This window comes from Tenrec ecaudatus, chromosome 18, assembly GCF_050624435.1.
Source record: "Tenrec ecaudatus isolate mTenEca1 chromosome 18, mTenEca1.hap1, whole genome shotgun sequence".
Lineage (NCBI taxonomy): Eukaryota > Metazoa > Chordata > Mammalia > Afrosoricida > Tenrecidae > Tenrec > Tenrec ecaudatus.
In genome coordinates this window covers 19,292,102-19,428,887 of record NC_134547.1, presented here as the reverse complement: position 1 = coordinate 19,428,887, position 136,786 = coordinate 19,292,102, and the positions used below count along the sequence as shown (strand labels likewise).

General features: G+C 55.3%; 8 protein-coding genes and 1 non-coding gene across 12 annotated transcripts; 4 read left to right on the top strand and 5 right to left on the bottom strand.

The window, feature by feature from the left end:
* Positions 1 to 11,994: 11,994 nt before the first annotated feature.
* LRFN1 (leucine rich repeat and fibronectin type III domain containing 1) lies at positions 11,995 to 25,333 on the bottom strand. Its single transcript, XM_075537307.1, has 5 exons — positions 25,199 to 25,333; positions 22,720 to 22,752; positions 20,706 to 20,760; positions 18,347 to 19,789; positions 11,995 to 13,719 (listed from the first exon to the last, which is right to left on the bottom strand). Exons 4-5 carry the CDS (start codon positions 19,750 to 19,752, stop codon positions 12,819 to 12,821), a joined length of 2,307 nt encoding a protein of 768 aa, XP_075393422.1. The 5' UTR covers positions 19,753 to 19,789; positions 20,706 to 20,760; positions 22,720 to 22,752; positions 25,199 to 25,333; the 3' UTR covers positions 11,995 to 12,818.
* A 7,660-nt stretch (positions 25,334 to 32,993) lies between these two features.
* On the bottom strand, positions 32,994 to 48,194 carry GMFG (glia maturation factor gamma). The gene is made up of 7 exons (XM_075537047.1): positions 48,048 to 48,194; positions 39,248 to 39,344; positions 39,110 to 39,159; positions 38,365 to 38,414; positions 33,826 to 33,908; positions 33,261 to 33,334; positions 32,994 to 33,171 (listed from the first exon to the last, which is right to left on the bottom strand). Exons 1-7 carry the CDS (start codon positions 48,048 to 48,050, stop codon positions 33,100 to 33,102), a joined length of 429 nt encoding a protein of 142 aa, XP_075393162.1. The 5' UTR covers positions 48,051 to 48,194; the 3' UTR covers positions 32,994 to 33,099.
* A 478-nt stretch (positions 48,195 to 48,672) lies between these two features.
* SAMD4B (sterile alpha motif domain containing 4B) lies at positions 48,673 to 92,112 on the top strand. The gene is made up of 13 exons (XM_075537645.1): positions 48,673 to 48,777; positions 66,352 to 66,740; positions 80,391 to 80,861; positions 85,700 to 85,942; positions 86,298 to 86,407; positions 86,540 to 86,626; positions 87,174 to 87,519; positions 88,089 to 88,174; positions 88,597 to 88,715; positions 89,211 to 89,409; positions 89,577 to 89,700; positions 91,170 to 91,253; positions 91,443 to 92,112. Exons 2-13 carry the CDS (start codon positions 66,545 to 66,547, stop codon positions 91,469 to 91,471), a joined length of 2,094 nt encoding a protein of 697 aa, XP_075393760.1. The 5' UTR covers positions 48,673 to 48,777; positions 66,352 to 66,544; the 3' UTR covers positions 91,472 to 92,112.
* A 1,561-nt stretch (positions 92,113 to 93,673) lies between these two features.
* Positions 93,674 to 100,587, bottom strand: PAF1 (PAF1 component of Paf1/RNA polymerase II complex). Its single transcript, XM_075537646.1, has 14 exons — positions 100,267 to 100,587; positions 97,350 to 97,379; positions 97,059 to 97,151; positions 96,663 to 96,784; positions 96,507 to 96,573; positions 96,220 to 96,321; positions 96,028 to 96,133; positions 95,872 to 95,940; positions 95,658 to 95,761; positions 95,456 to 95,572; positions 95,240 to 95,368; positions 94,461 to 94,566; positions 94,280 to 94,370; positions 93,674 to 94,196 (listed from the first exon to the last, which is right to left on the bottom strand). The coding sequence occupies exons 1-14, from the start codon at positions 100,311 to 100,313 to the stop codon at positions 93,784 to 93,786; spliced, it is 1,596 nt and encodes a 531-aa protein (XP_075393761.1). The 5' UTR covers positions 100,314 to 100,587; the 3' UTR covers positions 93,674 to 93,783.
* A 130-nt stretch (positions 100,588 to 100,717) lies between these two features.
* Positions 100,718 to 104,297, top strand: MED29 (mediator complex subunit 29). 2 transcript variants are annotated; one of them, XM_075537649.1, is made up of 4 exons: positions 100,718 to 101,117; positions 101,471 to 101,529; positions 101,723 to 101,807; positions 103,747 to 104,297. In XM_075537649.1, the coding sequence occupies exons 1-4, from the start codon at positions 100,908 to 100,910 to the stop codon at positions 104,041 to 104,043; spliced, it is 651 nt and encodes a 216-aa protein (XP_075393764.1). In that variant the 5' UTR covers positions 100,718 to 100,907; the 3' UTR covers positions 104,044 to 104,297. The 2 variants fall into 2 exon arrangements, with proteins under 2 accessions (XP_075393764.1, XP_075393763.1); XM_075537648.1 differs by having other exon boundaries at positions 100,742 to 101,117; positions 103,677 to 103,979.
* Positions 104,298 to 110,944: 6,647 nt separating this feature from the next.
* Positions 110,945 to 113,405, top strand: ZFP36 (ZFP36 ring finger protein). Its single transcript, XM_075537005.1, has 2 exons — positions 110,945 to 111,023; positions 111,771 to 113,405. The coding sequence occupies exons 1-2, from the start codon at positions 111,000 to 111,002 to the stop codon at positions 112,713 to 112,715; spliced, it is 969 nt and encodes a 322-aa protein (XP_075393120.1). The 5' UTR covers positions 110,945 to 110,999; the 3' UTR covers positions 112,716 to 113,405.
* A 3,218-nt stretch (positions 113,406 to 116,623) lies between these two features.
* TRNAI-UAU (transfer RNA isoleucine (anticodon UAU)) lies at positions 116,624 to 116,716 on the bottom strand. Its single transcript is given in 2 exon segments — positions 116,624 to 116,659; positions 116,679 to 116,716. It is a non-coding gene; the product is annotated as a tRNA-Ile (tRNA).
* A 322-nt stretch (positions 116,717 to 117,038) lies between these two features.
* PLEKHG2 (pleckstrin homology and RhoGEF domain containing G2) lies at positions 117,039 to 126,217 on the top strand. Of its 3 annotated transcripts, none has more exons than XM_075536211.1 (18): positions 117,039 to 117,732; positions 118,316 to 118,442; positions 119,123 to 119,388; positions 119,461 to 119,561; positions 120,140 to 120,206; positions 120,283 to 120,329; positions 120,404 to 120,554; positions 121,195 to 121,332; positions 121,465 to 121,665; positions 121,890 to 121,982; positions 122,066 to 122,152; positions 122,461 to 122,494; positions 122,587 to 122,688; positions 122,838 to 122,885; positions 123,147 to 123,163; positions 123,263 to 123,439; positions 123,536 to 124,358; positions 124,445 to 126,217. In XM_075536211.1, exons 2-18 carry the CDS (start codon positions 118,340 to 118,342, stop codon positions 125,899 to 125,901), a joined length of 3,912 nt encoding a protein of 1,303 aa, XP_075392326.1. In that variant the 5' UTR covers positions 117,039 to 117,732; positions 118,316 to 118,339; the 3' UTR covers positions 125,902 to 126,217. The 3 variants fall into 3 exon arrangements, with proteins under 3 accessions (XP_075392326.1, XP_075392328.1, XP_075392327.1); XM_075536213.1 differs by lacking the exon at positions 117,039 to 117,732 and adding an exon at positions 117,805 to 117,875; XM_075536212.1 differs by lacking the exon at positions 117,039 to 117,732 and having other exon boundaries at positions 117,902 to 118,442.
* Positions 126,218 to 129,590: 3,373 nt separating this feature from the next.
* RPS16 (ribosomal protein S16) lies at positions 129,591 to 132,103 on the bottom strand. Its single transcript, XM_075537234.1, has 5 exons — positions 131,949 to 132,103; positions 131,698 to 131,799; positions 130,053 to 130,149; positions 129,918 to 129,965; positions 129,591 to 129,787 (listed from the first exon to the last, which is right to left on the bottom strand). The coding sequence occupies exons 1-5, from the start codon at positions 131,994 to 131,996 to the stop codon at positions 129,642 to 129,644; spliced, it is 441 nt and encodes a 146-aa protein (XP_075393349.1). The 5' UTR covers positions 131,997 to 132,103; the 3' UTR covers positions 129,591 to 129,641.
* Positions 132,104 to 136,786: the final 4,683 nt, after the last annotated feature.

Here is a 136,786-nt window from a genome sequence, read left to right as displayed (position 1 = left end):
GTGACGCTGCGGATCCACAGGCTGGTGGATACCGAGCTGAATGCATCCGAGCTGGGGGCCAACGAATCCAAGGTCTGCTGACGGCTCCTGGGAGAGGCAGGTGACGGAACAGGAGGCGCACACACCAGATGGAGGATCCAAATCCAGCATTAGCGAGCTCGCTTCTGCACGCTGTCGGCCTACACTCACACCCTGAATGAAATCTCCCTGGACTGTTCTCAGGACGTCAGAAGAGCCCACCAACCTGTCTCTTGGGAGCCGAGGGCTTCACCACTTGGAGCTGGCCACATTTGGGTAGATCAGATCCTGGGAGGATCCTGGGACCCACGGACCAGTGTGGCACCTGCATGTCTGTCTCTGCGTAGACCTAGGACAAGTGGGGTGGGGGGGTGTCTTTATGAGCTGAGATGTTTTAGGGTGCATATAGTCAGAGCATCTAACTCAAATGACTGGAACCAATCATGCGTTTATTATTACACTGAACAAACAACTCCATTGGCAGTCAGGTCTCACGCCCTGGAGTCGGTGCCGGCTCCCAGCCACCCTGTGAGACAGGGTAGAACTGCCCCTGTGGGTGCCCAAGACTGTAGCTCTTGACGGACGTAGAAAGGCTCGTCTTTTTCCCCGGGCAGTTCGGTTGGTTTGGTGGTAGGTGGTTCGGTGCCATCAAGGTGGCTCCGACTCCTGGCACTTCTGTGAACCACAGGGCGAAACAGTGCCAGGCCCTGCGCCATCCTGATCATGTTCTGACGCTTGAGCCCACGTTGGCAGCCTCTGTGTCTGTCCATCAGCCTGTGAAAGGCCTTCCTCTTCCTCACTGCCCCTCGGCTCTTTACCGAACAGGTTGGCCTTCTCCAGAGACCGGCCTCTCCTCAAAGCATAGCCGAAGTGTGTGAGGTGAGGTCAAGCCATCCTTGCCTCTAAAAGGTATTTCGGATGCACTTCTCCCGAGGCGCATGAGTCTGCTTCTTTGGGCAGCCCGTGGCACCTCCAGTCCCCTTCACCAACACCGCCATTCAGTTCCATGGCCGGTTAATTGGTCATCCGAGAGGTGGCTTAGCGGCTGTCGTAGATTACACGGTGGGCTGCTAATCACTAAGTCAGCAGTTCGAAACCACCAGCTGCTCCCTAGGAGAGAGACTGAGCTTTCTACTCCTGTGACGAGTTACAGCCTCGGGAGCCCCCAGGTACTGTTCTGCCCTGTCCTGGAGGGTCGCTGTGAGTCGGAGGGATTCAATGTCAGCGAGCTTGCCCGGGGGGTCTGGTGGTGGTGGTGGTTTTAATATCGTTGGGGGCTGTTCTGGATTGAATTGTGTTCCCCAAAGAGACAGTTGAAGTCCTAACCTCTGGCACGTGTGACTCCAACCCGGTGTAGAAATAAAGTCTTGGGAGATGTTCTCAGGTATCCCGGGGTCATACTGGAGTAACCCACCGTTATCAAGTGGATTCCAACTCGCAGTGACTCTGTCGGACAGCTCTGTACTGCTCCACGGGGCTTCTGAAACTGTAAAATCAAACCCAAGGTGGTGGATTTGAACTGGCAACCATGCAGCGTGTAACGCACTATGCCAATGGGGGATCTTCATGTGATCGGAGTCATCAACAACAGCCAGACCCCGTCAGGTCAATTCCGCCCCACGGGGACCCGAGTGTTGCCGAGTCAGATGCCAAGCCTTTCTACAGAGGCATCCGGGTGGCTTAGAACCTCCAACCTGGCCCCTGGTAGCCAAGGGCTTCACCACTTGCATCATTCAGGGACTCCCATATCCGTCGTGTCCTTCGAAGAGAGAAAAAGAAACACAGAGAAGTAGGAGAAATAGACCGTAAGAAGAGGCAGAGTCAGGCAAGGGGCTCCCAGGAACTGGGACCTGGGGAAGGAATCGACCCCTGGAGCCCACAGAGAAAATGGGGCCCCTGCAAACACCCTGGACTGTGAGTGAGTGCCTTTCTGTCCTTGAAGCCACCTACGCGGGGTCCTGGGTTACGACAACCCCAGGACATACAGTTCTTGTATTTCCACTCCTGTTGGCTGGCGTTTGCTCTGGCTACCTCATGGCCACACGGCTACAGCTGTCACACAGAGACAGGGAGCAGCCTCCACGTCATCACAAACGACCCCCAAAAGGAAGTGGAGTCCCAGCAATACGCATCGTATTGCTCTCTCCATCTCTGTGGGTCACACATTTAGACAGAGCACAGAATGGATGTCTATCTGGTCACTGTTCTTTAATGTCTAGAGCAGGCGTCCTCAAACTATGGCCCGCGGGCCACATGTGGCCCGCCGAGGACATTTATCCGGCCCGCTGGGTGTTTTTGACCCGTTTTCTTTTTTTACTTCCAGAAGGGTCACAAAGAAGAGAGGAACCAGTCAGGGTGCAGTTTAGCACCGAGGAAACAAACAACTTTCCTCTAGTTCTTTAATGTTTACCCCCCTTTTCTCCCCCCCCCCCAGTATCATGACCCCAATTCTACTTTAAAAATCTGGCTGGACCAGAGCATGTACACTGGTACAGATCAGAGCTGGAAACACAGGGAATCCAGGACAGATAAACCCCTCAGGACCAATAATGAGAGTATCTATACCAGGAGGGGAAGGGGAAGTTGGGGAGAGAAAGGGGGAGCCAATCACAGTGATCAACATATAACCCCCCTCTCAGGAAGACAGACAACAGGAAAGTGGGTGAAGGGAGTCAGTGGTCAGTGTAAGACTTGACAAAATAATAATAATTTATACATTATCAAGGGTTCATAAAGGAGGGTTGGGGGGAGGAGGTGGAGGGAAATGAGGAGCCGATGCCAAGGGCTCAAATAGGAAGCAAATATTTTGAGAATGATGATGGCAACAAAGGTATCAATGTGCTGGACACAATGGATGGATGGATTGTGATAGAGCTGTAGGAGCCCCAATAAACCGTGCTTTGTTCCAGACCATTGTTGCAGTCCGTGGGTCACTCCATCTCCTTTCTGTCACTGACCCTGGCTTTAGCAAGCATGACGTCCTTCTCTGGGCGCTGGTGTGTCATGAGACCAAGGCCCAGCTCCCTCAGTTCCCAGGAGCCTTCTGGCTGTACCGTCTCCAAGACAGGTGTGCTCACTCTGCTGGAAGTCCTTGGTCTCTTCAATGTCCTTCCCCAGCATCATAATTCGGACGCACCAACTCCTCTTTGGTCTGTCTTGTTCGTGCATGGTAAGGTGACCAGACGTCCCACTTTTGGCGGGACAGTCCCACTTTTAAACTATTTTTCCCACGTCCCGCGGCGTTTTTAAAAAATCCCGATTTGGGGAAAGAATGCACGACAAGCTAGGGTATGCGGTTTTCGGCTGCCATGTGGCTATTTCGCCAGGATGAGTTTTATCAATGGTGTCCCGTTGTACCAGTGTTAAAATCTGGTCACATCACGACTCGAGCCAGACGCACCTAAGCCCTCAAGGGGACATCTCTGCTTTTTAACACTTTCGAAAGGACACTGCAGCAAATGTGCCTGATGCAAATTTGATTTCTCCGCTACTGTTTCTATGGGTGTTGGCTGGGGGCCCAAGTAAGACTAAGCCACTGGGCCACTTCCATCTCTGCTCCATTTACCCTGATGCTGCTTATTGGTCCAGTTGTGAGAAGTTGTGTTTCCTTTACATGAAGGTGTCATCCACGCTGCAGGCTGTATGTAGTCTTTGCTCTTCTTCTTCAATTTCAGGAAACAAGGGTGTATTACCTGCATTTTGCAGATTGTTCGCGAGGCTCCCTCGGTCCTCCTGCTGTGTTCTGCCTCATAAAGTCCAGCTTCTCGGATTACTTGTTCTGCCTGCAGATTAAATAACTAGGGTGAAAGAAACCAACGCTGATGCACATCTTTCCTGATTCTAAACCATGGTATCTCCTGTTCTGTTTAAATGAGTCCATCTGTACACAGGTTCCACATGAGCACGGTCAAGTGTTATGGAGTGTCCTTTCTTCAAAACATAAGTCTCACATTTTCCATGACCCGCGCAGTCTAATACCTTTGCATAGTCAATGCAACACAAGTAAACATCTTTCTGATATCCTCTGCTTTCAGTCAAGATCCACTAGCAATACCATCCCTCAGTCCACATCTTTCCCTGATTCCCGCTTGAATTTCTGGCCCTGCCCTATCAGATACTGGTTCAACCGTTTTTTTGTTTTGTTTTGTTTTTCATTTTATTGGGGCTCATACAACTCTTATCACAATCCATCCATACATCGATTGTATAAAGCACACTTGTACATTTGTTGCCCTCATCATTCTCAAAACATTTGCTCTACACGTAAGCCCCTGACATCAGCTCCTCATTTCCCCCCTCCCTCCCCGCTCCCCCCTCCCTCGTGAGCCCTTGATAATTTATAAATTATTATTTTGTCATATCTTACACTGTCCGACATCTCTCTTCACTCACTTTTCTGTTGTTCGTCCCCCAGGGAAGAGGTTATATGTAGATCCTTATAATCGGTTCTCTCTCTCTACCCCACCCTCCTGGTATCGCCACTCTCACCACTGGTCCTGAAGGGATCATCCATCCTGGATTCCCTGTGTTTCCAGTTCCTATCTGTACCACTGTACATCCTCTGGTCTAACCATATTTGTAAGGTAGAATTAGGATCATGAGAGTGGGGGGCAGGGAGGAAGCATTTAGGAGCTAGAGGAAAGTTGTATGTTTCATCATTGCTACACTGCACCCTGACTGGCTCATCTCCTCCCCGTGACCCTTCTGTAAAGGGATGTCCAATTGCCTACAGATGGGCTTTGGGTCCCCACTCCGCACTCTCCCCCATTCACAATAATATGATATTTTGTTCTTTGATGCCTGATACCTGATCCCTTCACTACCTCGTGATCACACAGGCTGGTGTGCTTCTTCCATGTGGGCTTTGTTGCTTCTGAGCTAGGTGGTCGCTTGTTTACCTTCAAGCCTTTAAGACCCCAGACGCTCTATCTTTTGATAGCCAGGCACCATCAGTTTTCTTTGCCACATTTGCTTAGGTGCAGCTGTTTTAAATTATATTCAGCACAATTTTATTTGGCGCTATCATTCCATAATTTCCTCTGTGCACACTTCATGGAACCTGGAGGCTCTAAGATTGCAAACCCTTAGGCAATCGGTCCCTAATGGTGCCGTGGTTTCTGTGGTTAAAATATTGAAACAGTGGAGAATGATGATGGCAACAAACATGCAAATGTGTTTGACACAATGGATGTATGGATGGATAGTGATAAGAATTGTATGAGCCCCCAATAAAATGATTTTTTTAAATATTGAAACAGGAGCCCTAAGGGCCTCGTGGCTACGCATTGGGCTGCCAACCACAAGGTCAGCAGTTCGAAACCACCAGCTTCTCCAAGTGAGAAAAAGGAGGGCTTCCAGTCCCATAAAGAGTTACAGTCTCAGAAACCCACACAGACAGCTCTGCCCTGTCCTACAGGATTGCTATGAGTGGGAATCGACTCAATAGCAATGAGTTTGGTTTTGCTTGTTGTAGTTTAATAGCCATTTTCCCAAGATCTTCCTGAGTCACTTCCCCACTGCTGCCCAGGCCGCTCCTCCCCTGGCACCTTGTCACAATTCAGAAACGAAAGAGTTGACCCCTTAGCCCCAATAAAAAGATTTATTAATATTTTTAAAGAGTTGACCCCTCGTGCCAGGCGGGCAGTGGGGCAGGATCTTCTTCAGGGTGTGAGCATTAGGCATTCTGATTTTGCCAAATGTGATTATTAAATAATTTGCATACACCCCCAGCTCGTCCCTGGCAAATGTGCTGGTTTGGTTTGGTTTCCCCCTCAATGGCAACACATTCTTGGACATTCCGTCAAGAGCTGCCCTCATCACATTGATTCTGGGCAGACCTGTGACCATTTCAGCCTATATAATCCAGCGGGAGGAAAGTGGCTTAGCTTCCAACATGAGGTCACAAAAGTTCACCCCCGGTATAGCAACAGGCCAAGTGCATAACCACTGATGAATGGATTAAAACAACGTGGTTTATCCAGACAGTGGAATAATACCAGTCATAAAGAGAATGAAGTCCGGAGCCATACGGTGCCTGTGCTGTGACGTGGGTGAACCGTGAGAATGAAATAAACCACACCCCCAAAAAGGACAAAGGTCACATGACTTCACTTATTATGAAATACCTAGAACAAGCAAATGCATAGAGCCTAGGAGGAGAAAGGGGGCACTTCTTTCTTAGGGGGCACTGAGTCCCTGCTAAGAGTGATGGGAAATTTTGGAAACAGAGTGGTGATCATTTCACAACGCAGCGAATGCAACGCATGCTACAGAATTGCACGATTAAAAAAAAAAGGCTGGTTGGGCAATCCTTTGGGTAGATGTGTTTTTGCCGCAATAAAATTAATTAAAAAGAAAAAGGATAGATGGTGCCACGTTCACCTAGCTCTCCTGGCACACCCTCCTGGGACATCCTCTCTCGGAATTCAGCCTCCGAGCCCAAGCACATGAAGAAGCCACTTGTAGCTGCTCCAGCTGGCGGTCCCAGCTGAGGTCATCTCTGAGTCACTCCTGCCCAGATCCCAGGCGTGTATGCGCAGAGCCTCCAGCTGGTTCCCAGCCAGGCCCACAGGGAGCAGAGACCAGCCATTCCAGATGTCCCTGCTCACACGCCTGAGCCAAGCTTCACAGAATGATCTGTGAGCTACGCACTCAGTGGGGTTTGCTGTGCAGTCGTGGCGCATGGGAACAGCGTGACAGCCATCAGGTCATCACAATCCATTGTGAGGTGTGTCGCAAGACATTTAGGACCGAGAGTAACTCACCCGCTCAAGTTTCTGGATGGTTGACCCCTTTGTCATACTGCGGGCCTTTCGGCATCGTTCCCATGGCCCCATCACTCTCCCGGCCTCCTACCTTGAGTGTTTTCTTGACTGGGAGACGAAGGGGCTGGAGGTAGAAGTATACACTAGGAACTGCACAGCCACGCCGCTACATCACAAGGCCTGTCAATGGCAGATTCCATGGGTTTCCCTACTAATAGCTAGTCACCCCTCCTTCCTGATTAAAAGAACCCCAGTCTGGGGGAGAGGGGGCAGCAGTGTGCCTGGCCCAGGCCATGAATTTCTTTCCTCTTTGCCCAATACCTGTATTCCCAGGCTCTCTTGAAGCTTGGGAGAGCCATGGGATTGAAGGACTGGGTAAATGGATTAAATTATATAATTTATGTAAAGAATTTAAAACAGTGCTTAGCACAGAGTGAACCCTACATACAATTTGGGGTGGGGAGTGAAAAATGTAGGAAACTGGAATTCAAAGATAGTGGAACATTTCTACAAACTTTTTGAAGCCACCTTGATTGATATATATTGATATATTCTAATGTATCATAAAATATATTATAGTTATGTGATATATAGAGAATATATTATATATGATACATTCTATTTTTATATGTGATATATAGTGAATATACAATAGAATATATTATGTATGTGATATATTCTATTAGATCAATATATGTATTGATATAATGGTATCTATATAGTAGTAATAGATTATACATTCTATTTTATTATGTTATACTAAAATAGGCCCTTGGTGATACCAAAGCTATTCCATCAAAGCCTCAGAACCTCCAAACTCCAGATTTTTCATTAGCTACCTGAATGGCTTTCACGCCTAAGGCATGTTCATTGTTTTTTCTATTTCTTGTAGCCAAATGCATTTCTCATAAATCCTTCTGTCTTCCCAGCGCCAAATCCCGAATGGGTGGTCAATTAATATTTAATCATTAAAACATTTGAATCATAAGGACATCATTTACCCAAAGCCAAAGTCCGGAAGAACGAAGAACGGACACAGGAAACACAGAGAGGAAGTGGGACAAGTGATGTGATGTTGTGGGGATTGCATTCAATGAACTCAATCAGCACACCTGTGATTGTCAACTAGAAAACCTGGTCTGCTCTCTACAGGTTCACCCAAATTCACAAGTTTTCTACAAAGCAGAAAAATGGACTCTAGGTTGAGGCCTGTGCCATAGAAATAAGGTTTCAGATCTCCGCGTTGAGAAGGGATTTTAGCCTGATATATTGTCCTGCCCACTGTCCCCTTCCAGTAACAACGTCTCAATTTTCCCTTGAAGACTGACCCCATTTCTATGCCCTCATTTGGTGGGATATAGGAGTCTGGCCTGACCAAAGAAAGCACTCCATCTCCAGGCAGCGGTGGTGGCTGCCTTTGTGTAACCATCCCCCTGCTTGAGACATGGCCCACTACTCTCCCTCCCTCCCTCCCCATCCCCTCCCCAGCTCCCCAAGTCCTCCCCTGGCTAGTATCCACCCAGACTCTATGTCTGAGCTCAATGTCACCTCAAGCTGTTCCGACCTACGTTTGCTGGTAACTAAGTGGGTCGAGGAACCCCAGTGGCACAGTGGTTAAACGTTGAGCGGCTAACCATGAGGTTAGCAGTTCAAAACCAACAGCTGCTCCTCAGGAGAAAGATGAGGCTTTCTACTCCCAAGAGTTGCCGTCTTAAGGTAGTTCTACCCTGCCAATGGAGTTGTTGTGAGTCAGAATCAACTTGATGACAGTGAGTGAGTGAGTGAGTGAGTGAGTGAGTGAGTGAGTGAGTGAGAATCAGGTTGGACCATATATGAAATTACTACCATTCTACCTTTGCTGACTCACAAAAAAATGGCAGTTGATGCCATATTGTTCATCCTAAGCTTCAACAACCCTCTCCGCAGGCCACATGACCTCCACCTGACCAATCAAAAAACAAAGTTCCTTGTCATAAATCTGTGCTGGAGTGATCATGTGACACCCCCCAAAAAAAAAATCTGGCCAATCAGAGCTCTTCCCTAGATACAGATATCTTTTTTTTTTTAATTCAAGATTTGAGGCGCCTCCATTTCGCCTCCAGGTGAAGGTGCTGGAAGGATTGGTTCTGAGTCTGCCAATGAATGACGGTTTCCACGTCACGCGCAGTCGAAGGGACTGATCTGAGCGGAGACGAAAGAAAGGAGAGGTGGGTAGGGAGTGAGTCATAGCTGGCTTCAGTCAGGGTCTAGCTCTTGAGGCCCTGGTTCCTGTAACTTCAGCCTTAATTCCATTTGCTTCCTGAACAGAGCCAACAGATGCCTCCTTTTCATGTCTGATCCAGCTCAACGGAATTTCTGCTATTGGTCATCAGAAGACCCCAATACACGCTCCAGATCCTCCAGCTGGACCAGGGAGCATCTCTGGGCTCCTACAGTTACCTGGACCAGCCCCTACCTTCTGCCTGTGCTGCCCCCTCCAGACCCAATGGCCCACAACCATCTGCCTGTCTTGAACTCCAGAAGGACAGGGACTGGGCTGTCTTGGTCACTGCTGTTTCCGATGCCCAGCACAGGGCCAGGCTCTGATAAGCAGATGCTCAAGCATTCGCTTCAGGTGCTACTAAGCCCTCTCTCGCCCAGTGGACCCTGGGATCTGAAGCTCTTGATTTTGAGAAATGAGCCACTCATTGTCCTTCATAGATGCTCTTCTGTTGGATTAAGGGCCCGCGTTACCAGGGAAGGAGGTGTGTCATCCAAAGGACTGGGCTTAGGAGCCTTGAAGGCCCTGAATTTGGAAACGGGCATGTGCCAAGATCTCAAGGGGCAGTTGCTGCTTCTGAAGAACCACCAATCCCAAAGCTGGGTTCTCCCCAGAAATCAGATCACCTCGCTCCCCTGACTGCAAACCTCCCTTGAGCTTCCCACAGCTCTGTGAATAAGCAAGCCTTCCCGCCTCACCACAGCCCGCAAGGCTATGCAGAGCACACTTACCTCACCCATCTCCTCCCTGGCCCCACACCCCACCACCACTCCAGTCCAGCCCCACGGTACGCCGCTGCCCCGGGGCTTTTGCACACTCTGTTCCTTTGACTTGGAATGCTTTTCCGTGGCACTTCCCACAGTGGATGGACAGAGGTCTGCAAACTCTCTGACCTCAAACGAGTCCAGGCCTCGCAGCCACTCCCTGGCCATCATCCTATTTATATGTTTAGCTGGACGCTTACTCGCCATGACCTTTTGTTTGCTCTCAGCTCTCTGGGGAAAGATTGTCCTTATTTTGTGTATTTTGTTTCCCCGCAGTGTGCCTGCGGAGGATCGCCTGCCTGATGGACAGGAGTTGAGGAAGGCGACTTTCTCATCATGGCTCTGGGGGTCCCCGGCTGTCGGCTCTTAGACAAACTCCTGGAGCTCTCTGGGCTTCCGATTCCTCCTCACCGGATGCCTGCTGCAGGGTCTAACGGCACCCATGCTTCCCCAGTTACTTCCCCTCAAGAGTGTAAGGTTTGCCTGTGCCCAATCTGGGCGTCAGCGAGGGTGTGGGAGCACCGGGTCTGGCAGGTGTGAAAGCCTCCATCATCCCCAGAGTGGGAGCGTCGTGATGACTGAGAGAGGAGTGTGGCAGGGCCACCGGGTGGGGGAGCCTCCTGGCCTGCCGATTTTCCTGCCTCTGTCCTTGCTGCCTCCCACCCTGTCTGCCCAGAGCCAGCCTCCTCCCGCTTGCTCTCCATTTCTATTTCTGTCTTTCTCTGCTCTTCCCCAGGCCTCAGGGGGCCCTGGGCTGGCAAGGAAACCTTCCTCCTTCCCCCTCAGAATCAGGAAGGAGCGTCCAGTGGGGAGTCCCACAAGGGCTGGGGTGCCCCCACCCCAACCAGCCATCTGGAGATACTCCCATAACCGCACCACCCTCTGTGCACCCAGAAGACCCCCTTTTCCACCATGGAAAAGGGGGTCTTCTGGGTACACAGACACCTAGGAGTCTGGAGCCTGCAATGAGCCCTCCCTCTCCCCTCCCCCCACCAAGCTGGCTCTAAATACCCGAACATTCAGCTCAGGTCACGGTCATGCAGACCCAAAAGTGACGTCGCCGTGGTGGTGAGGACAGGAACAGAGGGCAAGCTACTGCTTGGCTGTGTCTTCCCTGGGCAACGCACTCATGGGCTCAGAAGTCCCTGTCTGGAAAATGGGCCCATGGACATCTACCCCGTAGTTGTCAGGTCTCAGCAATTTGGTGCGTAGTCCAACCGTCCCTGCACGTGAAATGACTAGTCCATGCCTGGTTAACTCCAACCCCCTGCTGTCCAGTTGGTGCCGAGGAGAAAAGCCCCCACGGGGCTTCCCAGGCTGCACATCTCGGCAAAAGCAGATCATCGTGGCCTCTTTCTGCTTTGGAGCCCTGGTGGGATCCAACGGTTTATCTTTATGTGAGCGGGTGAGTTACAGCATCGAGGATCCTTAAAGCCAAGTTCACTCACTACCCTGCATTCGATTCTGACTCATCGTGACCCTCCCTGTGGGCCAGGGCAGAACTGCTCCTAGATAGTTTTCGCAGATTGCAATGCCTTATGGGAGTTGAAAGCCTCATCTTTCTCCATCAGAGTGGCTGCTGGTTTCAAACTGCTGAGCTTGCTGCTAGCAGGCCAATGTGCAATCCACTGCTCTACCAGAGCTCCTTAAAAACCATATTAAACCCAACTCAAGGCTGCCTCTTAGGGAACCCCTGTGGGTTTCCGAGACTGTAACTCATTAAGGGGGGTGGAAAACCCAGTCTTCCTCCCGCTGAGCTGCAGGTGGCTTCCATCGCTGACCATGCAGCCCGCAGCCTGACGTGTTTACGGTGGGCGCTACAAGTAAACTGCCTTTAAATCCGTTTGACCACCTTCTAGCTGTGTAACCTCAAGCACGTTACTTAGCTTTCCTGGACCCCACAGTCACAGTTTCTAAGCTTGCTGTGGGGACTAAACAATTTTCTCAGACACAAGGGTTGGGCATAGTGCTTGGTACAGAATCAACAACTGGTCCGTGTTCGCTATCGTCCTTTTATTCTGTTGTTTTTGCCATCTCTCTCCGGAGACGGACGCCTGTGCGAGAGTCCCCCTGGCCCCTGGCTTCCCTCGGCCTCGCAGTCCTTCTGCTGCAATCTAGGGTCACCCTTCCCCAACCCCCAAGACACACACAGACACACACAGAGGTCACGCAGAGCGGCCTCGGACACAGAAAAAAGTTTAATTCTGCTGCGGCGGAGGGTCCCGGCTCCGGTAGGGAGAGGGATTTGGTTTGGGATTTTGTTCGTGTGGGGCTTTATTATGTGAACGAGGAGGGAGTAGGAAGAGTCTGGTCCTTCCAGTGGGCCCTGCCCGGGAGACTGTGTAGTGAGGAGAGATCCCAAGACTGGGACAAAAGGGCAGGCGGGCGGGCGGAGGGAGGAAGAGAAGACAGACAGAGACAAGGGAGACAAAGTGGGAAGGACAGAGACACAGAAAACAGCGGGGCGCGGGAGAGAGACAAACAAGAGGACCGAAGAAAGGTGGACCACCATCCCCAAGCTAGACCCGATGGGACCAAGATGGAGAGGTGGAGGTGGAGGGAGGGGGCTTTGGAGGCCGACGCGGGACAGAATAGGATCTAGTCCAGCCAGATACAAGAAATGGGCCCCTCATCCCGGCCCCAGGTCCAGGGAGGGGGGAGAGGGGGGGAAGAGGGGGCTCGTGTCTCAGTGCTGCAGTTTCGGGGGGCCCTGCCCCTCCCCGCGCTTCGCTGTGTAAGGCACCGGCTCCAGCAAGGTCCGCGAGCGTGCGCAGGGGGAGGGGCAGGAGCGGGGAGCAGGGCCTGGAGGGGGGGCTCCCCAGCAGCCCGTCCCTCGCCCCCCCCCCACCCGGGCGCTTGGGCGTGGTCTGAGCCGCAGCAGCCTGCGGCCACCCCGCCTCCTCCGGGGAGGAGAAGGGCAAGTCGCCCGTGGAGTCCGCCTCCTCCTGGCGCACCGCCGGTCTCTCTGGGTGCCCTGCCCGGCCCCCAGGCGTCCTGGCGCCCGCCTGCCGCTCACACGGTACTCTCCAGCATCCACTCGGTGCTGGTGAAGGCCAGGCGCGCCCGGGCAGAGCCCAGCCCCAGGTCTTCGTCCTCCCCCGCCGCGCCCGCTCCGGCCCCGTCCAGGTGCGGCGTGGACCGGTGGCGCTTTGTCCGCCGGGCGCGGCGCGGGTAACTGTGGCTCTGGAAGAGCGCCCCGTAGTCCCCGTCGAACGAATAGCGCTGCTGCGGCCTGGGCCGGGCCGGCGCGCCCCCCGGAACCAGAGCCAGCGTCGGGGGCGCCGAAGCTGGCGGCCCGAGCGCCCCGGACCGGCTCCTCCGAGGCCCCGCCGAGGCCCGAGGCTCCACCCCAGAAGTTTCCTCGGACGGCAACAGGCACAGCGAGGTGGCCGAGCCGCCCAGAGAGCGTCCTAGGGCCGCCTCCGGTTCCGTGGGGGCCGCCTCCGCCGCGGTGGCCTTGGCCTCGGCTGCGGGGGCGCCAGGAGTGGCCACCTCGCGCAGCGCCTCGTAGCGGTCAAGGGCCGGCGGCGGCGGGGCCTGCGCCGCGCCTGCGCCGTTGGTCTGCGAGCACACGTGGCTGACCCTCGGGGGCGACCTGGAGGTGCCCTTAACGCGGCGGCCGTCCCCGTCGCCGTAGACCTTGTAGCGGATCATAAGCAGGACGATGAAGACGAGGACCGAGGCCACGATGACGCCCCCGATGGCGATGATCATGGTGCCGCCGAGGAAATGGGCTCGCAGCGGGCGGCAGGGTGCCGGGTCCCCAGCCGTGGTGAACTGCACGCAGCCCACCACGCGCGTGGCCGGCAGCGCCGTGGCCCCATCGTCGTAGACAGCCAGCACGCACAGGTCGTAGGCACGGCCGGCCGCCAGATCATTCACCAGGAAGGTCTGGCTGGTGGACGGGATCATCCTGCGGAAAGAGGAGGGGATTGGGGCGGGGTCAGCCCCAGCTGGACCACGCTTATTTATTTGCATGCTCTACCCACAGCAACCATGACAAGGGGTGCCTGACCACTCCAATGCCAAACTCGCCGCCATCCTGGAGATTCCAGCTCATAGCGACCCTATAGGGCAGGGGAGAACTGGTCCTGTGAGTTTCTGAGATTGTAACTGTTACCGTTCACGGTTAACGGCTGAGCCGGCTGGTGGTTTCAAACTGCTGACCTTGCACTTAGCAGCCCACCGGGTAACCACTACGTCATCACCAGGGTTCCTGTGCCTAACTGGTAGCTGGGACAAAATCAACATTCAAGCCCCTTATCAACCTGGTGGCACTCTTGTTACGCGATCCTTTCATCTGCTTCTCACTCAGGGCTGCAGGCTTGCCACCTACTGGGACAGTAACTGCCATTTCCCTTAATGACCCAATGCTACAGGCTGCGCCCTTTGATTGTATGCCCTGCCCACAAGAGTCATTTATCCCCTCCTAGGACTGCTGCCAAGCGCCCTTATCTACACATTCCCAGGCTTTAAGAGACTGCTGCTACAGGCCACGCCCCCATGCCTACATGCCCCACCCCAAGGATGTCAGTCATTCCTTCAGGAGCAATGGGTGAATGTTCTTGTTTGGATTCTCCATACTCCATCTAGCAAGGTACCAGTGCTCTAAGCCACTCCCCCACCACATGCCAAATGGCCCACTTGGGTTAGGTCCCCTGCTGTACCCAGGACGATGTCCACTATTTGCATGTCCCACTCCTGGTGAGACAACAGGCCCTCGTGTCTCTGTACTAACAGATGTCCCCAAGCCAGGCTTCCAGGTAAGTTTCACCCACGCCCAAGTGACATTTCACCAATCATTTGTTCCTTCACTTCTAAGGGCCACTGCCTTCAAAGAAGGGACAGTGCAGAAAAGTGACAAGGCTGCCAGACTGCCTGATTTAGAATCTCTCTCCTACTCTTCGGCTCGTGAACCTTCAGGAAGTCTCTTGGATCTCCCTGCCTTGGTTCCCCCCAATTGGGAAAAATGAGCGTTCCTTTCCAGACAGCAGAGATGGTGTGGGGACTGAATGGGTTAACAGCTCCAGAGCCAGGCACTCAGTCATGATCTCATCATTGCCAGCAGGCATCCCATCACTCGTGGCCAGTAACACTTCCCGTACCTTACACTCCGCTGCCAATTGCTGCTCCCGATCTAGAAGACCCACCCTCCGGTGGGCCAGCACCACAAGGCCTTGCCCCTCTGTGCGGCACATCCCTAGCACACTGTCACCCAAATCCAGGTGCTAGGTCCAGTCCCATCTAAATAAACCACATTGCAAGCCCGGCAGTCAACCTCGCCCGCTTCCCTCTCCTGAAAGAAAAACAGCCTGTGTTCTTAGTGGATCACCTGACACAAACCGCCCCCTCATCCGCAGGGAGTGGGCAGAGCAAGCCCCGCCTCCTCTTGAAGCCACACCCCCCACCTCCGTGGGTTTTCTTACCTCTCAGAAGCTTCACCTGCCCTTCCACCCAGGCCACCTTCGGTCCTGAAGCTCCGCCCAGTACCCTACTTCCAAGAGGTTCCTCTGCCACCACAAGTCACCCTCCAAAAGCAGCCACCAAACTCACTGCCATCGAGTCAGTACCCACTCCTAACGGCCCTATAGGGCAAGGTAGAACTGCCCCTGTTGGTTTCCAAGACTATAACTCTTCACAAAAGGAAAAACACCTGGTCTGTCTCCATCAGAGCAGCTGATGGTTTTGAACTGCTGACCTTGCAGTTAGCAGCCAGCCCAACTCATAACCACTACACCACCAGGGCTCCGTTTCCAACAGAAAGACTTCAAGTAAGAGCCCACCCACTCCTCCCACTCTGCCCCTGCCTGCCATTTTGAAGGTCCAGAGCCCCACCCTAACCATCCCTGCCTCTCCTAGCTCGGAGTCTTCCTCTTCCTCTCCCTCATGTGCCCCCCAGAATCCCTTGGATTCTGTTTGCCCCTTTCCCCCAAAGAACCAATTGCTCAGGGCTCCTTTCTGTTCAAGGACAGAAGCAAGTGGTTTCCTTAAGAAGGCTCGAGCCCTGGCTTCTCTAATTGGCCACAAGGCCCAAGCAAGCAGCTGAGCAGGCTTCTGGTTGGATGTCACCTCCACCCATGGCGGCAGAGAAGAAGTTAACTCCTGCTGTACCATAGCATAAGCATCTGCAAGGGAGGGATGAGAGGTTGGAACAGTGGCCCTAAGGGGAAGGGCAGAGACCCAGGGCCCGCTGGCCAGCGGGGAAGGGGGCCTTCAGCATCTGCCTACACCTGGGGACCTGTGAACAGCCCCTCTTCCTTCACCTTCTACAGTGGCCAAGGTACCCAGAGAGAAGGATAGAGAGATGGGGGGGGGGGGAAGACAGATGCAGGCACGAGAACTCTTGAGCATCTATTTAGCTGTCGACTCTACCCCTGCCAGGCAAACAGTAGGCGCTCAATACCTGTGTGCTCCATGTTGAGAGGGTAAACTGGGATGCTGGTGCTCGGCTCCTTACTGTGTGACCTTGGGCAGTGGGCTTCGCCCCAGAGCTTCAGTTTCTCTAGCTGGAAAATGGCAGGGGTGTGGGGAGGGCAGGGGAGAGTTATCGCTGCCTCATAGCAGAGTCAGAAAGATCGAATGAGAGGGCATTCCTTGGGATGAAGTCCCTTGTCACCATTTTTGTTTTGTTTCGAGGTTGGCCCTCCTGTACAGAGTCTCCGCTCTCTCTGTAGGCCCAGGGCCCAGCGTAGGAGCTGGCTTCCAGCAGGCCATGCTCCAGATGGGAGGGCAACACAGGGAAGACAGAGAGGATGAGGGAAAGAGGCATTTATTCATTCAACTGACCACAGGGGAAGCGCCTACTATGTACCAGGCAAGCCCTGGGAAAGGTAGAGACAGAGACCAGGAGGCAGGCATCTTCCCAAAGGTGAGGGGAAGGCTGGGCCCCTTAGGTGCCCCTCCAAGTGACCTCACACACAGGAGGAAGTAGTCTATAGGCACTCAGCAGTGCCCACAGGGTGGCAGGGGCCAGGAAGAGAGCTGGCCACACTGTCGGCCACCATTTAGCAAATGCCCATCATGTCCCAGCTCTGGGATCAAGAGCAATATTCAAAAAAATCATTCTTCTACAGCAGTGGTTCTCCACTTTCCTCATGCCGTGACCCTTCAATACAGTTCCTCATGTGGTGGTGACCCCCCCCAACCAGAAAATTATTTTCGTGGCTACTTCATCACTGTCATTTTGCCACTGTTACGAATTGGGCAACCGCTGTGAAAGGGTCGTTCGACCCCCCCCAAAGGGGTCACAACCCACAGGTTGAGAACCGCTGGTCTAGAGTCAGAACAAGGCAAAGGTGCCACTTGGTTCTGTTGCCCGTGCTTCCTTCTCCTGGGCTCTGAGCTCACTGAGGTCCTGAGGGATGAATGTCCTCGTGGTCTCTCTGTGCCCCCAGCAGGAGCTCAGTGACAAATGAGGGGAAGAGAGGTGAGGACAGAGACAAGCAAGAGAAAGAGGACGGGAGGATGTAACCATCTGTGGCCGTCTACCCCACACAGGTAGGTCTGTCCACACCAAGGCAGGAACTTCTAAAGCAATAGAGGGTGGCAGTCACTTAGGTATCTCTCAGATGGTCTGCTATCTCTACATGCTACCAGTGGGTTGGCAGAGTGTCGCTGAGCTATGGGTGATTCGTATAAACGAATACAGGCAGTCCTCGGATCCTGAATGAGTTCTATTCCTAAGTCCGCCTTTAAGCCAAATGTGGATGTAAGTCGGAACAGTAGGCACTGTCTGTAAGACAAAGGTTTGTCTTAGTCTACTGTGTACCTGTCTGTGCACGAAATTCATTGAAGAAACACTTCCGGGTGCACCAGAGCATCCTTCCCACAGTAAGACGGCAATCATCATTTCTAGCAAATCACAAAGTCCCACTCATATGTAATTATAAACCATTCTATGGGCAGGGTGGGTTTTTTTTTAATGTTTGAAATGAACTTGTATGTTATTAAAGACTCCAAGTCCATTTCAGTTGTACTGTTCCTCCTTTTTCAGCCACTCAGACCCACATTGAGATCTGAGGGGGAAGGACTGTGGAGAGCTTATACGGGAAGGGCTTGTAGTGGTGGGTCATATTTAAGTGGTATCTTCACAGCCTGGGGACTGCGTGTGTGTGTGTGTGTGTGTGTGTGCGCGCGCACGCATGTACGTACACACTATCAAATCAATAGCAACCCTGTAAGACAGGGAAGAACTGCCCCTGTGGGTTTCCAAGATCGTAACTCTTTAAGCCGGTAGAAAACTGCCTCTTTCTCCCACAAAGCTACTGGTGGCTTCAAACTACTGACCTTGGGGTTAGCAGCCCAGAGCATAACCACTACACCACGAGGACTTTCTCGGAGAGCCACACACCCAAGAGTGCAAGGATCGGGCCCACCTACTATTACAGTCACGTCAGTGCCCAGCCCTGGTCTGGCTCCCGTAATTGTGGCATTCGGATTGGCTGAATGAATGAGCGAGGGACAGGACTAGGAAGAGGAGGCCATAGAATGAGTCAGGACCCTGGACAGGTCTGTACGGCCCCCTGGGCCCGCACACCCACCTGTAGACGAGGGAATCGTCCACCGAGCTGTTGTACTGCACCTGGTACATGCGGATGCCAGGCACGGGCCTCTGGGCTGGCCAGCGGATGAGCGCGGAGTTTGAGGTCAGCTCGGCGGCCACCAGCCTGCGGTCCGCGGCCGAGTCATTGATACCAGGCCGGCCGGGCGTGGCGATGTCCGAGGAGCCCGGCTCCGTCAGAGGGGGCGGAGCGGCCGGCGGGGGCGCCATCAGGGGCAGCGGCACCACGCACACCTCCACGGGCGCCGTGGCCTCTCCCGCGGCGTTGGAGGCGATGCACGTGAACGTGCCGCTGTCCCGCAAGGTGGTGATGGTGACATCCAGCGTCCCGTCCCCCCGGACCCGGGTCCGGCTGGAGTTCCCCAGCAGCCGTCCATCAGGGGCCACCCAGTGGACCACCGGCTCAGGGTCCCCCACCGCCCGGCAGCGCAGGCTGACAGCCTGGCCCTCCACCACCAGGGCACGGCCGCCGGCCTGCCGCGTGATCAGCGGAGGCTCGCACAAAAACTCCTCCTCGGGGATGGACCAGAAGTAGCGATCGGTCAGGTGCTCCGGCGTGGCGCACGTCTCCAGGTCGTCCACCCGGGTCAGCCGGCGCAGCCAGAGCAGCTCGCAATTGCAGTGCAGCGGGTTCCCGCCGAAGCTGACGGCCAGGGGCGTGGGCGGCCGGGGCCCAGCGCCCTGCGAGCGCAGGAAGAGCCCGTCGGGCGGGAGTTTATGCAGGCGGTTGGAGGTCATGTCCAGGCGGACCAGTTTGTGCAGCTGCACGAAGGTGCCCTCGGCGATGTGGTCGATGAGGTTGTGGTCCAGCGTGAGGGTGTTCAGGTTCACCATCTGGCCCACCGCCTCCCAGGGCAGCGCCTCGAGGTTATTGTAGGACAGATCCAGGTCCTCCACGGTGGCCAGGAACGCGTCGAAGGCGGCCGACTCGACCCGGCGGATCTGGTTGTTGCCCAGGATCAGGTGGCGGAGGTTGCCCAGGCCTCGGAGCTGGTCGCCACGCACCTCGGCCAGGCGGTTGCTGTCCAGGTGCAGGGCGCGGAGGGCGCGGAGGTCGGCGAAGGCGCCAGCCGCCACCTGGCCGATGGTGTTCCGGGAGAGGGTGAGGTGCACCAGGCTGGTCATGTTGGCGAAGTCACGGCGGCGGACAGCCGCAATGAAGTTGTCTGTGAGCCGCAGCTCCACGACGCGCCGGTCGATGGCCGGAGGCACAAAAAGCAGGCCGGTCTTGGCGCACAGCATGGTCAGCGTGGGCGCCACGTTCTGGCAGATGCAGCGGCCCGGGCAGGGCTGGCCCCGAGAGGCCCCTGCCCAGAGCAGCAGCAGGAAGGGGAACGCAGCCGGTGGCGGCGAGAGGAGCGCCGAGGAGGAGGGGCCTGGGGCCATGGTGCAGTGGGCAGGTGGGGGGAGTGGGCGGAGAGACCTGAAAGGGAGGAGGCGTGTTACCCAGGCCCAGCGGGGGCCACTGGGATGCCCTGCTAGGAACCCCCTCCTCTCCTGACCACTGGGACACACAGGCCAGTGACAGGTCTACGAATCAACCAACATGTTCACTGTTGGTTCACTCGCTGCCATGGAGTCTACTTCAAATCATAGGGACCCTAGAAGCCACATCAGAACTGCCTCCTGTGGGCTTCTGAGACTCATTTTTTTTTATGAGCTTACAAAGCCTCATCTTTCCCCCTGGGAGCCGCTGATGGTTTCAAACTTCTGACCTTGCAGTTAGCAGCCCTAGGCATAACCCACTATGCCACGACAGATTACCATTATTTCCCTGCTGGCTGGAATACTGCCACAGCTCCCCCACCCCCAGCACCCTGCTTCCTCCCCCCACCCCTCCCCGAACCAGCCACCAGAGAGGTCACACCTAGCCCATGGCAGGCCTTCCAGCACCCACAAGATATTCTGAGAAAGACTGCTGACTAAGGTTTTAAGACCCTGGATTTCAAAGCCATATATATTTTTTTTTTAATTCAAACTCACTGCCATCAAGTGGATGCTGACTCACAGTGACCGGACAAGACAGGGTAGAACTGCCCCTGTGGATTTCTGAGACTAACTCTTCACTGGAGTAGAAAGCCCTGTCTCCTTGGTGTACTAGCCCCCACCCCCACCCCTACCCCGACGAAAACCTGTAGCCGACAGTTTGATCTCATGTCACAGCAAGCCCAGAAGACAGAGTAGAGCTATCCCCATAGAGTTTCTTTATGGAAGCAGACGGCCGTATCCTCCTCCCTGGGTTTGAACCGCCCACCCTTGGGCTGGCGGCGGAACCGTTCACCACCGTGAGCCACCGGGGTTCCTGCCCCGGGATTGGGATCCTAGCCCTTGACACTTACTAGCCGTGCGACGTCGGGCAAGTATGTGAAGCTCTCTGAATCTGGGTTTCTTCATCTGTAAAATAGAGAGAGAAGCAGGTCTTACCTCGGGGAGGGCCCATGGCTTCATCAACACAGCAGCCACGGCCTCTTGCCCACGCGCTCAGGCACGCTCTCCCGTGTCACTCTCCGCACCATCAGCGCTGCACGCCATTCTGAAGACGGAGCGCTGAGGAGCCCGGCAGACCCAGTTCCGATTCCAGCTCACGACATGCCAGCTCCGGGACCGTCCCCAAGCCCGCGCTGGTCATCATTTGTGCCATGACCTGCAGACTGTCCCGTGTCCACTGGCTTGTGGTGAGGGTTCAGTGAGCTCTTGCCTGGGAACCACGGGACACAAGGCTGGGTACACAGTAAGCACTCGATAAATGCTAGGGTGCCCCCCACTTCCTGCAGTGGCAGAGAGAAGCTGAAGGTGGGAGGGGCCCAGGAAACACCCACAGAGCCTCCTGCTAGGAGCCTGAATTCACCCTCGGCACTGCTACGCTATGCTGCTCCTGCTGAAGCCGATGGGTGGGGGTACACACAGGCCTCACATGCTCAGATACAGCCACACATGCCTGCACGCACACACACACACACACACACACACACACACACACACACATACACACTCCCGCAAGCCTCTGCTCCAGGCAAAACCTTCCGGTGGGGATTCCCCCTGCGGCGGCTACAGCCCACGACATGTCACCTCCCATCACAACAGAGGGTGGGCGAGGAGGGGGGTGAAGAAAGAATGGATGGGAAGGGGGCGTCCCTGGAACTCTTGTCACCCCATCATACCTCGGGCCCCCGCCCCTGCGGGCCCCACCTTCGGGGCCTCTGCCGTTTGGGCTGAGGCCTGAAGTGGTTCTCCCCCTGCCCAGAAGGAGTGGGGATGGAGGACATGGGAAGGGAGACCAAGGTTGGGGAGGGGGTGGGAGTGGGGAGGTGAGATGGGGAGAGGCAAAGAGAGAGAGACAGACTCAAAGAAAGAGAGAGAAGTTGGAAGAAGAGTAAATAAAGAGACAGGCAAAGAAAGACAGAACAAAGTGCAGAAAGAAAGAGAGCAAAACAAGGCAAAGCGGAGAGATGGCGGAGGGCCGGAAGGCAAGAATGTCAGTGTCCCACAAAGAGAAACAGTGAGCTGGCCACTGGGCCAAAGACCAACCGCAGGCAGGACAGGGCAGCCCACCACCTCTGCATCTCCACCCTTCATCCGGCCTTCACTACTTCCAGGACACGACTCTCGGTGGAACAGAAAACCACTGGCCTGTAAGCCAGACTCCCGAGAAAGCCGGACTCTGTCCCTGTTCCCACAGAGACTCCATTTGAAGGGCACTGGACCAGGCAGCCTGAGTTTGCCCTCCCCCCACCCTCCCAACTCCCTGCTATGTGACCACAGGCAAGGCAAGGGGCTTCCCTCTTTGGGTCTCAGTGTCCTCGTCTGTAAAATGGGGTGATGCCAATGCCTGCCTCCACAGGGCTGTTGGGAGGCTACATGAAGCCAGGGTGGCAGGCGCAGACTAGTTGCTCGCTGAATAAACACTGGCTGCGTGCTAGCTGTTACACTCTGGCGGTCATTGTCTCCGGCTCTCCCTCAGCCACCAGCAGGCCCGACTCTGGGGAGGTCCCCACCCATGAACAAAATGGTAAAGCCTGTCCACTCAACTCTCGAATTCAGGGGTGGGGTCATTTCAAGTCTTGAAAGCCTCCAGTGCGTGTCGGAGATCAGAGGTCTCCTGGCCAGACACCCCCATCTGCCCCACCCATGACTTAAACGTACAGGGAGTCCTCAGTCAAGCCCACTGCCCCTGACCTTCGAGCCACCCCACCTTGGGGGAAGAGGGAGAGAGGGGCGAACACCTGGCTGTTGGGTCACCATGATATCCTCCTTCAAACTGCAAGCAACGTGCAGCCAGGGCTCCGGGCCTCCGGCCAGCGCAGAACAAGCCCAGTGCCCCCACATCCCTCCGAGCCTGCGGCCCCCACTCACCTCTCTTCAGGGAGTCAGGGCCTGGGCCAGTACCTGCAAAGGAACAAAGTGACGCTGTTAGCATCCTTCTGGTACCTTTCTGGGCTTCAGGTCCAGCCATGGGGGCTATCAGCCAAGGGACCCCTCCCTCAGCCCACCTGACGCAGCACCGCGCAGTCTCATGGAGATCTAGGTGTTTGTCTGGGCCTCAGAACTGATCACCCCAAATGCCAGGCATGTGCCCGAGGTCTCCAGAGCCCAAGGACCCCACCTCCCACCTCAAACCCAAGAGTCCAGGTCCCAGTCCTATCCTTGCTCGGGTCCAAGAAATCCAAGGCCATCATGGTTGGTCAAGTAGAGAGCCAGCGAAAAAGGGTTCGAAGGCCCTCCTCGAGATGGATTGATGCAGTGCCTACGGATCATGGCTAGGATGGGATGGCGCAGGACCCGCCTGGGCGGTCCTGGGGTTTCCGTCTGTTGTGCAGGGAGAGGGTCGCTAGGAGGTGGGGTCAATCGGTGCCATTCAACAACAGCAAACGCTTCCTCCTGGCTCCTTCAAATGGAGAATCCCAGGCCTCCAACTGGCGCCTTCCTCAAACCCAGGCGGCGGGGCCTGGCCCGAGGTCCCCTGCCCTCCTCCTTGACAGCCCTGGCGTCAGAGCCCCAGCCCACCTCACACCCCAAGTTCAAAGCTGAGCAGCACGGGGAGCTGGATAAGGTTCAGAGGCATCCACGCCAGCACATGTGGACAGGCCAGAACCCACTCAGGCAGGCCCCACCCAAGTCTCCACGGCTGGGTGTCCGGGTGTGCCCGCCATGGGCACTTGGCCTGGGGTGGGAACACACTTGTCTCCCAGTCCTAGACCTGGCCCCAGGCCTCACTACCTGGACCCCATCCTCCCTAGACCCAGAAGTGGGTCCCACCTCAGGCAGAGACTCGGGCTAGTTATCTGTGTATCACGCCATGCGCACGCACCTTCAACGCACGCACTCCCACTCCCCAGAGACCCACACTGATACACAGACACAGACTCTCATGGCTGACACACCTCCACACAACCACAGGTCACACGCGTGCCACACAGGGCCGACTTTGCTTTGCACCACCACACACGCGCTGCTACCCGGAGGCACACGCCTACAGCAGGTACACATGTGCCCAAAGATACACAGGTGCACACTCCTCAGACGACTTCGAGGCCTGCATCCACACACACACACACACACACACACACACACACAAGGTCTCACGCGTGGACACTGAACCACACAGTACATAGACGCCCGAGGCGGCTAGACACGCCAATAAGCACAGGGCCATCAAGTGACCCACAGTGGTCCCCTCCTAACAGAGCCCTCTCCCCACCACAGCCCAGACCCCTGACGGGAATTTACACACTAACAAATACACATGAAGCAAAGACCCACAGTCCCGGCTCCTCACACAAGCTGGGGTTCACACTGACATATGAGCATAGCGTGGCACCCTACCCCACCTACTTCCCACCACCCCTCCCAGCTTACCCTCGTGCCCCAGCCAGGACCAGGGGTCAGAGTTCAGCAGGTCAACAACTCTCAGAGGACCAAGGGTCCTCCAGCACCTTGCAAGCCAAGGAGCACACTCTCCCAACAGCAAGTAGCCCAAGGGTCCCCGGTCTGGCCATCTGGATGGTGGCAACTCTGGCCCCATCTGCAGATCTGGCCGGTGGGGAGAGAGGGGTGGGGTGAATAGGGAAGGGACCCCCCTTCCAGGGCCCATCTGTCCATACCTCAGCCTCTCATCCCTCCATCTGGCCACCTCCCGGCCACCCATCCCACAGCGCCCCCCCCCCTCTACCAGCCACCGGGAAGGGGAAGACATGGCCGTCTCCCCCAAGGGCTGCCGAGGACCCCACCACCACCACCATTGACATGGACCCAGGAGCGGCGAACTCCCCTCCCCCTCCACAGAGGCCTGGAGCCCCAGCCCCCGACCGGCGGCCGGGTATCCGTGGAAGCACAGACACACACCCTTGGAGACATACAACCCGCAGACACACACACACACACACACACAGATGGACACGCGGGCGGGCACACCCGGCTTCACGGACCCTGGGATGGACATCCGACCGGCACACAAACACCCGAGGCAGCTAGCCGCGCGCACACACTCGCTGGGGTGGGGGTGGGGAGCCCACACCTGGGCACACAACCCACGCACACACACCTGCACACAGCCCCTCCGATGGGTGCGCGACAGCCCCCCAGACACGCAGCCGGAGGGGGCAGCCGCTCGGGTGGACACACACGCCCGGCCGGACACACCGGCTCGGATGGACACCCAGCACACGCCCGATGGCCACACAAGCAGGGCGCCGCACACGCCGGCGCCGGGCACACACAGGGCCGCGCGAGCGCACGCCGGGCCCGCTGCAGCGCCGCGGACACACTCACACCCGCGCTCACACCGGCGCCCCCGCCCGCCGCCGCCGCCCGGGCCGCTGCGGGCCGCGCTCACCCAGCCCGGGGGGGGCCCGGGGCCCGGCCCCGCCGCCGCCGCCTCGCTCCGCGCCATGGTGGGGGGAGGGCCGGGGGAGGGGGCGCGGTGCCGCGGGGCCGCCTCCCTCCCGCCTCCCGCCCTCCCTCCCTCCCGAGCCGCCGCCGAGCTCCGCCCTCCACGCCGCCCGCCGCCCGAGCCCCGCCGCCGCCGCCGCCGCAAGGGGGGAGGGGGCCCCGACCCGAGGGGCGGGCGGGCGGCGCGGCCGCGGACCCCAGGCCCCCGCTCTGGGGGGGGCCGCTGCAGATGCCTCTCCACTGCGGAGCCGCCGCTGGCCCGCCCTCGACCACTCCCCAGCCCCACCCCCAGCTCTGCCGGCCTCCCAGGAGACCCCCCCCCAAGCCACGCCCCGATTCACTAGAAACCCCAGCTCTCCCCACCGGGAGACCTCGGGCCTTGTCCATGTACCCCCGGGACCTCAGCCCATGCCTTACCGGCTTTGGGTCCTCAGATCATCTTCTGCGGCCACCCAGGGCCACGAATCATATCCCAGACTAAGGCCCACACCCACCAGGGACCTCAGACGATGCCCCAAACGCGCAGTGGGGAGCCCAGGCTGGGTCTCAGCATGCAAGGAGCTCACGCCATCAGGGGCCTTAGGCCAGATCCCATCCAGGGGGACACTCGGCCAGGTAACCTGGTAGCACTGGGGCTTAAGCACTGGGCTGCTAACTGCAAGGTCAGGTTGGCAGTTCAAACCCACCAGCTGCTCAGGTGAAGGTAAGACTGCCCCAAACTCATGAGAGCTAAGGCTGGGGAGGTGAAGGTGGGGGAGAGGTGCGAGTAAGAGCAATGACAGCGCGCGCACACGCACACACGCACACACACATCACTGCTACATGCCACACGTGGTCCCCAGACTTCACATGCATGACTTCTCTCATCTTCTCCACAACTGCCCAGTGAAGGGGTCCTACCATGACCCCCTTTCACAGATGAGAAAAACTGAGGCAGAGAGAAGTGACACCCCTTGCACACGAGAGCCAATGGCAGGGCAGGATGGAGGGGGGATGGGGAGGAGGATATGCGCAGAGCTGGCCTATGGAGGAGCTCGCACTGCCATTGGGTTGATATTGCCTCCTAGCGACCCTGTGAGTTTCTGAGACTAATTCTTTATGGGAGTAGGAAGCCTCGACTTCCTCCTGTGGAGCTGCTCCCGATTTCGAACTTCTGACTTCTGAGGATCTCAGACCAAGGCATAACCCCTACAGCACCAGGATGGAAAGAGACGGAGAGACAAAGAGACAGCCACACTCACAGAATATACTGGGCCTGTGGGCTCTGGCCCCTGCCAACCTCTTGATCTCATCTCTGCCCACTCCCGCTGTTCCTTGTCTTCCAGTCTCAAGGAGGGCTTCTACTTCCTTTCCAGCCCCCCGGATCCTAGGAGTTCCTCTTCTCCTTCCATGACTAGTTCCTGTTTTCACTGAGGTCTTAACTTCCATGAAATCTCCTCTGGGAAGCCTGCCCTTTCTATCCCAACAGAAAAGCAGTGAATTCCCCCCCAAGGAAATGTCTTAATTACTTCAAAATACCAGTGTTTTACAATAAGGAAGTATTGATGGGTGGAAAGGTAATCAACCAAGTCTAGTTGAATGTTGGCGATGGGGTTGAGTATAGGAGTGTTTGCTGTCAGCTTATTTCCATTTTGCTGCAAGTTTGAGATGTTTTATAATAAATGTTGGGGGTTAGGGGAAGGATTCTTCTGGATTAAAGAAGACTGAAGATCTCCCTCCATCCCCGCAAAAAAAAATCTCAGTAAATTCTGACTCAGAGAGACCCTATAGGACAAAGTAGCATTGCCCCCACAGGAGTTTTAGGGTTGTAATCGTTACAGAAGCAAACTGCCTCATTTTCCTTCTCTGAAGTGCCTAGTGGGTTCAAACCACCAACCTTTTGATTAGGAGTCAAGGTTTTTAACAACTGCATAACTAGGTCTCTCTCTCTCTCTCTCTCTCTCTCTCTCTTTAAATAATTAAAGCCTTTATTAAATGGGGTGGAAACCTCGATTCCGAACAAAGACATTCTAAACTTTTAATAGTTCAAAATAGGAGGCTGACTCAAGGGAAGGGATAGTCTAGCCATCACATTCTTTTTTTTTCTTTTTTCTTTAAAAAGAAAAAAACACGTCATTGAGTCGATGCCAACTCAGAGACCCTAGAGGACAGGGTAGAACTGCCCCCGTGAGTTTCCAAGACTGTATGTCTACAGGAGTAGAAAAGCAGTGGCCGATGGCTTCAAACTGCTGACCTTGTAGTTAGTAGCCAATGTATGACCACTGTGTGTTAGGCCGCCCAGGCTGGGTCTCAGCATGCAAGGAGCTACAGGAACAAATCCAGTGACACTCATATATGTGTGTAGAAGTTACATCATCCCCTCTCTACTTGAGCAAAGGGGTGGGGTCTAACCTGTCAATCAGGTCATGGCCAGTGAGTCCTCTGTGTGGGTATGGCCTTCTCCTGAGAATTCTGGGAACTCCTGTCTTCCTCCCTGAAGGAAGGACACACACTTTCTCTCTCTGAGACATTCCTGTTGACAGGCCACACATGCACCACCACCCCACACTGGTCGCTCTACTCTCTCCCTCTCCCTCTCTCTCCCCACCCTGGTCAACCCAGGTCTCAGAGAGAGGTAGGGGGTGCCAGAGAGAGAGAGAGAGAGAGAGAGAGGACCTTAGCCAGCTAGGAGGGCAGGGTGGAACTATACTGATGGCAGTCAGAGCCCTGGAGCTGGAGGAGCAACATGAACACCCACGCCAGTGCTAGGATGCTTCCACCACCACTGGATCCACAAGACTTTCCACCCACCAGCCTGTGATCTCCCTGCATTTTGCATCATTACTTGTGGCTGCGTGAGTCTGAAGAGGGACTTATGGACTAATATCGGACTTAGGATCTTATTCTGGACTGGGCTGGAATGTTTTCTTAATATACCATTACCCTTGGATATAAAACTCTCTCGCATACACATATGAGTGTCTCTGGATTTGTTTCTCTAGTCAACCCAGACTACACAATGTGTAAGAGAGAGCTTTATACCAAGAAGTTATATATCAAGGAGAAAAAAAAAGTTAGATATCAGGAAAACATCCCAGCCCAGTCCAGATCAAGTCCCGAAGTCCAATATCAGTCCATAAATCCCTCTTCAGACTCACGCAGTCGCAGTTTTGATGCGAAACTGCAGGAAGATCCCGGGCCGGCGGGTGGGTCTTGTGGCTCCAATGGCAGTGGCAGCGTCACGGGGTTGGCACAAATCTCAGAGTGGCTCACAGGCAGGAAGGCGAAGGCAGACAGAGGTTCCCAGGACCTCCTTTATGAGAAGGCCACGCCCACAAGGAGTTACCATCGGGCTGTGACCTGATTGACAGGCCAGACTGCACCCCTATGCTTTTTTCCTCCCAGTTGACATGAAATTATGTAATGACCACAGGCACCCACCAGGGTCCCTTAACAAGAAACTCAAGAGACAAAAAAAGAGCCTCCGCCTATCATTCTGCATCCTATACCATCACCTCTGAGCACTGACCACTCTCGGAAATCACCCCCCTTTTTGGTTGACCTGTTTCTTTCTTGTTTGTTGTTGATTCCCTAGTCATTGAAATGTGAGCCTCCTGAGGGGGGCGGGGGTCAGAGGTAAACAAGTCACTTGAATACCTGGGGTGGGGGCGGGGCAGGGAATAACGTGATTTCGGACCTCACTGGCAGGGCTGCAGGCAGGAGTAAACATTCCTCAGCCTGGGCTCATGGGAAGGGAAAGAGTGCACGTCCATCATGGCTGGCTGCGGTGGACAGGAATCAACATGGAAAACAACAACAAGGAATCAAGTCTGGATTTCCCTGGCCCAGACCTTCTAAGAGAAAGCTCTGGTCCAGCAGGTTCTTCTGCCAAACCCCACCTCAACCCTTGGCCACGCCCACTTCACCTTAGGCTCCACCTCAAAGTGAAAATTCCCAAACTGGAGCTCTGGTGGCCTACGGGGCTATACGCTGGGCTGGATCCGCAAGGTCGGCAGTTCAAAACTCCCCCACTCATAAACTTGCAGGCACCATTCTGCTCTGCCCTATAGGGTCACCATGAGTCGGCCTGGCATGGACTGGAGGGCAGTGAGTGTGAGCATTGGACCCAGGGGAGCCCTGGTGAAGCAAGTGGTTAAGCACACCACTTCCAGTCAGAGAATCCGGGGTGGGAACCAACCATCCGCTCTTTGGCAGAGAGGGCAGTCTGCTTCTGTAAAGATGGACAGCCTTGGAAACCCTCTGGGCCAGTCCTACTCCATGTTACAGAGGAGCTCTACTGTGTTCAAGAATCTACTTGATGGCAGTGGGCTGAACTTGGTTGGTTGGTTGGTTGGTTGGTTGGCTGGCTGGCTGGCTGGCTGGCTGGTTGATTGGTATGTTGGTTGGTTGGTTGGTTGGTTGGTTGGTTGGTTGGTTGGTTGGTTGGTTGGTTGGTTGGTTGGTTGGTTGGCTGGCTGGCTGGCTGGCTGGCTGGCTGGCTGGCTGGCTGGCTGGCTGGCTGGCTGGCTGGCTGGTTGGCTGGCTGGTTGGTATGTTGGTTGGTATGTTGGTTGGTTGGTTGGTTGGTTGGTTGGTTGGCTGGTTGGTTGGTTGGTACGTTGGTTGCTTTAGAGGTTCCTCAAATCTAGGGTCCACCTTTTACCTACCTTTCCCCTCCACCTTGGACACAACTCCACAACAGAGTGTTCAGTGCTCCTCAGGCTAGGCTCCACCCTCAATCCTAGACCCCACCCTCAATCCTAGACCCCACCCTCAAGCCTAGACCCCACCCTCAAGCCTAGACCCCACCCTCAAGCCTAGACCCCACCCTCAAGCCTAAACCCCACCCTCCACTTTAGACCACCATGAAAGCTGACGCCAGCAGGCCTATGCAAGGCCCCTCGAGCCAAGAGGTCTGGCCTCCTAGCCTCAGACCTCCAACATAAGACCTGCTCACTTTCAAAGCCACCTGTTACCCTTTATCAGGGGTCCTCAAAATTTTTAAACAGGGGGCCAGTTCACTCTCCCTCAGACCCGTTGTGGGGACCGGACTATAGTTTTTTTTTTAACTGAACAAACTCCTATGCACACTGCACATATCTTATTTTGAGGTAAAAGAACAAACGGGGCAAAAACACCCAGCGGGCTGGATAAATGTCCTAAGGGGGGCCGCATGTGGCCCACGGGCCGTAGTTTGAGGACGTCTGCTTGATTCTGGTTCGTGTTGTGTTGTTCAGTCCAATTGAGAGTCCTTTCAGCTCAAAGTGACCTTGACATCCAAGCATGATGTACTCCAGGGACCAGTCCTTCCTGATCACATTTTCAAAATACGTGCGATGAAGTCCCTCCATCCTGACTTCTAAGTAGCATTCTGGCTGTACTTCTTCCAAGACCAATTTGTTCTTTTTCCTGGCGGTCTAGTAAATATTCCGTATTCTCGGCCAACACCACAATTCAAAGGCATCAATTCTTGGGCCTGGGGCAGGGAATCAGAACAGAGCAGAGAGGCCCCCCTTAGGGCTTTCAAGCCAAAGGACATCCTGCTCGGTGAAATAGAGGGTCAGCAAAACAGAGAGGAAGCCCTTGGACGAGATGGGCTGACACAGTGGTTGCAACAATTCTCAAGAACAGCAAGGGTTTTGAGGATGGCTCAGGGCGGGGCCATGTCTCATCACTCATAAGTCACTCATAAGGTCACTATGAGTCGGAATAGACCCAAAGGCATCTAGCAAGGGCAATCTTTAGGAAGACCAACTGTCACATCTTTCTCTCAGAGTGGCTGGTGGGTGCTAATTGCCTACAGCCCACCTCCCAGGGCTCCTTCCAAGGTAGAAAGGGAGATGTTCCCCATGGAAGCATGAGGTCTAGAATGGAGAAGTTAGGGCTGGGCAGCGGGGGGGGGGGGGGGGGGGGGAACCACTGGGAAGATATAGGTGGTCCTCAGTTTCTACAGCCATGCCCTGTCGTGCTGACTCCTCAGGGTTCTAACCTTTCTGATTGGTCCTTCTACAATCCCTGTAGGCAGAGCCCCTCTGCCTTGGATGGTCCCTCTGAATCGCCCTCTCTGATTGGACGCGGCCTTCCAAATTCCTTGCTTCTGATTGGGCACGTCCTTTTATATGCCTTTTTCTGATTGGATTGTTAGCAAGCATGACCGTGGCAACAAACAGAAGATCAGCTTGGGTGGGGGTCAGGGTGGGAACGAGGGGGACCCCAGGGCGTTTGGTCCCTTCCTCAGAGAGTGGCTTTGGGCTACAACTCGAGGGGCTGCTATCTGGGAGACCAGGGGCGCAGCCTCAGTTTCCTCATCTGTACAATGGGGAGAATAATGGAACCTTCTTCGTCGTCATCATGGAGTATCGCAAAGATTAGTCCTGGTAAAGTGCTGATAGCAGTACCTGACGCAGAGCAAGTCCTCGAAGGTGATGATTATTCACATGACTATGTAAGTGTGTGACCCTGGGTGAATCTCTCTGCTTTTCTGAACTCCTCAGGTCAGGAGTTCTTAGACCTGTTAATTGAATGCCCCTTCCTTCTATCCTCAGCCCTCCTCCTCTTCCATCTCCAGCCATCGGAGTCTGGGGCTGGGATCCAAAGGAGAGACAGAGAAAAACCTCTCTAAGAGATGGGGAGGGAGGGGCTCCAACTGGCTTCACATGGGAAAGGAGCCCCCCACCCCATGAAAACTGGGGATGACGGGATTTCTGTACAGCTCGGTGTTCAGTCCTGCAGCCCTCATGCACAAGGCTTGCCCTAATTGGGGACAAGGGATGGGACAGGGTGGGGATGGGAAGGGGGCTGGTGTCTTGTGGCTGGAAAGGAATGAGGAGTGTTGGAGCTAGGCTTGTGTGCCCTCCCCAGGAAAGATAGGGCTGGGGGAGGGGCAGCCCAGGCCCAAGGTCACTGTGTCATTGTTACCATGGCAACAGCCACCTCTCGACAGGGAACCTGCAAAAGGGGGTGTGTGAGGGGGGGTGAGTGGGGGCTCCCAATGCCCTGTATCTGGGGACTGAGAGGAACAGGCAGACGAGGAGGAGGAGAGGAAGAAAGACGTGTAATTCATCTCTCTGAGACATCTCAGAATTCCCAGGTACACTGTGGGTGCTCAATAAATGTCACTTAGAGACAGAGAGACAAATAGGCCGAGGCAAGTAAGCAGATGCCAGGAAAAAGAAGGATCTTCCGAAGTGGGGAGCCGCTGGGGTGCCCTAACCCTGTCTCCTCCACCACACACCTTCTCCAGGGGTCCACTGAGGGTCGTGGATACGCTACACCTTTCCCATCCCTGAGCTCTCAGCCCGACCCAACCCCACAAGCCACCCACTGCTAGCGCCCCAGAAGCAGTTCACGGTCGATCCACCTTCAACAACTTGTCTGCTGCGAAGTTCTTCCCGCCTGGGCTCGGCAGGAAAAGCAGCATTCAGGGAAACCCCGTAGGGGAGAGGAGTGGAGGGTGCAGAGGCCAGGCCTGCTTTACTACCAGGAGCCTAAATGTCCTTGCTCCCTTTGGGGGGGACCTGTCCACGGATTCGGCTCTTCCTCCAGGTTTCCCCGGTCCCCTAGGAAACGCTGCTGGCCCCGCCCTGCCCCGCCTGCCCGCCCCTTCCAAGAAGCAGGTGCACGTTTGCTTGGGGACCCCGCTCCCCTCGCCGCGCCATGGCTCGGCTCGCCCTCTGCCGGCCGCAGCCTGGTACTGCACGAGGGGCCGCCGGCCGGAATCCACCGGGAATGCAGAGCCGCCGCCAGCACCGAGAGGCACGTTTAATTTCTTTAGGGTCTTACAAAGGCAGAAGTCTGAGTCCCCGACTCTCGGGAGGAAAAAGAGGGGAGCTTCCGAGAGCTGGAGCTCCGCTCCCCAGCTAGCGGTCAGCGAAAGAAAGACAACTTCTCTTGAAGCCAGGTCTCCGTGAGGTCCTCGGTGGTCCGGATTTCAAACACCTGCGCAGGAAGTCGGGGTTCCGCGTCAGGATGGGCTCCGGAGCCCCGCTCCCCGCCACCCCGAAACCCCCTCCTCGCGGCCCCAAGACCTTGGTGAGCTCCGCGGTCTGCACGAGCCGGTTCTTACTGCCCGCGTACATCATCTGCTGCTCGGGCTTGCAACCTGCCAGGGGAGAGAGGACCCTGGATCAGCAGGGGAATGGGTGGGCTGGGTGACCGGCTGAGCCCCCACCCCCACAGAACTGCCCTCCCGCCACTCACACACACGCACACGCACGCACTAAGCAATCCCAATATTCCACACACCCACGCCCTCCACATGCCACGAGCCGGCCATACCCACAGAGACTGACACACACGACCGACACCCATCAACACGCACGCGCTCCGATCCGCATACACCTGTGGGGGAGGGGCGCTTCAAAAGAGCCGGTGGCAAACAGAATTAAAAGGTAATGGAATTTTCCCACGAACTTTTGGACACCCCCACCCCCCCCCACCCTGGCACATACAGTCGCACACTCTCAAATGGTCCTGCTCAGACCCTCACATACCTGCTGCACCTGCTTGCACACACACACACACACACTCACGCCCACACAAGGAGTCAGAACCTAAGCCCTCCTCCTCAGGAGCCACGGAGCTGGCACTTACCCACAGGGCTGGAGAAAATGAAGCACAAAGGGTAGGACACTCGGCCGTCCCCGTGCACGTACTTGTAGCTGTACACCACGAACCTGCACCAGCGAGACAGGGTCCCCGCTCAGGACTTCGGCCTGGAGCCCAGGCCCAAATGCCCACCACCCAAGACACACCTCAGAAGTCTTGGCTGAGTCCGGCAGCCTGGGGCTGACACCCGGGGCCCAGGAGGCCACCCTCAATCACAGCAACCCGGTTAAAGGTAATGATGGACATCACGAGCCCTATTTGATGCTCTCTAAAACCCTACAGCAGGAGCCCCAGGGGTGGAGTGGGGTATGCATGGGACCACTCGCTGCAAGGCCCGAAGTTTGAACCCCCCAGCTGCTCCAGGAGAGAAAGGTCAAGTTGTCTGGTCTTGTAAAGATGGCTCTGAGTTTGAATCGACTTGATGGCAGTGGGTTTGGATTTAAAACCCTGAGAAGGAGGTGTCATTGTTATCCAAAGGAGGTCTGGTGGCGTAGTGGTTACACGTCATTCGCTAACTGCAAGGTCAGCAGTTCAAAGCCATGAGCTGCTCCACAGGAGAAAGAGGAGGCTTTATCATCCTCTAAAGAGTTGTAGTCTTGTGGAGGAAGCACACCAGCCGGGTGCGATCATGAGGTGTCATCAGAACCGGGTAACAGGCACCAGAAGACCCATAACAAACAGACAAACAAACAAAAACATAATTTTGAGAATGAGGGGGCTCGGAGTAGAGATCCAAAGCCCATCTGTAAACAATGGAACAATCGCCCCACAGAGGGGTCAAAGGGAAGGAATGAGTCAACCAGGGTGCAGTCAAACACCAATGGAATGCACAATATTTCTTTGGTTCCTTGAAGCTTCCTCACCCCCCAACCGCTCCCACTCCCATCATGACCCCAGTGCTGCCTCTCACTTCGGACTAGACCGGAACAGGTGCACAGGTACAGAGATAAGAGCTCACGACACATGGAATCCAGGAACAGGAATGGGAATACCGGGAAAGAACAACAGAAACCATGGGGGAAGGGAGATATGAAAATAATTTTTAAAAGAATCAATTTATCATCTCTCAAGGGGTCATGCATAAGGGTGGGGGGGAGCTGATCCCAAGGGCTCAATAGAAAGTAAATGTCTAGTAAAGAATGATGGCAACCTATGTACAAACATGCCTGATACAATCGATGTATGGATTGTAATGGAAGTTGTAAGTGCCAATAAAATGATCTTTTAATTTAAAAAAAAGAAGGGGAGTTGTTGGCTTGGAACCCCTAAGAGGCAGTTCTACCCTACCTGATAGGGTTGCTTTGAGTCAAGAATTGACTCCGTGGCAATGAGTTGGGTTTTTGTTTCTTGCTTTTGGGGTGCTTCGTTATCTGAGTCCTCCAGGTGACAAAATGAAGGCTGGCAGCACTGTGGCGGTCAACACTGGACTGCTGACCCAAAGATGGGTAGTTCAAATCCACCGGCTATGGGAGAAAGACGAGGCTGCCCGCCCCTATCGTGACAGTCTCAGAAACCCTAAGGATCCATTCTAATTGTCCACTCTGGGTCAGAATCGACTTCATGGCAGAGAGTGTTACAGGAGTGGGAAGTGGGTGGGAACTGGATGCAGAGTGGTGAAGTCACTGGCCAAGGTTTGAGGGGTAAAGGAAAGATGGGAGGCCAAGAAATTCGGGGCAGGCACCAGCCCCAGTCCAACACTGGCCCAACACTCTGAGCTGGCTGAGGGAAGGGCGAGCTCTCGTTGGCTGGGCCCGGCCAACTAGAAGAATGATAAGGTGTGGCTCCTTGTTCAGAAAAAAAGCAGAAAGGGGGCTTTTTCTTTTCTGCCACACTGTCTCTCTCTCTAGGCCTCTCTGCTCCCCATTGCCGTCAAGTGGGGGTCTAACACAGAATAACCTCAGTTTCTGAAGCTGTAAACCTCGACAGATGCAGTCTGCCTTCCTCTGGTGGGTTTGAACTGCTGACCTTTCAGTTTGCAGCCCAACCCTTAGCCTACTGTGCCATCAGGGAACCTTTGGCCTCTCCTGATGGTTTGTCTTTGCTGTCTGATGTCGAACTCTCTGGGGGCTGGGGATTCTCACAGGGTGGGCAGCCCCTCAGGGGTAGGAGGGATGCGGGGAGGCAGCCCTGAGGCCTGTCATTCAGGGGTGCACGCTCCACTCAACCAACCTGGGGAGGGCAGGCACGGTCACTGGCCGGGGAGGGGAGCAAGTGACTGACACTTCAGGTGTCCAGCTTTTCAGAACCCCAGGCCCCCAGCACGTGCTGTGTCCCACCAGCCTTTCCTGACCAGACTTGTGCACAGATAGACTGATTGCTATTCAACAAGGAGGCAGCAGGAGAGGTTGAACCCCTTAGGGCAAGGCCCCCCACCCCTGAGTGCATGGCACTGGGCTACCCATGAATCCCTGGGGTTTCTGAGAAGGTTCTAGGTCGTCTGGGCGGGCTTGATTCAACGTGCCACAGGCTCCATTCAGTGGAGGGCACCCTCGAGTCAATGCCGACTCATAGAGGCCCTTGCCAGGGTAGACCTGCCCCTGTGAGTTTCCGAGACTTAACTGTTTCTGGGAGTAGAAAGCTCCATGGTTTCCAATCACCGACCTTTCGGACCACAACAACATAGCCACTCCTCCGCCAGGGCCCCTTCGGGCCGCGCTACAGGACACAGTAGAGCCGTGGCATTTTCCGTCGCCTCCTGTGCCTGTGAAAGGTGGACGTGGGCTCAGGAAGACTGAGGAAGGGATGCTTTTGAATGGCAGTGTGACTGCAGAATGCTGAACGTACCATGGCCCTGTCAACAGGACAAACAAGTCTGCTTTGGAAAAAGCACAGCCTGAGTGCTCCTAAGAGGCAAGGATGGCCCGACCTTGTCTCCCCTACTGTGGACATGGTGTCGGGAGAGACCAGTCCCTGGAGAGGGGCATCATGTCGGTAAAAGAGAGGGACAGACAAGGAGAGGAAGGTCCTCACGGAGATGGATGGACACAGTGGCCCAAACCTGAAAACAATGGGAAGGACGGCGCAGGACGGGCAGCGTTCCCTTCTCTCGTGCACAGGTCACTACGCATTGGCGCCGACTCGATGGCACCTGACCACCACAGGGACCGAGTAAAACTGTCCTTGTGGGTGTGAGGCTGTAAAGCCTCGTCTTTCTCCCAGGGAGGGGCTGGTGGTTTTGAACTACTGAGCTTGTTCAGGGGACGCAGGCTGGCACTAACGGGTTCCCTGTCACCCTTAGAACACACTCAGGGTGTGACCCCTGGCTGTCCTTGGCTGACTTGACTCGCCTAGAACCTGGGGTGGAGGCGAAGAATCCTGCAAGGAAAAGCCACCACGTGCCGTGCAGGGGACTCTGGCTCCTGGCGAGCCCACGTGTGTCGGGGGAGGACGGGGCTCCAGAAGGGTCTTCCGAGGCTGGATTTCCAGAAGCGATCACCAGACCTGCCTGTGGCGGTGCCTCCGGGTTCCAACGTCCGACTTTTCAGTTGGCTCGGCTATCGAGTGGATTCTGGCGCATAGCATAGCTTCGCTGGGGGACAGGGCAGAACTGTTCCCTTGGGATTCTGAGTCTGCAAATCCTCAGAGGAGTAGGAAGCCTCATCTTCCTCCCATAGAGCGGATGGGTGGAGTCGAACTGCTGGCCTCGGAGTTAGCAGCCCAACGTGTAACCCACTGGGCCACTCAGGGACTCCTCCAAGACCCTGTCGGTGGCGCCCTTGTTTGCCGTAGAGTGGATCTGGACTCACAGCCACGCTACAGGCGGCACAGAGCTTCCCAAAGGGTTTCCTGGGCCGTAATGCTGACATAAGCAGATCATCCGGTTGTCCCCAGAGCCACTGAGGAGTGGATTCCAGTCCCCGACCTCTTGGTCAGCAGCTGAGCTCTTCACCATGATGTCGCCGGGGCTCCTTTGACACCTCCCCTCTCAGAAAAGCAGAAAAAATAAAACTCACTGCCATCGGGGCAATTCTGACTCACAGCGACCCTAACAGAGCGGTCCCTGTGGGTTTCCGAAGTGGTGACTCTGCAGAATAGAAAGCCCCGGCTTTCTCTCACAGGGCAGCTGGTGGTTTCGAACTGCTGGCCTTGCGGTTAGCTGCCCGGTGTGTCACCAACCCGGCTGCCAGGACACCTTTCAAAGCCCTCATGGAACCCCAAATGGACCCCAGTCAAGATGGAAAATAGAAACACACCTGTTTCCAGAGAAGCACGTGGGCAGAGAGCAGCCGGCTCCCCGTGGGTTCACAGGGGAGGCGGCCAAACGCTCAAAGATGGCGCAATGCCAGTGAAAGGGAAGCAACTGTAACCTTTAACCTTGAGAACAAGGCCAGAAAAAGTGTACCCCCCTCCCCCAAAAAGCAAACGATACACTAATGTCCTATGTGTCCATCAGCATAAAACTCGACCATCAAATATTAGCAAACCAACAAGAAATCCCCCAGGTCTGAACGCTTGGCCTCAGAGATGCTGAGCTCAGGAATAAAACCCATGTGCAGTCTGTCCGTCCCTCTTCTCACAGGGTACCTGGGCTGTCTCTCAGGTAACTCCAGTTTCAGCTCCTCTGGAGAAATGTTCTGAAGCAAGAAGCAGGAGACAAGGAAAGACGGGGCGGTGAAATGGACATCTGCTCTGAGAAACACACCTGGACAAACGCACTGGACCTCCCCAGAGCCCTGTTTTTAATCCCGGATTATGTACCCCCATTTTACTGACAAGGAAACTGAAGGCCAGCGGCCTCACATAAACAAAGAGCACGGAATTCAGAGAGAAATCAAGGTGCAAATTGGAACCATTTCCCGAAGCTTCCTCTCAGCAGACCCAGGAGCCCAGCCCCAGCCAGTCCCCATCGCCCGCTGCTCAGACAGCCCCCCCCATTCCACCCCACCCCACCTCCATGGGTCTGCAACACTCTAACGTCAGCCTTATCTTTGTCCCCCGCCACCCCCTGCTACAGATAAAGACGCTGAGGCCCATGGTTTCCGAGAACATTTGTTAACTTCTCTGGGAGCTCACACGAGTGCCAATCAATGATTGCTATTGGAATGTTGATCATCATTACTTTATTGCTATACATGAGCCAGGCCTTGCTGGACACTCAGGCAAATGATAAACTCAAACAATGTGGATGCTGTTATGAGTCCCATTTACAAGGAGTAAACAGACACTAGGTCTTTCTGGCTCCAGATGCCGAGTTCTTCCCATCAGTTCCAGCCCCTTGGGTCTCCCAGTCACTGGACCTCCTAGGACCCCGTTTGCCCCTGACCCTCACCTGGAATTCTTCCTCCAGTACCACCATCTGCCGGTCTTTGTCCACCTTCACTGGGGGGGGGGGGGAAGGGAGATGGGGTTAGACTCAGTCTGCCCTCCCTACCTGTCCCCACCCTATGGGGGGGGCCCAGCCACTCACTGATAATGGCCGCATTGTCTGTCTCCTTTCGGAAGCGGAACTTCCTCAGCTTCTCCTTTAGCTCGGGGTCCACCTCGCACACCACCAAGGAGTCAGACTGCCCGAGGAACCCAGGGAGACTGAGCTGGCCTCCGTCCCCGCCCCTGCCCGCCCCCCCAAACCTCAGTGTCCCCGTTCCCTTGGGAGGACAAGGACACGCTGGCCCCCGTGATGCCCCCATGCAAGTTCAGCAAAGGGGTCCCTTCCCGGGGCACCCAACTTGGGGAGCAGCATGGGGTTTGAGGTCAGTTCCCACTGGCTCCCTGGCAAACACTGAGGACCCCAGGGACCTGCTGGCCTGCCTCTAAACCCAGAACCGAGGTCAGTCCCCATTGGCTCCCTGGCAGACACTGAGGACCCCAGGGACCTGCTGGCCTGCCTCTAAACCCGGAACCGCCATCTCTCTTTCCCAACAGGGCCCTTTATGAGTCCTCCTTCCTGTTTGTGGCCTCCAGCCGCCGTCCAGCCTTCGCCCAAGCCCCCTCCCAGCCCCAGCCCTTCCCACACGACCCCCGGCCCTCTGACCATAGTGCTTCTCTTCAGAGGGCTCTTCTGTTCACAGTTCTGCTGTCTTGTAGAGGTGGGGACCAGGGCTGTGGGGAGGCGGGCACAGGGGAAGGTTTCATCCAACACCACATCCTGTTTATGCCCGCCCGGGGACAACTGTCACCGGGGCCCCTCCCCTCTTTCCTTCCCCTTGTCAGCCTGGACCTTCCTGGCTCTGCAGTCCCGGAGTCCAGGGTTCGAACACTGCCTGCTCTGTGACCCTGGCTGAGTAACGGCACCTCTCTGATGCGAAGCGCTAAGGAGGGTAAGGGAGCATCACCCCGCAAAGGCCATTTCAAGCGGAGGCCAAGTTGATTCTGACTCCTGGCGACCACACGTGTGTCAGAATAGAACTGTGCTCCACCGGGGTTCAGAAGTACCTCGCACCCGCCCTTTCTTCCGGGGGTCCCTTCTAGGAAGGCTTGAACTTCCAATGTTTCGGTTAGTGGAAGGCTTAATCAAGTCTGCTGGGAAGCCAAAGTTCCTCCACGTTTGCCCCCCGGGCCCAGCCCAGGGCTGACCCTGTAAAAAGTTCTGTGCACCCAGAAAAGAATGAGCCTTTGTCCGAAACCAGCAAACCAAGGACAGGGACAACCACAAAGGAATCGGCAAACCACAACGATGACAACCGGAAAGAACCATCTGCCACTCTGACGATGCCAATTAATCCAGAAGGCCCGAGCCTATGTCTCCACCCAAGAGGGGCCCAGCCCATGCCTCATTTCTGTACAGTGTACTAGGCCGCTAGGCCCTGAGCTGGGGCTGATGCACCTGATAGCCTCAGCCCGGCTGCACCCAGAAATTACCGTATGTACTCGAGTATAAGCCAACCCAAATATCAGCCGAGGCGTCTAATTTTACCACACAAACTGCATTAAAATGTGCTGAAAGTGAAGGGGGAACAAAGAGGGGCGAGGGGAATGAGGAGCTGATACCAAGAGCTTAAGTGGAGAGCAAATATTTTGAGAATGAAGGCAACGAATGTACAGATATGCTTGACAATTGATGTCTGTATGATTGTGATAAGAGTTGTATGAGCCCCCGATAAAATGATTATTTTAATGTGCTTAAAACTCAGCTTCTACACAAGTATATACAGTAACTTTGCTGCCTGCAACCCACCTGGACCTGTGACTGAATCGAATCTCCTCTCTCAGCCTTGCAGTTAGCACCACCCGGGAACGCCCAATGACCTGTTGCTGCCTGCCAGCCCGCCTCACAGGGAGCCCTGTAACAGAGTAGAACCTCCTCCTGGGGTTTCCTAGGCTCTGCTCTTTACAGGAAGATCTTTACCTGGTGGTGCTGTGTGTTAGGCATTGGACTGCTCATCACAAGGCTGGCGGTTCAAATCCATCAGCACCTGGGGGTGGGGGGGGGTGCGCTGTCTGCTCCTGTAAACATTGACAGCCTCCGAGACCCTCCGTAAGGTTGCTCTGAGCCCAAATCACCTCGATAGCAGCAGGCAATCTTGATGGGAATAAATCAGGTCTTCTCTCCGTCAGAACCCCTGGGTGGGTTTGGGAAGCCTGTCTTTCAGTCAGTGGCTAAACACGTCACCATTATGCCTCACAGTCTCCTCAGTAACTACAACCCAACCCAACCCCTGGCTGTCCTGTCGAATTTCTACTCACAGCCACCCTATAGGACAGAGTAGGACACTTCCCTGCATAGGGTTTTGGTTTTGTTACTGTTTGTTTGTTTTATCTTTGCTAATGTTTATTTTTAGCATTGGTTGGTTTTTTTTTTTATGTCATTCTATTGGGGGCTCTTACAGCTCTTATCACAATCCATACATCCATCCATTGTGCCAAGCACATTTGTACATTTGTTGCCATCATCATTCTGAAAACATTTGCTTTCTACTTGAGCCCTTGGTATCGGTTCCTCGTTTTTTCCCCTCACTTCCCCACCCTCCTTCATGAACCCTTAATAATTTATAAATGACTATTTTTTTCTCATGTCTTACACCAACCATTGTCTCCCTTCACCCTCTTTTCTGTTGTCCATCCCACAGCGAGGGGGTTATATGTAGATCCTTGTGATCGGTTCCCCTTTTCTCCCCCCACCTTTCCCTTACCATCCTGGTATTGCTACTCTCACTATTGGTCCTGAGGGGTTTCTCTGTCCTGGATTCCCTGTGTTTCAGACTCTTACCTGTACCTGTGTACATGCTCTGGTCTAGCTGGATTTGTAGGTAGAACGTGAGGGGGAGAGCATTAAAGAACTAGAGGAAAGTTGTGTGTTTCAACGGTGTCATATAAACCTCTAGGGAAGCAGACTGCAAATCTGCCTCAAGAGAAGCAGTCGGTGGATAAGAACTGCCGACCTTTCCGCCACAGGCGAGCACTTTAACTGCCGCACCCGGGCTCCTGCTTCCAGGGAATGCCGGTGTTAGGTTCCAACTCATAGCGACTGGATGTACAAGAGATGAAGCAAGTCCTGGTCCAGCGCCATCCTCACAGCGAGTGTTGGGCTTGAGCCCAGGGTTGCCGCCACTGTGGTGTCCATCCACCATCTCCTCGAGAGCCTTCATCTCCTTCTCTGTCCCTCTCTTTTACCAAGCACGAGGACCTTCTCCAGGAACGGGTCCCTGCGGACACCACAGCCGAAGTTCGTGAGACCAAGTCTCCCCACCCTTGCCTCTAAGGAGCACTCTGACTGTACTTCTTCCAGGACAGATAACACATCCTCCATGTTCATAATGAGCTCTTCATTCTACCCCCCCTCCTCCTCCTCTTCCTCCTTCTCCTCCTCCTCCTCCTGGAGCCTCTAACCAGGGTTCCTCCGTGGCACGAAGAACGTTGTCTGCTTTGGACTGCCAACCTTTGGGTGTCTCCTGGCTGTCGAATCCATCGCCAGGCATCACGAAAGAAAGACCTGTCGTCTGTTTACAAAGAGCGAACCATCCAAAAAAAAAAACCCCCACGGAGCCCACAGGGGGGTCTCCAAAAATCAGGAGCCACAGTAACAGCTGAAAACAGGGGTGAGGCGGGGACAGGGCTGAAAGAGTTTTGTGGGTCAGATTGTTGGCCTTGGTGTTGGGGACATGGACCTAGAAGGAGGCTCTGTGATAGCGATCCCCACCCCCTGGCATTTATTCAACCTCAATGGGCCTGACCACGACCTATGAGGTCCTAGGGCCAGTCAGACCACTTACTCATCTTCCCACCGTACTCCTGCCCCGCCCGCCCCCGCCTCCTCCCACCTTGCTGCTTTATTTTTTTTTTACTAAGAATATGTTGTATTCCTCGGAAATATTATTTCCCCATCCTGCAATGAAATTCCTAGATAATGTAAGCTACTTACACACATAAATTCCAAGAAATCAATAAAGTGTCCTAGCTGCTGTAGAGAGGGAAATAATGTGCCCATCTAAGAAGGTCACATGGCCATCACCGAGCAAACAACAAAGGAGCATTTCCACCCGGGCTTGGCTCGGGAACTGAGTCTACCTCTACGCCCTGGCAGTGAGTTCTAGTGTAGAGGGACTTCCCGCCATACCAAATGGCACACCTACAGGCCCTGCCCTGCACCCCCTACGCCACCCCACTCCTGAGAATTCCCCACCGGCGTCAGGCAACTCTTCTATCTCTCTCACCCCCTCTCTCCCTCTCATCTCCACCAGGCAGCTCCACCCCAGAAAGAAAGGACTTTCTACTTCCAGAAAGGTGGTGCAGTGGTTATGGGTTGGGCTGTGATCCGCAGGGTCGGAGGTTTGAAACCACCGGCAGTCTGTAGGAGAAAGACTGGACTTTCTACACTTGTAAACAGTTCCAGTCTCGGTCTCGGAAGCCCACTGGGAATCACTATCAGCATTGACTGGATGGCAGCGAGTTTGGTGTTTTTAAACAAGAGTGACAGGGGCAATTCTACTCTGTTCTAGATCGCTGTGAGTTGGCAGCAGCTCAGTAGCAGTGAGTTCGGTCTTTTCGGTGTACTGGCCCTTAAAGTGCGGTGGACTACTTACTAACCATCAAGTCAGCAGTTCGAAACTACCCTGCAGTTCTATTAGAGAAAGGCGGGGCTTTCTATTTCCATAAAGAGAGTCTTGGACAACCACAGGGGCAGGTCTATCCAATTCTATAGGGTCACTATGAGTTGGAAGCAACTCAATGTCCAGGTGTTTGCTTTTGGGGGGAGGGCGGTTAACTGGCCCTTTATGTGTTGGACTGCTAACCACAAGGTGAGCCGTTTGAAACCACCAGCTACTTCTCATGTGAAAGATGATACTTTACCTTCCTGCAAAGAGTTAAAGCCTTGGACACCCACCGGGGCAGTTCTTCTGTGTTCTGCAGGGTCCCAGTGAGTCGGAATGGACCCAAAGGCAGGGAGTTTGGTGTGTACTGGCTCCTTCCCTTCCGCCTATAGCCGATATAACTTCTCCCACCTTAGAGATGAGAACCCCTATTTTTCTATTCAGTTTCCTTCCTGTTTCAGCCAAACGTCTCCCAAGACCCACCTGTGGTTGCTGCCTCCCGTTTAGTTTGCTCCTAAACCCTCTCCAATCAAATTTGCCCTCCTCCCCTGCATTCCAGGCACACATGGGACCTGGTGGTTACAGCCAGGGCAGCCAGTCGAAACCAGCGGCCGCTCCGAGGGAGAAGGACAGGGCGTTCTACTCTGGTAAAGAGTTCCAGTCTCGGAAACCCACAGGGCAGAGTTTCACCCTGGGCGACAAGGTTGCTGAGGCAGGAGCAACTCGCTGGCAGTGAGTTTAGTTGGTTTTTGCCCGCTCAAGTCCTCTGCCACCTCAGGTCCACCTGACACAATCCCTCCCTCCCTCTCCCTCCCTACACTCTTCCCTTGGCCTTCAGGACCCCACACTCGCTGTCCTCCTTCCTCCTCTGGTTGACGATTTCTTCACTGAGTGTTGAGGGCCCCGCGGCTCGGGCCCTGCTCACCTGTTCTTGACCATCACGCTTCCTGATCTTATCCACGCCCTTGGTTTTTAATAAACCAAACACCAAACTCACTGCCACTGAGTTACTTCTGACTCATAGAGACCCAATAAGACGGGGCAGAAGGGTCCCTGTATGTTTCTCAGACTGTAACTCTTGAACGGAGTAGAAAGCCTCATCTTTCTCCCTTGGAGCGGCTGGTGGTTTCGAAGTGCTGATCTTCCGGTTAGCAACCCAATGCATGACCATTATGCTACCAGAGCTCACACAGCTTTTTCATGGGAATGCTCCAATGATATCTCCAGCCTGGCTATCTTCTGGAACTCTTAGAGGAGCATGTTGACTTGGAGGTTGAAGATGCACCCTTGGCCCTTCTCTTTCCTCTTGAACCATATATGCATCAGACCTCGTCAGACCCGAGCTTCTCAGTATAACTAAAGCACGCACACTTCTGTCCCCTGTGCAGCCCCTTCCCTGGTCCTGCCCATCTTCATCTCCTGCCGGAACTGCTGAAGTAGCTGTGGTGGTTACATAACCTGGTGTCAATTTGGGACTTGACAGGATTAAGAGCGAGGGGGTGGAGTCTAGTCTGTCAGTTGGGTCATAGACAATGAGGTCTCTGTGTGGGCATGGCCTTCTCCTGAGCATTCTGGAAGCTCATGTACTCCTTCTTAGAGGTGGGAGTCTCTCTCTGTCTCTCTCTGTCTCCCTCTCTCTCTGTCTCCTGAGGAGAAGCCACATGAAGCTACCCAGAGGCAGTCAGTTTCAGAGCTGAAGGAACCACATGGAAACCCCTGCCAGCGCTGAGATGCGTATGCCACTGGATCCACAAGACTTCCCACCCACTGGCCTGTGATCTTCCTGCATCACTGCATGTGTTTCGTGAGTCAGAAGAGAACTTTATAAATTGGTATAGAACATGTGGTCTAATATCGGACTTAAGGGCTTGATCTGGCCTGGGCTGAGATGTTTTCTCAATATTCAGTTGTTCTCATATATAAACCTCTTTCTTATGCACATGTGTCTATAGATTTGTTTCTCTAGCCCAGTGGTTCTCAACCTTTCTAATGCCGAGACCCTTTAATATAGTTCCTCATGTTGTGGTGACCCCCCCAACCATAAAATTATTTTTGTAGCTACTTCCTGTCATTTTGCTACTATTATGAATTGGGCAACGGCTGTGAAAGGGTCATTAGGTCCCAAAAGGGGTCACGACCCACAGGTTGAGAACCACTGCTCTAGTCTATCTGGATTAACACAGTAGCTTCCTCCCTAACTCCGGGCTCCTGCCAGATCACGTCCCTCCCCACTCGGAACTCACCTATGATTTCTGCAGCAGTCACATCAAAACTAAAGGTCTTTCCAAACCAGATTCACTGCCATCGAGCCCACTGTGATTCCTAGCAGTCCCAGAGGACAGAGTAGAACTGCCCTGTGGGTTTCTGCGACTGTCAGTCTTGACAGTAGAAAACTCTATCTTTCTCCCAAAGGCCTTTAATACTGTAAGCTCTCTGTCACTCTTCCTCTATTACCTCTGAGACATTGTCTCACAATGCTCTCTTCTTGGGAACTCTTGCCTCAGCCATGCTGACTTCTTAGTGATTCCGTGAATGAGCCTACCACAGGGCCTTTGCACTGGCCTCTCCCTCTTCCTGAAGCCTTCTTTCCCTAATATCTTCATGGCTTGCTCCTTTATACTTTAAAATTTCTGCTCAAATCCCAACCTTCCATTCATCTAAAATAGTGTAGATCCTATAACCCCATCTCCTCATCTATCCTCCTGGAATGTGTTGTACAATATCTATCTCTATCTCTCTCCCTCCCCCTCCCCCTCCCGCTCTCTCTCCCTCTCCCTCTCTCTTTCATTCTCTCTTTTGGGATGCTCCTTCTCAGTCTCCACTGAGTATCAAGTGTCCCAGTTTCTCAGAGCTGTCAGCTCCTTGTTACCATTCTTGCTTCATACCTTTCCCAAGTTGCCTCAAGAACGCCCATAGTTTCATTGCCATTGTAGATCATCCTCAAAATCTTGATCTCCAGTCCCAATATATTTTTTTAAGCTCCAGAACCAGGGGATTCTGGATGCTGCCATTGGATGTCCCACAATGCACTGGGACATCTTTCCAAACTCTTCCTCTTCTGGGTCTCCTTCTTGGGGAGGCCATACCACCTTCCTCCCTAATCTCCCAGACTGGTGGGGGGGGGGGGTGTTGTCTCTTCTGGGGCATTCGACTTCTCCCATCTCTGTGGATAACCAGTCCCAGGACTTTGTTCACCTGGTCCCTTGGACATCCCTCCACCTAACCCCCTCCCCAGTCCCACTCTGGGGCAACCTGAGTCTTTAGCCCTAGCTGCTTCTCTGGACTCTTTAACCCCTAATCTTGCTCACACTGGAGGTATCTTTCAAATCCCTCTGCCTGGTTTGAACCTTTCCTTGACTTGCCTTCCTAGTGCCAACATAGACCTGACTTCCGTTCATTTCCCATGCTTCCTGCCTGGAACGCTACACTTCCAACTGTCTCCAATTCTTTCCCATCCTTTAACAAGCCTTATCTTCCAGTCAGTCCCCAGGCTGATTATTTCCATGCCCCAATGAATGAATTACCACAATAGTAATAGCAACAACTGCCTCTTTATGTGCACTTTAGCTCCTTCAAAAATCAGTCCCTAGTGGTGCCATGGATGAAGTGATGGACTGTTGACTGCCAAACCGGTGGTTCAAACTCCCCAGAGGCTCCATCAGAGCAAGGTGAAATTATCTACTCCTATAAAGATCTACTATTGGCATAGCAACATATGCAGGGGGTGGTGATCTGAAGGGTGGGCCTTTCGAAATCACCACCACCAGCTCCTTGGCAGAATGACTGGGCTTCCTACTCCCGTAAATAGTTATAGCCTGGAAATCCACAGGGGACTGCTGTGAGTCAGCATGGAATCCATGGAAGCCGAGTTTTGCTTGGTTGGTTTTTTTTTTAATAAAGACCTACAGCTTCAGAAACCCTATAGAGTAGTTCTACTCTGTCCTATAGGGTCATTATGTCGAAGGCAGTGGACAGTGAATGTAGCTCCCTGGTGGTGCCCTGGTTAAGCATGGGGCTGCGATCTACAAGGTCTGCAGTTGGAAATCACTAGCCGCTCTGCAGGAGAAAGACCGAGTTTTCTACTCCTATAAACAGTTATAGTATCGGAAACTCACAAGGTCAGTTCTGCCCGGCCCTGTTGGGTAGTCACCATGAGTTGGCACCAACTTAATAGCAGTGAGTTTGTAGGGGGGGAGGGGGAAGCTGTGGCCCGAATGGAGAGAAAGAGATTCATATTACCATTTGAGAGATGAAATAACAGGCTCAGGGAATGGTGTGGTGAGAAAGCTGAAGCTCCAGATCCCTAAATCCCAACTCTGAATCTTACGGTCAGCAGCACAGGTGGGCAAAGGCCCTTAGGTCACCGAGCATGCAGGTGGGGGCACGGGGAGGAGCGCCTGAACGCCAGAATAAGGAATTGTGACTTAGTTCACGGACGCTGAGGTACGCGAGCACGAGACTGCCCCCTGTGGGGCAGGAGGCCCGCTCCCAGACCCCGCCAGGCCCGTTGCCCTTGGTAACACTGCGCGCGCTCCTCCCCTTCCCCCGCCCGCCGGCTCCGATTCCCCTCCGTGCGGCCGACTGTCCTTCACACCCGGGCCTGACCAATCCCACTGAGGAGGGGGCGGGTCTCTTGGGCATCTTTCAACTCCCGTCGCGCCAATCTGATAAAAGACCCTCCTTTCTCCCCGCACACCTCCCGGCCTCCGGGCACTCCTCGTTTCTCATTGGCTGCTGTGCCGTTCGTCATCCCGGCGTCAACTAATGCTGGCGCGCGGCGGGCCCGTCGGGGCGGGGCCAAGGGTGGTGACGCACGGCGCGGTGACGCAGCGCGACGGCAGCGGTGGTGGCGGCGGCGGCGGTGGTCGGTGCGGGAGGAGGGAGGAGAGCTCGCGGGCCAGAGAGGGGGCGACGGTGGTGGCGGTGGCCCGAGGCCCGAGTGGCGGCGGCGGCGGCGGCGGCCGAGGCGGTGAGTCTCGGGCAGGGCCGGGCGGGCACGGGGAGGTGGCCAGTCGGGCGTGCGGGGATCACCTCAGGGCGACCCAGGCCGCGCGGGCGGCCCCGCCCCCTCAGGGACCCCGAGCCGCGGGCGGCGGCAGGCGCGAGCGCGGGCCTTGGGGGTTCGGGGCACCTCGAGAATCCCCACACTCGTCCCCCGAGTTTGACTTCTCAGCCTTTCCGAAGCTTCCCTCCCAAATCCTCCGCCGACTCTGGGGATCGCCCAGGGGCCTGACGAAGGGGACCTTTCTCCCGACCCCCCCACCGATCTAGCGCAGACACCTTGGAGAGCATTCCCACCGATCCCCCCCTCCCCCTCAACAATTTGTCTCAGAGACCCCTCTGAAAACCCTCGCGATCGCCCTCCTAGAATCCCACAAGTCTTCCCAAGAGACCACTCCTTAAATCCCAACCACCTTCCCCACAGACCACCTTCACAGGTCTCACACATCCTGACCGCCCACCTGCAAGCTTCTTATCCCCTCCTCTATCCTGAAAGGTGCCCAGAGGTCGCTCCCTAGGTTCACACAATATGCCTCAGCAATCATCTCCAGCAGCCACCCTCACCAATTCCGATAAGTCTTCACAGACAACCCCAATTCCAGAATTACCCCCTCCCCATACAGCCCCAGAATCTCCCTCAGAGACCTGCTTCACAGATCCCAACAACCTCTCCCACGGTCTGCGATATCTCCCCAGACTTGCCCGTATTCCAAGAATTTCAGCCCACCTGCCCCCATTCCAGAAATCTAGTTGGAGATTTTCCTCTCATAGACCCCAGATCTCAAGCCGCGCCCTGCCTCCGCCACTAAACACCCCAATATATCCTGGAAATCTTCCCTGAAGATCTCATTCACGTATCCCCCAAAACATGTCAGAGACCCTCTAAAATGCCCCTGTTGTCCCACAATTCACCAAGAACCACACCCCTTTCCCAATATTTGTCCTTATTTCCATGCCCATCTCCTTTTAATATCTCCCAAAAGTCACCCTTTTGGACTCTTCCCCTAAATCTCACCATCCTGAAATGCCCTAGAGATCAACCAACAGGCTTCCTCAAGACCTCCCTTAGCCATAGATTTCCACCAGAGACATCCCAAAATCTCCAGAAAACTCTTCTCCCGTGTTGTGAGTCTTGTCCAAAACCCCTTCCTTATAGCCTAGTGACCTAGTAACCTACTGCCTGTTCTAAATACTTCTTCCTCAGCTATCCCCCAAATTTCCTTGTAGTTGCTATCTGCTGCTCTCTAAAACCATTCCCCTTAGGGAAGCCCTAACTACTGTTAGAAGAGCTCCCTGGAAGACTAAAACCCCTGGAAAACTAACCCAAGTCATCTTCATGACCCCTCGGCGATACAGTTTCTCAAGAATTCCCGTACTTCTTCTCTTAGACCAAGGACCTATGTACAGAGCTGGATGTTGCAGAAACTACTGATTATGTCCTTGAAACCTCTCCCAGAGACCCTCTTGATGCCCCCCGCCTCCGCACCACCAATCCCTTGAATCACCATTCAGCAATGCTTGCTTTAGAAGAGACTTTTCTGAAAGATTTCCTTTCCTGGATCTCTTCTTGGCGTCTCTCCAATCCACTAGGCCCTTCGGCCCCCTCTTTAGAAGAACTTAACAGCTTTCTCTCGGAGCACCTGCCCTTGGGAGTCCTTCCACTCTGACGCACCCTCAGAAGGTTCACCTTCCCCTGTACTCATTTGGAGAGTTTATTCCGACTTTTACTAAAAGTCCCATCCTCCCACTTCAGTCCATCTAAGACCTTCCTCAGATGATCACACCTCTCCCAGGTTCCTTTTAGAGAATTTTCTCCAAAATTGGTCTGTACCCTTCATCTCTATGCCTTCTACCCTTCAAATCCCCCCTCTGACATCTCTAAGAAGCCTTTCTTAGGACCCTGTCAGGTTTACCCTTTTCAGAACACCCTCATCCCCATCTCCTACTTTCTCAGCCCTCTGAAATCAAATTCAAATCTTTGAGTCTCTTCAGAGAGCCCTACCATTCATTGTTCCTTAGGACGCACGCGCACACCAGTTTCCATACTCTGGCCAAGAGCCCTCATGTCTGACAGACATCCCCTTCCCCCTTTAAATCCTTCAGCTCTCAAAGAATTTCTCTGAGTGCCTTTCTTTGGCCTTGTATTCATAGATCTTTCCTCCCCTGAGGGACCTAGAGAGATCCTGATGGTCCTCCTCTCTAATTTTCCTTGTAGAACCTTTCTCCCTTTGTTCCTTTGGAGGTATCCTCACTAACCAGTCTCTTTCCATATGGAGTGAATCTCAAGAGTGTGGCCCATAGTATTGGGACCAGCAGTCTTTGCATCCTCAGATGTGAGAAATGCAGTTTCTTCAGAGTAGCTGAGGCTGAAAACCAAGCCCTCCTGGTGCATTTGATGGAAATTTGAGAACCCTGGCTTTCTAGGAAAAGAGGATATAGCATTCTGTGCCCTGCTGCCTCCAGAAGTCTTTTGTACCCATCTTCCAGGAAAGCTCATCCTCCCAGTAAGAATCCTCATTTCTGCATTTGGCTGCCCCACCCTGGAAGCAATTACTTGGGATGCTACCTTTGGACGGCTCCCTTTGATGTCTTCCTCAGCACTGTCTCTTTCTGACCTCATCTCCACCTCCACCCCCACCCCCCACCCCGCCTGGGGTGCTTCTGCTTCAAGTTGCTATCTCCTGGAGCACACTTGTCCCTGTCATCTCATCCACGCTGCTCTACGAAGACACCTTCCCCCATCTGGCGCCTTTCTTCCTCTCTGCCTTACTGCCCAGAGTCCCCATTGCCCTCCTAAGCACCACCCACCTTCTCCCTGATAGTTATTTCTACATTTGCCTATTTACTCTCAGGGGACTGAGAGCTCTGAAAGTATGTACAGGGAGCTAGGTCTTGTTTCTCTGTGAAACCCCTGGGCAGGATCTGCCCTTTGCAAGTTAGTGGGACTCATTAGAGAATGGGCAGGTCTTTCCTCCTGCATTTGGCCCGAGAGCTGTTGCTCCCCATTCAAGTTCAGCCACTTCTTTGACTCTTGTTTGCCCCCTCTTTGGCTCTTACTTCCTTTCTTTACCCACTCCCCTCGGCCTCCTCCCCCACCTGCTCCTAGAGAACTTTTCTTTGCTCGACTCCTGATTCTGAGCTGTTCAAAGTCTGGTCTTAATAGCCTGCCTCACACACACACACACACCCATCCTGGTTGGGCTTCTTAGCCCCCCTGAACCTGTAAATCTGGGACCTCCTTAGGATGCTCGACTTTCTTCGCACTCTGTTTCTCTCTCCAGCTGCGTAGAGAAAAAGGAGACTTGTTTAGTGAACACTCGGGCCCTGCCTTCAGGGAACGCCCAGGGTTGGGCAGGGGCTCCACAGGACAGAACATGAGGTACCGCTTACAAGCTGTGGGAAATCAGCATGAGCATGGAGCCTTTCCACTGGAAAGACTTCATGGAAAAGGTGATATTGGGGCTGGGTCGTATTCCACTAGGGTTGGAACAATGAAGAAGCAGCTTCCCAGCAGACTCTGGAGCATAAACAATGGGGCAGAGTCAGGACGCCTCCTTCGCCTCACCTGGTAGACAGATAAGAAAGAAGACACAACCTTGCCATTTGCATTGTGTTTGTCGGCTGCACTTTAGTAGCCCAGAGTAGGAACATGAATAATGGCTACTATTAATTGAATGCTTCCCATGTGCCAAGCACTATGTAAGTGTTCTGCATACATAATATTCATGGAGAGCTTCTGAGGCGTGTAAACTTATTTTACATATGATGAAATCGAGGGGCGGTGGCCTAAGTAGAAGGTCTCTCTTGACCCTGTGTGCCCCGGAGTTGATGCCTGGGTGACAGGGTGGAGGTTTCTATTGAGAAAGGGTTGGGTACACTGGGACATCACAGTGTGGTGGTGAAGTGTGTGGTCCCTGGCGCCACAGTCAGGATTTGTATCACATGTCATTGCCTGCCAGTTTGGTGCCCGAGGACCAATCACTAACTTGGTTGGTTCTTAGTTCCCACGGCTAAAAACAAAATGAAGCGCGAACGATATCCTATTTCATAGAATTGTTTTAAGGACTAAATTAGATGGTACATGTGAAGTACTTAAAACGGTGCCTTGCACTTCAGTGCTCAGTGTTAGCTGCTCCCCCCTTTAAAAAAAAAACTAGCCAAGCTTTTATCAGCTCAGACCAAACCAAAACCAAACTGGCTGCCAATAAATTAATACTGGTTCATAGTGACCCTATGGGGCATGGTAGAACTGTCCCCTGAGTATCAGACTGTTTTGTTTTTTAACATTTTATTAGGGACTCATACAACTCTTATCACAATCCATACATACATCAATTGTATAAAGCACATCTGTACATTCTTTGCCCTCATCATTTTCAAAGCATTGCTCTCCACTTAAGCCCTTTGCATCAAGTCCTCTTTTTTCCCCTCCCTCCCCACTCCCTCCCTCATGAGCCCTTGATAATTTTAAAATTATTATTTCGTCATATCTTGCCCTATCCGGCGTCTCCCTTCACCCCCTTTTCTGTTGTCTGTCCCCCAGGGAGGAGGTCACATGTAGATCCTTGTAATTGGTTCCCTCATTCCAACCCACTCACCCTCTACCCTCCCAGTATCGCCCCTCACACCCCTGGTCCTGAAGGGATCATCCGCCCTGGATTCCCTGTGCCTCCAGCTCCCATCTGCACCAGTGTAGAACCTCTGCTCTATCCAGCCTTGCGAGGTAGAATTCAGATGAGACTAACTGTTTATAGGAGTAGAAAGCCCTGTTTTTCTCCCAAGTTGTGACTGGTGGTTTTGAACGGCTGACCTTGCAGTTAGCAGCCCCATGTGTAACCACTATCCTACCAGGGTCCCTCATCAGCCAGGATAGAAAGACGTTAAGTGCCAAACTTTAGCTCAAACTGATTTAATCAAAAGGGACTTCACTGACGCATGTTCCTGAGAAAATCTACAACCAGGATGGCTTCAGGCTTAGCTGCATCCAGGAATTCAAGTAATCTTATGGCTCCTTTCCCCATTTCTCTACTGGGGAACGTAAACCCTGCTCCCTCGGCAACCTCAATCGAAAGAGCTCTTTCCTGAGAGTCCCAGCCATAGACAATGTTGTGAATCCCTTTCTTCCCTGAGCAAGTGTGAGGCGCTGACACGGGTCCTTAGAAAATGTTTGGGGTTCTGTGCTCTAGAACTATCATTGCGCTAGCCAGGTCAGTCCATGTTGCCATCCTCCGGCCTTTCTGAGCATTGGGAGTAGTCCCTTTCCCTATTGGCCCCTCACATTCACTCACTGCCATCAAGTCTGACTGACAGCAAAACTACAGGACCGAATAGAACTGCCCCTGTAGGTTTCTGAGACTGTAACTCTTTAGAGATCAGACACCCTCATCTTTCTTCCGAGAAGAGGCTGGTGGGTTTGAACCACCGACTGTGCACTTAGCAGCCCAATGTGTAATCCACTATGCCACCCACGTGCCTTCCCCCATTGTCGTCAGTCGGCCCCTGCTCTTTTTCTCATTGTGACTGTGTGCATCCCAGGTGAGTTTATGGCTGGGCAGACTCAACCAGACATCCTCGGGGTCACTGTAGGAAAGACTGGAATGGGGTGAACTGCCTGGTTTGGCAGGGGCATGAGGGCAGTCGGATTCAGGAGCACTGGTGTTCAATCTGTTGCCTCAGCTCTGGGCTCCCAGGGCTCTGAATTTTAAAAGAGAGTTAAGTAGCTCACTTTGAGTGGCGTTTCATTGTTTCAGTGTAAATTTGTTGAATAGACTAGAGCCGAGAACGGGATAAAACTACACAAGACTCAATGTCTCCAGCCTGTGCTCATTGATTAAACCCGACTAGGGGTACATACTGTATGCCAAGGAGCCCTGGCAAAGCTGCAGGCTAGGCGTCGACTGTTAACTCCAATGTCTGTAGTTCAAACCCACCAACTGCTCCATGGCAGAAAGATGAGGCTTTGTGTTTCTGCCAAGTGTCAAGGTCAATCATTTCAAAAACCACAAGGAGCACTCTCTGTCCTATAGGGTTGCTTTTAGTAGGAATGGGCCCAGGGGCGGTGGGTGTTTGTTTTGTGGATTTGATTACTGACTGGGGACCAGGCACTGTTCTGGGAAAGGAGATAGTGAGTGGTGAATAAAACCAGTCAAGCCCTGGCGCTCACATGGAGCTCTTCATCTGCTGGCAGCAAATCCACAAAGACGGAGACAAAAGGAATCAGACCGTGATAAGGCTGGGAAGGAGCTGGGACAGCCTTGTGATCAGTATGCGGCCCAGGTGACCACTCCGGGTAGCGTGGTCAGGAATGGCCTCTGTGACACTTGAGCCTGATACTCGCCTGACACATGAGAAGGCAGCGGCTACAGGAAGACCTGGGTGTGGGGCACTCCAGTCTAGGCAGCGGTATCTCAGCAGAAGGTGCCCCGGGGAAATGTCTCACAGGTACTTACTGAGGGTGGGCTCTGTGCCTGGTGCTGTGTAAGGAACTGGAGCTGCGGTTGTAAACAGTGCCACCATGAGGCTCCTCCCCTCCCTCCTGTGCTCTACCGTCTGGGTGGGCGTGCTGGGGAAAACGCAGCTTCTAAAGACCTCTGCTGATAGCAGACCAAAGACGCCTAATGGGAAACGGGGGGTGGGGGGAGGAATGGGGCTCTGATTGATAAGTAGGTAGCCACGTAACGATGTGGGCCAAGACTACTTGAAGGGCTGAGATCAGCAGGTAGAGGACCTGGAGTTGGTTCAGGGGACAGCCAGGAGGTCTGGGGGGCCTGAAGCATCGTAAGTGAAGCAGTACAGGCAAGATGTTGGGGCCGTGACAGAAGCCAGATCATCAGCGACTTGGTGGGCCATGGTGAGGACCTTCATGTTTAAAATCATGACGCTCCGGAAGCTAGGAAGAGGCTTCTTAAAGAGAATTGTGGTGAGTCCATATGAAATGAAACATTCCGTTTCCACACTAGTCACATAAGATATTGGATTGCATTGTGCACGATAGCTTCGCCACCATCACAGAAGTGTTTCTGAGGTCAACACTGACACGATCAGATTTCTATTTTAGATAGGCTGTAGGTATTTCTATTTTAGATATGTAGCTACTGTGTGCTCCTTGGCATATAGTATGTACTCCGTGTAGTGTTTAATGAATGAGTGGAGACATTGGAGACTTGTAGATTTCCTCCCGCCTTCAGCTAGATTCTACTCAAATGTACACCGAAACAATAAAACTCTACTCATAGTGAACTACTTAACTCTTCCCCAAACAGCCCAAGGTGTGCTTGGGCTTCCGCCAGGAAGACCGGGGCAAGAATGGACCCCGGAAGGCGAATTAAAAGGCAGCACAGTTTAGATGAAGAAAGGCTGGTGATGGGAATCAGTGGCGGTAGTGACACTGAAGAGAAGCTGATCTGTCTGGGGCAGAGAGAAAACAGGATGTAGTGATGAAAGAAGAGGAGGGAGGGGGGAAATGAGGAGCCGATCCCAAGGACTCAAGTAGAAAGCACATGTGTTGAGAAGGATGATGGCAACAGATGTACAAGTGTGCTTGACACCATGGATGCATTGTGATAAGAGTTGGAGGAGCCCCCAATAAAAGGATTTTTTAAAAGACATTAAAAACCATAATGTACAAAAAAAAAAACCAAAAGAGAGGATCACAGGGTGATGTGAATAGTTAAATCATTGATTCCTACAACTGAACACAAGCGTGGTGCTACTTTGCAGTTGCTAAAAATGGGTACCAACTCAAACCAAACTCTCTGGCATTGGGCCAATTCCAACTCATGGCGACCTTACAGGACAGGGTAGAATGTCCCTGTGGGTTTCCGAGATTGCAATTCTCTACAGAAGTACAAAGCGTCATCGTTTTTTGTTTTTAATAATCAAATCATTTTATTGCCGGCTTGTACAACTCTTATCACACTCCACACATCCATCCATTGCACCAAGCACATTTGTACATTTGTTTCCCTCGTCATTCTCAAGCCAATTTTCTACTTGAGCCCTTGGTATCAGCTCCTCATTTTTCCCTTCCCTCCCTGCTCCCCACTCCCCCATGAACCCTTGATCATTTATAAATTATTTTGAGAAAGCCTCATCTTTACCCAGCAGTGTGGCTTGTGGTTTCGAAATGCTGGCCTTGCAGGTAGCAGCCCAACACTTAACCACTATGGCACGCCCCCAGTGTGCCTGAAAATGGGCACAGCAGGGTTAAATTCCCTGCCCCAGATCACACAGGTAGCAAGTGGTAGGATTAGATTTCCAACTCAAGCAGCCTGAATTCAGGTTGGGGGAAATTTTTTTTAAAAAGAATTATATTCTAGCTAACCTTAGGAAGAGCCATTGGTCAAACTTGGAGTTGCCCACTGAGACCTGAATCTACAGGGTTTATTACACTCCCAAATGAGAATGCACGTTCATAGAGAAGAAGGGAGCCAAAAATGAGCCTGTGGAAGAGCGAGGTCGCACAGAGAGGCTGGAGAGGAGGCAAAGGAGGACTGGGGCAGGGTGAGGGTAAGAGATCAGCTTCCTTTTTACTCCAGGGCTTCCCAGCATTCCCGGGGTGGTGCTTCTGGAGCCCCCGCCCAATTTGTCTCCTTCCTCTGCACCGTTCTTGTAGAAGCCGCTCATGCTGTGCTAAAGCAACAGCATATATATTCTGCGTATATATTGCATGAGGTTCTCAAAATAATGGTGACCATAGTTTCACATATAGTGGGCCCATGTAATAACTTATGCACAGGCATACAGTGGGCACATACATGTAACATGCCCCCCAAACTGACACTTAATGGGGATATTGTGTGATTCCCACCCCTAGAAAATAGCACGCATTACTTGGGTAAAAATATGGTAGTTTTTATAAAAGCTAGACTCCCTAGGTTTCTGCTAGTCATGTTTGCGTCAGGCCAGGATAGGGAGTTCACTTCAGGTAAGTACCATGTTACCTTGTTCATTAAGCAGAAGTGTCCCCAAGGAAGGACCAGATCGTGCTTTAGATGGACTAGGAATGGACAGAGAGGCTAATTATTATGAACTGCCATCTCGTCTGTTGTGACTCATGGCAGCCGGTGTATGACAGGACGGAGCGTTGTATGGTACAATACATCATCCTCACCGCTGTCAGTGTGTCTCAGCCCGTCCATGCCGTGTGCCAGTCCATCTCACCCAGGGCCTCCATCACCCTCAATGGTGCTCTGCTTCACCAAGCAACATCTCTGCCAGCGAGCGATTCCCTCCAGATGACGTGGCTCAAGCAAGCGAGTTGCTCTTAGGACCCATAAACTTTCCATGAGCTGAATTCTGGAAGCAGATCACCAGCCCTTCCTTCAGAGTCCTCATCGTCTGGAAGCTCTGCTGCCCACCACCATACCCGCTGGTATTTGAAATGTTGGTGGCATAGCTTCTAGCCACAACAGGATGTCAGACTGACAGATGTGTGGTAGAGGGAAGCTAACTAAAAAACAATTAAACCATGGAGTGGATTTTGACTCATAGTAACTGCATAAGCCAAGGTAGAACTGCCCCTGTGGGTTTCTGAAACAGAATCTTTATGAAAGTAGAAAGCCTCATCTTTCACCATCAGAGTAACTGGTAGTTTTGAATTACTGACCTTGTAGTAGCAGTCCAACATGTAACCAGTCTGTCACCAGAGCTCCTTTGTTCGGATGTTGTTATTAGAAAGTCTACCCTTAAACTCAATTTTCCAGGCAGTAGACGGAAAGTAAGAGGAGGCTGTTGTAATGATTTACACATAAAACTTAGCTAGAGGTTGGTGGTGTAAACCCACCCAGTGGCACTGCAGAAGAATGGCCTGGTGATCTTCTATTAAGATTGCAACCAAGAAAATCCTATGGAGCAGTTCAACTCTAACACAGCGTCATGAGTCAGAATCAGCTTACCAATGATGGGTTTGGTATGGTAGTGGATTAAACTAGAGCTCCAAAGCCAGAATGCTCTGCTTTGAAGATCTCAGCCATTTGGGGCAAGTCACTGAGTTTCTCTGTGTCTCAGTTTTGTAAATGCGTGTGTGTGTGCACGCACACGTGCATGTGGACACGCACACACACATAACAGAAAGTTTTTAGATGCAAACGAGCTCATCTATGAAAAGCAGTTAGTATGAGAGGACTTCAAAAAGTTCATGGGGAAATTCCTCTCTCTTCTCCACAAACTTTTTGAAGCCCGTTCCTATAGGGGGCTAGCACATCCCATCCCGTCCCATCCACCGTGGAGTCAATTCCAAGTCATGGCCGTGCTGTGTGTGTGGAGTAGAACTAACTGGACTCCATAGGGATTTGAAGGCTGTGACCTTTCAGAAGCAGGATGGCAGCACCGGATGGGTTTCAACTGACAACTCCAGGGTGTGTGTGTGTGTGTGTGTGTGTGTGTGTGTGTGTGTGTGTGTCTTTTAGGAACTTGTCATTTGTCCTCATCCATGAAGAAAACATCGACATGGTCAAGTATTTCATTTGGATGCTCAAACATTCCCTATGGAAGCAGCAGTGAAGGAATCAAATCACATATTCCATTGGCCACAAAGCAGGGGTCTCTCTTGGAGGAAGCACTGAGGTATACCTAACCCAAGCTGGGGGAATTTCCATCACCTCATGCGTGCAGAAGCTGGGCAATGAAGAAGGAAGAATCGATGCCTTTGAATCATGATGTGGGGGAAGAATATTACATATATCATGGACTCCCAGAAGAATAAACAAATCTATCTTGGAAGAAGTACGGCCAGATGTGTTCACTGGAAGCAAGCTTGGTGAGACTTTATCTCGCATACTTTGTACATGTTTTCAGAAGAGACTGTAAGTCCCTGGAGAAGAATATTATGCTGCATACAGGGTCCATTTAAAAAAAATCACTCAAGGAAGGAACAGAAGACACGGAACAGGATGGACTAACACCGTGGCTGCAACAATGGGCTCAAGCATAGAAATCTGAGGACGGAGGACTAGCTCATTCTGTTGTACCTAAGGTTGCTATAATAGTCGGAGCAAACTTACCAGCACCCTAACAACAGGGAACATTAGTTATAGATAGCATTTTATGCATAATGTGCGAAGACACGCTAAGTATCAAGCTAGGTATCTGTGTACATTGTTTTTACTTAATGAATACAAATCAGTTACTTGTAAGTAGCAGCAAAAGAATCAGGCTCTAAGCCAGATCTGACGTGACACCACCTACCACGCGTGTCTCAACTCCAGAGGCACAGCTATGAAGTACTTGGATTCGAACCCACAAGCCCCTCTGCCAGAGCAAGGTGTGGCCGTTGGCTTTTGTAATGCTGACAGTCTCAGAAACTCCAGGGGACATGCAACAAGTGTTGGGTCTGGCCTCACTCTTTGGAGGTAGGGAAGGAGCCTGGAGGGCAGACCATTTCACCTGGTGCCTCCTAGTCGTTTTGTTGGCTCCAGTTTCTCCTCCGGGGTTGGTAGGTGCTTCCTAAGATGATTACCTGGTTCCCTTCAATTCAGGGAGCAACCTTGCTGGGCTCTTTGAGACACTTTTCCATAGGGTCCCATTCATATATCTTTCCTTAAACATAGGGAGGCGTTTGGGATCATAGGAGAACAAAGAGACCAGAGCAGTGGTGGATTTGTACAGGAGCAAATTCTGTGACTTCTCTTTGAAGTCACAGAAATACAATTTAAACCTGGCTTAAAGCCAAAGGGGAACTTACTGGTCTACATAACTAAAAAGTCTTGGGGGCTGGAGGAGGCTTCAGGCATAGCTGGATCCAGATCCTCAAATGATGGGGACAAGACTTCTTTTTCTCCCCTCATCTATTGACTCGACTTCATCTGCATTGAATTCATCCTTGGACTGGTTCTTACCGTTGAGGTGGCAGCCATTGAGCTTACAGCATTTCAACTGAGTGATCTGAACTGCCAAACCCACTGCCATGCAGTTGATTCTGAGTCACAGCCATACTCAATATGCTTTCCGAGACTAAATCTTTCCAGGAGCAGACAGCCCCATTTTTCTCCCATGATGTAGCTGAACCACTGACCTTGTAGTTGGCAGCCCAACACCTAATGAGTAATCCTGAAAGAGAGGAAGTGATATGCCAACAAATCCAGGGACAAGGGAGCAGCAAGTGATCCCTTGTTGATCAATGGTGAGGAGGGCATAGAATGCCTGGTGGGGCTTGATCAAGGGCAGGGTAGCTGAGAGGAATTACCAAAACCCAAATAAAGGCCGAACATGATAGTGGGACAAGAGGAAAATGAGATAGAGGAAAGAACTAGGAGGCAAAGGACATTGATAGAGATATAAATACAGGCATGTACATATGTAAATACATTTATATATAGCCATAGGGAAACATCTATGTACATATATTTGTTAAGTACTAAGGCAGCAGATAGACATTGGGCCTCCACTCAATTTAAGAATGCTTTGTTCTAGCAACCCAACATTCTGTGATGCTCATCTTCCCTAACACATCACTGAAAACAAAATGGGTACATAAGCAAGTGTGGTGAAGAAAGCTGATGGTGCCCTGCTATCAAAAGATATAGCATCCGGGGTCTTAAAGGTTTGAAGATAAACAAGTGGCCATCTAGCTGAGAAGCAACAAACCCCACAAGAAAGAAGCATACCAGCCAGTGTGATCATGAGGTGTTGATGGGATCAGGCATCAAAGACCCAGAACAAAAAAATATCTAAGTGAATGAGGGGGAGGACAGAATGGAGACCCAAAGCCCATCTGTAGACAGTTGGTCATCCCCTCACAGAAGGGTGGCCAGGAAGAGATGAGCCAGTCAAGGTGTGGTATAGCATTGAGGAAACACACACCTTTCCTCCAGTTTTTTAATGCCCTCCCACGCACCCCCACTCCCCATACCGCCCCACTGTCACGATCCCAATTCTACCCGGCCAATCCAGCTAGATTGGAGCATGTACACTGGTACAGACAAGAGCTCGCAACACAGGGAATCCAGGACAGATAAACCCCTCAGGACCAATCATGAGAGTAGTGATATCAGTTGGGAGAGGGGAAGGGGACAGAGAACGGGAAAACTGATCACAATGATCGGCTTATAACCCTCCTCCCGCCCCCCAGGGACGGACAACAGAAGGGGGGGTGAAGGGAGACAGTGGTTGGTGTAACACATGAAAAATAATAATTTATAAATTATCAAGGGATCATGAGGGAGGGAAGGTGGGGAAAGAGGGAAAATGAGCTGATACCAAGGGTTCAAGTAGAAAGCGTTATGGAAATGATGATGGCAACATATGTACAAATGTGCTCGAAACACTGGTTGTTTGAATGGATTGTGAGCTGTAAGAGCCCCCAATAAAATGATTAAAAGAAAAAAGTTACAGTCTTCGGAAACCCACAGGGGCAGCTCTCCCCTGCCCTACAGAGTTGGCAAGGACTCCATAGCAGTGTGTTTTTGATGAGTCATCTTTGATCCCTGGTGGTGGTGTTGGGTAAGCATTGGACTGCTAACTTCAAAGTGGCAGTTCAAACCCGCCAGCTGCTCAGCAGGTGAAAGATGTGAGGTCTGTAACCACAAAAATGTTCCGCCTCAGAACCCCTAGAGTAGGGGTCCTCAAATTAGGGCCCGCGGGCCACATGTGGCCCGCCAAGGACATTTATCCAGCCTGCCAGGTGTTTTTGCCCTGTTTGGTTTTTTACTTCAAAATAAGATATGTGCAGTGTGCATAGGAATTTGTACCTTGTTGATTTTTAAAAGAAAACTATAGTCCTGCCCTCCAGCGGGTCTGAGGGACAGTGAACTGGCCCCCTGTTTAAAAAGTTTGAGGAGCCCTGCCCTAGAGGATTCTGACTCAGAATCAACTCGGTAGCAGCGAGCAGTCACCATCCAGACCAGACGGCTTTCAAACCTGCTGCTCCTGTTCAGGAGCCGTCCTTCTGGGGCAGTGGGCTTAACACCGAGAGCTGTCAGCGCCTTCCTCAGCCAGTGCCCTCTTCTCCAGCACTTTTATTCCCTGGGCAGAGGGTGGCTGGAAAGGTTCAACCAGAAGAACCTGAGGGACAGGGAGCCTGTTTCTAGACTGTTCCACAGATTGTGTTTGTTCTGCATACTAGTTCCCAGTTGTGGTTTTCATTCGAATTTACTTGAAAATCGGATTTTCTGCTCTTAAAAAAAAAAAAAACCACCTCTAGGACCTAAGAGTGCTGGGCACATGGCAGCCGTTTGGTTCGAGCTGAGTGGTGACTTCTCCCTTGAAATGGCATGGGCTTCCCTCTCCAAAGTCCCCACCAGCCTGCTTTGGGTGCAGCCTGATTTTTCGGCATTTTCGCTTGAGCCCTTACTCACTCCCCAGGTTTTCCCTCTAGTCTTGTGTTGCCCACAGAAACTGGATTCCTCCTTTGTCACCCGTTTATGGGGACCGCATAGTGCTGGAGAGCAGGAAAAGGGAAGAGCCAGCCCACTGAAGGACTTTAAAGGAAAGAGCTGGCAACCCTTGGGTCTGTTTTTGAATCTGGTCATCTTGTTGCCATAAATGCCGCTGGCATATAATCCTCCTGCCGCCAACTTCCATGTCCTCCTATTTGATGAGCTGCCACCCAGCGAAGGAATCCCTCCCACTCCCTAAGGGCATCCATCCAGCACCTGCTCGACCTCTTCCAGAAGCCGGAGGGCTGTTACCTCCTCCTCTGGTAGCAAGGTCCACTCCTGGACACAGACTAGCTTCAGATCCTTCCTCATGTTGAGGCAGCGGTTGCCTACTTGAGACTGAAAGCCCCAAAATGCTGGTGCCGGGAAGGGCTCGTTTTCACAAACTTGTTACCCATCCGTCCAGGGCAAGCACTGATCCTCATGCGCACTAACTCTCACAGAGCCAGAACGTAGAACGGAGCCTTAGAAAACATAAATACATATATTCAGTTCCTCTTGAAAAGTGACCCAAATCATGTGTGTCCACTTGAAGTGAGTGATCTTGCAATTCATAAAGATGTTTAAAAAAAAACCTTTCTTCCCCAGGGAGCTCATGCTGACAGCCTAGGGTATATCTTTCCACGCATGCAAAATCAGGCGTTCATCTGTGAGGGTGTGCGTGTATGTGTGTAAAAAAGACTTGTGAAAGCTTGCCGTAAAGACCATGATGTTCGTAATAACAAGGTAATGTGGCCTGTCACGTGGTGTACTCCAGTTGATTAATCATCCCTCACTGATGGGTCTCCCCGTGGCTTCGTTTCTTCAGGAGCCCTCTCACCGCTGCTCCAGCCAGCCAGTACCAATCGATAGGAGTTCACCTGGGCGGTAAAATCTACTTGTCATGTCTGATCCAGTCCATTGCTCTTATCTCTCCAGTAGAGAGAGGAAGCAAACTAGTTCAAAGATCAAAGTGAGCTGGGGCCTCGGGCAGGATGAGAACTGAATTTTCTTGCTTTTCAACATTTCCCATAACCCATGCTGCCTCTTTTGAAGAGCCATCTGCCCTGGTTCTCACCTGTGGAATAAAAGAAAATTGAACTCCCTCTTTTTCTGTACTGCCCCGTCTAGATCGTCAAAGTTGCCCTGTCCCCTTCCTTGAGTCATCTTCCCTGGGAGAAATTTCTTCAGTACCCGAAACTTCTCTCTCAGGATAGGATTTGGAAACCCCTTTAGTGATCCCTGGACCATTTATTTCTTATACCACCCCCCCACTCCCACCGCCGCCCACCCAAAGCAAAACCAAACTCACTGCCTTCAAGTCGATGCCAGCTCATAGTGACCCTTACAGAGCAGAATCGAGCTGCCCTTGTGAGTTCTCCAGACCAACTGTTTGCGGGAGTGAAAGCCCCCTCTTTCTCCCACGGAGAGACTAGTGGTTTTGAACTTCAGAGTGTGTATTGCAGCCCCAGGCGTAACCCCTGGGCTCCCTTTCCCCCAGGGCTGCAGAAACCCCACAGGTGGTTTCCATGCCTGCCTGCGCCCTCTTCAGTCACCCACCCAGTCAACACTGAGTGGCGTCTCTATGGCAGGCCCTGTTCTAAGTGCTGGCTGACTAGGACAGCCAGGCCGTGCAGCTTGCATTTGGGGCGGGAAGAGGAAACAACAAACAGCAGTCAATTCTCGAGGCTGTCTGATTACATGAAGGCAAACTGGCTGTCGAGGGAGAGGGAGTGTGGATTCGGTCAGGATACATTTTCCCGAAGGAAGAGACATGGCTGAGCCTGGAGTGACCAGCAGCCAGCAGGCATGGCACAAATGAGTTAGAGGACATAGTGTTCCTTTAGGACCCTGTGGGCCATGATGAAAAAAATTTGGATTTCATGTCCCAGTGCAATGGGAAGACTGGAAGCTCCGAGGCAACATCTGATTTTCCTTTATAAGAGGCTGCTGGAAGTGTTGGTGATGGGAGGCGGGCCTGAAGCTGGAGCATGGTTTCATTTCCCCCCAAACTTTCCCTGCTTTCTTATATCCAGAGGGATTGGCAGCTAGGACAGTGTACTTTGGGTACAGGATCCGTGAGCTATTGCTGGGTGTCTTTTACTACCATCTCAGAAGTATGGAGGTCCGGGAGAAGGAAGTCATCCCTAAGACCTGAGCCTTTGTAGGGAGCACTGGGCCTAGGGGTGAGCCCTAGGCAAGCTCGGACCAGCTGGCAGCGGGAGGAGATGTGTTCCTGGGGCGGTGGTCATCCGAGGCAGTGTCACTGCCGGGAACTGCAAGTGGCGACCTCGATCGAGCCTGAGGCACTTGGGAAAGGCTCCTGAGCGGTGTCCAGAAACTAGTTGGCTGAAGAATAGGCCCGTTGTTTGCCCGACTGGAACCACCCCTGTGGAGTTTCCGTCATAGGAATTTGGACACTTTCTTGCTTGAGAGGTTGGGTTTTTTTTAACTTTTGATCTGTCTCCTTCCTCACAAGTTGGCACCCTTTATGCTCCCAAGAGTCTGGGTGACAGGTTGGCATCTCTGGAAGCCAAGGGAACTTCCCAGTCCCTGGAGTTATGTCTGGAGCCACTCTGGGGCATGAAGAAGAGGACCGGATTCTTTTCAGAGTTGCCTCTTTGTAGTAGAGCTGGGGAACTGGACTGGGGTGCTGGGAGCCCGCCCTTCTGCTGAGACTCCTTGGACCCACAGGCAGCTGGCGGAGAGTTGCCTACCTGCCCCAGGATTGCTCAGAGATCGACATCCACCCTGGGCTTAGCATTGCGGGTATTAAAGTGATCTAAAGTGGCTGGCAGGTGAGTGGTCACTTTGCTGGTGGCCAGTCAAAGTCGGGATATGCTTGGGGACAGCTCTCAACGCAGATCTTTGCCATCACACACAGGCTCTCCTGCACCCACTTTCCACAAGCGTGTGCTACCTTACTCTGCTTCACATTTAACTCCTTGGGCTCCATGGTCAACAGGATTGAGGGAGCATCTTATTAGGCTCTGGACGGAGTCTGAACCTAGCCCTTGGAGGGAGTGTTGGCTCAGCTGATGTTGACTTGCCCTCTCTCCCAAGGCCTCAGCAGGGCAGACTCCTTGATGGGGGAGGTGTGAGACTTCCTTGCACCTTCATCCCCCCTTCCCTAGACCAGTTTCTGCTCCTACCTGCCATCTGACACCCCACCCCCTTTCCTTTTCCAGGAACGTGGACAGGCGTGGCTGGACCAAGACGTCCCTCAATGTGAGCAGGCTTCTTCCCACTACCTCCCCTTGCCATCACGCCTCAAGCCCTGGCCTGCAGGGGAGAGGTGACAGGAGCCCAGAGCCGAGACCATGTGACGGCGCTGGCCCTCGCCACCGCCGTCCCCCCCACCCTGGCCCCAGGCCCGGCACCATGATGTTCCGAGACCAGGTGGGCATCCTCGCTGGCTGGTTCAAGGGCTGGAATGAGTGTGAGCAGACGGTGGCCCTGCTGTCCCTTCTGAAGCGGGTCACCCGGACCCAGGCCCGCTTCCTGCAGCTCTGCCTGGAGCACTCACTGGCAGACTGCAGTGACATCCACCTGCTGGAGTCAGAGGCCAACAGCGCTGGTGAGTCTCCACCCCATCCTTGCACACTCCCCCTGAGATGAAGGCCAGGCTGGCCATGGCGCTAAAACACGTAGTCATAGGCAACAGGGGCAGGAGGCCCTGGCCTCTAGGCATCATCATGGGACTTTTGGAACTTGCTCGGGGCAAAGAAAAGCTCACGGAGGGAAAGGGAGAAGACAAGCCTGACTTTTCTAGAACCAGTCCCTGGGCCCCAGTCATAGGCATGCCAACCCACCATCTTCAGGGACATTGCTCCCGCCACTCTAGCTAGGCCTCATAGTGACTGTCATGGGACTGACTGGGCGCTGGTGACAAAAGGTGACAAAGGAGAGGGCTGCAGAGGAAAGATCAAGTCTTTCTTAAAAGCTGTCTGGGAAGAGGACCCAAGGAGCCTGTGTGCGTGGAATTTGTCCAGCCCACTCACCGCAGCCCTTCTCCCCTTCTTCCCCTCAAGAATGGTTCGCCTTGAGCTCTTACTGCCCACCAAGTACTGCCTTCCTTTGAAGATTCGCTTGAAAAGCAGCGTGGCTGCAGTGAACGAGTGTGTAGGTTTGAATCCAGTTCTGGCACTTGCCTCGGTTCCTCTTGACAGTTGAGCTAGTGGTTGTCTTGCCTCCTGGGTTGATTGTGAGACTCGCTGAGTTAGCGTGTAACTGGTAGAACAGTGCCTGGCAAGTAGTACACATAGTAAATGCCAGCTGTTGACTCGGGTTGCTCATTGTTCCTGTCAGTACCCCGCAGCAATCCCATGAGGCAGGCACTGGGGCTGTCCCACGTTACAGGTGAGGAAACCAGCACGGGCTGCTAGGATTGGGACCACTGAACTGCCTGGCCTCCCTCCTCTTCTTTAGGGCCACCCACTTAGCAGTCACTCACTGCCATCAAGTCATTTCTGACTCATAGCAACCCTATAGGACAAGGTAGAACTGCCCCTTTAAGTTTCCGAGGCTGTAGATCTTTACAGGAGTAAAAAATCTGTAATCTTTTTCCCACGGATAGTTGGTGGTTTCAAACTACTGGCCTTTCATTTATTATCCTGATTTGTAACCCACTACATCACCAGGGCCCCTTTAGTGTACCATTCATACGTACACGTCACACAAGCACCATGGTGTAGGGGCAGATGGTCACTGGACCAGGAGTCAGAGCCCATGAATCCTCCCCAGCCCTGCGGACAGTGAGCCAGGAGAACCCACCTTCGCCGCAGCAGGTGTGGAGCTCAGTGGGTCCTGCGTTGTCCTGGCTGCCCCGAGCACAGAAAGCTCCCATCTGATCCAGCACCAAGGACAGGAGTTCTGGGTCTATGGTGGGACGCCCCCCACAGAGTGTCGGCAACTTTGTCACCCATCCCCAGCACCCTGCCCTGAGCAGACACTTGGATAGATGGCCATTAGGTGTCATTCTTGGCTGTCAGAATCTCCGGTTGCAAGTTGTTGTTTATTTGAGCAGTTTTCCGTGTTACTTGTAAAAAAGCCGTATTTGTCATAAACTCAGAGCCACACAGAAAGTGAAGTGGGCCAGTTCCCTTCCAAACATCCCCCCCTCCCATTTCTTGTTTCTACCTGGTGAGAGATGCTGTGGGTGTGCACGCAGGGATAGCGGAGCCTCCGGCCAGCTTTCACATGGATTGAAACCATATGACACATCACTGTACAGGTTCACAATATGACCTGAAGATCACGCTGTGCTCACAGACATACTTACTCCTACCATTGAGTCGATTCTGACTCTCAGCAGCCTTAGCAACCCCTTAGGTTTCCAAGACTGCGACTCTATGGGAATAGAAAGCCTCATCTTTCTCCCAAAGAGTGACTGATGTTTTTGAACTGCTGGCCTTGTGGTTAGCAGTCCACCATGTAACCACTACGCCCTCCAGGGCTCTCACTGCCTGGTTTTACAGCCATCAACTATGGCCAGTCAGGTCTTCCCCCCAGTCTTTTATAAACGGTGCTGTCGTGTGTACCCTGTAGCCACCTCTTGAATCAGCTTTCAGAATTCTGTAGACCTCCTGATTTGAAGGTGTGGGCATTTAAAATCCTTGCTGCTCACCACGTTGCTCTCAATCGACATGGTGCCATTTACACAGCCAAACTGGGGTCTGATGCGTCTTTGGAGCGAAGACTCGCCAAGGTTGAGAGCTGCTGCAGAAAGAGTTGAATAATGATGCGTTGAGGTAGGGCTCCTGGTGGCACAGGGGTTAAGCACTTGGCTGCTGACTGGAAGGTCAGTGGCTGGGACTCCACCAGCCCAGCCACGGGTGAAAGATGCCGCAGCAAGTCGGGGTCAGTTCTCCGGCAACAGGTATTGCGTGCCTCTCACACTCCCTATCGAGTGGTGAGGCTATAGCACGCTTCTGGGAGAAGGTCCAGCCTCTCTGGGGCTCACCGCCTGGTTGGGGGCAGCTGAGAAGGGGGCCTAGCTAGTGGGTGGGTCTGTGAAGGTCTGATGGAGAGCGGGTACCAGGGAAGGCTTCCAGCACCCACGCTAGTCATAGGGAAGAAGGGTTGAGGTGTATCACAGTGTGCAGGAAGTCTGCTAGGGCTGCCGGAAGAGAAGTGTTCACAGAGATAAATTGCGGGGGGGAGGGGGCTTCTCTAAGGAAGTGCCTGTTCCTAGTAGAAATGGGATCCCCAAGATTAAGGGGCTGGGGTCTCCTGTCTTTTCCCACCTAAGATAGAGCAGCCCCTTTGTCTTATTTGGGCCTGGGGACCAGCTTTTGGGAGGAGCTGTGCGCCTGCCATCCCTCCTCCTCTCAGTGTTTCCAAAGTTGCCTCATCATCAGAATGACTGAAGGCCCAGCTTCCTGGACTGACTCTTGAGGGGGGTGGGCCTGGGAAAGAGTGAGTGTCCAGCTCATGCCAGGGCCTGGGCTGTTTGGAGAGATGAGTCATTTGTCTTAGGGGCATGAGGCAAGGAATTGGAGGGTTCGATCGAGCTCTGACACTGATATCGCTCTTGACCTAGGCCAGGCCTTGCCCCTCTTGGGCCTGGGAGGTGGGTCAGTGAATTGGTGGTCTGAGTGTTCTCCAGGTGCCCCTTGAACCCCCCAGTACTGTGCCAATGGCTGGCAGAGCCACCACTCAGAGTCTTGCTTTCTCTTGTCTTGGGCCCAGCATGTTCTTTTAAAGCAGTTCTTAGGACTTCGTGGGATAGGGCCCTCTGAATCTGCCCTGCGGCTTCTCCCTGCCCTGAACCAGAAAGAGCTACACATTGCCCTACACACCAAGCTGAGTTCACCGGCTCTACCAGTCCCTGGTTAGAGCCACGTCTTACAGGTCATTCCCCACCCTACCCCCTTCACACCGGGAAAGGGGAGCAAGAAGGCAAGCCCCTGCCTGTGTCTGGGTTGTGTCTGTCCCACTCTCCCACTTCACTCAAGGAGACAACCTTCCTTTTCGATGGCTCTGAGTTAGGTCTTTACCCTCCTCAGGAAGGCGGGGCTCTGAGGGCTGAGGTGGGGTGGGGGTGGGGGCGGGAATGAGTGATGCACAGCCTCACCTTGGGCTTCAGGCACCACCGCAAACACCTCGCAGGCCTTGATCCCCTGCCCAGAGTCTGTGGTTTTTCAAGTTCCCTGCTTGACCCTTCCGTGTACCCAGTGTGGGGACACACCTGTCTTAATGCTGACACTGCTGCTGGGTGGGCCTTGGGAGCTGGGGAGGGTACTTGTATGTGACTCCTTGGGAGGAGGGTGTGAGCTCACAACTCTGAAAGGGGGGGCTCTGCCCTGGGGTCTTCCCTTCTTCTGAAATAGCTGGGGAGGTGTAGAGAAGTCCCCCAGCCCAGGCAGCAGCCAGTGGTTTCAGAGACCGTGTCTCGAGGTGACCCCCAAGAGCAGAAGAGCAGTCCACTTGAGTTTTCTAGACCAGGGCAGAGAACCCTCGGTCCCCTCCTTGTCCTCGTCCATCATCATGCTTCCCTTCCTGGTTGGAGGTGTGACTGTAACCTTGGCCCCTTTCTCCCTGATGCTGATTGTTACCAGAAGGGTGTCCGCCTGGGCAAGAAGCAGGCAAGGGTAAGCGGAGTTGAAATCCTTTTCTCTCCCGGGCTCTGTAGCTTCCTTGGCCCCATGCCTTGCAAGTTTAAGCCCCTCCCCGCTCTGGCTCACTGACTCTGGGTGGGGAAACTGAGGTCAGCAGGGGTCCTGGGCCCTGTGAGTCAGCAGAGCTCAGCTGTGGGGCCTCCACCCTCTCCTTTCAGGCTTAACTGCCACGGTTCATCCAACAAAAATGTGGGGGGGGGAAGATTTTTTTTAAATGTGAGCCCCCTGCTGGTGCCAAGCCCCAGTCCCTCCAGCTGCTGCCGGGCCTGCCGCCGCTCTTGCCACAGCCCAGCACATAAAAATGGGTTTGCCCGGATGACGGTCTCAAAGATCTATTTGGCTCCTGTGATCTGCCAGGGCTCAGGGTCATGACCTACATACCTCAGGTCACCTGGCCAGCCTGGCCCTCACCCTGTTGCCAAGGAGGTCACTCAAGGCGCCTCCCTCCTGGCCAGGCCTACAGAGGCCAGGTTTGCAGCCACTGACTTCACGCCATCACCCCAGCCTCCTCTCGCGTCCGCCCACCTCCAGTTTCTTCACTGCCTGTGTGCCTCCAGCCCAAGAGACACTGAGACGTGGCTGTTTTGAGTAAATAACTGTAGGAGCTTCCCCACCCCTGTTGGGAATCTGCGCAAGGGGAGCCCAGATGTGCTCATCTCAGGACTGTTCCCCGCAGGCCCGAAGCAGCTGGGGCTCTGGCTCAGTGGCCAGAAAAAACAGCAGTCCTATTTACAGCGTCGTGGGCACTCATCACATGCCAGGGACTCTGTGCTAGTGTCTTCTTGCTTTATCTTGCCGGCAACACCGGGAGGTAGGGGCTTGTATGCTTCCTACTGAGCAGAAGAGGAGATCAAGGCCCAGCGGCGTTACGGAGTGACGCTGAGGACACAGTGGCAGAGCTGGATTGTGAATCCAGGCGCCTTTGCCTGTTACACTTGTGCTCTAAATCAAGCATATTTCCCCGAGTACCTGCAGGAGGGCGGCCTGAAATCGGGGGGTGGAGGTGGGAGCCCAGAGAGGGCACATAACAGCAACGTAGATGACGCTCTCCTCCAGGGGCCCATCTGCGCTCACTTCTCTCCGTGTTCATTGGGCCCCTGCTGCACTTCACTTCCAGGCCAGACTTTTCTGATCTGGGCAGGAAACTGATTCCATCCCCACCCGGCATCTGCACATCTGCGTGCAGCCCCAGCTGGGCTCCCTCCCAGGGGCCTGAGGCCCTGCTGACTCCTTGGGACCGGTCCAATGCTGGCTGATGCATCGGGGCTTCAGAGACCCGCCCTCACTGCTGCCACCCGCAGCACCAGCAGCTCACACATGCGCCTGCCCGCATTTCCCCAGGGCCAGTCTCCACTCAGCCAAAACCGCTCTCCCCTCGCTCTGCTGTAGAACAAGGTCCTTTATTGAGCCCAGCCCTTGGGGCTGCTCTGTCACATCCCCTGGCAGTACCAGAGGAGAAGCTGTGGGGTCCTGGCAGTACCGTGCGGTGGGGGAGGGCCCAGACAAGGCTTCTCTCTGTCTGGTTCCCCGGCAAGGCCTAAACAACAGTGAGGGAGAGCATCGGGGAAGGGGGCAAAGGGATAGGGTGCTTGCTGCTGCAGGGGACGGGAAGAAACCAGTCACTGAGCCACAGGCTGCAGCCTTCCAGATGGGCTGAGGCCCTGTCAGATGTTCTGCATGCTTCTCCCCGCCCCCCAGGAATCTCCTCTGTCCTGTTCTACGGAGGAGGAAGCAGGATTGCCCCGGCAACTAATGACACAGCTGGGAAACAGACCTGTGACTTTCCTGCCCACTTCTCATCAAGACCTAAAAATGCTGGCGTTGAGCCAGAGCAAGGGATGACTAAGAAGGGCTCTGCAGGCCACGTGGAGCGCGGAGAGTAGGAAGGGCAAAAGCAGCTGAACCCCCTGCCGAGGAGGTGATCCCTACTCTTGGCAGGAGAACCGCCCCGTGGAGTTTCGAGGCTGCACCTATGTGCCTCATCTTCCCCCACACCACCCCTCACCCTCATCATCTGGTGGGCTTGAGATGCCGCGTTCGCAGTCGGCAAGCCAACACTTAACCCGCTGCACTGCCAACGACCCCCTGGAAAGGGCGAGGGCTCCCCGGTTTTGCACCGACCTGCCCCCACCCCCCTTCAAAAAGATCTGTCCATGTAGTGATGTTCTAAAGGATCATGTCACAGTCATAGGAGCTAGGTAAAGTGAAGGTAGATGGAGGAGCTGAGTAGCAGATACTGAAGGGGGGCAGGGGGGGGGGGGAGTCTGGAAAGCCAGACAGTGCAAAGAAGAGAAACTTGACCATGGCGACAGTAAAGTATGTATTAAAAGTGCCTCTCCATTCTGATGACAGGCAGACCTCGGTTCTGATCGGGCTAGTTTTGTCCCTTGAGGGAAGTGACTTCGGCTCCAGTGGAAATGCTAGCAGCAGCAGCAGGGTGGAGAGGAGGAGGGAAAGCCGAGCAGTTCACAACAGTGTTCAGGACGCACTCAATGAGTCCTGTGCGTTATTTCTCACTGCGACCTTTGTGAGCGGATTGCCATTGCTCTGAATAATATTGGCCACGTGCACTGTGCACGGGGTGTTGGACAAATGGTCGCCTCCCGAGCACGTCTCAGAATGCTTAGGGCAAAGTGGTCAGGGTCAAGCAAATGTTCTATTGACGGGCACCTCATTTTCCCAGGGCTACAACGGTAGGCAGAATTAGACATTTATCAGAATTCCCAGAACACCAGCTTTCAGACAGGTTGCCAGTAAGGGGAAAGAGGGGTGCAGAGGGTCAGCCTCCAGTTTCTGTGCAAGGTCCAAGGGGACAGGTGTAGTCTGCAGTGTGGGAAGAGGAGACAGGTCTTTAGAATCTTAAGCTGTAAGTTAGTTGGGTTGAGAGAACCTCAGGTGCGGAGACATCCAAATTAGGAACGGGTGGGGAGCCCCCTTGAGTCCCCAGATGCCTGGACTTCTCAGATGCTCTTTACCCGTCCCCATTCCCAGCCTCCCTGTTGACTGTGCTGGAAGGGTAGCCTGTCCCTTAGAATTCCCCTCTATTTAGAAGGAAGGAGCCAAAATAAGATACAGGCCTTGTGTTGTTAGTATTACTGAGGACTTGCTTTGTGTCCTGGTCTATGCCGAGCTTCTAAGACTGGTTATGAGCCCCCTATCACAGACACAGACTGGAGCTCACTGGCAGGAGCACGTGCCCCAAATCACCTGGTCAGTGTGTAGTGGAGGAAGGATCATTCTTCATCTCTTACCCCTTGGGGAGGTCTCATCTCTCTCGTTAGAGCCAGCCTCTCTGCCCCTGTTCAGGACCTCACCAGCATCACATCCCTTGCTGTGAGGTATTTGGGAATTGAGAGCTCAGTTGGTGCTGGTTCTTCATCATTGTCCCTTTAAGTATTGATGTTTTCTTTAACCACCTCTACGTTGGCAGAGTCGCCTGTAGTAAACAGGTGTTGGTGGAGCTTCCAGACGAAGATAGACTAGAAGGAGGAAAAAGTGATCTTGTTCTGAGAAATTAGCCACTGAAAGACCACTGTCTGGTGTAGTGCCAGGAGATGAGCTCCTGGGTTGGAGGGGACTTAAAACACACTGGGGAAGAGCTGCCTCTTCAGAGTATGTGGATGGAACAGAGTCCCCAAAACCTTCGTTTCCTCTTGTGGCATGACTCGAAGTGAAAAGAAACAACTGCAAACATCCATTCGTAATCTGAACCCGGAGTGTACAAAACACAAATTTAGGAAAATTGGAAGTCATCAAAAATTAAATGGAGTGCATAAATATCAATATCCTTGGCATTCATAGGCCGAAATAGACTGAGGCTGGTCCGCTGGAGTCTGACACCCATATGATCTACTGTGCCAGAAATGACAGGCAGAAGAGGGGTGGCAGCACAGGCCTCGTTGAAAAGAACACTGACATCTTGAAGTACAGTGCGGTCAGTAATAGGATAATGCCCACCCCCCACAAGGAAGACCAAATTCATACAACCATTACTCAGACTTAGGTACCAGAGAATGTCACCAGCGTCTGTATTCTGAAATTGCTCAAACGCGATGGAAACGCAGTGGTAACTTTGGTGCCTGGGGTGTGCACACGGGAAATGAAGGAGGGAGGGAGGAACAGCAGTTAGAATGGATCAGCATTTGACCCGGTGATAGAAACTACTGGAAGTCACAGTGGAATTTTGCACGTCTTTGCAAATAATCTTTTTTCAACAATGTAAACAGGGACTGTATACATGGACCTTGTCAGATGGGATAGACAAGTCTGTTGTAATAGGTGATGGGCAAGCTCAATATCCTCAGCCAGAACAAGGCCAGGGAGCAACTGTAGAACTGTGGATCAGCTGCTCATGTGCAAGTTCAAGCCGAAGCTGAAGCAAACTTAAAAGCAAATGTACAAGACCTTGAGTATGTCTCTCCTGAATTAAAGACCATCTCAGGATTAAATTAGACACACTGGACACTAATGACTGAAGACCAGCTGATCTGTAGGATGACATCAGAGACAGCATGCATAAAGAAATAAAGTCGTTAGAAAGATGGGGAAACGGTATAGTATAGCACCGATGAAACATACAACTTTTCTCTAGTTCTTTAAATGTGCCCCCAACCCACCCACCCCCACTATCATGACCCCATTCTACCTAAAAAAATCCAGCTAGACCAGAGCACGTACACTGGTACAGATAAGAGCTGGAAACAGGGATTCCAGGATGGATGATCCTTCAGAACCAGTGGTGAGAGTAGCAATACTGGGAGGGTGAAGGGAGGGGAGGGTAGAAAGAGGAAACCGATTACAAGGATCTGCATATAACCTCCTCCCTGGGGGACGGACGACAGAAAAGTGTTTGAAGGGAGATGCTGAACAGTGTAAGATATGACAAAATAATAATTTATAAATTATCAGGGGTTCATGAGGGAAGGGGGAGGGAGGGGGAAAATGAGCTGATGCCAAGGGCTTAAATGAAGAACAAATGTTTTGAGATTGATGAGGATAACAAATTTACAAATGTGCTTTATACAATTGACATATGTATGGATTGTGATAAGAGTTGTATCAGCCCCCAATAAAATGATTTTTTTTAAAAAGAAAGAAAGCTGGAAACAGGGAATCCAGGACAGATAAACCCCTCAGGACCAATAATGAGAGTAGTAGTGATACCAGGAGGGTAGGGGGATGGGGAGGAGAGAAAGGGGGAACCTATCACAATGATCTACATATAACCTCCACTGTGCCCCTCCCCCCACATACACACGGGAACAGACAACAGAAAAGTAAATGAAGGAAGACATTATAAGAAGTTATAAATGATCAAGGGTTCAGGAGGGAGGAAGAAGGGTGGGAAATGAGCTGATACCAAGGGCTCAAGTAGAACGAAGATGTCTTTATAATGATGATGGCACCATATGTACAAATGTGCTGACACGATGGATGGATGGATGGATGGATGGATGGATGGATGGATGGATGGATGGATGGTGATAAAAACTATACGAGCCCCCAATAAAATGATTTTTTAAAGGGGGGGAGTAAAAACCAAAAGAATTGGGAGAGAACTTGGAAACTTGCTCTTGAACGTAGAATAGCTAAAGCAACCGAGGGAACGGAAATAAAACATTTCAAAGGGTGACTCAAGACAAAGTATTGTAATAAAATGTGCAAAGATCTGGAGTTAGCTTTCCATAGGGAAGAACACGCTTTTTTCAACTGGAAGAACTAAAGAAAAATTTGTGAGCCTGCAGTTGGAGTATTGAAGGATTCTATAAGCAAAATATTGAACAACTTAGGAGACATCAAAAGAAGATGGAAGGAATACACAAAGTCACCCTCTCAAAAAGTAATTTACCAACAATTTCAAGCGGTTGCATATGTTTGGCATTGGTGAAAAGTCGACTCGGAATTTATGAAATTTCAGTGTCAATGCCTCCACAAGCAGGTGCTGTGCTGGACGTGCTCACTCACGTAGGCCAAGAAGTTTGGAAGGAAGGCGGCTACTTAAGCAACTGGAAGAGATCCTTGCTTGTGGTCAATCCAAAGGAAGGCGACCCAGTGGAATGTGGAAATTACTGAACAGTAGCTTTAATACCCCACCCCAATAAATTTCACTAAAGGTCATTAAAAGCCGTTTACCAACAGTTCATTGATTTAAAAACAACCTGCCAGAAATGCAAGCAGGATTCCAAAGAGGATGTGGAGTGAGGGAAGTCATTGCTGATAGTCAGGGGACCTGGGATAACAGAACTCTTGTTTGTGTCTTACTGGTGATGTAAAGGTATTTGACCATGTGGATCAGAACAAATTAAGGGTCACATTGTAAAAATGAGAATTGAGAAACAGTTGTTATAAGGAAAACCTGTACATATACTGAGAGGCAGTTGTTGCAGCAGAACAACTTGACACTGCATGGTTAAAATCAGGAAAGATCCCAACAACTCCAGGGACAAGGGAACAAGTGATCCAAAATCCATGGCGAGGAGGATCAAGGGCAATGTAGCTTAGAGGAATTATCGAAACCCGAATGAAGGCCGAACATGAGAGCGGGACAAGAAGAAAATAAAAGGAAATAGAGGAAAGGACATTTACAGAGGTCTGAATACAGTCATGTGCATATGTAAATATATATAACTGGAAAAGATTGTGTACATATATTTATATACTAAATATTAAGGCAGCAGATGGACATTAGGCCTCTACTCAAGTACTCCATCAACATATGAACACTTTGTTCTAATAACCTGGCATTCGGTGATGCTCATCTTCCCGACACAATCACTGAAGACAAAATGGGTACATAAGCAAATGTGGTGCCTGGTTATCAAAAGATATAGCTTATGGAGTCTTGAAGGCTTGAAATAAACAAGTGGCCATCTAGCTGAGAAGCAACAAAGGCAACATGGGAGAAGCACACAGCCTGTGTGATTGAAGGAATAGGGTATCGGGCATCAGAAGACCAAACAAATATGTTGATGCGAGTGATGGGAGTCGGAGTGGCGACTCAGAGCCCACCTGTAGATAATTAGACATTCTCTCACAGAAGGGTTCGCAAGGAAAGAAAGAGACAGCCAGGGTGCAGCACAGCACCGATGGAACACACAACATTCATTTGGTTCTATAATGCTTCCTCCTCCCCACTATCATGACCCCAGTCTACCTTACAAATCTGGCTAGACCGGAGCACGTACACAGGTACAGATAAGGGCTCTTGACACACGGACTCCTGATAAACCCCTCAGGAACAGCAATGGGAGTAGCAATACCATGAGGGTAGGGGGAAAGGGGGAGAAATGGGGAACTAAGTACAATGTTGCTCTACCTCCCACACACATACCCCGGGGAGATGAACAACAATAATGTGGACAAAGGGAGACAGTAGGCAGTGTAAGATACGAACATAACAATAATTTATCAGGGGTCCAAGAGGGCTAGGAAGGGAGGGGGGAAAAAGGAGCTAATACCAAAGGCTCAAAATATTTTGAAAATGAAGGCAACATACATAGGTACAAATGTGCTTGATGAAATTGATGTATGGATTGTTATAAAAGCTTTAAGAGTTCCCAATAAAATGATTTTTTCAATTAGGAAAGATGTGCCCAGGGGTGTATCTTTTTGCCATATGCTGAGCATATAAGAAGAGCACCACATCATCAGGATTTGGAAGAAGACTTGGTCCCAACTTATAATATGCAGGCGACATAGCTTTGCTCGCTGAAGCAGACTTGAAATACAGACTGTTGAAGATCAAAGACTACAGCCTTCCATATAGATAGCACAACATAAACAGAAATCTTCACAACAGACCAATCAGCAGCATCAAGCTTGAACTTGCCTAGCAATTTATTTTACTTGGATCCATAATCAATGGCCAAAGTGTTACAAAGCAAAGACGTCACTTTCACGACTAGTGTATGTCTGGCCCAAGCCTTAGTGTTTTCAGTCACCTCGGACGCATGTGGAAGCCTGGAGAAGAATTGTTGCTTGTGAATGAGAATGTTGGCAAGGAAGCTTGCATGGACCGTGGACCGCCAGAGAATGACCTAACCTGGTTTGGAAGAAGTGCCAGTCCAGAATGCGCCCTAAAAGTGAGGATAGCGAAGACTTCATCTCCCATACTTTCGACACATTATTGTGAAAGACTGGTCCCTGGGATCCAACATGCTTAGTGAAAGAGGGTCAGCAAAACCAAAAAAGAGGAAGACCCTCGATGGGACAGATCGACACAGTGACCCCAAGAATGACTGTGAGAGCAGTGTTCTGTCTGTACGACTGCTATGAGTGAGAGCCTAGTAGACAATCCCTAATAACAGCCTAGGACTGAGATGAGAAGACGGTGGCTGTCCCAGGCTACAAGCCCAGAATCCCTGGGACTCAGGGTGGGTGCCAGAATGAAGGTGGTATGCCGAGAGCCCCGAGAAGAGGGCATTTCCTAAGCCGCGGTTCAGTTGGAGGAGCAGGAAGTGGCGCAGAAATTAAGATGCAGTTGAGCTCCGAGTGCCGGGACATGACTCCGTTGGTTTTTCATGATAAATCATGTAAAACTCGGTTTTACATGATAAATCATGCTCGGGCATATGGCATCTCGATACGCGGGCTGGGTTGGAGGGGGGGAGCCTGAAGGCACCAAGACCATCTTAAAAACAGTGGTGAGCATTAAGCATGTTGTGTGCTAAGCCACTTCCCCATCACTGGTAGGTTGGAACTCTCCCCAGTGTGGCAGGTGTGGACCCAGTGGCTTGGGGAGGTTCAAGGTGACTTGCCTAAGGCTCAGCTACTCAGGTGGGACGTCGAGCCCTATGGATTCCAGAGCCCAAGCTCTCCTCCACTCTGTCCCCAGTCAGGACGGGGACCACAAACCAAACTCGCTGTCCTGGAGTCGGTTCTGACTCATTGAGGCCCTGTCGCATCAGGATACAGCTGCCGCAGGCACGGGAGCAAATGTGAGGGACGCGCAGGACGGCGCAGTGTTTCGCTCGGCTGTGCATCGGGGTCGCTGTGGCACCAAGCAGCGGCAACAAAACGGCCTCTGTGCCTTTCCAGACGGTGACTCGCAACAGGAGGAGAAAGCCTTGTCTGTCTGCCGCAAAGCAGCTGCTAGTTTGCAACTGCTCACCCCGCTGTTGGCAGCCCACCTCGTAACCACTCCCCCGCCAGGGCTTCTGGGGAGGAGGCAGAGCCATGGAGATCGAGAGGGAAGACGGTTCTTGAGGGACACGCTGGGCAGCACGTTTAGCTGATGGGGAGCTGCCGCAGGTTTTGTGAGCAGGAGTTATAGAACCGGGCCGTCAGAAAGAAACCAATTTTTTTTCAAATGTTTTGAGAATCATGAGGGCAACAAATGTACCTATGTTCTTGACACAATGGATGGAATGTGATGAGAATTGTACGAGCCCCCAATAAAATGATTTTTTTTTTTTAAGAAATCAATTTTTCCACAAACTTTTTGAAGCCGCTTTAAAGTTGATCTCACTAAAGATGTCGGGGGTGGTGAGAGGCCAGGGCTCCGGAAAGGACAGGAGGAAAAGATGGGGCCTGCGGAAGCGGGCTGTTCCCCTGGGTTTGCAGCTGGGCCGCGCTCGCTTCCCTCCTGATTCCTCTCTTTCCCTCTGCAGCCATCGTCAGCCAGTGGCAGCAGGAGTCCAAAGAAAAGGTGGTGTCCCTCCTGCTGTCCCACCTGCCCCTGCTCCAGCCGGGCAATACGGAGGCCAAGACAGAGTACATGAGGCTGCTGCAGAAAGTCCTCGCCTACTCCATCGAGAGCAGTGCCTTCATCGAGGAGAGCCGCCAGCTGCTGTCCTACGCGCTCATCCACCCGGCCACCACCCTGGAGGACCGCAACGCGCTGGCCCTCTGGCTGAGCCACCTGGAAGAGCGGCTGGCGAGCGGTTTCCGCGCCCGGCCTGAACCGGCCTACCACTCACGCCAGGGCTCGGATGAGTGGGGGGGCCCTGCAGAGCTGGGTCCTGGGGAGGCAGGACCAGGCTGGCAGGACAAGCCACCCCGGGAAAACGGACATGTGCCCTTCCAGCCACCCAGCTCCGTGCCACCGACCGTCAACAGTATCGGGAGCAATGCTAATGCAGGTGAGCGGGTGGGAGGGTATCCCACACGCTGGGTGTGTGTTCCCTCACTCACTCAGTGGCTGGGGCTCAGGGACACCTCTCCAGGCCTCCACTTGATGATCTCGGAGCTTGTGACCTGACAGCCCCACAGCCAGCTCCACATCACAGGCATGGCTCAGTGAAGCCACGCTGCTAACAAGAATGTTAAAACTAACATCCTTGTTAAAACTAACTTAATTGAGAGAGGGGATCAAGATTCATTCACACACACGCCACTTAATCTTTGCCATCTGCTGGTCTGAGAACAAGTTTAAAACCACGGGCTGCTGGTAATGTAGCCAGAAGTGAAATCCAGACACCCCGGCCCCAGGTTGATAACCACTTGGCTTCACTGCTCCACTGCCTCACCCTGAAAGTGGCCCTGCGAGGAGAAGTGCCATCCAAGTAGGGATCCCCCACATATCTTCCTCACACATTTACGTGGCAGGGTTATCCAAGGTCCACACTGCAGTGGTGTCTGATAGGGGCTGGGGCAACTGGACATTCATCCTGAATAAAGGAGTGGGAGGAGACACAGGTGACCAGTGGGAAGAGGCAGTATGTAGACAAGTGTGCTGGAGGGAGAGCCAAGGGGAGAGGGTTGAAAGGAGGCCTGGTCTCCGTGTGCGAAGGGTGGCACATGGAGACAGAGTAGCAAGTGAACTGACCTGGCCAAGATCCCAGAGTCAAGATTTGAACCCCAGGCCTGTCGGTTAGGGCCAGATTCTGGGGAGGCCCCAAGGACAGGACGAGCTTTTGGATTTGGGGCAGTTGGTGGAAACAGGAAGCCATTAAAATGTGTTTTGAGTGGCGAGCAGAGATTGGCCTGAGCTAGCAGGCAGGAGGGTGGGTTTGGGGGACTGCCAAAGACAGACCAGTGTTTCTTGGAGAGAGTGAGGCCCTGGATCTCCGGCCGGCATTCCTGTTTTTGTCATTCTCGTGCTGTGGCCAGCTGCCACCCCACTGTGGGGCCACTCGGGCCCTCAGCAGCCGTGTGCCCTTCCAGCCAGGCTGCCTCCTGCCCACAGGGCGCCTGGGGGCACACCAGGACGAGCAAGCAGCAGCGCCTATATTCCGGAACCCCCAGCCCCAGGCCCAGTATGCCATTTTCCCAAGTACTTCCGAATGGGGACAGAAGCCAAGAGAGACTTGGTGAGGGCAGAAGCTGGCCTTCAAGGCAGGTCAGCACAGGTGACTTCCAACCCCCTGTAGGAACTGCGGCCAGGGACTGCTGAGGTGCCTTCCCAGGGATGAGCTTGGGGCTGTTCTTTAAGGTGACAGGAGGCACTTCTATATTGGGCCAGAGGCCCCGCCCCCACCCTTAGCATTGTGGGTGCCTGCCGTTGTCCTGTATGAAGCCCTGTGTAAAGGCTCCTGTCTGCTCAGCCGTGGTTCTGAGCCTGGGGACACAGCGGTGATGGGTGGGCTTTCTGTCCCACATGAGCCCCCACCGAGTCCAGTGGGAGAGGCCAGCTAGTGAAGAGAGGGCAGCAGGTGCTGGCCTGGGGACCATATTGCAGGGACTGAGGGGACACTTCAGCCAAGCTTTGAGGCTCAAGCAGCTGCGGTGGCAGTGGCAGGTAGTGTGACCTGCCGGAGTAACACTTGGAAGTGTGGTGATTTACCCGGAACAACAAACCAGTGGGCTTTTTGGCAGCTGCAAGGTCCCCTTTGTCTCCCCAGAAACCCCAAGAAATTAAATTGGATCGATACAGGGTGTGGACAAGGGGCCTCAGAACTGGGGCAAGCTTTGGCTCGGTGCAGGAGGCCCACAGGGGGAGAGAAACATGGGTGGGCCTCGCTCTCTTGCTGTGCACGGACAGATGGAGCCCCGGCTCTGGGAAAGGCCCATTCTAACCCGAGGTTCCCGGGCTCCCAGTGTAGCGTGTGAATCACTGGCTCAGCACTTGACGTCATGACAGATACTGGGAAAAGCTGTAACGGTCATCGTCATCCAAGAGACTGGCCGTCCTGGGTGGCCAGCTGCTTCCTGAGGACAGAGGAAGAAGGCCGCCGGGAGGGGTGCTGCTTCAGAAGAAAGAGACTGAAGCAATGGACTAGAGCAGGGCTCCTCCAACTGTGTACACAGGGGGCCAGTTCACTGTCCCTCAGGCCCAGTGGGGGGCCGGACTATAGTTTAAAAAAGAAAAACTAGGAACTAATTCCTATGCACACTGCACATATCTTATCTTGAAGTAAAAAAAACAAACGGGGCAAAAACACCCGGTGGGCCCGATAAATGTCCTCTGTGGGCCGCATGTGGCCCTCAGTCCGTAGTTTGAGGACGCGTGGACTAGAGGGTTGACGGGCTGACTTGGGTGGAGGGGCTTTTTATTTTTTAAATCATTTTATTGGGGGCTCGTACAGCTTTTATTTTTTTTGTACAGCTTTTATCTCAGTCCGTACATCCATCCGTTGTGTCAAGCACATTTTTCATTTGTTGCCATCATCATTTTCAAAACATTTTCTTTCTACTTGAGCCCTTGGTATCCGCTCCTCATATTTTTCCCTTCCCTCTCTCACTCTCCCTCCCTCATGAACCCTTGATAATTTATCATTTTTTATGTTCATGTCTTACACTAACCGATGTCTCTCTTCATCCACTTTTCTGTTGTCCAGCCCCCTGGGAGGGGGTTATAGGTAGATAGATCATTGTGATCGGTTCCCCTTTCTCCCCACACAAACTTCCCCTTACCCTCCTGGTATGGCTCCTCTCAATGTTGGCCCTGAGGGGTTTATCTGTCCTGGATTCCCTGTGTTTCTAGCTCTTATCCGTACCTGACTACATGCTCTGGTCTAACTGTATTTGTAAGGTAGAATTGGGGGTAGGGTGGGGAGAAGCTTTAAAGAACTAGAGGAAAGTTGTATGTTTTATCATTGCTACACTGCACCCTGACTGGCTCATCTCCTCTCTGCGACCCTTCAGTAAGGGGATGTCCAGTTGCCTACAGATGGGCTTTGGGTCTCCATTCCACACTCCCCCTCATTCATAATAATAAGATTTTTTGTTCTGGGTCTTTGATGCCTGGATACTTGATCCCATCGATACCTCATGATCACACAGGCTGGTGTGCTTCGTCCATGTCAGCTAGATGGCCACTTGCTTTTCTTTTCTTTTTTTTTTTTTTAACATTTTATTAGGGACTCATACAACTCTTATCACAATCCATACATACACTTGCTTTTCTTCAAGACCGCAGATGCTGTATCTTTTGATAGCTGGGCACCATCAACTTTTCTTCACATTTACTTATGCACCTGCTTTGTCTTCAGCGATCATGTAGGGAAGGTGAGCATCACGGAATGCCAGGTTAATAGAACAAAGTGTTTTTGCATTGAGGGAGTACTTGATTAGAGGCCCAATGTCCATCTGCTACCTTAATGGTAAACCTTTAAATATAAATACATAGATCTATTTCCCCATCCTCATATATAAATATGCTTACATATGTACATCCCTGTGTTTGGGCCTCTATAAATGCCCTTTGCCTCTCAGTTCTTTCCTCTATTTCCTTTTTCTTTCCTCTGTCCCACTATCATGTTCAGCCTTCATTTGGGTTTCAGTAATTCCTCTTGGTTACATTGTCCTTGATCAGGCCTCCTACTCCCTCCTTGTCATCAATTTTAGATCACTTGTTCTCTTGTCCCTGGGTTTGTTAACACCTACTTCCTTTCCCCTGCCTCCCCCTCTCCCATGTCCCCCCCCAGAACCATCAATTCTGTTGTTTTCTCCTCCAGATTGTTTATTCCACCTATCTTATCTACATAGATCTGCAGAGATAATATGCACAAAAACAAGACAGCAAAACAAAGCAACAAAAGAAAACACAATAACAAAAACCAACGACATTAAAAAAAAACCTATCAATAGTTCAAGGTCTGTTTGTTGGCCTTTATGAGTGTTTTCCGGTCGAGTCTGATGGGGTGCCATGCCCTGGCCGCACAGTCTATTTTTGGTATTCCCCAAGGTCTTCATTGCTTTGCTCCCTTTGCTGCCCTGATAAACTCCTTTAGTGTTTTGCCCCGATGTGGTGAGGTCAGATCGGGCACGATTCCTGCCTTGTGTCTCCGGTGACGGCCCCGTAGCGCTGTGGGTCAGTGAGGGACGTCGTGTCTTGTGATGGGGCTTGCCATATGGTCCTCTCTCTGCATTGGCTGCTCTGAGCAGGGATATTCGTCCTCAGGGCTTGGTGGGCCAGGATGTGTTCCTCTCTCTCCCCCTTCCCCTTCGTTTGCTCCTCCTGTGTGCTCTGATCAGGGGGTGGAGGGGCTTTGTAATCCACATGAGAAAAGAGGAATCAAAGGAGGGAGGGAGGAAGGCGGGGGCGGGGGGGTGCTGCATTGGGCAAGAATTTAAACTGTTAAGCACAAAACTGATGGTCAGAAATGTGTAAACATTTACACACACACACACACCTAACAATTTACAAAATAAAAAAATGCAGAAACCCCACAAGTGACACAAGGAATGCACTGGTGGGGGGCCGGGACTGGGAAAGCTGGGGCCGGCCAGGAATGAAGGACACCAGCCCCCTTGGAGGGGAGCAGGGGCTCCACGGTGTGGAGACGCCCCAGGCATGCTGAGGCAGCCAGCAGGTTTGATCCTGGTGTCTGCTGTGGCGGGGTTGGAAAGAAATTTAGGAACCAGGGAGGTGGAGCAAGTGAGAGAAGTGGGGCCAGGATTCCGAGGGGACAGGCCTGGGAGTTGGTTGCCAGAGCTGACTTGGGGCACTGGTTGGGGCAGAGGACCAAGAAGGCATGTGCTCCTGGGGTCAAGCCACCAAGCCTGACTCGTCCCGTGCCTCTGCCCCTCCTACCAGGTCTCCCCTGCCAAATCCACTCCAGCCCGCTGAAGCGCTCCACGTCCCTCCTCCCCACGGGGAGCCCGCAGGCCCCTGGTGAGTGGCCCAGTCCAGAAGAACTCGGGGCCCGGGCTGCCTTCACCACGCCCGACCACGCGCCCCTCTCGCCCCAGAGCAGCGTGGCCTCCTCTGGCAGCGAGCAGACTGAGGAGCAGGGCTCCAGCCGAAACACCTTCCAGGAGGACGGCAGCGGCATGAAGGGTAGGCCCCCAGGGCTTGAGTGAGGAGCCATTCCCTGCCTTTAGGGCGGGAGACTGGTCAGAGAGACTCTGCTTCCCCACATCACGGTCCCCACTCAGTCTGACAGCAAACCTGGCCCCAGAGGTAACCAAGAAAGTTCCAGAAACACTTGGGAAGAAACAATCCTTTCCACATGTGTAGTTAGCCAGCGTGGAAGGGAAGGGTCCCCAGGCCCTTGGCTTCCTTGGGGCCCTCCCAACTGTCTGCACTTTTTTAGGATTCTTGTGCCTTAACGCCTGCTCCGGCCCTTTAAGCCCATCCCTGCCCGGGTCATGAGGGCCAGACTCCTGACCGTTCACCCTCTCATGCCCCACAGATGTGCCCTCGTGGCTCAAGAGCCTCCGCCTTCACAAGTATGCGGCTCTCTTCTCCCAGATGAGCTACGAGGAGATGATGACTCTGACTGAGCAGCGCCTGGAATCTCAGGTGACAGCGCCCACGGGGGTACAGGCACAGCACCGTCTGGGCACGACCCGTGCAGCCCTGCCCCTTCAGTACTTAGCTGAGCACCTCGGCCTCCTGTTTGCAGCTTGTCGTCCTCTGCTTTCCCTACTGCAGAATGTCACCAAAGGCGCCCGCCACAAGATAGCCCTGAGTATCCAGAAGCTGCGCGAGAGACAGAGCGTCCTCAAGTCCCTGGAGAAGGTGAGGGCCTGCCAGTCCCGTGGTCCCAGGTGACCAGCCTCTGGGTTGACCTACTACCCAGGCGGCCTCTTTGCTGGGAGCCTTTCTAGCCCCAGGACCTGGTCCCCAGGTGCTAATCAGCGTCCGTGGCTAAGCGGTTCCCCTGCCGGCCTTGCTCAGTGGCGTCTTGTTTCCGTTTCTGCCTGGTGTCGGGTAGAACAGCTCTGGCACTGTATTCTCACCTGCCTGCCTCTGGGTGCAGGACTTGCCCGCGCTCCACCTTGCTCCTGGTTTGCTTTGGGTTTCCTTCCCCCTTCACTGTCCTAGTCTAAGTCTCCAGGCCTGAATCTGGTTCTGCCCTTGGGGGGAGGGGGGGAGCCCCGAGGTCCTAGCCCTAAAACCCCTGTCTCCTGACTTCATGGGACTCCACCTTGAGGGGAAAACAATGGTGTGGGTACATCTGTATCCCTACTTAGGTGTGGTGCGTGTGGCCCCCTCACCCAGGCCGGCCCGCCCTCTCCCGGGCCTGGCTGACCCTTTGTGACGCTGGCCTGTGTCTCCCCACCAGGACGTGCTGGAAGGCGGGAACCTTCGGAATGCTCTGCAGGAGCTGCAGCAGATCATCATCACCCCCATCAAGGCCTACAGCGTCCTCCAGGCCACCGTGGCCGCCGCAGCCGCCGCCACTGCCCCCACTGCCAAGGAGGTGGCCCGGGGGGACCCGCCAATGCCAGGTGCTGAGCCTCCACTGGCCCATTCCGGCACAGACAAGGGCCCTGAGGCCAAAGACCCCTCCACTGCAGAGAGCTACCCCACTCCACCAACTCCAGCTCCTACCGACGGCAGTGAACCAGCCCCAGCTCCCGTCGCCGACGGAGACATTCCCAGCCAGTTTACACGGGTGATGGGCAAAGGTAAGGACAGCCAGGCTTTCTACAGAGAGAGGGCAGCATGGGCCCTGTCCTCAGGGAGCGTCGAGGGCGTGATGAGCAGTTGCGGAGACATGGAATGAGCTCGTCCCTCATGAGAATGGCTGGCACTGCTGCTTTTGCTGAGTTGGGTGGTGGTGGCTGGGATGAGGGAGCTCAAGGCTGCAAGCCAGGGATCCGGAGCGAGGAGAGGGCCTGGTCCTGCCACGGCAGGCGGCAGACCCTGGACTTGCCAGTTGGCATCCAAGTCCTGAGACAGTGGCTTAGCCTCCTGCCTCAGCTTCCTCAGGCGAAATGTATCACGTGGACGAAGTTGTTGGAGAGTGAAAGTGTAATGGGTGTTGCTGCCACCTTGCCCGCCTTCAGTTGGCGTGTGCTGGGTGCCCTCCACCTCACCATAGCCTCCTGATAACCCAGGACAGGTGGGCAGCCTGGCACCTACTTGCCACTTACCCAGCTTGAGTGTTCTGGGCCTGCCTGCTGAGGCCAGGGAGACAGGCACACATCAAAGAGCAGACTGAGGCTCAACTCACCCCCTTTCCTGGGCCCTTCAGTGTGCACCCAACTTCTGGTGTCCCGGCCGGACGAGGAGAACATCACCAGTTACCTCCAGCTCATCGAAAAGTGCCTGACTCACGAGGTGAGACCTGGGTGCCCTAGTGCACCCACCACGGTGGCCCACTGCCGTATTTCTCAAACCGACCCTGCCCGCCTCGCCAGCCTCTTATCCCCGTCTCCCCAGTGGTAGGGGTCCAGGAATGCCCAGGCTTTGTGTCTTCTCAGGGTCTGTGTGCGTGGCGCTTCCCTGGGGCACTGGGACCCCTCAGGGGCCGCCCTGACTTGCTCTCACTAGTTCAGGTTTCTTGAGGCTCCCAGTAGTCAGTCACCTGGGGGGACAGCTTCCTTTGTGAGTGGAGCCCCAAGTGGGTGTTGGCAAGCTGAGGTGGAGTGAGCGAGCAGGTGGGAGGGCCGGCAGACCTGACTGGGCGTCCCCCCATTCTTGTGTCCATCCATCTGGGTCATCCAAACCCCTCCTCCCACCCACCACACCCCCGCGCCCAGGCTTTCACCGAGACGCAGAAGAAGCGACTGCTGTCCTGGAAACAGCAAGTGCTGAAGCTCCTCCGGACATTCCCTCGAAAAGCCGCCCTGGAGACGCAGAGCTACCGGCAGCAGAAAGGGTACATGCAGAGGGGCCTTCCCGCCACCTAGGCTGCTAGGCCGAGCAGTATCCAAAGGGCTGATGGGACCCTGGGCTGGGAAGCTAGCTGAGCTCACTTCAGGATGACTTTACTTAGGTCACCCAGTGAGGGCAGGGTACTGCCCCGAATAAAATCAGGGGCCTACTAGCAGAAGGGGCTGAGCTGGCCAAGATTACCACGTGGCCTCCGTACCTGGCCACGCCTTCCCCACCTGTCTGCAGGGGCACTGCAGTCCTTTCCTACCTCAAATGGTAGTCAAAATGTCACCCTTAGGGTTGGAGCTTGGGAGAGCTGAGGCTACCCACTTACCCCCATCTCTGATCCAGGGCATCCCTGGTCTAAGGAGACAAACTGGCACAGGGAGGTTTTCATGGAGGTTGCTGGTGTCTGGTTGGCGCAGTGGGGGCATAAGGAGCGGGTGGGCAGGCAGACCCCCATCCGCCTCAGTCAATAATGCTACCTTCTCTCTTACAGCTGGGCATTTGGCTCCAACTCCCTCCCCATAGCTGGCTCTGTGGGGATGGGGGTGGCCCGACGGACCCAGCGGCAGTTCCCCCTGCCTCCCCGGGCCCTCCCACCCGGCAGGATGGGCCTCCTGAGTCCTTCAGGCCTTGGGGGTGTCTCCCCCCGACATGCCCTCACCAGCCCCAGCCTTGGGGGCCAGGGCCGACAGGTGAGCAGGCTCTGAGAGGGGCTGACACTTCAGGGGTGGGTAGGAGAGAGTGTGTGTGCTCATGTCCGTGTCCTGCAGCATAAGAGGGAGGAGGTCCTGTGACCGGTGCCTCCACACCTAGGCCTCTGCGCCCTCACCACGGTCTCCTCATTCCCCGCCCCATGCAGAACCTGTGGTTTGCCAACCCTGGAGGCAGCAACAGCATGCCCAGCCAGAGCCGCAGCGCTGTGCAGCGCACCCACTCACTCCCAGTCCACTCGTCGCCCCAAGCCATCCTCATGTTTCCTCCAGGTGAGGCCCGTCCGTCGGTCCCCACTGCTTGAGCACCTCCCCACACACACAGCCCGCCTCCCTGCACCCACCTACCCAGCCTGAGTCTTCTCAGATGCTTGTTTTTCCTTTGCCTCTATTGCAATTTTCTCTCTCAAATCCTGCCTCCTCTCTGGCTTTGAATCTTCTTCCTCCCTTCCCCAACCGTCTCCACATCTCTTCTACATCTCCTCATCTCGGCAATTGAGTTCATTTCCTCAGTAGGGCAGGGGGTGGGCAGAGCCGTGAGGTTTCTGTGGGGAAACCCTGACTGACTGGTCCAGGCCAGTCCACAGCAGCCCTTTGAAGACCACGAGCACATCAGAAGCAGGGGGTCTCGGCTCTGTCTCATCCTCTCCTCACTCAGCCCAGAGATAGGGTGTCTTCCGCAGGCATGAGCTGTCAGTGGCCTTGAGCACCGGTCCTGGCCTTGTGCCAGGCACTAGAGGCGCAGAGACAGCTGGCCAGCGGCCTCTGAAAGAACCTTCAGATTTGCTCAGGGCCCGAAGCCCTGAAACGACAGCGGGTTGCAGGCACTGCACCACTGGGAGGCAGGGCCCAGCCTGTCACTCTAGTCTCAGCACAAGGCCAGGCACCTGTCAGCTGCTGTGAGGTGATGGGGGAGCTGCCGGGCAGAAGGAGAAACACTCTTGCTGGCCTTCCAGCTCCTTCCTGCCAGCCAGCCCCACACACGCCCTTCTCTCCCTCCCGGCGGGTTTTCTTGGCGGTGGCTTAGTCTTTCTCCCATGAGCCACTAGGTGGCTTTGAGCCACCCACTTCTCTGTGAGCAGCTGAGCACTTCACCATTGTGCCACAACCAGCTGAGGCTCAGGGACCGGCCCAGATGTCTTTGTCTTTAAATGTTTTGAAGAAGGTGAGGCATCCCGGGGGATGGCTCCCTGGGTGGGCGATGGTAAGAAGTGGGGCAGGGGAGCTGGGGAGAACCTTTAAAGCCAGGGGAAACTCACCCTTCACCTAGCAGTGGGGGAGCCCAGGCTGTGGCCAAAGCTGGCTGGACTGTGGCCTCCCTAAGACCCTGGCAGAGACAGCTGGAGGACAAGTTTCCTGCCTGCAGCCTGGGTTTTCCCTGTGGACCCAGAGAGCAAGTCCAGGGGCGGGGGGGTGGGCATGCAGGTCTTACTTAAGCCACTATTCCAAGGACTAGACAAGTCATTAGTCAGGGACGTGGGGCAGAGACCCAGGCCGCACCCAAGATGACAGGAGTGTCGACCTTGGAGGGGGCCCCAGGAAGCCCCCTCTGGCCTTCATATAACTTCCCCTGCCTGCCAGCAAGGCTTCCTTGGCCAGCCCTCTGCCCTGTCTCTGTCTCTGGCCTCTTTCGCACACGCTTCCTCTCAGCTGAGCCCAGCCCCACCCATCCCCATCTTCCCGTCTTCCTGGCTCCCCTTGCCACTCCTCTGCAGCCGGTGCCCTCTCCTCTCTCCGCGCAGACTGCCCGGTCCCTGGGCCTGACCTGGAGATCAACCCCACTCTGGAGTCCCTGTGTCTGAGCATGACAGAACACGCCTTGGGTGGTGAGCATCTCCTCTTCCCCTGACCCAGCTTCATCTCTGAACCGAGCAGCTCAGAGTCCTGAGGGGGCCCCCGGGGAGGCCAGACGCCAGGGAGGGGGAGGGCCTGACCAGGACCACAGACTCCCCAAGCATGTCTGTGGGGCCCCCACAGCTCCTGATCCTCCTTCCTCCCTCCCTTTCTCACCACAGATGGGACAGACAAAACCTCTACCATCTGACGGGACCCACAGCCCAGCGCACCCCTAGGCTCCCTGGGCGGCGGGCGGGACCAACCCCCAACGGGCTTCTCGGCAGCAGCGAGAGGAGGGGCTGGCTCGACTATACATTCTGATATTTTTCTACTCTCTCACCCTGTTAACTCTTGTTCAACATTGCCACCGCCTTGGTCTTCCCAGGCCCACTGCAGAATCTCTGCTGAGGCCAGGAAGGGGTGGGAGGCAGCCAGAAAGGGGGGGCGGGAACAGGCAGGGACTGGCCAGCCTGCTTACCCCTTCTTCCCTCCCTCGTCCCCCACCCATCTGGCCCAGGCCCATCCTGGCTGCCTCTAGACCACTGACCACCTGCCCCTCCCCAATGGAGCAGGGTCCTTCCCCTCCCCCACTTCCCAAGACAAACTGCCCACTCCCTGCGGGAGGGGGCTCCCCCTAACCCCCCCCCCCCGCAGCTCAGAAACCTGGCCTTGGGGAGATGGGAGTGGCTGAGAGCCCCTCTCTGCTCCTACTTCCTCTTCCCTAGCCCCCACCCAAGAGGACAGGTGGTCCAGCCCCTCTCTCTCACCTCCTTTGGCCCTGTTTATCAGAGGTTCGCAACCATTAATTTCATAGGCCTATTTAAGATACATATTTATATAGTTCCTTAACGGTTTTTCTCTGGTCATTTCCTCATGTTTAGAATCCCCAGGCCTCTCTCTCTGAGCCAAGTCAGTGGCAGGGGGTGCCTGAACTTTACCAGGGGAGAGGGCAGAGCCCCCTCCTCCAAACCTCCCTGAGCCCCTCCAGACCCCCTGCCCTGGCTCCCCTAGTTGCAGAGGCTGAAGGCGAGGGGGCTGGGCTAGCCAGTGAGGTCAGGAAGTCTGTTGCCTTAACGTTCCCTGCCCCTCAGCCCGCACCCTCTCTCCTGCTAGGAGTGGCTGCTGAGAGCCTTGGAGGGGGTGTCAGTATGGGAAAGGGGACTGTTTGGTTTGGGGTTTCTCCCCCACCCCCACCCCCATTATGTCATGACCTCACTTGGGTGGAACACTATAGAGGAGCCCCCAGGCTGTCACACAGGCCTCTGATCCCGTTCCCACTGAGGGGTGGTTCTAGAGACCTAGGGGTCCAAACGGGGAAGCCAGGGTCTCCCCTTCTTCCTAGCTCCCTCTTCCTTCTCAACATCCCTCCTCCCCACTGGGACATTCTCAAGCTTTTCACACCGAAAAGGAAAAAAGTTATTTTTAGATACATTTTATGAATAACTTTTGTTATGAATATGGCTGGTAACCATTGTGTATGTTATTAAAGATACAAAATGTTGGGAAAAAACAAAAAAAACACCAAAAAAATAACAAAAACATGTAAACCCACCACCTCCCCTGCACCCTCATTCCTAGACCCCCAGCCCTCCTTGTCCCACCCTCCTGGTCTGTGGCTCTCCCCCAGCTCTCGCCCAGGGAAGGGGAGAAGCCAGGGCGGGTGGCTCTGGGGACCTCCGGGTCCTCGCCTCCTCTCCCAGTGCCGGGCTGGGTGGGGCGTCAGGGTTATTTATGTACCTCTTGCACACTCATCAACCTATGCAAGCCCCCCACCCCGGCCCCTCCATGTTTCTGTGCCTTTGCTCATTCCCCCCACTCCCAGGGCACCTCCACCCCCTCCCTCTAGCCCCCCAGATGCGGGAGGGGCAGGGGCCACCTTGTTTGCTAGCAACAGGGTGTACCTCGTAGGGGACCAGCACCTCCCTCCAGCCGGCCCCATCCTGCACACTAACCATCAGGATGGGCTGGCTCGGCGCCCCAGAGAAGGCAGAGGGACACCCCCCCCACCCACCCAACAGGAGACCGGAGCTGGCCCCATCATCCCTGACAGCAGAGTGCGCAGGACGCAGGCGGCCCCACTCTGATGGGCAGGACCCACCCCTCCTCCAGCCCTGCCCCCCCTCCAGACTTGACCCATGCCTCCCCTCTTGCCCCAGCCCCATTGGCAGAATCAGCTTTGAGTAACTGTACGGTTTTGCGCGCTGTTGAAGAAGACTTATTTGTTGGAGTTTCACTTGTTAATGGTCTGGGCTTATTTTGGAGAAAAAAAAAGAAAAAAAACTAAAAACAAGGATTCTGACCTTTGTTTGGCTACTTTTGACAGCCCAGGGCTCTGCCCCTGGGTCTTCGCTGGGGACTTTGACCGTGGGGGTGGGGGCGGAGTGGAAATGAAGCTATGGGGGCTGGAAGGTGGGGAGAAAAGTTCCCTTTATTAACAGCAAAAGTGGGGGTGGGGTGGGAGCAAACAAAGCTAAGAGCTTACACACTGACCACAAGACCAACACTTTGGTGACCAGCCCCTCAGTCACTGTCGCTGTCCGCATCACTGGAATCCGAAGGAGGGGCTTCACTGCCATCCTCCTGGGCGGAGTGCTCACTGCCACTGGGGAAGGGGCTGGCACTGCGGCTGCGGCTCCTGCTCCGGCGGCCGCCCCCTTCACTGCCACTGTCTGAGTCATTGTCACTGCCGCCAGCCCGTGCTCTGTCATCGTCCTCAGAGTCAGCGTCATCCTCCGAATCCGCGTCACTGCCAAAGATCTCCTCCTTGTCCCGAGCAGCCCGGGCCTCGTCCTCACTACTCTCCTCGCCGCTGCCGCTCTTGTCACTGGCCTCCTCCTCCTCCCGCTCGCCTTCCTCTGGCTCGCTCTCGCTGCCCGAGCGCTCGTCCTCGCTGCCCTCCTTCTCGCTGCTGCTGCCCTTCTCCGCCTCTTCATCTGTGAGGGAACCAAGGGTGAGGGGCCTCCATCCCTGCACACGCCCCTCCTGGCCCCAGGTGGCTCCGCTCCCACCAGCTTACCTGAGCCCCCAGCAATTTTCTCCTCTGCCTCCATCTCCTCCTCCTCCTCCTCCTCTGGCTCGTGGTTCTCCAGCTGAGCTTTCCGTGCCTCCTGCAAACAAGAAGGGTGGGCGTCACTGTCAGTCAGGCCGCTGTCCCCTAGTCACTCCCACCATCCCTGTGGGAGCCTAGGGCTGCTCACCTGAGCTTCCAGCTCCTTCTCATTCATGTCCCGGTGCTTGACCACAAGCAGGGCGTTGGTTCCAGACTGCACCCCAGCCTTGGCCCGACGCTTACTGAGGCGGACCCTGGGGGGAGGGGGGGCGTGCAGAAGATGAGTTAAAGCCTGGAGGTGGGGATCTGGTTGGCCAGAGTACACGGAACAGAATCAGACATGAACTTCAGGGTCTGAGAGGCCACGGGTAGCAGCTCCCAAAGTACCATGTTTTAAACTGAATTCGTTATCAAAACCTCTTTGAATCTGGGCTTAAAGCTTTTAGGAACTAGAGCCAGCTGTGACTGAACTAACCACCACCACACAGGACTGACAGGCTGTGGAGCAGGGGACCCCTGGAAGGAGCAGAAGCTCCGGCACGTCTAGCCTGGCAGCACCCAGTGCTGGTGACATGGCTTCCAACACACCCTCTGGTCACTTGCCCAAGCACCCTAGTATACCAGTAAACTTTCAAAATTACCAGGAAATGAAGGTTGGCCTGGCAGTTTCCAGCAAGTCACATATCAACGCTCTTGCATGGGGTGGGGTTGGGGGCTGACTGGACAGCTCTAGTGCCCCCTCAATGGTCCAGCCCACTCCCATCAGACATGAAACCAGCTTGCTCACATGGGCAAGGAAGCCTTTCCTGCTCTGGTTCACGGTGCACAGAACATCCTGAGAGAGCAAGGATCCCACGGTGGCCATCATGCCCCAGGGGCGTGAGGCACTCCCTGCCCAAGCTCAGCCCCCGGAGCAGAGCCGGTTACCTGGTCTCCAGCTCATTGTAGTAGACGCCATCGCCCTCTCGGAAGATGAAGAAGTAGTTTTCCTCGTAGCCCTTGCTGGCCTTGTTCTTCACGTTCCAGTTGTACTCCCGAGCGATCTTGTAATCATACCTGAAAGAAAGGGGACGATCAACCCCACGCTGCCCACTGACAAAGAGACCAGGCTTCCCGACCCTCAAACCCAACCCGCGCACATACACGTCATCAGGTGCATAGTCCATCTCCTCCTCCTGGTCCCGCTTTCGTTTCTTTAGCGTCTCTTCCACAGGCAGGAAGTAGGCCACGAACTGGTTCCCTTCCTCATCCATCATGCCCCTGGTTAGTGGGGAGACACAGTCATGAATTGGGAGGACAAAGGAGCCATCAAGGAGCACTACACGGTGGGCAGCTGGGCCCTGACCTGATCATGGCCTGAGACATCATCTCCAGTGCTGCTGCGCCGCTGGTGTCCTTGGGGGCTGGGTCTGAGTCAAAGATGACCTGAGCACAGGGGTTGATCCACATCTGGGGAGACATAGGGGGACAAGGGGGAGCCAAGGTTATATTGAGATGGCAGGCTGCCTCCAGAAACCTCACTTCGTGGCTGTCCTGTTCCCCCTTCTGCTAGGGCTGACCTTAAAGTCTGGGAAGACGGGCATGACCTCCACTGGCGTCACCCGGGGCTTGCTGTAGTGCTGGGAGATCTGGTGGAGGAAGAAGAGGAGTCAGCAGGTGGCCAGGCTCTGGAGCCATACCCTCCTTGCCGGACCGCAGGCCAGCCCTGCAGTTACCGACTTCTGGGCGTCCTCAAAGGTCTTCTCAATGGCTGTGATCTGGCTGTCCCTGTCTTTGTATATTTCCTCCTCAGTGAACTGCTGCTTCACAGAAACCCCAATCCTGAGAGGGACGAGAACGCAAGTCTTTGGGGGCCACTAGACACCCCTCAAAATCTTCCCCCCTCCCTCTACCCAGCCATAACGTACTTAACTTCAGGCTTCTCATTGGAAATACCGTAACGGTTGAACTCGGTGGAGATGTATTCTGTCTTGCGCATCCAGGGCACCACCTTAGCATGCTGCTGGGATCTGGGGTCAAGGATCCAGCCCTTAGGACCTCCCAGCCCTCCTGGGTGGAGACCCTACCCTGGCCAATCCCCAGCACTCCCTCAGCACCACCTTAGCATGTTGCTGGGGTCAAGGATCCAGCCCTCAGGACCTCCCAGACCTCCCTACCCTGGCCAGTCCCCAGCACTCCCTCAGCACCGCCTCACCTCTTAGAGCTTGTGGGGGCCTGAATCTCCTCTTCGAGAAGCTTCTCGTCAGCCAGATCTAAGAGAACTAAAGGGCAAGAGAGACGGGAGGTCCCAAGAGGGGCCTGGCCCAAGCCTCTGCTTGCCTAAAGAAGACCCTCCTGCCTCCCCACACACCATTGGGGTCGATGCGGTAGGTGTCGGGGTTGATGAGGTCGATGGTGACCCCCAGGTCTGGCTCAGTCAGTAGGTCATGTTTGTGTTGTTTCTCCAAGGACGTCGCTTTGTACTGGACAAACCTGAGTGGGGAAACATGCCCATGAAGAATTTGGCCCCTTATCCCTGCCTCCTAGAGGCTGCGCTTCATGTTTCTCTCCAGGGAGAGGGAGAAACACGCACACATGATCATAAGACGCGCCCCAGTGGAAAAGAGACAACACTTGCTCCATTGAAAGGCATTATGTACCTACTATGAGCTCTCCTGGTTCTGAGACCTGGCCTGAGAGACGAAGGTCCTGCCCTGAAGGAACTCCCCCACCCTCACCCCACCCCACTCCCTCATCCCAGTCTCACCTGTTCTGGTCGAAAGGATAGGTGATGAACTTGGGGTCGAAGGGGATGTCAGGGAGGCTATTACAGTACTTGACCCGGCAGACCACTCCAGACCTGGGGCCAAACAAACCAGGCAAATTCACTATCATGGAGTCAATTCTAATTCACAGCCCAGCATGTAACCTTACCCACTACACCACCAGAGTTCCTGACCCGGGGACACACCAAACTCAATATTGAATCCTTGCAGGCCCACGTCCCTGCTCCCAGTTCCCACTAGCCCAGCCCTTCTTGGAAAACAGTGGGGCTCACCTCTCTGGCAGAGTCCGGTGGGAATTGGGCCTGGTGAGAAAAAGACAGAAAGATGGAAAGATGGGATGGATAACAAGTAGAAAGGAAGAGAATTAAATGCATAATTTTTATTGGAAGAGGTGGCTCTCATTTTTATTTTGTTTTGTTGCTTTACGTTTTATTGGCATGCGATTCATGTATCATACAATTTAGTAATCCAGTCATACTAAGTTGTATAATTCATCACCACAATCCATTTTAGACCATGTTTTTTTTTGTATTCAATATTAGCTGCCCCCTTCCCCATAACCTCCCCTGCTACACCCCAAGAAGCCATCATCCAGTTACTGTCTATAGTTACCTATCCTAAATTTCTTACACAGAAACACAAACACACAAAAGAACAGCAATAACAAAGTAAAACAAACAAAAAAGCAGAAAGCATTAAAAATGACAAATTTGTAATAAGTCAACAGGCAGATCAAATGATAAGGTGCTAAATTTTAAACTAACTGCAGCTGCAATAATCAAAATGCACTCTGCAAGGCTGACCTCTCTGGTCTGTGGTCAGAGGGGATTCACTGCGGGCTTGTGGGATACAGAAAGGCTTTCCCAGATTGTCCCCCGCAAATAAATGCCAAACCTAGGATGCTGCTTTCAATCCCTGGTAAAGGGTTGTAGCACATGGGAGGTCAGCTGCTTCAGGGGGGCTCTCCTCGAAGGTGTCAGCCATCAGACAAGGGCAAGCCAACTCCAGGATGACCAAATTGGGCTGCCATCTTATCACATGTGTACCCCTGGTCTCTCCCCTTCCTATTATGCGTATACCCCTAGATTGTCCCCCTCCCACTGCATGTATTACCTATGGTACAACCCCTTCTCGTTATGGTGTAACTGGGGACCTTGCATGCCCCATACATGTATAGAAGCCTTCATTAGAAATATACTTGCTCTCTCCGCTAGTCTCATCTTCCCTCCCACCTCCACGTGGACCACCAAGAGGAGTTGAGGTGAGCATCCTACCATGAATTGTGTCTGACTCCTTGATTTTACTCTCTCCTATCCTTCCTGTTCTTTATGACTTTACTACAATCTTTCCATAGTGTCACCATACAATTGCATCAATGGACCCTGCGGTTGTCAGAGGCTGGTTTACTCTGACAGGGGCTTAATCCACGTGCTGTATTTCCTTCACTTTTTTCCCCCTGAAACTACATTAAAATGGGTCAAAAGGGAGTTCAAGCGATATTACATTTTAACGTACCCACACCTGCCATAATAAACTGCGCAGTGCTCTGAGAAGGCTAGTCACATCCCTATGGTCAGAGGTATTCTCTGGAGTTTAATCCATGTGTGGACCCTGCAAGCTGTCATCCATGGCCTTCTGGGAACCAAGCATTTACAGTTTAAGCTCTGATACCATCCCCTCCTTCAGATTTGGGTTTTATTATTTCCAGTCCTTGGATCCCACGGGCTAGTGTGCTGCTTCCAGGTGGACTTAGTTGATGCCTCCCTTAGATGCTACTCATTCTGATGGCAGGGCACCGTGTTTCTTTCTGCACCACACCTCCAAGTGTTCGTAAGGACGTCGAGCATTCAAAACCCTTTTGGAGGAAATCCACTATCATGGAGCAGATACCAACTCCTAGCAAACCTACAAGGCAGAAGACAAATGTTCCTGAAAGGTATGTGAGGCTCGATCTTTTAAAAGCAGGCAGCCTCACCTGCAATCACACCCCCCGAAGTGGATGTAACGCTTGGTTAGCAATAAACGGGGTTCTCCAGCCTCCTGCCAGGTCCTGGAGCATCCTGCCAGGTCCCTACCCCACCTCGCCTCAGCCCATGCTGGCTCCTGGATCATGGCCATCCGGGAGGCGGGAGTCAACTTCTCTCTGTTCCCTCCCTGAAACACTCTACTGATAAAAGACACATGGCACTACGCCCTGGGAGCTGAAGTCACATGGACCTGCCCTGATGCAACCAGACCTCTGAAGCCGGAGAAGCCACGTGGAGACCCCTGCCAGCGCTGAGATGCGTACAAAGCCATTGGATCCACAAGACCTCCAACCCACTGGCCTGTGATCCTCCTGCACTCGGCATCATTGCATGTGTTTCGCGTGGCGTCTAGCCTGTCAATCAGGTCACACAGCCTCCCTCCTATCCTCTGCCTTCACCTTCTTGTTGACAAGCCAAACAGACAACGGAGTTCCGCGCCAGCCTTCCACCACCATTTTATCCACAAGACTTTTCACTCACCAGCCTTTGATGTTCCTGCATTCTGCATCACTGCATGTGGGTTTGTGAGTCTGAAGAGGGACTTATGGACTCGTACCAGACTTATGGACTGGATTTGGATGTTTTATTGATGCATGATTACTTCTTGATATAAAGCGCTTTCATATATATGTGTGTGTGTGTGTGTGTGTGTGTGTGTGTGTGTGTGTGTGCAGGCAGCCTCATCTTTCTTCCTCAGAGCAGCTGGTGGATTCAAACCACCGATCTTGAAATGAACAGCCAATGATTAAGCCTACGGCACCATCAGAGTACCAACCTTCTGCAGAAAGTATCTTCCAAAGCATTAATGAGTGTGGTCAAATACTAAATCCCTTCCTTCGGACTTTAATGAAAGAACCACGCATGGAGTCGTTTGCGAAAGGGGCCTCCAAGGTCCTTTTATTCAGAGGGCGCTCAAACGCAGTCCTGTTGGAAGGTCTCCAAACCGAATTCCTCAAGTGGGTGGCACAGCAGAGGGCCACAGCCGGGTCCCAAAGGAAACCTGGAGGCCACGCCCCCTTCGCCGAAGGTGAGCGCTCCGCAACGTCACGGGCATCCTGCCGGCTGAGGACGTCGTGGGCACACGATCGCACCGAGACCCCCCCCGCCCCACGGCCAACCAAACTTTAAGGAAAACGGAACCGCGAGGCGACGCGTCGCTTACCTGTGACCCTCCTCCCTCTGGGCCTGGGTCTGGATAGTGGGCGCCATGGCGACCAGGCGAAAACGGCCTCGCCGAGGTCCCGGCCGCGCCGCGGGGAGGCGCGGAGGGGCGTGCCAACTTCAGCCGACGCCGGGCAGGAGGCTGCGCCGGGCGGGCGCCGCTCCCCGTGGAGAGGGAGCGAGTCAGGATGAGGTGCGCTGACGAGAAGCGTTCCGGACGAGCCAGGGAGCCGCGCAGGCCGCGCCGAAGACGGACCGGCAGCTCCGCCTCCGCCGACTGCCTCCACGACGCTGAGGAGCCGACAGGTCGCCTCCCGCCGCAAGGCCTTCTGGGCAATGGAGTCAAACTCAAACCCGCGCCCCGATTGGCCAGCGGCTGGACACTGGGCGGAGCAAAAGGGATAACTGCCTATGATTGGTGGAAAGATAGCTCCTTCTGGGCGTGAAGTATCCGGGTCTACGGCTGGAAGCGGGAAATAGTTTCCACTGGCTGAATGGCTTAGGAGGCGGGCTAACTAGCGACCCGTGGGGGGGCGTCTAGAAAGTGGGGGGCGTCTAGAAAACCGAAGCACCCTTAAAAAAAAACAAACCACCGCCGGAGAGACGCTCTGTGGCGCACTTCCGGCGCACGACGTGAAGAAAATGGCTGCGCCGCAGCAGCCTCCCTCCGCGACTGCTTCGGCCGCGGGCGTGTCGGGCCCCGGCTCAGCGGGCGGCCCCGGGGCGCAGCCGCAGCCGCCGGCACCGCTGGTGGGGCCGGCTCAGAGCGGGCTCCTGCAGCAGCAGCAGCAGGACTTCGATCCCGTGCAGCGCTACAAAATGCTCATCCCGCAGCTGAAGGAGAGCCTCCAGGTGAGCAGCCAGCCAGCTGTGGCCCTGGACCCCGCGGAGCGTCCGAGGGCTCTTTGGGCCCGGGGAGGGAGGGCTGGCCGCAGCTCGAGGGCGGGGCCTCGGGGACCCGGATCCCGGTGGTTGCCGGCTGCCATAAGAGACCCGGGCCACAGTGGCTGAGGCAAGACCCGCCGGGAGGCCCCTCGGGAGGCGACTGGGGAAATCCGGGTAGTGGTCGATGTAGGATTGAAGCTGACGTTCTTTCGAGAAGGTGGGCGTAAATGGGAAGATGAGCATTTTTGGTTGGGTGCTGGTTACGTCGCCATCTCCCATCGTCCCCGCCCTTTTGTGTTGTGTGTTTCTTTTCTAAACAGACTTTGATGAAGGTGGCAGCTCAGAATTTGATTCAGAACACGAACATCGACAACGGACAGTGAGTGAAGCCCCTCGGCCTGGGGTGCACCTGGGCGGCCGCAGGTCTTCGAGCCCCGCCCCCTAGCGCTCGGCCCCGCCCCCTAGCGCTCGGCCCCGCCCCTGGACCTTGATGAATACTTGGTTGGGTGGTTACTGGTGTCCCCCAAGCCTGGAAATCCATTCCTCTGTGACCCTCTTCTCCCGCGCCGTAGAAAGAGCAGCGACGGACCAATACAGCGTTTCGACAAGTGCCTGGAGGAGTTCTATGCGCTCTGTGACCAGCTGGAGCTCTGCCTGGTAAGGACCCGCAGTCGCCCTGCCTGCCACCTCCAAGTTGTCCCAACCCCCTATTCTGTCACTCCACACACACCCCAGTACCCGCTCCAGGCCAAACCAGTGCTTCACCCCATGCCAGGGATACCATGTTGCTTGGACCCATGCCTGCGCAGAGCTTCTAAATCCACCGGGTGCCAATGTGTGCCCAAACCAGGGCAGCCAGAGAGGTTGGGATGGGAGCGGAGTAAGTAGGGGCTGGGGTTTAAATGAGGGGGCTTCAAGGGGCTTTGGAAGCACAGGGAAGAAAGACTCCTCATAGCTCACGTCACCAGGCTGGGAAGGAGAGGGACAAAGACGGGGTGAGAGAAGGGCAGGTGGCTGAGAGTGTGTTCCAATCCCTACTTCATCAGATCACCCTTCCCGGCTGTGGGTCCCGTCCCTGGAAAATGGAGTTTCAGAGCAGATTTAACTAACCTTGTCAAACATATAACGTGGCACCAGGGCCTGTGGTATGGAGAAGAGGCGGCTCTCTACTTCTGTGAAGCCTGACTGCCTGGGAAACCCCCAGGGGCCAGCTCTCTGGCCTCTAGAGACGCCAGGATTCCAATGGACTCGTTGACAGCAGGATGTGGGGAGTGTTGTGGGAGCCCATGGTCAGTGTTTTTTTTTCCCGGGTGCCATCCTCCTCATTCTGAGTTAGACGCAGAGGGACAAATGAGAAGGCAGCAAGACGAGTCGTGGAACAAAAGTGCTCCAGCCCAAGAGAAGGGCTGCAAGAAGTCCCGCCTGGCTGGAGCCACTGGGAGTCCCCTGGGCACTGGGGAGCCATGGAGGATTCCACACAACCAGAGTGCGGACCCACCTGCTGCTGCTTTTTTTGCTATGTGAAATTCAACCATTTCAAGCAAGACAATCAAACCTCCCAGGGTTTTGCCCTGGTCACCACCCCACCCTCTCTTTCTCCTCCCTTAGATAGACTATTATCTTCTCTTACACCTGTCTACCAGACCCAGATCCACTTTAGAAATAACCCTCTGGCTGCCAAATAGGGAGGGTTAGAAGGGCCAAAACTGCCGGGCACCCCCCCCGCCCCCCCCACCCCGTTTCCGTGAGCCTCAGAAGCCAATCTTGGCAAGTGGGCTCGGCCTTGGACAGTGATTCTCCAGGTGGACGGTACCTCCCCCTAAGGGAGGGTCACTGGAATGCTCCCAGGAGGGCTGCAGAAGCTGGTGCCCGCACTTTATCCTGGATGAAAGGCTAGAGTATGAGCATCTCTAATTGCCAGGGTAGCAACCAAGGTGGGGCCTGGAGGAAGGGGTGCTGGGCAAGCAGGAGAGGTGGGAGGAAAGAGCCTCCAAGATGATACAGTGTGGGGGCCACTCTGGACTGTGACGAGGGAGAGGGAGAAGGTCCCCAGGACTGTCAAGAGGCCAGGGACAGAGATGGGAACCTAGATGCAGAGGTGGAAAGTGATAGGGACCACAGGGGGCCACTGTGGGTACAATGAGCAGGAGGAGACAGCCCCAGGACCTGCTGCAGTGGAGGCCTGGGTTGAAGGACAGCATATGAGGAGCAGCTGAAGGGGGAGGAGGAGGTAAGCCAGGAGCTGGTGCCATCAGCAGGAACCCTGGTAGCTTGGTGGCTATAAATTGGACCGCTAACCACAAAGTCAGCAGTTCAAAACCAGTCAGAAAACATAGCTGGCAGAGATCATGGTGATGGTGAAACCCATCTTCCCAAGAAGGAAACAGAACCACCTGCTCCAGGTCCCCCATCAAGCGTCCCCTGCAAGGTGTGGAGTTTCAGAGGACCTGCGGGCTCTCCCCAAGGTCACCTTAGGCTGGGTCCAAGGGCAAGGCTGACCACACCCCTTTGCCTTCCTGCCCCTAGCGCCTGGCACATGAGTGCCTGTCCCAGAGCTGTGACAGTGCCAAGCACTCTCCCACACTGGTGCCCACAGCGACCAAGCCAGACGCCGTGCAGCCCGACAGCCTGCCCTACCCTCAGTACCTGGCCGTCATCAAAGCGCAGATCGCCTGTGCCAAGGACATTCACACCGCCTTGCTGGACTGTGCCAACAAAGTCACGGGCAAGACGCCGGCGCCACCTACTGGCCCTGGGGGCACCCTCTGAGCTGGGGAGGGGACAGGGAGGGTCGAGGGAAGGATTGGGCAATGAACAGCAGTTACCTTACCCGGCCATCTCTGTCTGTGCTTCCTCCAGCGGCAGCCAGCAGGGGGCAGCAGAGGCCTGCTAGCAATGGGCAAGGCGGGCAGTGGCAGCCTGGATCTTTGAGTTCCCCTGGCAGCCTGGAGCAGACTTTGGAGAGTACAGTGGCTTGCCCATTTCCAAAAGCCACCTCCCACCAGGCTCTGGTGTGCAGCCCTAGCAGGCCGCTCACTGGCCTATTTCCTTTGTCCCTGTCCCAGCAGGAGGGGTGGGGGCGGTCTGTGGCTGTGCCTTCCACGGCTGCCCATCTCCCTCATAAAGTGCTGATTTGCACCTCTGCCCGCTCGCCAGTCCTTCCTGTGTCACCCTCTCTGGGTACCCCGTGACAGTCTACTGCTACTAACTGGTAACTTTGATGTTTTTAAAGGGGACTCATTCTGGACCCCAGGGTTACCCGGCGCCCCATATCCAGGAGCACAAGCCAGTACTCCCTTAACCCTTACACGCACACCTCCCACGCCAGCTCTTCGCCCCAGAAAGGGGAAGTGGAGTGTCCTGGGCCCTGACCTAGCACTCGGGTTCGGGGAGCAAGGCTGCTCGCACCCAGGCCTGCGTCAGCAGCACACAGCCCAGGGCGTTGTGCAATCTGGCGGGCCCTGGCTCAGCAGGATGCCTGGGCCCCTGTATTTTTAGCTCCAAAGGAGAAGTGAAAAGACAGTGAATCACCGCCATCCTGGGAAGGACCCTGGGCCCTGGTTCCGGGCAGCAGGCCCTGGGGAGGGGTCCTTGGGGAAGGCAGGCTTGCTGGGGAGCTCTGAGCAGACCTTCAGGCCTGGGCAAGTGCGGGACGGAGCCACCAGCCAAGCCCAGTTGTTGGGGTGTGAAAGGCCCGAGTGACTCAGCAGGTCGGTGAGTGGGGACTGCCCCACCCAGCACCTGGCTCCCATGTGCCTGCCCATCAGGGCTGCTGGCTGTTGACCCCACAACTTCAAAGCACATCCCAGCCCAGAGACCTGCCAGACCCGAGCCAAGTCCCCACAGGAGCCCTGGAGAATGACCAGTTACACACACACACCTTGGGAAATTCCTCCCAGCTCATTGCCCTGCCGGGGTTCAGTCAGCAGCAAGGGTGGGCTGGGCCCACCCCGCCAGACCCAGGCTGGAGCTGCTACCTACCAGCAGGCAGACTGTCTTCGGAGAAGCCTGCTCAGCTCTGACGTGCAAACAAGCCACTCAATCAGCTAAACTCAGCTCCCTCAATCCAAGGGGCTCAGGTGGCACAAAGGGTTTACTGTGAGGAGAGGCCAAGCCGCCAGCCCCTCCTCCATAGAGACGGGCTCCAGCTCGGCCCTAAGGCTCATGGGGCTGTTGAGCGAGAGCCAGCCAGCTCTAGGGCAGGAGGAACTGATGATGGACTTTGATCTCATCCACAAGACCTGCCCTGCCCTGCCTATGTTTGTGTGGGAGGAACTATGGGCTGTAGCCTGTTCAGAGGGGTTCTGGGGGATGGGGCCTTGGGCTGCTGCCCACAGACGGGATCCAGCCATTTGAACCCACCAGTCGCACTTAGAGGGTAAAGATGAAATCGACTGAGTGATCTCGTACCGACTGAGCACCTCAGGAAGCCACAGGGGCAGTTCCACCTCGCACTGGGCCGCTGTGAGTCAGAAGGGGCTCCCTGTGTGGCCTGAGTTTTGTTTGGGTTTTCAGTAGCTTAGTGAAGTTGACACATCAGACTGACTACCACAACCCACCCCTGGTACCTGAGCACCTGTGGACCTATGCTTATAATCTCCAAGTAAATACAGTCAGTCCTGTTTCTAGCTGACATGATGCTAGGTGCCCTGGTGGCTTACTGCTTTACCCATCAGGCTGCTGACCACAAGGTCAGCAATTCAAAACCACCGTGGGGGTTCTAGAATGCACAGGGTAAGAGTCTGCACCAGGAAGCTGCATTCTTTCTCCAAGCATTTAGGGAGAATCTAGGATCATTCAAGGCCCAGGACAAAGATCTCTGTCTTCCCAGAGCCAATGCCTTAGGGCAGCGGTTCTCAGCCTGTGGGTCTCGACCCCCTTGGGGGGATCAAATGACCCTTTCACAGGGGTCCCCCGATTCCTAACAGTAGCCAAATGACAGTGAGGAAGTAACCACGAAAATAATTTTATGGTTGGGGGGGTCACCACCACATGAGGAACTTTATGGAAGGGTCGTGGCATAAAGAAGATAGAGAGCCACTGTTTTAGGGAGACAATACTCATGATCAAGTGAAGCATTTGCCAGCGAACCAGGAGAAAGCCCCAGGAGGAAAGAGCACGTGTGACATCAGAAAGGAGACTGAGAAGCAAAACAGTCGAACACGAGAGAGGGCAGGGCATGGATGTGGAAAATGCCTTCTCTGTTGAAAACCATGGAAGTTTGAGAGTTTACATTAGGTAGTGGTTTCATGGGTATTAATTATGTTGTATAAAGAGATGCTACATACATTTTCTCACATTTCATAGCCAATAATAAAACACTGCCAAAGCCATTCTGACTCACAGGATAGCCTGCCCTTGTGGGTTCCCAAGACTCACTCTACGGAAGTCGAGAGCCTTGTCTTTCTCCCACTGAGATCCTGGTGGTTTCAAACTGCTGACCTTGCAGTTAGCAGCCCGACATGTAACCCACAGGGCAGTGAGTTTGGTTTTGGTAATGTGGCAAATAGCCGAGGTGTTGACCTAAAAACTTGTGTTTTATTCTTGGGCGGCGGTTGAGGAGAGGCTTACTGAGGTGACTGTGAAGAACACTTAGCTTTGAGAAAGGAGTCGGTGCCTGCACCCCGACAATTAGAAACAGTAGGACAGTAGCCCATGAGCCAAGGTGACGGGCTGCGGTCAGCACGGTCGGTAGTTTGAAACCACTGGCAGCTCATCGAAAGAAAACCTGGACCTTATCTACTACATTAAGCAGTTACCGTCTCGGAAACCCACAGGGGGGTTCTATGAGTCATCATGGACTAGTGAGAGAGAGCCCATTATCTGGCATAAAACAGAGACATCTGCGATTCTGCAACCCTCTTGGATCAACCCTGCATGCACTTCCAAGGGCTGGTCTCACCCACTTTGAGAAACGGACCCGGGTGGGGGAGGGTGCCTGAAGAGCAGGCATACCTATGGGGGTGGGGGGTCGTAGACACACCTAACCTCCCATCCCACCATCCCAGAACCGTGGTGCCCCTTCCCTTCCTCCCCGCCCAAGGCCCCTGTGGTGGTAGCAGCCCCACAAAGCAGCGCTCCAAGGGAACAACCCAACCGCAGGAACACGCAAACAGCCCTCTAACCTGTACTTAGACTGTTATCTCTCACCCTGTCAAAGACTACCCACCGCGGGCTGACTCAGCCCGGCCCGCAGCCCCAGCGCGATCAGTTTCTGGGGCAAAGATAAGGCTGCACCCAGCGTCCTCAGGTGTCTGCCCTCCTCCACCCAGGCAGGCCCCGCCTGCGCCCGCGGCCTCACGCGTGCTTCAGACGTCAGGAGACAAAGTTCACGCCGCGCCGCCCGCCCCGGGGGGAACCTCAGCTCCCCGCCACCCACGTTCTCACGCACAGGCCGGGGCTGACACTGCCGAACGGGGGCAGGCGCGTCGCTGTCCACAGAGCAGCCCCGACGGCGCGCGCACAGTGCACCCACACTGTCCCCCGGCTGCGCACGTGGTGACACACGTGGAAGGAGGGGTTTGTCTTCTGATCACACTGGGGCGGGGATGGACACAGCCCCACCAGCGCCCAGGGACCTTCCGGGGGTCAGGACACGCGCGAGCCTGCAGCAGCGCTGGGAAGTGGCCCGTGCCACCTCCGAGCCGGCAGGCAGCTGCACACAGTCCCTGCGGAGTGTCACTCCCACACCCAGAGGTCACCGCCGTGTGTACACAACAGGGCGGTTTCACACTTTCTTCCCACCACCCTGTCACACGCGCCCACGACACCTGGACACCCTCCGGGCGGCGGCCCACGCCACCTCCCCCGAGGACAGCGGGTCCCGCCCAGCCAGTCCGGCCTGGCCGCAGGCCTGGGGCCCAGCCGCGTGCACGCACACACCGCCCGACGGGCACCCTCGCGGGGACACGGTCTGGGCGTGCGCTCGGGCGCACACGCGCCGCCTCGCCCTGCCCTGGGCCCCGGGGGGCTCCCGCCCCGTCAGTCACGCCGGGCACACACACAGGACCCAGACACACGTGACGCGAGGACAGCCGCTCCCCTCGCCCCCCCCCCCAGCCACCCCAGTTCGCCCGCGCACTCGCCGCGGCTCTCACACCCCCGCGTTTCCCGTCCCCGCTTGTTTTTCTGGAAACTCTGCTCTCTGTTCTCCGCCCCGGGGGCCGGAAGTGTTCGCAGTATTTTTAGCCTCTCTGGTTTCCGCCCCTTCACCTCTCCCCTAGGCCGCCCCGTACCTGCCCCCCGCGCCCCGGCGGGGGACCCCGGCCGTCCCCTTCCCCAACATCATTCCAGAGGGGATTCCCGGCCGCCGCCGCCCGGCCGCGGATTTTCCCGCTGGCTACGTGGAGCGCGGGGAGGAGTCCGGGCGCACTTCCTTCTAGGCTGGCGCCCCACGGGGGCGGCGGGTAGCCTGGGGTCTGGAGGGGAGGGGGTTAGCATTCCTGGGCCTGAGGGAGGGGCAGGCTGGGGTCCAGGCTTGGGGTCCGGCGGAAGAAGAGGGACTGAGGGCCTGGACTCTTGGGAGCGGAGGGAAGGAGGTGGCTTGGGGTCCTGAACTGTTGCATCAGGAGGAGCTGAGATCCTGCCCTAACCCCGGGGTCCCACAAGCCCATCTGGTGGGGAGGGTGCGTGGAGCTGTTCACCTCACCCCTTAAGCCTCTATTATTGCTCGACTCCGTGCGTCCTAGCTTTGGGGGCGATGACTCAGCAGAGGGGGGAAGGGAGAGAGTCGGCCTGACTCAAGGGTGGGAAACGCACCCTAGTCTCCAGAGAATCGAAACTGGGGTCCCTATCACGCATGGACTGGGACCACAAGGGAGACAAACCCCCTAGGCCAGAAACAGCAGCCCCCCCCGCCCTCCAAGACTGCCCCCCCACCCCTGGCATCCCCGCACCCTTAACCTTGTCAGCCCCCAAGTTTGGAGGCCTGTTGGGAGGGGTCCCAGGCCTCTCCCCCTCGCTCCCCCTTTTCCCGTTGTTTTCTAAGCTCTGTTTACAAAAGCTAGAAGCCCTGGTTACAAGAGAGGAACCCGGGCGTCCGGCCGAGCCTCCTCGTCACGGCTTCCAGGAAGCCCCCCTCCCCCCCTTGCAAGTGAGTCACGGGCGAGCAGGAGGCCACAACCGTGCCAGAGCCGCCCGCGGCCGCCCTGCTCACGGGACCGGCCTGGGAAGGCCCCCTGGGCCCCAGAGGACGCCGCACCAGGGATTCCCCCGTGCTCCGCACACGTCGACCTGGAGGCTGGCACAATCGCGCTGCAACAATGAACTTTGCACCGTGGGAACGCACCCAGCGACCAGGCGTACCTCGCTGCTCCTGGATCCCTGGTTTCACCCAGGACCCTACCTGTTAGCGCCCAGTCGATTTCGATCGCCCCGTAGGGTTTCCCAAGGGCCCCTCGTGGCGCAGTGGGTTAATAAGCACCGGCGGTTATTAACCAAAAGGTCAGAGGGCTGGAACCCATCAGCGTCTCTGAGAAGATGAAGCAGGCAGTTTCTGAAAAGATGACAACCTTGGGACCCCGATGGGTCGGGTAGGCCCCACAGGGTCTCGCGAGTAGAAATCCACCCAGGTGACAGCAGGTTGTCTGGGCTTAGAGACTTTCCAAGACTGCCATCCTCTACGCAGCCACCTGCCACCGCTTTCTCCTCAGTGTTAGCTGGTGGTGGGTTCAAAGCCGCATTAGCAGCCAAGCGCTCAACCACTGCGCCACCAGGGAGCCTTCCAGGGCCATAACTCCCTTCGGAAAGAAGTTCTCTTCCCTGCTCTGGAGAGTTTTCCCGCTGGGAAACCACCTGAGGATGACAGGTGACTTCTCCATGTTGGGGATGATCCCCAGCAAAGGCGGAGTTCCCAAGGGGAGCATTGGGATGCGCACCATGACTCATATTTCCAGTCCCACACCGACTCCCAGCCAAGGCAGCTCCACCAAAGTAAAAGATCCTCCCCTCCCCGTCCACCCCCCAGCAGTCAGTCTTCAGGTTTTTCCACCGAGGGCGAGCCTCTCCGTGTCATTCAAAACACCGCTCAGGGGCTACTGCCGGTTGATTTACTAGCTGGGTAATTACGGGAATCGGCTAACCCCTCTGTGCCTCAGTTTCTTCTAGGGTAAAAGGGGCACATTAATACTTGGCTGGCTTGTGGTGGTGTATAAATGCACGTATAGAAAGCACTTAGAAGCTGGCCCAGACTTGACTCAGAAGTGTCATTACCTGCATGAGAGTGAGGGCTATGGGGGCGCCCCTTCCAGCCTCGCGCATACACCCAACACTCCCCCTCCCCTCCGCCTGTGAGTGGGGGGCTGGAAGGCGGCCAGGTCTGGGGGGAAGGGGCTGTGCTGCTTGGGAACGAGCCTGGCCAGCCGGTGGGCAAGTCTAGGAAGGCCACGTTTTAGCGTGTCTCTCGAGGTGTCTGTCTCCCCACCCCGCTCTCGGGGCAGGTTTCTTCCTAGACGTAGCCCTCTCCGCGTCCAGCCCGTGCTGGCCCTCCTCTATCGGTCCAGCGGTCTGGCTTGCACGCCCGCGCACCCCCTCTGCCCGTAGCAGCGCCTTCGAAAGCACTGCCCTCGCCCTTCTTCGTGCCTCAGTCTCCAGCCCTGAAAACTGGCCCGCCCGCGCCTGGACTGGGGGCTGGGCGGAAGGAGGGCAGTCCAGGGCTGGCGCGGCCAGCGCCGGGGGCGCGCATCCGGGAAGCGCCTCCTGGCCCCGCCCCCGACAGGGCCCCGCCCCCGGCCTGGCCCCGCCCCCCGGCTCGCTTTATAAGAGGCCGGCGCTCCCGTCGGGACCCAGCCAGTGACTCCTCCGTCCTCCTCCCGGCCGCCTCCCAGCCGACCGGCCGTCCGCGCCGCCGCCATGGACCTCAGCGCGATCTACGAGGTAAGCCCCGCTTCGCGCCGCCGGCCCGGAGCCCCTGGCTCCTTTGCCAGACTGGGGTTCCTGAGAGCCGCCCCCTCGGGCCCGAGGCCCCCAGCCTCGGCTCTCTGTCCCGCGGGGCTGGTTCTCTAGGGGGGAAAATGGAGCCCGCCCCCGCCGGGTCTCGCCCCAAACGTGGCTGGGGTGGTCCCTGGAGGTGGCCAAGACATTCGTCGCCGGGGAAGGCAGTCTGGTGGCGGAAACGCGCCCCACCGCACCCCACGGCCCACCCCTATGGGAGTTGCTGAGGGTGCGGGTTTCCGTGAAGGAGGCAGCGGGGGGCCGAGACTGAAAGCCGACCTCTGGCCCCAACTCCCGGGGCCCCTCCGAACGAACCCAGAGGGATCCAGACTCCAGGCTTAAACTTGGCCCGGGTCCTCCAGTTATGACATCCCGGATAGATGTGTCAATCAGGGGGAGCCCCAGAGGCTCAAAATTGTGGGCGGGGGGAGCAGTGGCGTGCCCCGACTTTGGGCCTCCGTTGTGCCCGAAACCTGGGAGCTCAGGCTCCTAGGAGCTGGGGATCTGCTTCTGCCCTGGATAAACTGAAAACCTCCAAATCGGGACCTCAAACCCCAGGGTTTCTTCCGGTGGGTGGGGCTCAGCCTAGAGAGCCCACAAACCGGGCGGGCAAGCTCTTGAGGTGCCCTGCAGCTGGGGCAGGGCGTCACCCTTCATTTTCAGTGTCTTAACCACCCTCTACCCCGGCAGAGCCTACTGTCGCTGAGCCCTGACCTGCCATCTACTCGGGGAGGTACTGAGTCCAGCCTGGGATGGCCTTCTTCTGGATCTTGGAGCTCAGTGGACTCTAGCCCCGCCACGGTGACCCCCCGCCTGCCCGGGCGTTCTACCAGCCTGGTGGAGAGCCGCACCTGCGCCTGGGTGCCACCTCCTCCAGGTTTCGCACCCCTGGCTCCTCGACCCGGCCCTGAACTGTCACCTTCACCCACCTCACCCACCGCAACCCCAGCCAACTCCTCCCGCTACAAGACTGAGCTGTGTCGGACCTTCTCGGAGAGCGGACGCTGCCGGTATGGGGCCAAGTGTCAGTTTGCCCACGGTCAGAGTGAGCTGCGCCAGGCTAATCGCCACCCCAAATACAAGACCGAACTCTGCCACAAGTTCTACATCCAGGGCCGCTGCCCCTACGGCTCACGCTGCCACTTCATCCACAACCCCAAGGAGGACCTGGCCACCACCGGGCACCCACACATGCTACGCCAGAGCATCAGCTTCTCCGGTCTGCCATCCGGCCGGCGGACCTCCTCACCACCAGCGGGCCTCCCAGGCCCTTCCCTGTCCTGCTCCTTCTCACCCTCCAGTTCCCCACCACCGCCCCCTGGGGACCTGCTGCTCTCACCCTCGGCCTTCTCTGCTGCCCCTGGGACCCCTGTGCCCAGAAGGGACCCCATCCCAACCTGCTGCCCCTCCTGTAGGAGAACCACTCCCAGCAATGTCTGGGGGCCCATGGGTGGCTTGGCTAGAAGCCCATCTGCACACTCCCTGGGCTCCGACCCTGATGAGTACGCCAGCAGTGGCAGCAGCCTGGGCGGCTCCGACTCCCCTGTCTTTGACGGAGGCATTCTGGGGATGCCCCAGCCTCCCACTGCCCCGAGGCGACTCCCCATCTTCAATCGAATCTCCGTTTCTGAGTGACAAGGGCTTGTCCAGTGCCTTTCAGTTGGATCACAAGAGGGGCCATTTCTCCTTTTCGGTGGGTTCACGTGGGCCCTAGAGCGGTGAGGAACTGGGGAGCCCTTAACAGGCTATCCCCCTCACCATCTCTGGGGCAGGTCCCCAGGGGACAAGTTCTGACAGTGTTTGGTGTAAGGGTACGCACTATCTTCAGGGTTCTTGAAAGATATGATGTAGCAAATTTACAGGAGGCAGTGAGCCCCCCTACCCACCACCCTTCTCCCCTGCCCAAATCTATCTCCTAGAATCTTAAGTGCTGTGAATAGGCGCCCACAGCCCCTCCCAAGCTTTTCTAGACCATGTGGTCCCAGCTTTTGGGGGGGTCGTGGAGCCTCCCCTATGGGGACACCCACCCTGGTGCTCAAATTTCTCCCCCAAAACAAATAGCCAAAGCTGTTGCCATGCCCTATTCCCCCCCCCAAAAAAAACCAAATGGGCCCTTTTATTTATGACGACTTTATTTATTCAAATATATTTTATAGTATTTATATATATTGGGTCGTCTGCTTCCCTTATTTTTCTTCCACCTTTTGTAATATTGGAATTGATAATTATTAAATATATGATAATATATTAATATATTGTTGCCTTCAAAGTCTATTTTTGTGTCTTTTTGGAATTTTTCAATAAAAAATGGAATCAATGTGTCAACGAGGAATCCCGTTGATTTTTTGCCCTCCAGAGGGAGTGGGGGGAGGGTTTGCCAAAATGAGCCGGCTGGCCCTCCAAACTATCTGAAGCTCAGCAGCCCCTGCGCTTACCTGGCAGGAAGTTACGTCACCGGGCCCGGCCGTTCACCTGAGAGGGCGGGGCCAGGTGAGATCACCGGCAGGAACCCGAGAGCCAGCTGCCCCAGGCGGCGGGCACGGCAGCGCCCTGGTCGCACCAGGCTCCCTGACCCAGCTCTCGCCAGGTCGCGGGCGGGGACTGAATGTTTCCAGCCCCCCGAGGCCTGGGGGGAGGGCGGGGCGACGCGGGGAGAACGGAATGTGCGGGCGACCGGGCCCAGGGGCGGGTCCCCTGCCAGGGGTGGGGGCAGAGGCCCGGGGGGCGGGGGGGCCGCCCCGGAAACGCCGGGCTGGAACTTTAGACTGCTTCGCAATCTTGGGGAGACGTTTCCAAGAGTCTAAACGCTGTTAGACTCTCAGCCTTCTGCAACCACAAAATGTGTCCACGAGTCGGGATTCGAGACCTGGGGCTCCAGGATTCGGTTCCGATCCTGAAAGGCGACGCTAACCTGGGCTGGGTAGACCAGCCCCCTAGTTTCCCAGGCTGTCAACTTCACAGGAACAATCGCGCGTCTTCTCGCCCGCGAGGCCACGGGGGGGTTCCAACCGCCGACCTTCGGGTTCGCAGCCCGGGCCTTCCTTAGCCATCGCGCCCCGGGAGCCCTTCCCTGGATCCCTGGATCCCTGGATCCCGGGACTGGAATGGCCGCGTGCGGGCGGGTCCGAATCCCGACAGTGCAGCAGGACGGCTCGCGCGCGGGTTCCCGACAGCGTCCGCCTGGTCCACGCAGAGGCGGGTCGTGACCCCGCGCCCCGGGCGGAGCCCGCGCGAGCCGCGACCTCGGACCATACAAGGCAAGAGCCTCGGGAGCCGCCCCGCGCCCGGAAGCGGCCGCACGTCAGGGCCCGCGCCCCGCCTCTGGGCTCTGGTTTCCAACCCCCCAGCCTGCCCCTCTTCTCCTCCTCCTCCTCCCTCCACTTCCCTGTCCCCACCCTGCCGCCCTCCCTCTGCCCTCCTCTCCCGCCCCTCTTCCTCCTTCCTCTCTTGGGCCTCCAAGCCCGCCCCCCTCCCCGTCCTCCCCCTGCTCTCCTCCCCCCTTCCTCCTCCTCCTCCTCTTTCTGCTCCTCCTCCTCCTCCCCCTCTTTTTTTCTCTCCCTTCACTCTCCCAGCTCCTCCCATTACTCTCCACCTCGCCCTTGACCTTCCTGCTCTCCCCATCCTCTGCCTTCCTCCTGCCCCCTCCTCCGGGTGTGCCCCTCCACTCTTCCCCACCCTTGCCCGCCCCTCCCTCCTCTTTTCCCCACGCCTCCCTGGAGCACTCATCCTGGGCAGAAAGCTGGCACCTTGGGAGACACATGGAAATTGGGGAGGCAGAGAACAAGTCTAAGACATGCAGAAAGACAGACATCCCGGGGCTTCCCTTGAGAGGCACATTCCCTAGACCTCCTCTAAACACACCCACCACCGGAACCTAAGAAAATGTCACCTACCACTAGCTAACAGGTGGGAGGAGGGGGGACGGGACTGCTACTCTCTCAAAGACCCCAATTCTGTGTGATCCACCCTCAAGCCTCGCTGCCCACCCACACACACCCAGCATCATCTCCCCAAATGAAACTTTGTTGCAACTAGTCCCCCCCAATCAGCAACTAAAGGGACCGACATCCGGGTCACTTAGCACCTCTCAGAGCCAAAATCCAGGCTCCACAGGCCTGGGTCCCTTCACCTCCCCAGCGGTCACACAGGCCTCCTAGCTGGCCCAACAGGACGTGGGACAAGTTCTGGCCAAGGGCCATGGGTCACCAAGGCTCCCTTCCCATCTCATGTCTGCTCAAACATGGCCCTCCCCGACTGCCTTGTTTAACACTGTCACCTCCACCCACCTCCCACTCCTCCCTCCAACACTGCTTATTTCTTCACATTTATATCATCAGCACCCATCACCACACAGGAGCTCTGGTAGACTGCTAACCTAAGGGCAAGGTCAGCAATTGGGAGAAAGACAAGGCTTCCCAGAGAGTTACAGTCGGGCCTATTCCATTGGATTGAGGTCTCTGTTGGTTCCGAACACCCATAGTTGATGGATCCTTGTTGGGTGTCAGCCCTAGTCTTCTATAATTATAGGGAAACTGGGGTTGATGGGAATTCAAAGATAATAAGGGCATTCATAATTACCTGGTGACACTGAGGAGGAGAGGAAAGGGGGAGTCACCATCGGTGTGTAAAAGAGGTGGGGGGGAAGCTATAAAATTGATTTTGATGACTGCACAACCTTTTTTTCACCTTTCTTGATCCGACTGAACTATTGAATTGTATATGTTTTATATATATATACATATATATATATATATATATATATATATATATATATAAAATTTTAAAGTTACAGTCTTGTAAACCTACAGGGGCAGGACTACCCTACCTTAAAGAGTTGCTTTGAGCAGGATCAACTTGATGGCAGTGAGTTTTGAGTTTCAGTCACATAAATGTACTTACTTGCTAGGTTTATTTTTGCTTGTTTTTAAATTAACATTATTAAAGCTTAGGCTATGCTTACTGTCAGGGGCAGCGTCATGATCTTGCGCACTTCAAGAACAGAGCAAGGTACACAGGGTATTCAGTATCTGTCGAATAAAGTAAGCTCAGAAACTGAAGGCAAAGGGAAACTCCCAAAGGGATGCGGAGAAAAAGCGCCTGAAAGATCTCTATAGTTCTTAAACTGAGATTTGAAGTCCTTTATTAGCTGCCCAGGGGATCTGTAAAGAGGCGATGTCTCCCCCAGGCGGCCGTCACAAAAATCACACCTTCCGACAATACGGTGGCGCAGTGGGTTAAGGGCTTGCTTGGCTAACTGAAAGGTCATCGGTTCCAATCCGTCCACCGCTCCGTGGACGCTGTGGCAGCTTCTGTAAAGTTGGCAGCCTTGGGCATCAGTCAGAGCAGTGACACCCTGTCCTGCATAGCCACTACGTTAGGACCCACACACAGTTGTTTTGCTTTCTCACATCTCTACAACAAATAGTTGCCTGAACGGCGAGTTTCCCTACACCCCAAATTCCAAAAGTCAACGTGTAATACAGTGGTCTCCGTTGATTAAGTAGGTTTATACTCTTACAATACGTGAGAGGAGAAAACTTATGTGCTCCAGGTGAGGATCGAACTCACAACCTCGGCATCGCTCCGCCCGCACTGTCATATAAGTACCGCGCGCTAACCGATTGCGCCACTGGAGCTTCGGCCGCACCCTCCCGCGGTGGGGTCCTTCAGTTGTTCGCGGCCACGTGACCTCGCCGGGCGGCCCCGCCTCCTACTTAACATGCAAATGAAAAACTTTACGTTAACCAATAACAGACCCCGCGTGGCCAGTTCCGGATTCTCACGCCGGAGGGTCCTTGCTGTAAAAGGGAAAAGCCCGCGGGGCGCCTGGCGTGTGGGGGCGTAGCCTGCAGGCAACTCGCCGCCTCATGAATATTCAGAACTCCGGGGAGGTGGGGCCTTAACCCTTTGCTAGCGGGCCGGCCGGAAGGCCGCCCCTCCCCCCCGCAGGCGGGAACAGGATATGAGCCCGGACGGCAGGGGGGAGGGGAAGCCCCGGGCGACCGCCCCCGGCCCCGCAGCTGGAGCCCGGCGCTCCCGCCCCAGATGTGGCGCGGCTGTGGCTGCGGGAGCCCGGCGTCTCCCATCACGGCGCCCGGAATTTCCGCACCGCCTCCTGAGAGACCCCGGCTCCAAGCCCCCGGCGCCCCTCCCGGAGGAGCCAGGATGTCAGCCCCGCGGGACCCCAGAGGGCCAGCCTCGCGGACCCTCGCCTGAAGAACTCGGGGTCCCGGGCGGCAGAGCCCCGTCTGGGCGTCCTACAAGTCCGGACCCAAGATCCTCTGGGTTGAAAGAACTCGGAATCCCCCCTCCGCCTCCCGGGCACCCAGGAATTTGGGGGCACCCCCATAAGCACCGCGCTCCCACCTGGAGACCCAAGTCCTCGCCCCTAGAGGGCGGGGGGCGGCTCTGGGCTCCGGCCCCTCACGGTCCTTCCAGGAGACCCGAGAATTCGGGTCCCCAGCCGGAGTCAGGCTCCCAGCATCCCGCACCCAGAGGACCGAGAAGCTGGGAGCCGCGGGTCCGGATCCTACGGGACGTGGGGTTCGGGGCCCTGGAGCCGCAGAGTCCGAAGTGCACAGGGATCGGGGGACCCGCGCTGGGGGCCCGTCGGACGCGGGCGGCCGGGGCCGGGCCCGGAGGCTCCGGGGAGGTGAGGGGGAGGCGGGGGCCTCGGCGGGCGGGCAGGGGAGGGGGCGGCGCCGGCGCCGCGGCCCCGAACAATGAGGGGGCGTGCCGGCGGGCCAGGCCGGGCGCCGGCCGAGCGGGAGCGGCCGCGGGGAGGCAGGGTCCTGGGTGAGTGACCGGGGCGCGGGGGGAGCAGGGGCCGGTCTCCGGCCAGCGTCCCTGAGTGCAGCGCTTCGGTGGGGGAGGGAGCCGCCGGTCCGCCGGACCCTGGCATCCGGTCCCCCAGCCTCCTCCGCCTTCCCCTGGGACCCCGCGGCCTCCCGCCCACGTCTTTTCCCAGCCCTGCCCCTCACCCTGGCCTCCAGCCCGAGCCCGAGCGTTCCCAGGGTCGGAGGGCCTCCCGCTGCTGCTCCGCGGGGCTCAGCTGCTCCGGCTCGCAACTCTTCCTCTGGCTGCTCCCCGCTGGCGCCCGGCCTGGGTCTCCCCACTTAAGTCACTCCCAGGGCCCCTTCGCCGATGTAGGTCCTCAGTCCTCCCTCGCCGACGCTTGGGCGACTCTCGGGAGGCCCATGGGGTCCCAACACACAGGAAGGGGGGTCTCTCTGCAGGAGCTGGTCTGAGCGTCCCCAGCCATGCCTGAGGGCACTCAGGGACTGTCCAAGCCCGGTCCCAGCCTTGGGTGTGGCCGCAGAGGTGACACGTGTGACTGCGGAGCTGTATGTGAGAGTCGGGCAGGTGAGAGGGCTAGGCGGGGGTGGGATGGCCCACTATTCCTGCCTTGCTTCCAAAGTCCCACCCCTGTGGGCCAGGGCTGGGTGCCGCCGGCACCCAGTGAGATGGGGGCGTTAGATGGGCTAGAGATGCCAAGGTTGCGGGTTGGAGATCGCACGGAGCGGTGGTGGGAATCTGGAAGGAGTACCTGACTTATCCTGAGCTGTCAGGGAAGACTTCTTAGAAGACGGGGAGGAGGGTGGGGCTCATCCAAACTGATACTCAAAAGATTAGGTGAAATGAGTTGGGTCCAGGGAAGGAGGGAATTCCACACCAAGGGAACAGTATCTGCAGAGGCTTCACACGCGAGAAGCTTGAACTGGCTTAGAACCAAAAAGTACCGCAGGTGCCCTCTGGAAGCCAGCAGGACGCAAGGTCCCTGGCCCTGTGGGTCTAAAGACTTTGGACTTCCTCCTGAGGGCATTGAAGGGGTTTTACTCAAGGGAGTGACAGGGTCACAGGAGCAAATTAATAAAGATAGTCCAGAGCAGATGCCTGAAGCCCAGGGAGATGATTGGTCAGATGGGAAAGGGCAGGATTGGGCCAAGGCCGGGGAGGGGAGGGGGGAACCTCTGGGAGAGATGTTCACCAGCTATGGGCATGGGCAGGTAGGAAGACCCTGACTCCTGCTCCACCCCCTGCAGGCCCTGCAGCCCCCGTGATGGCCTCCCGAGGCTCTGGCAGCATCACATCTCTGAGTACTGTGGGCTCTGAGGGGGACCCGGCCCCAGGGCCCATCCCAGCATGCTCCTCGTCCAAGCCAGAGCCCCTTCCAGGGCCCCCCATCCGCCTACACCTGTCGCCTGTGGGAACCCCCGGTTCAGCCAAGCCCTCTCGGCTGGAGCGAGTAGCCCGAGAGATAGTGGAGACAGAGCGGGCCTATGTCCGAGACCTCCGAAGCATTGTAGAGGTGAGTGGGCAGGCCCTGTCGTGCACATGGGGCCCTGGCCCAGCGGGGCTGTAACCCACGTCCCCCCTACAGGACTACCTGAGCCCTTTGCTGGACGGCGGGGCCCTGGGGCTGAGCGTGGAACAGGTGGGCACGCTGTTCGCCAACATTGAGGACATCTACCAGTTCAGCAGGTCAGGGGTGGGCAGGAGCATCGGGGGCTCTGGAGGGTCCCGTCCCAATGGCTGGCTGGGGTGTCATGCAAGTAGGCAGCGATCCTGATGGGAGTGAGAACACAAGAGTTGGGCAAGGCTTGGGGGCCCAGGTCACAGAATGCCTCTCTGCTGAGGGGTTCTGGGATTCTGACAGGGCCCAAGGATGATGGGAGGGTGACCAACTTGTCCCAGTTGGTCCAAACATTTGCTGACGTTGGTGCTCAAAGTCCTGCCCCCTCAGCCCTGGGCAGACCTGGAGAGTTGGGTGAGGCGGAGGATGGGGGCCAAGGGGCATGACCCCACTAAGGGTCTTCCCAGGATCTTAGGGTCCTGTGGCCCTGTCCTTTGTCAGGACAGCTCTGAGAGGTTGCCAGCTGTCCCGGGACAGTCTGAGCAGGTGTCATCTCCCAGGTAGCAATCTCAGGACCCTCCCTCTGGACGTGACACGCCTTGGAGAAGCCCAGTCCCAGTGGACTGGAGCCCTCCCATGGGGGGAGGAGGGAGAGGTCTGGGAACAGGCTGGCCCTCACCCTCTTGCCCCCCCCAACCCACTCTAGCGAGCTCTTGGAAGACTTGGAAGACAGCTGCACCGCGGGGGGCATTGCCCAGTGCTTCCTGCAGCGGGTGAGTGGAGGGGGCCGGGTGGGGAGTCCTGGGAGGGCAGGGCCTGGCGCCACTCTGACTCCCGTGTTGCCCGCAGAGCGAGGATTTTGACATCTACACGCTGTACTGCATGAACTACCCGAGGTGAGGCAAGGACTCCCGACCCTGCCCAGCCGCCCACCCACCCTCGGCGTCCGCCCTGACCGCTGTGCCCCCAGCTCCCTGGCCCTGCTTCGGGAGCTGGCCCTGTCACCCCCAGGAGCTCTGTGGCTGCAGGAGCGTCAGGTTCAGCTTCGCCACTCGCTGCCGCTGCAGAGCTTCCTCCTGAAACCTGTCCAACGCATCCTCAAGTACCACCTGCTGCTGCAGGTCAGCCGGGCCGGCAGGCTCGAGGGCAGGGCTAGGGCCAGCTGACCGCCAAGGTTGCAAGTGGCGGGTGGACCTGCCGTGCCCTGGGAGCATCTGGGGGAGGCTGATGGTTCCTGGAGACTAGGGCAGTGGGGACTTCTGCCAGCTCATACCACTTTTTGCCGTAGTCTGTCTCTCTAGATCTCCGTCTTTCCATCTTGCTTTCTACAAATCTCATCTGTCTACCTTCCGTCTCCGTCTCTCTCCAACTCTTTCTCTTTATTTCTTCAGCTCTCTACCCCTCTGCATCTCTCTACCTCTGTGTGCCCATCTCTCTTTGTCTTCATCTGTCTGTGTATCTCTCCCTATTTATGTACATGTGCATGTATGTATATACATGTCTACATCTTTATCTCTCTGTGTCCCCACCGCGGTCTCTCCACTTCCCTGTCCCTGTGTATCTGTCTCTATCTCTGTTTCATTCCACCTGTGCCTCTCTCCATCTCTCTGTGTTTGTGTCTCTCTATATCTGTATCTCTCTCTGCGTGTGTGTCTCTTGGTCTCCCTCACCACCTCTGCCCCCACCTGTGTATTTCTCTATCTCTGTCACCCTCATGAGCTTATTCTCTCTCTCCCTGCACGCCCCATGGCCGCCCGGCAGGAGCTCGGCAAGCACTGGGCGGAGGGCCCGGGCGCCGGTGGCCGGGAGGTGGTGGAGGAGGCCATTGTCTCCATGACCGCGGTCGCCTGGTACATCAATGACATGAAGCGCAAGCAGGAGCACGCTGCCCGCCTCCAGGTGGCCTCGGGTGGGGCGGTGGGGGTGCTGGGCTGTCTGGAAGGGCATGGGGACCCTTATAGGGGATCCTTTGAGGGTGGGTTCAGAGGACCCGCTCTTGTGCTGAACCCCCATCTGTCGGGGTCCTGGCAGGATGTGCAGCGTCACCTGAGCGGCTGGACAGGCCCAGAACTCAGTGCCTTTGGGGAGCTGGTGCTGGAGGGCGCCTTCCGGGGTGGTGGCGGCGGCGGCCCCCGACTGCGCGGGGGTGAACGGCTGCTCTTCCTGTTTTCACGGATGCTGCTGGTGACCAAGCGCCGGGGCCTGGAGTACACCTACAAAGGCCACATCTTCGTGAGTCTGGGCACCGGCACAGGTGGCAAACCCGCCTGTCTGAAAGGGTCCTGGTTTAGTTTAACTCGAGGGTGGGGCCAAGGATTGTTAGGGTGGAGAAGAGGTCTAGCCGGGCTGGGAAACTCGGGAAGGAGAGAGGAGGAGGAGGCCCAGAGTGCCAGGGTCTGTGCTTCCGGGAATCTCGGGGTCTCTGAGCCTCCCCCCCTCTCTGCTTCCACTTGTAGTGTTGCAACCTGAGTGTGAGCGAGAGTCCCCGAGACCCCCTGGTGTTCAAGGTGGTGGACCTGACCATCCCCAAGCACAGGCACCTGTTCCAGGTGAGTGCCGGCCCGGGCTGGGCTCGCCGCCCCAGGGCCTCACCCCTGGCCCCCTGGCTCCACACCCCTCCCCTGCTCCCCAGGCCAAGAACCAGGAAGAGAAGAGGCTGTGGCTTCACTGTCTGCAGCGCCTCTTCTTGGAGAACCATCCCGCCTCAATTCCTGCCAAGGTGAGCTGCTTGTGGGGTCCTCAGTCTCAGGAGACCCTCCCTCTGCACTCCTCGCACCCCCATCCCACGAGACGAGGGGACCCTCCAGAGACAAGGCTTAGAATGGGGCAGTTCAGGGTGTTCACACAGTCGGGCCTGCTCTCTGGATTGCCCCATCTCAGTGCCACCACGACCTTGCTTTGTGACCGTGGCTGCCTGGGCTCTGGAAGACGAGGCCTGCCTCAGAGGGGTGGGCAGCCCCGTGGGTGAGAGCCACAGTGTGGCACTCAGAGGCAGACCCTCTCTGTGCTTGTCCGTGTCTCTTCCAGGCTAAGCAAGTTCTCCTTGAAAACAGTCTGCACTGTGAGTTTGGGGTCCCGGTCGCAGGAGGGGGAAGAAGAGGAGGTTCCCCCAGGAAAAAGTGGGTGCATTAGCCCCCAAAACTCTGCCCGCAGGCGCTCCAAAAAGTAAGCCTGTTCCAGAACCGCAGACACCCCCACTTGGGTCTCCTCGACCCCGAGATGCTAGAAGCTTCACCCCTGGACGAAGGAACACGGGTAAATGAGATGGGACTCCCAAGTTCTGGCTCCCCCAGCACCTCTCCCCTAGGATCCCAGCCCCTTCCTCCCTCAAGCCCCAACACTCTGGGCCCCTGTGAGCCCCCAGCTGAGCCCCTAATAGGGTCTTGTCCCCACTTCTCCGGCAGCTCCATCCCCTGGCCCCCCCAGGACCCACCACAGCCGCAGGCAGTCTGGTAAGAGTACCCGCCACCTCAGGAGTCACCACAGGCTGGGGGAGGGGAGGATGGCCCAGGCTCCACTGTGGCCTCACCCCAGAGCCAGCCGGCCGAGGGGCCTCTGTCACGTGTCCACAGACGTGTCAGTGACTGCCCTAGCTGAGCCTGTCTCTGTCCCGGTGGGAGGCCAGGAGTCGGGGTGAGGGGGCAGCCCGTCAGTTATAAGGATAACTCATGTTCCTCCCCCTGCTTTTTCCTGCCCCCTTGCACCTCCCTCAGCTAAGCCCAGACTCAAGGTAAGACATACCCCCCTGGGCTCCTGGGTCTGGTGGAGGCAGGGACTAGGGGAAGGGGTGTGTGGGCTACTCCTGTGCTCATCCCACCCCCTTCCATAGCATGCTGGCAGTGAGGGGGAGTACGACTCCCCCCTGGGGTCTCAGCCCCCCACCCCTGCTTCTGGACCCCCTGAGGAATTGGAAGAAGCCAGACCCCCCACCCTGGACCCTCCCGGGACCTCCATCACTGAAGAGATCTTGGAGCTGCTGAACCAGAGGGGCCTCCGGGACGCCGCGGTGAGCGGGGTCACAACCTGCTGGCGCCAGGGACCCAGGCGGGTCCCCCCAGGGACCAGAGGGGCCCACCCACCCTGAGACTGGCTTCTTCCCCAGGGCCCTCTACAGCTGTCCCCCACTGACAGCCCCAAGTTCCCCAGAGACTCCCAGGTGCCACTGGGCAGCAACGGCCTCCAATTCCAAGCCTTGTCCAGCCGGGACTCTTCAGAGGAGGAGGAAGAGGAGGAGGAGGAAGAGCTGGAGGTGGATGAGCGGGAGCCTTCCCCACTCCACGTCCTGGAGGGCCTGGACAGCACCAGTGCTGCTGACATTCCCGACATTGCGGGCCTTCCCCAGATTCCTGCCGCTCCTGGCCTTCCTGAAATGCTTCCTGCCCTGCCTAACATCCCTGCCACCCCCAGCACCCCCACCCTCCCCTGTGGCCCCCAGCTCCAGGGGCCCCTGCCTGAGCCCGCTGCCCCTCCGGCTGCCAGGAGGGAACTGTTCCCTGGAGACCACCAAGCCCAGGAGGAGGAGGAGGAGGAAGATGGAGGTGGCTCGTTCTCGGACTTCCCACCCAAAGAGGTCCCCGAAGATCCCAGGTCCCCAGGTGAGCTTGAGCCTCACTCTTGCTCGGAAACCCAGGGCAGCTGGCCGGCACTGGAGCAGGAGGGGCTGGCCCAGCCCGGCTTCCCGGAGCCGCTGCTGATCCTGGAAGACTCGGACCTGGCCGGAGGCTGCCACAGTGAGAAGGTGGGGCTCCCTGGTGTGGAGCGGGCAGCCTCCCGAGTTCGAGAGTTGGCCCGGCTCTACAGCGAGCGCGTCCAGCAGATGCAGCGGGCGGAGACCCGGGCATATGCCAACGCACCCCGCCGCCGGCCTCGGGTTCTGGCCCAGCCCCAGCCGTCCCCTTGCCTGGTCCCTGAGCAGGCCGAGCCAGGTGAGGTGCCGGTCCGTGGTTGGCAGAGATGGCCCCTGCCAGCACTCAGCAGCTCTGACGCCCCTCTGCCCTCTGTTTGCCTTCAGGACCCCTGGCTGCCTTCGGACACATGCTGGTGTGTGAGGTGCCCTTGGCGCTCATTTGTGCCCAGGAAACTGTCCCCCTGGGCCCTGCTGCCCAGGTGCAAGCTGCCAAGCCTTTGTCTAAACCAGGAGGCTGCCTGAGCAGCCAGGGACGACCTGTTTCCCACTCGCCAGAGCGAGGCCATCTGGGCAGCGAGGGTCCCACCCCTTGGCCTGGGACAGGAGACGTCCTGGCACCTGCCACCATGCCCCCGCTGCCAGTGCAAGAGGTCCCCCCTGACATCCAGGCCCCAGCTGCCATGCCTTCCCCCCGTCAAGAAGGCCACCTGGGAACACACAGTTCAGCTCACGGCCTTTGGCTAGAGCCCGGAGACCAAGGAAAATCCTCCACCCTTCTTCCTGAGCAAGGACGCCATGCAGACCTCCAGATTCTAGCCCCCTCAGCTGTGCCCAACCAAGATGCCAACCCAGAGAGGCCGAGCCCTCCCAGCCTCTTGTTAACTCAGCACGGAGACCCCAAGGATGTTCAGGCCCTAGCCAGCACCCCGCTGCCCTTGCCACAAGACCTGCCCGACTCGCAGGTGTCAGGCACCACACCTGTGCCTCTAGGAGAACACCTGGACCACCAGATCCCTTCCAGCTCTCCATGGTCCCTGCCACAGGACCCTCCAGACCTGCAGGGGCTGGGCACCATGCCTCTTTGTGCACACGAAGGCCACATGAGCCATCCGGTGCTGGCTAGTGCACCGTGGTCTCTGTCCCAGGACTCCTCGGACACTGAGGGTCCAGGTGCCTCGCCGTTGCCCTTGGTGCAGGGCCTCACTGACACCCGAACACCTTTGTCCAAGCAGGAGAGTTACCCAGATGCCCAGAGCCCCACGAATGCCCCTTTGCTTCTGGAACAAAGCCTCCCCGGGCACCACAGCCCAACACACTCACCTGTGTTGGAACAGAGCGGACACACAAACATTTCTGTGTCTGAACCAGCGGGCTCCCAAGATGTTCCGCCCACCCCAGCTCAGACCTCCATAGCCCAGGCCTCCAAGCCAAGAGGCCACTTGGACTTGACCCCACCCCAGAGCCCACCACCCCCGACCCGTCAGCTCCTGGGTCCCAGCGCTGTTGCCCTGTCGAAATACTTAGCAGCCTCGTACATCAGCCAGAGCCTGGCCCGGCGGCAGGGACCTGGGGGAGAGGTTCCTCCAGCCGCCAGGGGCCACTGGCCCTCCTCAGCCCCCACCTCACGGGCACCTTCGCCCCCACCCCAGCCCCAGCCTGCACCACCTCCAGCCAGGCGGCTTAGCTATGCTACCACCGTCAGCATTCATGTTGGGGGCGGGGGCCGGTTGCGGCCAGCCAAGGCCCAGGTCAGGTTGAACCACCCTGCCCTCTTGGCCCCCACCCAGAAACCGGTGGGTCCTCGAAGGGCCCAGGCCCCTGACGCCCCTTTCCACTTGTGAGCTAGGGACTCAGATACACAACTGGCTGGAAGCCACAGACCCCTCAGCTCCACTCCGGACGCCGGCCCCAAGCTTGCTGCCACACCAGCTCCTGGGATCTGCTGGAGCCAACGGCCTCTCGGTCGCGTGGGTACTTTGTTAATGCTGAGAAATTATATGTCTCTCACCGCTCTGGGGTGATGTGGGATGACGGGAAATTGAATGAATGGGAATGGTGGACGCAGCACAGGGCTTGTGGTTCTGAAGAAGGCGGGATGGGCCATGTTCAAAGCTCTGTGGGGAATTTGTGGAAACGGAAAAAAACAACAGACCTACAGCACTAGTGTATGATTTCAGGGGGGGCTTCTAGACCTCGGAGTCCTCATCCGGGAGCCCCAGGTTCCAAGGGGTTCCCCTAGGCGCACATTGTCATCTGCCCCGTGTGTGTTCAACTGCATCACTGACCTCGTCTGCCAGCCCATCTCCATCCTGTGCCCTCTAACCCCTCGTGTTGACTCCTATAGTCACCCGTATGTTGTCCCATCCAGCATCCTCTCCTCCGTCCTCTTACCCCATGTGCCCATCTCCACCATCCAGTGCTCCCCATTCCTCCACTGTCCCTTCTGTCTAGCCTCCTACCCACCCATCCATTCATCTCAACCTCCCCCCAGCCCTCTATCGTGGGTCCTGGTACCGTGAAACTTCTAAAAAAAAACCTGTCATGGCAGTTCTGACTCATGACAACCAATAGGACAGGACAGTCTGCCCCTGTGGGTTTCCCCAACTGCAAATGGCAGGGTTTTTTCCCAAGGAGTGCCCCACCCCCACCTCTCCCCATGGCAACCTCACCCCACTGCCACCTTCACAAATACCCCACCCACACAGCCTGTCCAGCTTGGGGCCTTCTACAATGCCCCAATGTGCCTCTCCCCACTTTGCCCTGAGAAATTCAGGTCATGGGGACAAAGGGTTTTTATATTAGGATGCTTCTGCCCCCTCCTTTCAGCAGCGGTCACCCAGTGAGAGCCATAATTTGTCGTTTCTCTGGCCATAATCAAACAGTCCCTTGTCCTTTAACATAGCAAAGAAAGTCCGCCAGCCACACGGCCAACGTGTGGCCCACAAGTCAATTCCCACCCAGTGGGAGAACTGCCTCATGTTTCCAAGACTGAATCACAGAGCAGCTGGTGGATTTGAACTGCCAATCTGGTTAGCCGCCGAGTGCTGACTGCTATATTACTCGGCCCGTTTCCATATGGAACTCCGTCCCCGCTGCAACTGTGAGACACCACAGAGGCATGTGTTTTAGCCCTGCCTTTCCCACTTCCTTGGCACTACCTTCCCTCCGTAGCTTCCAGCCCGGCCAACTAACCTTTGCTCCACTGTGAGGGCTCTGGGAGGCGGTTGTCCTAAACCAAGGCCTGCATTCTAGCCCAAAACTACTAGGTGACATCCGGGGTGGGATGGGGGCAGGGCCCTAGGAGCCTGAACATTCCCAGCAGTTGAGAATGAATGGATATGTGCTAACAGCCCACCACACCAAGGGCTCACAGGTCCCTTTCAAAGGGACAAACATTCCCCAGTGTATCCTGGCCGTTAAAAACGTTTGGACTCTAGCTCACAGCCCACACTGCAGGCCCCTTGGGAGAAAGATGAGGCTTGCTACTCCCATGAAGCCACATCTGTGCCCTGTCCCAGGGGGCTGATCTGAGTCGGCTTTGACTCAGTGGCCAAGTTTGGTTTGGTATCCTAGTGTCCCGGAAGGGTGGGATCACCCACTTTGGGAAAGTCTGCTGTCGATGGAATTCTGTCACGTTCTAGTCCTGAGGGGAAATGGAAGCCTGGAGAGTAAGGGACTTGGTCTTACCACAGCCAGCAGGGGCAGACTTGAACTCAGCCTGACAAGCCCATGGTCCAGTGCACCTTGAGTAGCCTCCCATGCATAGTTCTTGGGGTGGGTATATCTGAAGGGGGCAGTTCCCCGTGTGTTAAGGTCCCCTCATCAGCTGAGGACCTGTGACCGGCCTGGCTGCACAGGTGACAGCCAGAGTCACGGAGGACCCAGCAGCAGTTTAATCGTGAGGTCACAGGGGTTGAAGCTGAGGTGGTAGGCAACTGGACAGCAACTCTCCACCCTGTCTGCTGTGCGCAGGACCGGGCCTAGGACAGCAGTCTCCGGGCTCTTCAGGCCCTGCAGCTGCCCTGCCCTCCACCCCAGCTGCATTCCCACTCTGCTGAAGGAAAAGTTCCCAGCCAGGCCTGGGCTCCCGGCAGCGCCGGAATTCCCGGTATTTAAAGAGGCGGCAGAGAGGGAGAGGGGGGCCGCCTACCCTGTCTGGAATGGGGAAGGCGTGGAGCCCCTTTGTCCTCTCCAGATGAGTCCCAGCTGTGCCTCTGGGAGGGCCTGCATTCATAGGGGCTCCTTGGGGAGCCCGTGGGTACCAGGCGAGCTCCCACCCCATGCCCAAGGCTGGCCGGCTCATGTGCCACGTCAGATGTCCCCTCAGGAACACCCTTGTTGGCCATTGTTCAGAGCTAGAGCCGCAAAGGGCCAAGGGCCGTGCCAATAGCCTCCCTCAGGACACAAGACAAAGGCCAGCTAAAATCCACTTCTGGCTAGGTTTAGACTCTAGCCCCAGGCACATGCCACAGGTGAGTTCCATCACTTCCCAGGGGGTGTTGTCCAGTGAGGCTTAGCCTGGCAGCTCCCTCCTGTCACACCCACCCACTCATCACTGGGGCTGCCACCAGAAGGGTCCTGGAGGAGCTGGCAGGACACCTGCTGTGCAGCAGATACAGGGGAGGCCATTTCAGCCCAGAGAAGGCAGTGTGCAATACTTCCTCCAAGTGCAGCATTGGGTGCTCTCCTGCCCTTGGGGCAGTGGGCAGGGTGAGGGCCCACATGGCAGGAAGCTGCACATCCAGACTTGTCATGAAGCCCACCAGTTAAGCCCTGCTCTCCACCCCACCCCGCAACAGCTGCATCCCTGGGGAAAAGGGGGACAGACTCACACCTACCCGAGTGCCTGAAGGGCAGCAAGGACCAAGGCAGAAAACCGCGAGCTTAAGGTCCTGCTCACTCCAAAGGGCCTGACAAGCTCTACCCAGAGAGCCAGGAAGGAGCTGCTGGCTTCTGCTTGTCCTCCCCTGCCAGCACCTACCCCCCACGCCATTTCCCCTGGCTAAGCAGTTTCCGCAGGGCACAGAGGCCCTCCTAGCCCTTTAGGTGACACATGCCAGGGACATGATGGATATGGTCCCTCAGGGAACCCCACCTGGTCCAGTCCCCTGCATTCCTAGGGACAAAGGTGAGAGAAACCCCTACTCTACCCCTTTACCCCACAGATCCCCAAACTTATGACCTACCACCCTTTTCAGTGGAAACTGACCCAGCGCTCCCACCCCCCAAGCCCCTGAGGGAGGCGCTGTAGCCCACTAAGAAAACCCAGGCTGAGGATGGTGCTTGAGTGTTGTTGTCTATTAAAGGACCCCACCGGACATGCCCACGGGTGGAGGGAGCCCAGTGGTGCGGAGCCAAGCACTGGGCCACTGACCACCAGCCTGCCGTGTTCTAATTCTCCAGCCGGTGCCTCAGAAACCCTGGGGGGCGGCCCCACTCTGGGCTGCAGGGCCCTACGAACTGGGATCCATGGGATAGTGGTTGAATCTGATGTGCCCCCAGATCACAGCGCAGACCTTGGAAGCGGAAATTCCCAGAACTTCTGTTTATTATAAAGGTAGAGCCCTTCCTGGAGGTGGGCTTATCGGTAGGATTTCTGGTATCGAGCGCGGGCGCCTGGGCCACCGAACTTCTTGGACTCGCAGCGCCGGGGGTCAGCCACCAGCAGGGTTCGGTCGTACTGGATGAGAATGTCCTTGATCTCCTTCTTGGAAGCCTCGTCCACGTCTGGGGCGGGGAGGGCTCAGTTAGCAGGGAGATGCACAAGCTGCCATTGTCCCCCCCACCCCACCCCTGCAAAACAGGTCCTCTGAGTGCCCCACCCCCACCTGGTGGGAAAGCCAAAGCCCCTACTTACATTTCTGATAATACGCAACCAAGGCTTTGGAGATGGACTGGCGGATTGCTTGGGGGAAGAGGCACACACAAGGTCAGTGTCATGAAGACCTTGCTCCCAGAGCAGCCTCCCACCCCACCAGCTCCTGGGACTCACCATAAATCTGAGCCACGTGGCCACCACCCTTCACCCGGACTCGGATGTCCACACCAGCAAACCGCTCTTTCCCCAGAAGCAGAACGGGTTCCAGAAGCTGAAGGAACAGGAGCCAGGACACGACTTTAGTTACAGCTGCACCCCAGCAGTATGGATCCTCCTTTCCTTCCACAGCACCCACCACCTCTCAAATGACTAGTCACCCGAAGCCCCCTTTCACAGCCTAGAGGCCAGGGAAGGCAGGCCTAAACCGAGAGCACTGAGCTTGTTCCCTTCCTGTTTGCTTCTCTCAAGGCCCCACAGTCTCCATCCCTCCAGCCACAATGCCGACAAGGAAAACCTCTGCGACCAGTGTCACTCCTGGGCTGTCAGGTACAGTTGCCAGACTCCTCCCTCCCCTTGGCCCTCAGCTTTACTCCAGCCTCAGACTGATTTCCAGAGATATCTGTCATGCTGCTGCCACCGGCCAACACGTCACAACTTTGCACAGTAACGATGTGACATGCAGCAAAGAGCACTAGCTCTGATGACTGCCACTGCTGTCAGCTTCTCTGGGCTGTGATTCTCGGTGCTTTGGCAGTGTCACGATAGAAAAGCCTGGCAATTTGGTAAAGATGTAAGCAGCTTCCATTTTCACATGTAAAATACATGATCTCTCAACAGAACCATGTCACTTAATTGAGGAGTGTACACTACAAACCATTGCCAACCTTGGCCCTTCCCAGCTCTAAGCACTGTGTTAAGTGATGCTTCTGCCCACCTCTGCTTTGCCTGTTGCGAGCTGTCTTCCCTAGGAAGCCGGCCTTGACCCAGATCCTATGTTTGGGTCAGAAGCCTTCTCTACTCTCCGGAATACCAGCCCTGACCCACCTGTGCCAGCCTCTTGGTAACCGGTTCAGCCTGCACCCTCCCCCACTAGACTGAGCTGGTCAGGGACACCACTGTCTTAAGCATACACTATTGTTCAAATAAAACAAGTCCATAACAATAAGCCCTCAATATCGAACTTGAAAGGATTTCAGGCAGGAAAACTATAAAAAATGCTTAATAGAGCCTGTGCAACATACTATCCTATTTCCATTTAAATATAATGTCCCAGAAAGAGAATGGAATCCATTCCCATACTTGCTAAGCCATTTACCAGAAGGCTAACTCAGCCTTGTCAAAAGCCCTTCCAATTAGAACTGACTCCCCATCTTACCGTACACCCAAGGCAGACAAGTCAGGTGAAGTGGCTTGCCTCCAAATGACCGAGGCCTTGGGAAGAGCCTGAAGGGTAATTTGTCCCTGTGCCTTTAATGGTCACTGGGCATCTACAGCGTCCATTTCAGCTTCCGTGGGGTTTAGCAAAAACAGAACAAGCACCTCTAGGTGCTCCCCCTGACAAATTGCAAATAGGACACCGGATCCCCCATTGCCTTATGGCAGGTGATCAAGCCACCAGAGGCCCATTCGGGGCTGCTTCCAAATAAATGCAACCTTTAAAACTTCCCAACTCTTCCAGACCCGCTTTTACCTATCGTCACCCCAACTCAGCCCCGATCCTTTCTTCCACACCAGGCCCACCAATTTCAGCACTCCAGTGTTTATAACAAGTCTGCCCCCGGAGCCAACACCCAACGCCCGTCCCCCCGCGACCCAGTACCTTGTACTGCAAAGTACGCGGCTCGATCATCTCCAGGGGCCGCCCGTTCACCTTGATGAGGCCGTTGCCCCGTTTGCAGTGCGCCACAGCTGTGGCGGTTTTCTGCGGAAAAGGAGCGGCAGAGAGCGGTGCCACGTGAGTTCCGGGGCCCCAATTCCTAAGAGGATTCCCAGACCCCCCACCCACGCACCGCCGTCTCCCAGACTTCAGCCAACACCGGGCCTGTCTCATCCAGAGGGCGTCCGACCCACCTTGCGCCCGAAGACCTGCACGGACTGCAGAGGACCCTTGGACGGCATGGCTGGCGGCTTAAGAGATCCTCACCGCGCGGCGCAGCAACCGGAAAAGGAAAGCGCGGGGCCACCTCCGCCGCTTTTCAGGGTCTGCGCAGGCGCAGTGAGCGCTGCGTCGCGACGAGGGCGCTTTACGGCTGACGTGGACGTCAGGGGCGGGGCCTCGGGTTCGCGGAGGGGCGATGGATCATGGGAACGGAGGGGGCGCGGTTTGGGACGTGGAAGGGGCGGGGCCTGAAGAATGACAAGTGCTGCGTAAGAAGGTTGTTCTCCCTTGTCCCACCCCGCCCCCCTGTTGTCGATTCTCCGAAATCCGATCACCTGCTGCCATCGAATCGATCCCAACCTAGGCTTTCTGAGACTCAGTCTTTACGGGAGCACACAGAGTTTAGATCGCTGACCTAGAGGTTCGCAACCTAACGGGATAGTCTACTAACTGCAAGATCCGTGGTTCAACCCCACCAGCTGCTCCGTGGGAGGACAATGAGGCAGTCTGCACCCCGGAAGATTTACAACCTCCGAAACCCTTTGGGGCAGTTCAACTCCCTCCTATGCTATGAATTGAAATGGATGGGTGGGGGGCCGTGAGCTAGGGGACACTTAGAATATTCTCAGAGACACACCCCACAACAGCCCCTCTCCAGGGTCCTTACACCAGCTAAAGATCTCTCAAAAAAGTCCACTGCCATCGAGTCAATTCCAACCCACAGCAAGGCGGAAAGTCAGGGTAGAACTGTCCTGTGGGTTTCAGAGACTAACTCTACAAGAGCAAAAAGCCTTATCTTTCTCCAAAGCTGTCTCTTCAGTCAGTCCCTCCAAATCACCTTTTACTCTAGGCCCCTTCCCCGTGGAATTCTCCAACCCGTGCCCTGGTTGGGCCTGCCACCTCCTCCCAGGGTCCCCAACAGACTCCTCTCACTCAGGAGGTGCCCTTCCAAACCATAGAGTTGTTCCTCTCTTCGGGTGAGGGGGCCTAGGGTTGCCTCAGTTTGTCTGACAGCACTGGGTCTGGGGTCCAAGGTTCAAAGGGGTGTGGTGACTTACCTTGGGCCCAGAGGGTGGAGACAGGGTGGAGAGAAGAGGCCCGGACCGGCCAAAGGGAGCCTCCAGCCCAGAGTCCAGCTGTAAAAGGGTGAGAGAGGGAAATGGGGGGAGGGGGAGGGGGGCTGTCGGGGGTAGAGGAAGGGAACCCACAGAAGCAGACCTGGAGGGACTCAGAGACAAACAGACACAGCACAAGAGAGAGGCCAAGACCAAGATGAGTTTAACAGAAGAAAAGAAGCAGAGGGGAAAAAAAAGAGAGCCATCAGATTAGTCAGAGATGGATCCAGAGAAAACAAATCCAAGTCAGGGACCAGGGACACAAAAGCAGAGAGGCTTGAAGACACCCAGAAAGGAGACAAATATCAAGGAGAGGCCTCACCAGCCCCACAGCGGTGTAGTAGATTCTGGACGGAATTCCTGAGACGGTAACTCTTGATGGGAGCAGACAGCCTCGTCTTTCTCCCTCAGAGTGCTGGTGGGTTTGAACCGCCGGCCTTTCTAAGGTTAGCTGGAGAGCAGAGGCACTGATGAGGCCCAGCACAGGCCTTTCCCAAGAGAACACACGTCATAGGCCAGACAGACAGTCCTCAAAAGCTGTAACTGCTACTTGGGAGGCAGACTTGGGGGAGGGCTCCAAACTGCAATCTTCCACAGTCTCTCTAAGCACTGGGTTACACCCTGGGGATCAGGGAGCCCAGTCTCTCTGCTTTGGGGTTATCATCTGCCCCAGCCTCTCGGGGCCCATCTCCCCATCCACCCCCATCTGTACTTGAGTGGAGCTGGCCTGGCCGCGAGGAGGCTGGGAGCAGTTGCCTGCACTTGTACCTCTTTCATCCAACTGGGTCCCTCTCTCTTGCCCTCTGCCTCCAGGACCCTGTCCTTGCAGACAGAAAAAGCCGAGAGGAGGTCTAGTGCTCATGTGGCTTCTCTGGACCATCCTCCTGCTGTCACGACCCTTGTGGAGCCTGGGGACCCCTCTCTGCTCTCGGGAGCCTTTCAAGTTTCTGGTTGCTATCAAGAAGATTCTGGTGAGGAGGGAAGGGGGCCGGTAAGGAAGGGAGATGCAGCAGACCAGACAGAAACAAGTTAGTTGGAGGATGGAGAGGGGGTATGTTGGAGGTCAGGCTCTCCCTCCCAAGCTCTGATCTCCTTCTTCCCTGAACCCCCAAATTGTAGGGCAACAGAAATGATGGCACACTCTACACCCCAGATGATCTGTCTGTAAGTATTTCATTCTCTCATTGGTTCCTCCCAGAAGCTGGGCGTTTCCTGAGACCCACCAAGCTCCGGGAGCTCACTCATCTCAGCCAGGTGTATGCCCCAGGGCAACGCCATAATATTGATTATGACTCACAGAAACCTTGCAGGACAGAGTAGAGAATGGCCCCTATGGGTGGTTTCAGAAGTTGTAATTCTTCAGGGCCCTCAAAAGCCTCATCTGTCTCCCTCGGGAACAGCTGGTGGTTTTGATCTGCTGACCTTGTGTTTAACAGCCCGAGGCACTATGCCCCAGAGCCCCTGCCAGCCCTGAAAGACACCTTCCAAAAACACCAAACAAACCAACCAAAAACCGCTGCCATGGAGTCAAATTCGACCCCCAGTATTCTTTAGCTGTCTTCAGCTGCTCCACCACAGGCTCAGGTGCTGAGGGTGACAAAAGCCACACGTAAGCAGTGCCTGTCCTGGGCCAAAGGAGCCCTGGTGGCACCTTGGGTTGGGCCTGGGCAGCTGACTTCAAGGTCAGTGCTTCAAGTCCACTAGCCGGCTGTGAGAGGAAGACGAGGCTGGCTGCTCAGGGAAAGATGGACAGTCTCAGAAACTCCAGGTGGGGTCTCTGTGAACTTTATACACTGCATGGTATGGACTTGGTATTTGGTTCCTGGTACCAGGTACTGCTCTAAGCACATTCTGTGTGCCAGTTTCTTTCTCATACCCACCCCTGGGCAGGCAGGGGCACCAAGTCTGACTAAGACGAGTAAACATTGCATAAAGACCCCCTTCTACAGGGAGCCTCTTCCCGCCCTGTAGAGTCCTGTCATCTACCTGTCACTATTCCAAAGGGCCACAGGAGGGACCTTCTTCACACAGAGACAGCGCACCACGTGTCATCTCTGCTAAACCCAGAAAACCAAACTCGAATCCAGCTCCCTGCCCCTGGGTGGATGCTGATCCATCAAAACCCTCAAGGACAGGGAGAATTGCCTCCGGGGATTCCTGAGACTGTCTTGAAGGCGTAGAAGTGGGTTGGACTGATAGCCTTGAAGACAGCAGTTTGAAACCACCAACTGCTCCTTGAGAGAAAAGAGGAGGCTTTCTACTCCTGTAAACAGTTACAGTCTCAGAACCCCACTGGGGTAGCCCTACCCTCTCCTATAGGATCACCGATGAGGCAGAACTGACCCAAAGGCAGCTTGGGTGGGTGCCAAAGAGTCCTGCTTTACAAAGGAGGAAACTGAGGCCCAGAGAGGGGAAGGGGCGTATCCTGGGGCCACAAGCCAGAAAGCTTCAGACTCCCGGCCCTCCTGGGTGTTCCTGAGTAGCATGGAGTGAGTCTGGGGGGCGGGGTGGGGGGTGATTCCCAGCTGGAATCTGTACAGAAGTGGAGTGCAGACTCCTCTCCCAGGATACCATTGATGGGCACAACCCCCTGGCCTTCAGGTTAGTGGGTGGTCGCCACCAGGGATAAGGTCAGATGGCCCCAGGGGTGGGGGGGTGGAGACTTGGGGTCAGCCTCTGGCCGGGAGAAACTCCAGGCCCCTGTGTCTCCCCCACTTCCACCCCAGGTGTGTCCAGCCGAGACTCTGGGCTGCTTCCGGCTAGAGCTGTCTGTGATTCGTTTTGAGGAGGGCCCCACGGTGGAGACCGTGGTGCTCCGCTTGCAACGCCTGCTGGAAGCTTTGGGGGCCCGGCTGTGGCCGGCCGGCCAGGGCCCGTGCCCACCCTGTGAGAGACATCCCCAGAGGCCCGTCGACCTCTTTCTGGCCAAGCTCTTGGAGTTATTACAGGGGGCTTGTGCCGGGTACCTCCCAGCAGGATGAGTCTTGGGGGACAGGTCCTCAGGTACCCCAGGCGAGGCTGGGTGGGAGGGGGGGCACTGACAGCAAGCCTCAATTCTCAAACCTGTATCTTCTCTTCCTGCCAGGCCAGAGAACCCAGCTGCAGCCTCAGGAACTCGGCAAAGGAGGCGAGAATGAGGAAAGCAAGTAAGTCCGGAAGGAGGTCTGAGGTCTAGTTTTTAGGTCAGGGAAAGGGGGCCGTTGCCCTTCCTTGCTCCCCTGACCCCTCCAGTCTCCCTTCTCTTTCAGGTTTTCTCTCTCCTCAATTTTCCGGACGGGACAGAGCACTGCACAGGCAGCTTCTGCTCCCATGGTCATTCCTGGAGGCCTGGCCCATGTGGCTCCCATCCCTGGTTTCAGATTATTACCACCTGGATAATGGTCAGGAAACATTGCTGCCCTGGCCTCTGCTCAGAGATTTTGATGCCGGACTTTTAAAACACTTTTACTTTTTGTTACAGCTCTTATCAGAATACATACCTGCATCCATTGTGTCAAGCACATTTGTATATTTGTTGCCATCCTCATTCTCAACACATTTTCTTTCTACTTGAGCCCTTGGCCTCCGCTCATTTTTTCCCTCCCTCCCCCACCCTCCCTCACGAACCCTTGGTCATTTATAAATTATGATTTTGTGATGTCTTACACTGTCCGATGTCTCCCTTAACCCACTTTCCTGTGGTCCATCCCCCGGGG

What these genes read in the sequence shown, in the direction of transcription:
- LRFN1 (XM_075537307.1), bottom strand. Translation starts at nt 19,752, where the DNA reads ATGGCCCCAGGCCCCTCCTCCTCGGCGCTCCTCTCGCCGCCACCGGCT. An exon ending in GACGATTCCCTCGTCTACAG is followed by an intron (nt 13,720 to 18,346) that starts GTGGGTGTGCGG and finishes CTCTTTCCGCAG; the next exon opens with GATGATCCCGTCCACCAGCC.
- GMFG (XM_075537047.1), bottom strand. An exon ending in AGACAATGCGGCCATTATCA is followed by an intron (nt 39,160 to 39,247) that starts GTGAGTGGCTGG and finishes CCCCCCCCCCAG; the next exon opens with TGAAGGTGGACAAAGACCGG. An exon ending in TTACCTGAGAGACAGCCCAG is followed by an intron (nt 33,909 to 38,364) that starts GTACCCTGTGAG and finishes TCGCTGGTGCAG; the next exon opens with GTTCGTGGTGTACAGCTACA.
- SAMD4B (XM_075537645.1), top strand. Translation starts at nt 66,545, where the DNA reads ATGATGTTCCGAGACCAGGTGGGCATCCTCGCTGGCTGGTTCAAGGGC. An exon ending in AAAAGTGCCTGACTCACGAG is followed by an intron (nt 88,175 to 88,596) that starts GTGAGACCTGGG and finishes CCCCGCGCCCAG; the next exon opens with GCTTTCACCGAGACGCAGAA. An exon ending in TTGGGGGCCAGGGCCGACAG is followed by an intron (nt 89,410 to 89,576) that starts GTGAGCAGGCTC and finishes CGCCCCATGCAG; the next exon opens with AACCTGTGGTTTGCCAACCC.
- PAF1 (XM_075537646.1), bottom strand. Translation starts at nt 100,313, where the DNA reads ATGGCGCCCACTATCCAGACCCAGGCCCAGAGGGAGGAGGGTCACAG. An exon ending in CACCGGACTCTGCCAGAGAG is followed by an intron (nt 97,152 to 97,349) that starts GTGAGCCCCACT and finishes GTTTGGCCCCAG; the next exon opens with GTCTGGAGTGGTCTGCCGGG. An exon ending in GCCCCCACAAGCTCTAAGAG is followed by an intron (nt 96,322 to 96,506) that starts GTGAGGCGGTGC and finishes CCTTGACCCCAG; the next exon opens with ATCCCAGCAGCATGCTAAGG.
- MED29 (XM_075537649.1), top strand. Translation starts at nt 100,908, where the DNA reads ATGGCTGCGCCGCAGCAGCCTCCCTCCGCGACTGCTTCGGCCGCGGGC. An exon ending in AGCTGAAGGAGAGCCTCCAG is followed by an intron (nt 101,118 to 101,470) that starts GTGAGCAGCCAG and finishes TTTTCTAAACAG; the next exon opens with ACTTTGATGAAGGTGGCAGC. An exon ending in ACCAGCTGGAGCTCTGCCTG is followed by an intron (nt 101,808 to 103,746) that starts GTAAGGACCCGC and finishes TGGTGCCCACAG; the next exon opens with CGACCAAGCCAGACGCCGTG.
- ZFP36 (XM_075537005.1), top strand. Translation starts at nt 111,000, where the DNA reads ATGGACCTCAGCGCGATCTACGAG. An exon ending in ACCTCAGCGCGATCTACGAG is followed by an intron (nt 111,024 to 111,770) that starts GTAAGCCCCGCT and finishes CTACCCCGGCAG; the next exon opens with AGCCTACTGTCGCTGAGCCC.
- PLEKHG2 (XM_075536211.1), top strand. Translation starts at nt 118,340, where the DNA reads ATGCCTGAGGGCACTCAGGGACTGTCCAAGCCCGGTCCCAGCCTTGGG. An exon ending in CCTACAAAGGCCACATCTTC is followed by an intron (nt 121,666 to 121,889) that starts GTGAGTCTGGGC and finishes TTCCACTTGTAG; the next exon opens with TGTTGCAACCTGAGTGTGAG. An exon ending in CCCTGAGCAGGCCGAGCCAG is followed by an intron (nt 124,359 to 124,444) that starts GTGAGGTGCCGG and finishes GTTTGCCTTCAG; the next exon opens with GACCCCTGGCTGCCTTCGGA.
- RPS16 (XM_075537234.1), bottom strand. Translation starts at nt 131,996, where the DNA reads ATGCCGTCCAAGGGTCCTCTGCAGTCCGTGCAGGTCTTCGGGCGCAAG. An exon ending in CCACGTGGCTCAGATTTATG is followed by an intron (nt 129,966 to 130,052) that starts GTGAGTCCCAGG and finishes TCTTCCCCCAAG; the next exon opens with CAATCCGCCAGTCCATCTCC. An exon ending in GGTTGCGTATTATCAGAAAT is followed by an intron (nt 129,788 to 129,917) that starts GTAAGTAGGGGC and finishes TCCCCGCCCCAG; the next exon opens with ACGTGGACGAGGCTTCCAAG.